The sequence below is a fragment of the Mesoplodon mirus genome (genome assembly GCF_964341445.2).
Source record: "Mesoplodon mirus genome assembly, chromosome: 12".
Lineage (NCBI taxonomy): Eukaryota > Metazoa > Chordata > Mammalia > Artiodactyla > Ziphiidae > Mesoplodon > Mesoplodon mirus.
Genome location: NC_138988.1, coordinates 43,388,564 through 43,529,334, shown reverse-complemented (window position 1 = coordinate 43,529,334; position 140,771 = coordinate 43,388,564). Strand labels below are relative to the sequence as shown.

Genomic DNA, 140,771 nt, shown 5'->3' with positions numbered 1-140,771 from the left:
ATGGACCCTGAGTTCCAGCAGTTGCTGGCTTGTGGCCTCGGGACCTCGGTGGCGAGGACTGGGCTAGTGATGCAGGAGACAGAGCAGGGCCTAGTGGCACTGACCGCCTACTCTCTGCAGCCCCGGCTAACCAGCAGGGCCCCCCAGAGGAGCAGTGTGCAGCTGCTGGCCAGCTGCATAGACAAAGGAGACCTGAGTGGCCTGCACAGTCTGCGGTGGGAGCCACCGGCTGACTCAAGTCCAGTGCCAGCCAGCGAGGGGGCCCAGAGGCTGCCCCTGACTGAGAGCATCATCCATGTTCCCCCACTGGACTCCAGCATGGGGATGAGGCATCTGAGAGGGCCAGGGGCCACCCCTTGCCCCCCACAGGCCATTGGAAAGGCAGTCCCTCTGGCTGGGGAAGAAAAGCAGGAAAGCAGGTGCACTGGGCAGAAAGGGATGGAAGCTTTGGGAAAGTCAGATGGAGCCACGACTATGCCCCTGGGACCCAGGTCCCCAAACCTCCAGGCTGCCATGCAGAGTCTGCGAATGGCAACAGCCGAAGCCCAAAGCCTGCACCAGCAAGTTCTGAGCAAGCACAAGCAGGGCCCCACCCCTGGAACCGCCTCTATGCCCTCCCAGGATAGTCTTCTGCAAGTACCGGCCACAGCCACTGGGACTGCCCAGAGCAACACCAGGCCTCTGGCTGGAGGTGACCCCAGGATCCCAGCAGCCCCCAGAAAGGTCAGTGGGGAACAGAAAGCACTGCCTGGAGGGCTGCCTAGGGGGTGGGTGACTATTCAGGATGGCATTTACACTGCTCACCCCATCAGGACCTTTGACCTACCGGGGGATGTCTGGCCTTCTGAGACAGGAGCCTTGCCAAGGGGCAGGGAGACTGCGCTCCCGTCTCAGGCTCCCAGGCCACTCCTGGAAGGCCCAGGTCAGAGTCTCGGGCCTGGGCAAGAGGAGCCTGGGAGCCACACACAGAAGGCCTGGGGACCTCCAGAGAAGGTGATGGCAGGACTCGGCCCAGGGGTCCTCCAAGCTGCAGAGACCACCCTGAAGGCTGCCCCTTTAGCCCCCCACACTCTGGCCTCTGGGCCTCAGGCTGCAGGTGCCAGCCTGCACTCCCATAATGCCTCTGTTCCGCCTCCTCCTCCTCTCCCAGCTGCTGTGACGGGACCTGACTTCCCAGCCCAAGCCGGCCATGATGAAAATTCCATCCAGCAGGCCTCTGAGCCCACACAGGACCCCCTTCTCCAGCCCCACAGCAGCGCTGCTGGCCAGAGAAGCCCTGGGGATTCACAGACAAAAACCCCGAAACTGGAGCCCACTACGCACCTAAGAAAGAAGCCCCAGCTGCCCCCCAAACCTGCACACCTAAGCCAGATCCCCCCACCTCACTGGCTGCCCAAGCCCTCAGCCCTCTCTCCCAGCTCCTCTAAGGAGGTGGGGCAAGGAAAATATAGACAAGGTGAGACTGGTACAGCTGACCATGACCCTCGGCCAACCAAGGTCCCCACCACTGCAGGCCAGGGCCGAGTATCGCCAGCTGGATGCTCCACTGGACAGAGCCAGCCCAGCCCCCAGCATGACTCCAGCACCGTGGCCCCCAGGCCCACCAGAAGTCAGGCTGTGGGCAGCAACGACCAGAGCCCTGAGCCCCTCAAGCTCTCAGCTCTCAGCAGTGACCCCACCTCACCACAGCAGGGCCCCAGCCCCTCAGGAGAGAAGTGCACTGACGGTTCCCAGCAAGGGGTCCCTGAGAGCTCCAAGATTCTGCAGAGAAGCCAGCAAGAGCTCCAGGGCCTCCTGAGCCAGGTGCAAGCACTGGAGAAGGAGGCCAAAAGCTCTGTGGACGTGCGGGCACTGAGGAGGCTCTTTGAGGCTGTGCCCCAGCTGAGAGGGGCCCCTCCAGCTCCCGCTGTCCCCAACAAGCCCGAGGCCTCAGTGGAGCGGGCCTTTGGGGAGCTGACAAGGGTCAGCACAGAGGTGGCCCGGCTGAAGGAACAGACCCTGGCCAGGCTGCTGGACATCGAGGAGGCCGTGCACAAGGCCCTCAGCTCCATGTCTAGCCTCCAGCCTGGGACTAACACCAGAGGCCATTCCCAGGGACCTCTAAAGGACCACAGTGCACACAAGGTCAGTGTCACAGAGAGCAGTAGAGTCAGGCCCAACTGCCCAGGCCAAAAGGTCAGGAGTCAAACTGCAGTCAAGAGCCAAACGGAGGTTACATGCCACACTGAGGTCCAGGGTCAGGCCAAGGTCAGAAATCACACTGAGGCCAGAAGTCAAGCAGCCCCAACCACCCCTTCTACTCAGAGGCTGGAGACCTTGAGAGAAGAGTCAAGCCTCCCTCGAGTGTTAACTCCCAGCAGAGATTCACCCTCCTCCCCAACCTTTACCTCCATCGAGTCGACCACTAGGAAGCTTCTGGAGGCTCCCAGCCCCAGGTGCAGCCCCGAAGTCTCAGTGAAAAGCACACACCTCCCCCAGGATGTGGGCCAGGCTCAGCCCCACCAGAAAGATGTCTGGGACAAGGCTGGGAAGAAAGAAGCCACCCAGTGCTCCGGACAGCCCCGGCATGCCCCTGCCTCAGCCAGCCCCCCGCTCACCAGGCGGCAGAAAAGTGTTCTGGAGCTGCAGACTGGGCCCGGTGGCTCCCAGCACTATGGAGCCACAAGAACAGTGACCGAGCAATATGAGAGGGTGGACCAGTGCAGGACCTCAGTGCTCACCTCCCCCACCACGGTCACCGCGCCCACAGAGCCGCCCAGGGGCCCAGGCCCCCACCTCGGGCTCCACGCCTCTCCCCTGATGAGGCAGTTCCTGCACAGTCCAGCCGGGCTCAGCACAGGCCTGGCAGAAGCTGGGAAGGTGTGTGTGCCCTGTGGCCACTTGAAGCCAGCTGCCCAGTGAGCCTCTCCGCCTCCCACCACAGCCTACCACCCATCCCCAGGGCCCTGGGACGGAGGTGGGTGCCTACCTCCTGCACAGATGAGGCAAGGACCAAAAAGAAAGGGCATCTTCTGAGACTTGTGGGCAGTTTCCCTTTCGTCAGTTCTTGCAAAAGGGGGGAAAGAAAAGTTGGGAAGAAGCCCCTCTGAGTAGCTCAAGCCCAGGAGCTGGATGGGGGCTCACAGCTGCTCGCAGAGGATGTAATCTGTACAGGCACACACGCTCCTCTCACGGGCCTGGCCCGCGTGCCAACACGAGTGAGTATGCACGCCACTGCCTGAGACAGAACCCCGTGAGTGACCTTCAGCCTTCATTTCTTTTAATACAAGTCAAATGTTCTCAGTCTTCTGCTCTTTAATTCCTGGCGAGGACAGGGCCAGCTGCATTGGTCTCTGTTTCAGACTGACTAGGGCCCCAGAAGGGCCCCTTCATTACCATCTCCCTCATTCAGCGAGTCATCCTGGCAGCACAAAGGTCATACAGAAAAGGTCGGCGATCACCAATGTCCCTAGAAGCCAAAGGTTCTCTCCACCCCCAATGCCCCTGACTCTGTACCCCAAATGGGAAGGATACAGTCTGAATAAACCCAAGTTTTATTCCCCCCTCTCCGTGTCTAACTGTGCATCTGTCCCAGAGTCTGGGTTCTCACTGTAGGGGGAAAACAGCCACACCTCCAGGTGCCCTGTGTTCCTGGCAACAGCAGTGTTGGAAAGCTCTGAAAAGCCACCCCTTCTTCTACCATCTTGTTTGGGAACCAGAAAGGCCTGACCATCCCCCATACTCCTTGCTCCCCATGCCCCAACACATACATACACTGCTGCCCTCTACCTTGGACACCACCCTGGAGTGGAATCTGAACAGAATCTTGCCCCAGAGTGGAAGAATGGCCCAATCAGGCCTGGGAAGGAGGGAGGGCCACAGCCAGGAGAACTCCAGTGGCCAAGACGGCTGGGCCACCTTCCTCCTGGTCAGGCCAGGTGCAATGTGCAGAGCAGAGGTTCCTGGAAAGGGGAAGGCACAGATCCTGGCCTGGAAAGTCAGAATGATCCGGTGAAGGGCCCTTTTCCACACTTTCAAAAAGCACTGAGCACCTGCTGCATGCCAGGCCTGTTCTAGGCAGCTGGGACACAGAGGTGAGGTCTAATGGGGTCATACACTCAGGGAACTGACGTTCTAGAATGAGGAGGCAGAGAGACTATGAATAAACAGGAAAAATCAGTTCAGGAATAAGGGTGATGCGCCTGACTAAGCCATTCTCCCACTCTAGGGTAGGAATCTTAAAACATGATGATGTGACAGTGATAGGTGATTACCTTAGAGAGTGTGGCCAAGGCATACCCCTCCAAGGGGAAAAAACTTTTCAACTGAGATCTGAATAACAAAAAGCCAGTTATGGGGGCTTCCCTGGTAGCGCAGTGGTTGAGAGTCCGCCTGCCGATGCAGGGGACATGGGTTCGTGCCCTGGTCCGGGAAGATCCCACATGCCATGGAGCGGCTAGGCCCGTGAACCATGGCCGCTGAGCCTGTGCTCCGCAACGGGAGAGGCCACAACAGTGAGAGGCCCACGTACCGAAAAAAAAAAAAAAAAAAAAAAGTAAAAAGCCAGTTATGGGACAATCAGGGGGAAGTGCCAGCTAGGCAGGGGGACGAGCACATGCAAAAACCCAGAGGTGGGAGTGAGTGTAGTTCCTGGATTGCCTAAACACCCTTCCGTATAGGTGGACAACTACAATTGTCCACCCCTGCCTCCCCCGACCCCCACACACATCCTGCCCCCGATAAGGTTAGGTGGAAACTTGTCCATACTTTGCTTTTGTTGAACAGGTAGGCTCCCATCATACCACCAGCCCAGGGATCAGCCCTCCACACCCTTCCCAGCCTCATCATTGCCTGCTCCACTGACAGGGGTTCCTCTGGGGCAGCAGAGCTCTGAGCTGGAAGCAGCCTGTTCCCTGGAAGACTGGTGTGTATAAGCAATTAAGATAGCAAATCGGCCTACCTGGGCCGGCTACACATCTCGCTATTACCCCCTCGCCACGGGTCCCCCTCCCCCATCCTCTGTGGGATCTCACTTGATTACAGGGCCCAGCAACTTATGGCATGACTGTTCTCAGTGTTCTCATTTGTAAAGTGGGCACGATTATAAGTGCCTACTATTGTGCAGATTAAGTGAATTAATATATGTAAAGTGCTTGGAACTATGCCCAGCGTCTGGAACTCAAGGCTGTTCACTTCTCCTACTGTAATTATTAGTTTTAATCTATCTCTTGTTCTCACCTCCAGGTGGAGTCCCTGTCTCGTTCATCTCAGTATCCTTACTGCTTATCACAAGTGCCTAGAAGGCACTGCACAAATGTCAAATAAATGAACCCCTGGGTGAATTAAATGATTGAGTAAATTTACTGATTCATCCAACTAACATTTATTGAGCACCTACTTCATGCCAGGTTCCATCCAGGGTGCTGAGAATAGAGATGAACATGGCAGAATTTATCCCTGACCTCATGGAACTTAGAGAGGGAAAACAATATGTTATAAGCAGAGAAGGTAATTTTAGAAGGGAGCGATACTGTGAAGGAAATAAAAACAAGGTCAGCCCACGAGAGGAGAATTGGCAGTTACTTTAGCTTGCGTGGCTGGGGAAGGCATCTCTGAATGACAAGAGGAACCAGTCCTAATAGCTGGAGGTGGCGGCCTAGGGGGAAGAGTGGGGAGAGGTTGGTGGGTGGGTAGTGAGCGCACCGGAGGCAGCACGCGAGAGCAGCGGCCGCTCGGTAAGGGCTCGCTCAGTGCCCTCACAAGCTATCACACCTGCCGTCACACCTGCTGCCGAACCCCAGGCACCACCTCTCCTCCTGCCAGGGGAGTGGGCGGCATTTCCACGCGGGCCGACTGGGGGCGGAGCATGCGGCGCCCAGACCCCGCCCCTAGCCTGGAGGGGGCGTGTTCCCACCCGCCGTCGCCAAGGTGACAATGACATCACCTCGGCCGCTGGGTTCGGAACTTTTCGGGCGGCTGTAGCCGTTGCTGGGAAACACCCGGCAGGCGCGCAGCCAGGGTCAGGCTCCGCACGGCAGACGCCGGACGCCAGTACTCGCCCTGCTCGGAGCCTCCCTCCCGGATTCCAGAAGGATGCCAGTTCCGGTCCTGACCCCTGCCGCGGCCCCATCCAGGACAGTCCTGCCGGCCGGGCGCCTCCTCCCTTCTCATTACTCTGTCACTGCCTGTGTTCCGAGCTTATCCAACAGTCCTCATCTTCACCGCCATCACCCTGTCCCAGGCCACCATCCATCCCCCCTTTCCTGGACCACTGTCATAGCCTCCCAAGTGGTCTTCCCTTTGCCCTGTCTTTACAGTCTGTCATCCACCTGGCACCCAAAGCTCTTATCAAGAGTTTACCAGACCAAGTCACTCCTTTATAATGCCCTCCACAGGCTTTCAGCTCACTCAGCCTGAAATCTAACTCTTCTCAGGGGCCTGTAAGACCAGAATGCCTTGCCTCTCAACCTTCCTCTCCAGCTTCATTGCCCCACTCTCTTCCTCACCCACATCCCCCTAGTTACACTGGCCTTCCTGATCTTCACAGAACACACCAAGCTGATTCCTGCCTCAGGGCCTTTGCACCCGCTGTACCCTATGCTAGGAAGTCTCTTCTGCAAGATCTTTAGTGGCTGGGCTCTTTCTCACTCACATTCCAGTTCAAATGTCTCTCCAGAAAGAACTTTCCTGATCCATACCTCCTCTGCCTCCCCCACCTATCCCGACACCCACCCACTCCCCATCTATAGCGGCCTTCCTCCAAGTTATCATGCTGTGCTATTTTTGTTTGTTTTCCTGAGAACCTATCACAGTAGAAAAGTATCTTGCTCACATATTTGCTTATTGTCAGTGTTCTGGATACTATTCCTGCATGGCAAACCACCCCAAATTTAGTGGTTTAAAAAACCATTTTATGATACTCATGAATTCTGTGGGTCAGGAATTTGGACAGAACACAGTGGGCATGGCTTCCCTCTGTGCCATGATGTGTGAGGTCTCAGCTGGAAAGTCTCAAAGGGTGGGGGTAATATGACAGCTAGAGTCTGCAAACATCTGAAAACTCACTCACTCACTCACTCAAATGTCTGGCAGTCGATGCTGGCTACTGGCTGGGACCTCAGCTGGAATGTCAGCCAGAACACATATGTGTGGCCTCCCCGTGTTGCCTGGGCCTCCTCACATTATGGGAGTCTCAGGGTAGGTGGACTTCCTGCGTTGCATCTCGTTTCCAAAGGCGTGTGTCCCAACTAACAAGGCAGAAGCTGCATTGCCTTTTATGATCTAGTCTCAGAAGTCACACACAATCACTTCTGCTGCATTATGTTGGTTACAAGTAAGTCACAAGTCTGTGTATATTGAATGGAAGGGGTATTAGACACTACCTTTTGATGAGGAAGAGGCAACGTTCTAGAAGAATATGTGGCCAACTTTGGAAAGTGCCATCTCCACAGGCAAATCTCCCTCCACTGGAGTATCATCTCCATGCTAACCACTTCTCATTTGTTTATTGTTGCATCTCCAGTGCCTAGAATGGTACAAAAGCACATAGTAGGTGCTCAATCCATGTTTTAGAGTGAATAAATGAAGGTTTGTCTTTCAAGGAGTCATTTGAGCCCAGTTCTTCTCCCTGTAAGTATAGTTCCTGTCCCAGCCCTTGATTTTGGCCTGGTCTGCTCTGGAGGAAGCCCAGTGTTTGCGTTGGAAGGTGGGAATCACGTATAGTTTTTTGTTTGTTTTTTGTTTTCTGGCAGGGACTGCAGGTTGGGGGAGAAAAGGCAGTTATTGGGGATTGAGCAACATGTAGCCAAATGAGATTCTGGAACAGTGTTCTACTGTAAAGGGTGTTGAAAACCCAGTCTGTTTCTTCTCATTCTGAACTCTGGAAATGCCCAGGTGAGGACTGTGGTTTTGTCTTCTGGGCCATCTGGGCAAGAGGTGGCCCTGAAGCCACCCACACACCTATTAAGGTATGCAAACTCTCCCTGCTATGTGACTGGTGAAGGACCCTCCATTTGATCTTCCCGAAGTCCTGAAGCCGGTACAGTTTCTCCTCTTGTTTTCTCCTGTCCAGAAGGGATGAGCCAGAGAAGTCAACCCAGGCTTCTCCAGGCCCCACCTCCTCACATCAATCTGTGGCTTACCCTTCCCCCTCCCTTCCATCTCCACTGTGGCTCAGGAAGAGTTTGGATGTCATTACAGCAACAGCGATCCCAATGCCCTTCCCACCTCCAGTGCCACCCCCCAAACTGTCAATCCTCCAGTCGAGCCCTGCAATGGCTCCTCACCACCTCCGCCATAAAATCCACACTCCTCACGTCATTCAAGGCCCTTCTTGTTCAGCTGCCGCCTGTGTTTATAGCCTCTCTCACTCCATTCCCCCAAGAGAATCAGACCTTCCAGGTCCTTTAATGTTCTATCCAGGCTTTGTCACACCACCCTGGCTTTGTCCAGGGTCAGCTTACCCACTGGGCACAGCAGGCATGGATGGAGCCTCAGGCCCACAATACTTGATGGGCCCATGAAAATATTCTTCTTTTAAAATCAACAGGAAAAAAAGAACTTTGGGGTAGAAGAAAATGGTTTAGTATATATATAACATTAGTAACCACCACAGTTATTAAATATATTCTTAAATATTTTTTTATGGAGGAAGGAGCCCATGAAAGCCCAAGTGCCTAGCGCTTACGAAAGTCATAATGCAGCCCCCCTCATTTCCCCCTCCGGTTCATTTCTGTAAGCTTGATGTTGAAGACACAGCTCTGAGGCAACCTTTTCAAGGAAGCAGAAGCCATGGAGGGTGTCCTTCTCTGACCTCTCAACTTTATGCAGTTTTGTAGCTTGGAAAACGCCGTTGTAAACTTTCGGTTTTGTACGTGTCCCCCCTCCCCCCCTACTGTTGGTATCTGCGAGTCAGCGACACACACACACTTTTTCTCCCTCATGAAGGTACCCGCTCCCCACCTGTGGCAGAGCTGCCAAGTTAGACGACTATCTAACTTCGGAAGAAAATTCTGGCAGAGTCTCAGCCTGGGGGCCCCCGGCAATTGGCCCCTGGTCCCAAACCTGTAGCGATGGGCGCCGGGACGCTAGTCCCGGGTTGGCGCGCGCACCCGGCCGCGGTGGGTATGGGGGGCGTGGGGGGCGTGCGGGGCGTGGGGGGGCGGGGCCTCGGGTCTAGCGGCCGCACGCCGCTGTCAGCTCCACCCACCCCCGACCGGAAGGAGGAAGCTGCCTCTGAGCGGAGAGCTCCGGCCCCTCCCCTGACGCACACCCTTCCTCCTCCCCTCCCGCCTCCCCCGTTAGTTTTCTTACGAAAAAGTGCTGCTGAGAATTCCCAGAAGGTCCCGGATGTGAAGTCACCGGCGTGAGGTCACCGAGCTTGGTTCCAGGAATCTGAAGCTTGTGGGGGAGGAAGGAAAGCGCCGAAAACAGGGGAGCAGGGGGGAGCAAGTGGAGCCGTGGCTATTGTTGGCGGGGGCCCCTTGGCTCCCCTGAGTCCCACGCTTGTCTCCAGCTGGGTCTTCTGACCCCAAGAGCGGTTCCAAGGAAAAAGATGCTTCACTTTTCCCGTAGTATAGAAATGCCAGTTGAAACCAGTATACTGATCCAAAAGGAGTGTTTATCCACTGCTGGGAGGCGGAGGGGTAGGAGAGAGGTGGAGAACAACCTGGCATTAGGATCAGAATTTTAAATGAACATACCCTTTGACCTAACAGTTGCGTGTACAGTAGCTCTATCACCTACTAACTAACCTTGGAAATCATACAGTATCACTTCTTGCACATTTTCTTCATTATAGGTCACTAAGTCTGGCCCATATTCAAGGGGAGAGGAATTAGATTCCCTCTTTTGATAAGTGAAAGAATTTGCAGCCATGTTTTTAAACCATCACAGCTGTTATTATTGTGGCCCTTAGTATACTCTAGCTTCTAGTAAGTGAATTATCTCACTTCTTACCTATCAGCTCCACGTGGGAGAGCAAGGATTCATTTGATTCGTTAAGATCTCAGCCCCTCATTGCTCCCCAGTGAACCTAGGGCCCTGTTCACTGCAGAGCTCGAAAGATGGTATAGAAATGAATTTCCTCTTGCAGGAGCTGGCCGTGGATATCGTGCTCCACTTCCATTGGATGACATCCCTGTTGGCCCCATAGAAACCATCATCAGCACATGCGAGAATTGTGAGTGTAAGGGGACATGAGTGGGGCATGGCAGGGTCTGCTACAGACAAGCAATTTTGTTCACATACATTTCATAAATGTGAGATCAGTGATCATTTCCACAGAAATCCCATTACCTTTGTAATCATCATCATGGTCTTGTAGGCACACCTGTACCACGAGAAGTGAGTTGGCCAGTTCAGCTCAGTTCATACTAAAGAGAATGCCATGGAGTCTAGTTCAACTTGCTAAGAGATTTTTCACACCATTTACATGTGATTGTTTACATGTGTTATATTTCCATTTTATTGTTACTATTATATGGTAGTATGGCCCCAAATCATAAAGATGGATCAGTAGTTCAAAATAGGTTCATTAAAGCATAAAAATAATATTGAAAATAGCAAAAAAAAATATTGCAATATAAAATATGATCATATATACCAGAGTAAATGAGTGTGTAGAATGAGATAATTTTACACAAGGAGAAAAAGAAGTGTGACTCAGAAAGACAGATATGGGAATGAATATCTGAAGCTGGGATTCTGTTAGCTGGTAATCATTTTCTCTAGCCCTGGAGGCATCATCTCTTCTGAAACTTTGTCAAACAGTGGCAGGAAGCCCACTGAGACTTTTGCATCCTCTTCACATCAGATCCCGTAAGCTAGTTAGAAAACCAATCAACTAAAATAATAATGTCCAGTGTGGTCAAGATACATTTGTCACTAAAGACAGAGAAAAGATCAAAACCAGAGAGGCATCATTAAAGGTGTCCAACTTACAGTGAAAACCTACACACTTCAAACTATGACATGTAAATTGAGTCATAGGCTACTGAGGAAAAGCAGAGCAAGCTCCTGGCAAGATTACTTGATCAAACAACACTCTTTTTTTTTTTAATTAAATGAGTCTTTTAATTTACTTGACTTTTCAATATTTTCATTCTTTTTTTAAAATAGTGATTCCTTTTCTTTTTTATAAATTTATTTATTTATTTTTGGCTGTGTTGGGTCTTCATTGCTGTGCACGGGCTTTCTCTAGTTGTGGCCAGTGGGGGCTACTCTTCTTTGCGGTGCGTGGGCTTCTCATTGTGGTGGCTTCTCTTGTTGCAGAGCACGGGCTATAGGTGTGCGGGCTTCAGTGGTTGTGGCACGTGGGCTCAGTAGTTGTGGCTCGCGGGCTCTAGAGCACAGGCTCAGTAGTTGTGGTACATGGGCTTAGCTGCTCCGCAGCATGTGCGATCTTTCTGGACCAGGGATCGAACCCGTGTCCCCTGCATTGGCAGGCGGATTCTTAACCACTGCACCACAAGGGAAGTCCCCAAACAATACTTTTGGATGTCACATAAAATAAATAGCACATAGTGTGAAAGAGCAATGACTGTCCTAAGTGAGTACTAGCAGACAGTTGGCTTTGTTGTTGAATACAAACCACTTGTGACAAACCTGGTTCATTGTTGATCCAGAAATTTATTCCATCCCTTCTTTCCTGATAAAAGATTCCTGATTTTGATCCATACACCAAGGTCTCCAATCTCAGGCAATTAATTACAAGTGGTCTAAATCAATCATGACAAGCCCATTTCCCACTTTCCCAGTCTCCCTTGCTGCTACATGAGACCCAGTTCTGGCCTATTAAATACGATGAAAAGTCTGCTGAGGGTACTTCTATGAAAATTTTTGGTTTGGTTTTTTTTTTTTTTTTTTTTGTCAGAAAATGGGTATACGTGCTGGTACCCCCCCTTCCCCCTTCTTCCTGACTTAACTATGGTCATGATGCCTGGACCTGGGCAGCCATCTTGCACCTATGAAGCAACCAGCACAAGGTAAAGGCTGAGAGAATTCTAGAGACACCAGCACTGACATTATTGAATGTCAGTGGCTGCCACCTTCCAGCCTTCCCGTTACAGTACAGAAGAAAACTGTAGTGAATTCTCTATTATTGGTAATTGAAAGCATTCCTAATGGGTGTGTACCACTGATGTGTCAGCTTGCCACATATTTTCCAAAAACACAGGAAGGAAATGTACCTGCTGACTTTTTGTTCTATGTATCACTGAATTCCTTTGCAAGATTAGATGAATGAGCTTCTGGCTTCCAGTTGGGTTCAGCCATGGGGAGACCCAGCAGGGACAGGAGAGGGAAGCGAATGAGATCAGGTATTTAGTCCTTTGGTTTCCTGCCTGTGAGTCTCCATGGGTTGGATGTATCCTCCAGTGGGGGGCCACTGGTCCTCCCAAGGTAGCCAGCCCACTCAGTTCTCTCCCTTCTAGTGACCTCTCCCTTCCCCCCACATTTTCCCTTCAGGTCTATTGGTGGTAACAGTTCTGCTGCTGCTCGTCCAGGTTATTGCACCATCCCTTGGGGTGCTCCTATACCTACATGTTTGTAAGTAGTACCATTGTAAATAAGCTTTCCTAAAGTGATCCTGTTTTGAGAGTGCCATTATCTGATGGTACACTGACTGTCAGATTTAAAAGAAAACACACACACACAAACACAACTTGCATCTGAACACCAACCACACACCACTGTATTCACAAAGACCAGCTGTCAGGCAACAATCTGGCTCCTGATCTCGATATGTGTAGAAACAAATAGCAAGAAGAGTCAATGCCCTCTATTCATGCCTCTCCGACTATGCCTTTTCAGAATACTGTGTGGAGAAATGGACAGCAAGTAAAAGACACTGTTGAACAAAGTATGCTGGCTGTTGAGGGAAAGATATTCACATGAGGTTTTGAAATAAGAGATGAGATACAGCATCCCTTTGTGGTACCGATAGCTCTTTGGCACAGGTGGCTCGCTCACTCAAGAAGCATCTCAGTGGCACGTTCATATCTTGGTTACCCTGAACCTTTGGCTTCAGGGCGAGACTATCACTATTTTTCATGTTGAGGATATCAAGAATTTTGTTTTGTTTTTTGGTTTTGTTTGTTTGATTCTGAGGATATCAAGAATTTGAAGACAGAACTGTGGTGCCAAGGCTCAGCCTTTGAGAATATGACTCTTTCCCTACATTTGAAGGTTTTCTTCTCTTGGCAGAGAAATAAATCAATATAAAGGCAACCACTAGAAAAATTAAAAACAGACTATAAAACTTCAAATCATCAGACAAAAATACAAACACATGTGAGCACACACATACATATCAAAGAAAACAAAAAAATATGCATGTAAAACATAGAAAACAGAGGAAGCATTAAAATAGAAAACACAGCAGAAGATAAGATGACAACAGTAAGCATAATACATGTTATATCAAGAAATGTAAATAGAATAAACCCATATTATAACAGAAAAAAAGATTATGAGATCATAAAACAATGTTCTATAGTATGTTGTATAGAAGAGATGCATCTTTACCAGAATCACTCAGAAAAGTTAAAAATAAAATATAAACCAAGGTATACAAGAAAATACTGAGCTGAGGCTGCAATGTTACTATCAGTCAAGGTCAAATTCAATATAAAAATGCTAAATGAGAGAAAAGGAAGTTAAACAGGAAAGACAGCAGTATCCACATTAAGAATCTCGTTTTTTGAAATCTCTAGGCACCAGATAGCATAGCTTCAAAACCAAGAATAAGATATGAGAATTGAGAATAACAGTATACATACAGAAAATACAAATAGAAATTGGATGAGACATGAGTACATTTTAACTGACCTCATCAGCTCATGACCTAGTAAGAAACAAAAGATAAGGAAGAATGTGGGGAATCCAAATAGTAATTAGTAATTAAATATGATAGAACGTGAGGTGCAAAAATCTCAAATAAAATACTAGCAAATATAAATCAACAATACCTTCAAAGAATCATTCATCATATCCAAGTAAGTTCATTCTAGTAATGCAGGTGGTCCAACATTAGGGAATTTGTAATAAAACTGACCATATTAATAGATCAGAGAAGAACTATATAACATCTCAATACATGCCAAAAAGACATTTGAAAAATATCCCACATCAATTCCTGCTTAAAACAAACAAAACCATAACAGAATAGCTAAATTATGCATAGATGATATGACTGAAAAATGCACAACCATTACAGACAATAAGAGAATTCAAAATGATGGCAGTTTAAAAGCTTAATATACAAAACTCAGTAGCCTTCCTCTACATAAAAAAATACAATTTACCAGAAAATATAATAGCAATTGCACTTATAATAGCAATCAAAAAGATAAAATATTCAGAACAATATTTAAAAGACATATAAGGGCCTTTATGAATATTAAAATTATACAGGGAACATTCTATACTGACCTTTTGAATAGAAAGACCCAATATTATAAAAACATCAATGCTCAATTAATGTATCAATTCAATGTGATTCTAACTAAAATACAGGATTTTTAGGTGGGGAGCTTGTCAAAAAATGATATGAAACTCAAATGGGGAATTAAATAAGGGGCCGGGAAAGCCATGAAAAAGAAAAGTAACACGATGGGGCTACACCTATCAGATGATAAAACACATTATGAAATTGTAATTTGTAAAGCAATTTGGTACCCAAAGATGAAATAGACAACCCAGTGGACCAGAGTAGAGAACTAGAAACAGACTCCAGAACACATGAGAATTCAATTTCTGTTTAAGGTGACATTTGAATTAAAAGAAAAAGGTGGTAGGAAAATAACTCATTTGGGGGAAAAAATAAAATGGAAACCCTATACCATACCTTAAGTCAAAATAAATTCCAAATGGATAAAGGATTTATATATTTAAAAATAAGACCGTAAAGGGCTTCCCTGGTGGCGCAGTGGTTGGGAGTCCCCCTGCCAATGCAGAGGACACAGCTTCGAGCCCTGGTCCAGGAAGATCCCACATGCCGCGGAGCAACCAAGCCCATGCACCACAACTACTGAAGCCCGTGGGCCTAGAGCTCGTGCTCCGCAGCAAGAGAAGGCACCGCAATGAGAAGCCTGCTCACTGCAACGAAGAGTAGCCCCTGCTCGCTGAAACTAGAGAAAGCCTGTACGCAGCAACGAAGACCCAACGCATCCAAAAAAAAAAAAAAAAAAAAAGACCATAAAACTTTAGAGAAAAGAATGGGTGAATTTATTTGTAATATTCTGATAGGGAATGCAACACACAAACACCAGGATCCCTAAGGTAAATATTTAAGAAATTTGACTACATAAAAATTTAAAACTTCTGTATGATAGAACATACTATCGACCTGGGTAAAAAGCAAACCAGGATTAAGTGCCACATGTGTGACAGACAGAAGGGCTCATCCCCCTAATCCTCAAAGACCTAAAACAACACAAGTAAAGAGTATAAACCCATGGTTTAGAGGGAAACACAAATGGCTTATAAGAGCCTCAACTTCACTCATAATTAGAGCAATGCAATTAAAACAGTAAGATCTCTTCTTAGTTTCTCCTATCAGATTGGCAGAGATCAATAAGTTTGATAACACTCAGTGCCAGGGAGGGTGTTGGGAAACAGGCGTGTTCAAATACTACTGGTTGAGAGTAAAATTGGTGCAACTCTGGGAAGGGCGATTTGGCAATATCAGTCAAAATCCTTTGACCCAGAACTCAACTGCTCAGATTTTCAATCCACAGATCTACACTAAAAAGTCTTCCAGTTTAGATGAACAAGAATGTTCAGGAAATGTGCTTGAAGACATTCCCCTCTCCTGGGTTTTGCTTTCCACAGCCTTAGCTCAGTGGGTCCCAGTCTTTGATGTGCATCAGAATCAATGGAGGGCTGGTTAGAATGCAGGTTGCTGGGGCCACGTTGCCAGAGTTTCTGATTAGTGGGGAGGACCCAATAATCTTCATTTCTAACAAGTTCTCAGGTGATGTTGACACTGCCGGCCTGGGAGCCACACCTTTCGCCTGTTTGAGGGACTAGGGTACATGGAGGGATGGGGGGTCGGAGAGATGAGTTCCTTTGAGGGAAAGGAGGAAGAGGCAAGGTGGAGAGGAACAGGATGCTCCCCAGGACTGGGCAGAGGAGGAGGTGGTAGGGTGAGGTTATCCCCAGAGGGATGTTTGAGCCTCCTAAGGAGACAGGACTTAGTCCGAATTCCCAGTCTCACTAAAGACTCCTCCCTTCCCTTCCCACAACCAAGGTTGGCTCAGAAACAGCAGAGTCCACCTACTCTCTCTGGATCCATAGGCGTGGATAGGGGCATGCTACCCATGAGCAGAAAACATAGACTGAAGATCAGAGAGCCAGGCCATCTGGGACAGAGAAGGCATCCCCACTCCTCAGACAAACTTTGGAGGCAGCATATGGGAGAGGGTCCCTGCTGACTGAGGTTGAAGTTCTCCTTGGAATTTAGCTGCTTTGATTTGATTTTGAAAAATATTTTTTCAGCCAGGGTGCTGGGAAAACTGGCTATTCGCATGCAAAAGAATGAAGCTGGACTCTGACCTTATACCAAATACAAAAATTAACTCAAAATTGATCAAAGACGTAAATGTAAGAGCTAAAACTATAAAACCCTTAGATGCAAAAACCATGAACCTCCTTGTACCTAAGAATCATGGTGGAATAAAACTCTTACAGTAATTTAGATGGAGAGAAACCTAAACAGCTGAACCTGACCTGTGAGCCCCAGGTACCCCTCACTGGTCAGGAGGTAGACTTACTGGTGGACAGCTGAGAACAACTGCACCCCTTTCACAGTTATGGCACTATGATTGTCATCCCCTCCTCCCCTCCTTTTATCAAGGTTAGACTTACAAACAGTGACGTAAACAAATCTTAAAGAGTAGACCTTGAAAAAAAAAAAAAAAAAAAAAGAGTAGACCTTGAATTTTTACATATGTATATACTTGTCCAAGCATTGTCCAGAATAAGATATAGAGCATCTCCAGTACCCCAGAAGGCTCGTCACCCTTCCTAGTCAATACTCACCAAGGTAATATTATCTGTCACTGTGCTTTAGTTCTGCCTATTTTTAAACTTCATATAAATAAATGGAATCATAGTTATTCCTCTTTCGTGCTTGGTTTCTTTTACTCAACATAATGTTTTAAAGATTCATCCTTGTCATTATATGAGACAATTGTTTGTTCTTTTTCACTGCTGTGTAATATTTCATTGTATGATAAATCGTAGTTGTTTTCAGTCACCTATTGGACATTTGCGTTGTTTCTAGTTTCAGGCTGTTATGAATAAAGCTGCCATAACATTCTTGTAAGTGTCTTTCGTGGACATAAGCACCTTTTTTTCTCTTGGGAAATACAGAGTAGTAGAATTATAAGATCATAGAGTCTGGCCTTAGTAGGTACTGCCGAATTATTTTCCAAACTGTATCAGTTTACCTCCCAACAACAATGTATGATAAATCTGATGAATTCACAATCCTGCCACATTTAGTACTTAAAAAAAAGTCCTTTTAATTTTAGTCTTTCGGATGGAAATGCATCATTAATTTTTAATTTAAAAAATATCTATTTAAAACTAGTAGTAATTTTTTATTTACCTAAAATTGGGTGGTCCATGGATGCTGAATGTTTGAGAAACTTGTGGGACTCTCCAAAGTATTCAAAAATTCCCTGAGGGTGTGTGGGTGTGTTTCTGCCTATGCATGTGCCATAGTCACAGATGGATGCTGCTCCAGACCCACCCTCCTTGCCTTGGAACAGACCCTTCATTTCCCTACCAACAGGAAGAGCTTACTTGTGATCCCAGAGGAAGATGTTTCTCATCACCAGCAACATCTGGGGAACATCTGGTGAGCCCATCCCAGGACAGGGGGATGCTTTTCTAGAGAAAACACATCACTTATTTGATTCTTTTTATTCTCCTATGTTTTCCCTTATTTTCTCTTTCTTTTCCTGCCTCCCAAACCCTGTCAACCATTGGGCTCCCTGCTCTAAGCCCCCACTCCAGCCCTTGCCAACTCCCTGCTCTGGTCTCTGTCCTGTCTGGTTTCCCTCATACACAGCCCAGCAGGACGCAAACTGAGACAACCTGAGAGACCCTCATTAACTAGTGCTCAACACTACCCAGTTCCCTGATCAGCAGGCAGCATCTTCTAGGAACTAGCTCAAGGAATGTTGAAGGTAGTGGAGTTCTCTGGTCTAATGCCCCCATCTTACAAATTGGAAGACTTGAGAGAGAGAGACAGAGACAGACAGACAGACACACACACACACACACACACACACACACACACAGAAAACTAGAACTCCACTGTAGGTCACAGAGACCTCCCTGTCTCCTGAGAACCTACCTAGAGGATTAGAGGCAGGAAGGAGGAGGCAGTGGAAGAAGTGATTCCTTGGGACCAGCAAGGTCTATCACCCAGCAGCCACAGGAGACAGTGCAGCTGAGTATTTGAGGGGGGTGGGAGTGCGTGGGTAGCCACCTGCCTCATAGCCCTAAGGGCTGAGTCACCTCTAGCAAAGGACACAGCTTTGTAGCCTTTCAACTCCCTCCAGAGCTGTCTCAGCCACATCCAGGGCTTCAAGGTACCGGCTGTCTGCTGATGACCCTTCCATCCCCACTTCCAGCCCTGCCCCTCTCCTTGATCCCCAGCTCCCTGTACACATTTACTGCATAGACAATTTATTCAATATGTTCTTAATGAGCACAAGCACGAAGGATAGTCAGACGTGGTCCCTGCCCTCCCAGGGCTCACAGACAACTCACATGGAAATGCACAAGGAAACCATACAACTAAGTGGGTGCAAGGCAGCTGCAGGCTGGGGAGTAGCATCTTTGGAAGTTTAAACCAGGATGAGCAGGACACACCCCAAGAACTGACTGCTGGCAATCAGGGCTGGAGTGCAGTTATCAAGGGTGTGGGGTGGAAATGCAGAGGTAAGGGTGGAAGAAGCTTATGGAGGTACAGAACAGAATACCTCGTGTGTAAATTAAAACTAGGTTGTAGCAATGTTACAAGCACAAAGTGCAAGTAAAAATACGTGCACTCATTAAAGACAAAATGGAGGAGCAGGGAAGTGAGTGGGGCGTGGGAGTTTGAAGAAAGAGGTGAGGTTGCAAAGGTGGGCAAGGACCTGATTATTCTGGCTTTGTAGGCCCCACAGAGTTGAGACTTCATCCTGAGGGCACTGGGAAGTCACTGAAAGGTTGGCTCCAGCTGTCCAGACACCTCCCCGCTGCAGGCCGCCCAGGTACACACATTCAAAGCATCCAGCAAGAACAGGGGCTGTAGCTTCCCCCAACCTGCGTTCCTCCTATGGTTCTTCCTTAGAAAGGTAAAGGGCAGGCAGACCCCTCCTGGTCCCCTCCACATACACACCTGTGGCTAGAGGGGCCCTTATCATCTCTACCCCAGATACCATCCAGGCAGGACAGGTCACCCCCACCCGCCACCTGGAGTGAGGTAGAAGGGAATCCTGAGGGCTGGGCTAGTCACACACAGTTCTTCTAGGACAGTCAGAGAAGAACCCAGAATGCAGCGGGAGCCAGACTGGGAGGGGGGAGGGTCAGGCTCCCACGAAGGCTCCCTGGAGGAGGCAGTGCAAGCTGAGACCTTAAAGGCGGTGGGGTTCTGGTAAGCAGCCAGAGGGCAAGAAGGCGTTCCAGGCGAGAGGAACACCTGCAGGGAAGGTGTGAGGGTAGAAACGCTCAGGGCACGCGTGGTGGGTAGCATCTGACCAGCGCTTGGGAAGAGGGGCGGAGGGTGGGTTCCTGGGCCAGAACTCACTGCCGGGGCATGCACACACTTTCCCCGGCGCAGTAATACTGGGAGAGTTGGCCCCTACCCAGGAAAGGCCTTGGCGGGAGCAGAGCGGGCAGTGGGCCATTTTAAGTGGCCGGGGTTTGGCTGAGAAGAAACCAGCCTTTTTTTTCTTCTTTTTTAAGAGAGGGATCGGGTGGCGGTGGGGATGGGGATAAGCTGGTTATAGGAACCCCTAGCTCAGGGCTTCTGCAGAGTCTCTGGCCCATGGGCAGAGGTGAAGGTCGGGGACCAAGGATGACCTTCTCACCCAACCCCCTATCTCTACTCCCATCCCCCACCCGTTTCATCCCCAGAGTATACTTTCCAGGCGATCTGGCGGTGGGGGGTAGGAAGGGGGCAGAGGAGGGAACGTTTGATGGGATTATAGTAAACTGCCTCGGCTGGGTGGCGGTTAGGGCGTGTAGGAGGCCTGGGCTCTGCCACCGCCGGGTGGCCTGACGGACGCTCCGCGCTGCTCCGGGCCTCAGTGTACCGATCTGTAAACGGGGGCCGCGAGCAGAGGTGGGGATCATCCCGACCTGCTCGGCCTGCCGGGAGTGTCGGAGACTCCCGGAACGCGTGCGGGAGAGGGCCCGGGGGAGGGCGGCGGAGGGGCGCGGGAGAGGCTGGGGGCCGAGAGCGCCCGCGGCGCTGGCGCGGGGTCAGAGTCCACAGGGAGGCCCGGGGCCGCTACGTTGGCTCGGGCCGTGGGGGTGCGGTGCCTCCGGGGCGGGGGGGGCGGTACCACCGGGGCGGGGCTGGGCGGGGCGGCGGGCGGGAGGCCCGGCGTGCGTCAGCGCCGTGAGCCCCGGAGTTTTCCACTGACGAGGAGGGCGGAGCTACGGGCGGGGCCAGGCGCAGCCAGTCTCCCGCCGCCGCCGCCGCTGCCGGACGCTCAAGCGAGGGGCTGCTGGGCCGACGGTTGCCCACCGAGCGAGCGAGCGCGCGAGCGCGGGGTCGCAGCGCAGGGGGCGTTCCCGGCCAGGACGCGGGTCGCGGCGTTGCCCTTGGCGAGCGTCCGGATCGCAGGTCAGCACCGTGGGCTCCGGGCCGGGGGACGGGACCTTGAGGAGGGGGTGTCCCACACGGGACGCGCTGCTTCCCGGACCCTGCCGTTTGCCCCCCGCCACTTTGAGCGAGTGCCGGGGCAGGGACAGCCCGGCCCCGGACGGCGCGCCACGGCCGGAGTCCGGGTCGGGAGACCGGGAGGCGACAGTCTCAGGTTTTCCGCTCCCCTCCCCCGCCCCGCCGCCGGGACCCCAAGAGGTCCCGGCGCCCCGAGCGTGGGGCGGGTGGCTGCCGAGCCGTGGTTGCGCGCTGGCGGCGGGCTGGCGACGGGCGCGCGTCCGCGGGTGAGTTCCCTTTTGACCCAGTTGCCTGAGAACTTTTCAGAAGTTCCTCGCATGGCCGGAGCAGGTGACATTTGTCGCCTTCCTCCTCGGGCTCCCCCCGGGGGCGGGTGCCGGGGCTGCGGCGAGTGCCCGGCGTCAGTCAGGGAGGGAGTGGAGGGGTGAGAGTGGAGTGAGTCTCCGTGAGTCACGGACCCCGGGAGGGAGGGAGGAGGAGGGATTGTGTCGTACGCTCACCTGTTTGTCAGTCACCGTCACACGCAGAGGCCACCGCTGTGAGTCACGGGCGCAGCTATACAGGCCACCCGCGGGCACATGTAGGCTTCTCCCACGCACGGCTCCCTCCCCAGCACGTACTTCCTACAGGTCCTCAGTTTCCCCTCCCCGGGGGCCCTTACACCGGCACGGCACTGTTGAGATGCCCACACTACAGCAGCCGTCACACACTTAGTCACTCCTGCTCCCTGGCACAGTCACACACAGCCCACACTCCTGACACAAGGGGGTCCCTCCCGGGCTCCACTGCCCACTCGACACCTCCACTCAGATGTCTCACAGTCCTCTGGAGCGGAACTCATAGCTTACCCCCAAATCCTCATCATCACTGCCTTCTTTGGTCCCGACCTCCAGAGGTCACCAGGTTCCCTTCCCCTTTCTCCTAAGCCTTTGGCCTGTCATCTCTCACCTAGCTCTGGCAGCTTGGTCCAACCGGTCACACCCCCTTCTGTCCCTTGCTGAGCCATCTTTTTAAAATGCAAATCTGGTATTGTCACTCCCTACTTCAACCCTTCTGTAGCTTCCTGTGCCCTCAGCCTGCCCTGTCAGCCCTGGCTTCCTGGCTCCCTGGCTCCTGAAGCCCCCTCCCAGGCCGCCCCTTCCCCCTCATCTCTCTGCCTCTTCCTCTTCAAGTCCCTCCCGCTTCCTGTGCCCCCCTCTCTCTCTGGAACTTTTCCTACATCCCATCCTTTACTCCAAGAGATCTGTCTTCACCCCCAGCTGTACCCCTCCCACCCTCCATCCCAGCACTCAGCACGGTTTGTAACTCATTATACTCCTCCCCACTAAACTCAAAGCTTCAGGGGGGCAGCACTGGTCTGTGTCTTGCTCCCTGTATGCCCAGGTGTGTGACACAGTGCTTGGCATGTCTTAGGCGCTCCATAAATATTTGTTGAAGGAATGAATGAATGAGAGTGAAGGGGGCCTCGCTTAGGTGGAGGAAGCAGTCTCTGCCAGGTGCAGTTTCCTTTCTGCAGGAGCAATTGCCTCATGTAGCCAGCAAACGTTTGGCACCTCCCCAGTGCCAGGCCCTGGAGGCCAAGGCTGAGGAACTGTCCCCTCCCCCGGAGATCACTTTTGGAGGGATGGGTGGGGGAGGGGTGTGTCAAGGCTTCCTGCCTGCCCTCTCTGGGCTCCCCTGGCTGCCTTTCTAGCCAATCCCCGTGGGGGCCTGAGGTGCTCAGAGGTGCTCTCTCCTTCTGCCAGTAAGTAGTTCCTGAGGATCCGAGGTCGTCTGACCCCAGGTACCTAGGGGGAGCTGGCCTGGCCTGGCCAAGGCCTGGGACTCTGAGGTTAAAGGACATTCTTCAAATTCCTGAAGGAGGGTGGAGGCAGCTGAAGGTGCCCCCTTCCCAATACCAGCTCTCACTGGGGGCCAGGGCATTGGGACTGCTGTGGTCGAAGAGGAGTTGATGTGACTTTTCGGAGGCCTGGGGATTCCTGCCCCCAAACAGCCTTTGTTTGCCTGGTACCCAGGGTGAGGTGGCCTTCCCTCGGCTCACATGGTGTGGCCTGAGTGTGTAGATAGTTGTGGCTAGTAGGGTGGGGAGGCGCCCCTCCTCCTGGGCTGTCAGCTTCTGTGAGTGGTGATGGCAGGGCGGCCTGATTCTCAGGGCCCAGGCAGATCCCGGAAGAAGCCTGGTTCTCTTCGATTCAGGGCCTGTCTCCGGCGCTCCTTGGGGGTGTGGTATTTCTGTCTGAGCAGGCTCCTGGGAATTGCTTTTCCTTCCTCCAGGACCCTCGGAGGGGGCTGTGCTCACCCTGGGAACGGTGCCACGGTCAGGATCTTGATTCCTGGGTAGCTGCTGAGGGCCCCTCCCCCACCCTCTGACTCACTGTCTGACACTTTTCTTGGACTCTTTCACTATCTTTCATTCCTTTTCTGACTTGGCCTCTCCTGTCTCTGGCTGAGTCTTTTTGTCTCATCTGCCTCTGCCTCTCTCAGCCTCTGGATCCCTAGGTCGGGCGGCCGAGCACAAGAGCCAGGGGCTCTTCCTCCTCCCCCAGTGTCAGGGAGGAGATGATTTCCCATTTCCAGGTCTGCAGATTTTGCTGGGTGCTCATCATTAGAACCTGCACCACGGGCTGTAGCTTTCCTGTGTCCCCGTTTCCCTGTCTCCAGCCTTGGAGTTTATAACCCCCTCACCTTAAGCTCCCATTCTGTAGACATCCCTGAGGCAGAGCCAGGGTGTCTGGCTTGAACCTGCTTCCTTAACACTCCTTCTATTTGTTTACTCTTGGGGAACCTCCTGAGATGCCTGTGTTGGCACCTGCCTGCAGCCTGAGCTTCCTTTTCCTGCTCTCAGAGCTACCCCCTTCTGGGTGCTATTCTTGCTCAAACCCTCAGGCACAGGTTGGGGGATGGGCACGTCCTCCCCTCCAACTAACTGTGACAGGAGCAGGAGGAGGGCACACTGACCAGTGGGCCCCCGAGACCTCATGTGCCTAAATCATTTCTCTGTGCATACCTGATCTGCAGCGTCAGCTGCCTACCTCTGATGGTCCTCAGGAGCCTTCTCTGTGCCAGACTCTATTCCAGGCACAGGCACAGTGCCGATCAGGCCGAGAGGCCTTCAGCCTGGCATGAGGGAGATGAGCAGTGAGGCCATTGTAGGAAGGGGCCGTAAGGGTTGTGAAGGGGGAATCCCAAGAGCCCGCGGGAGCCCAGAGAGGCATGTAGTGGGGAGGAGTGAGGGTTTCAGGGAGGCCTTTTTGGAGATGACTTCTAAAGGGGAGTGAGGCTGGGTTCCAGCTTGTGCAAAGGCCAGGAGGTGAGCAGGTCATGGCCATTTGGGCAACTGCAAGTTCAGCTGGAGTATAAAGTGAGGGGGGTGGGGAGAGTCTTGCATGATGAATCTGGAGGGGAGGCAGCAGCCAGGCCTTTCTCAGCCTCTTTTGGAATTGTGGACTTGATCCTAAGTGCTCCCCTTAGGGAATGATTTTCTGCATGGGGGTGATGGTAGATAGACACGCGGTTTAGTAAGATCACTCCAGGGTAAAGAGTGGCTGCGGGCAGAGGGCAAGAACAGAGGCAGGGGACATGGGTAGTAGCAGTGGGACAGAGACATAGGGGTAACAGACTTTCAGAATTGAAGGTGACATACGTAAAATGCACAAAGTATATGAATCTTATGTGTACAGTGAGATGTTTTAGACACTCATGGAACCACCACCCAGATCAACATAGAATATTTCTAGACACCCCTCACCCCCGACCCCCCCGCCCCGGGAAAATTCCCTCATGACTGTCCCCAGTGCATGCCCTTCCCACTTGCTGGATAACCACGATTCTGAATTGTATCATCACTGACTGGGTTTGCCTTTTCTTGAACTTCATTCACATGTAATCTCGTGTCTGGCTTCTGTCACTCAACATGATATCAGTGAGATCCATCTGTATTGTGTGTACCCAGGAGCTCTTTCTTTTTTTCTCAGTGTAGAATGACACATTCACCAAGCATTTACCACTGTTCTAAGAACCTGACATGTAATGATTCACGTAAACTTCCCATCCCTGTGAGGTTGTAAGACAAAGAATTGAAGACACAGAAGTTAAGGAACTTGCCCAGGGTCACCCAGCCAACTGATAGCCAAGCCAGGGTTCGAATGTAAGCAGTCTGGTTCTGGAGCCAAGGTTTTCTTAACACTATGCTGGGTGGCCTCCGTGATACCTATCAAGTCTGTGCCTGGCCTTGTGTGGCTTAAATGAGCTAATGTGTACTTCCAGGACTGGGTGACTGGATGTGGATGGAGGGAGACAGGAAGGAATTGAGGATGACTGCAGGTTTCTGGCTTGAGTAAGTGGGTGGGTGGCAGTGCTGTTACTAAGATAGGGAACACAGGAAGAGGAACAGATGGCATGGGGGGTGGGGAACAGAGACAAGGGGTTCGATTTGGGGCCTGCAGAATTTTGTTTCTAAGGGGTGGCCAGGCAGAGAGACCAAGTGAGCCTTTGGTTCGGGGGAATCTCAGGCTTAGGCGTGTGATTAGGACGGCATTCAGCACCCTGTAGACAGCATCTGGAGTTTGGGAAAGGATGGGGCCTCCCAGCGGGATTGTGGTGGGGACAAGATGCGTGGGTTGTGGTTTGTCCTTGTGTGTTTCTGTGTCTGGGTGCCTCTGTGCTCCGTCTGCTTGTGTGTATGTGTGTGTATGCCTGCCTCTGGGCCATGAGTTCCCGCATCTCCTGTGAGAGCCTTCAGGTCAGCTGAGAGCTGGGTTGTGTTTGTTTGTGGTTTGACCCGGGGGTGGGGGGGTGTGCCAAGCCTGAGAAATTATTTGCTGAGAAGCCCCCGGAAACACCTGTGTATCCTCCTTCCCTGGGCCCGTTGTTGTTGGAGGGTTGGCAAGTCGGGGAGCTTCTCTTGCTGCTCATGTGCCTGTGGGGAGAGGCTGTCCCTGGGATGAATTTCATCTAGCAAGTTGGTTGACGGCATACCGCCTGGGTCTGGGATCCAGAGACTTTGTGGAAGGCTAGGCAAACGGGGATAGGGGTGTTTAGAAAGGACACCTGAGTAGGGGAGATCGCCAGCCTTCTGGTTGGTTTTTCCTGTTCACTCTCATTTCCTGTGATGGCAGTGGGGGAGGGGCTCCCCAGCACTGGGGCCTCTGCATCGTTTCCCCTTCCTCCTGGTGACCTCCTGGGGCCCAGCCCTGAGTGCTCAGGAGGCACAGAGAGACAAGGTAGCTGGCCTCAGCCCTAAGGACCGAGTCATTTGGGGATTCCCAAGCAGTGGAAGGGGTTGTTATTTGCTGCAGCATTTCAGGGAAGGAACCCCAAGTGCCCTCCACTCGGTTGAGGCCAGCCAAGCTGTGGGAATCTCTGGTTGCACTCCTGTGGAGGGCTGCGACCCTTAAAGGGGAGACACAGCGAGCAGTGTATCCTGGGGTGCTCCAAGTCACCCAGCTACGGACGGGAGAGCGTCGTCTTGGCCGGTCAGTTTTACTAGAAGACGGTTTTTTTTTTAAGGGGAGAAAATAATTTCCCTAGGAAGTTATTTCAAACAAACAGGGTTAGATATTGGAGTGGAAGGCAAGATGAAGGTGAATTTTGAAGATCAAACAGGAGATGCTAAAGAGACACAAAGCCCAGGTGGCTCTGGCCCCAGTCAGGCCTGGAGGCCGGGGACTTCTCTTGTGGGCGGGGGTTTCTAAGGGAGAGTCCGAGCAGCTCCATCACAGGAAAGTTGGACGCTGGAAATCGGGGCTGGTGTCAAAGCCACCCTGTTCCCTGAGTCCTGGTCAGCCTGGCCCTGAACGAGGGCCCGTTGCCGGGGTGTGCAGGCGGCGTGTCTGTGGGTGTGCTAGGGGCAGGAGGAGGAGGAGGAAGAGCCACTGTACGAGGGCTGTGCAGGCTGTCGGCGTGCGCCCAGCCTCACACACACAAAGGCACACAGATGCAGCTGTGTGAATCACCCAGCCAGTGAGTCAGCCCCAGGATTCCTGCCGGGGAATGAGCGTGGCCAGGCTGAAGTCTGTCGGTCCATCTGTCGGTCTGGCGTGTGCGTGCGTGTAGGTGGGTTACAGGAGGTAGAGGGGAAGGTGCCCGGTGCTGTCCCAGGAAGGCTTTGGGGCAGAGGTGGCGGGAGTCTGTAAGGGCCAGAATGAGGGTTTGGATCTCAGTGCTCCGTTTGGTGCAAAGAAGCCTACTAGAGACGTGGCCCTGTCACGTAGGGCTCCTCGGGGAGGGCCTGGGCTGCCCACCTGAGGGTAGGTGGGAGAGGTGATGACCAGGGCTGGGTGCCCACCTCCTGCCCTCAGGCCTGCCACCTAGAGCTTTCCCCTTCCTGTTCCAGGCTGTCTGTGCCCAGACCCCAGAGTACCCCTCACCACCATGACTGGGCTGCTGAAGAGGAAGTTTGACCAGCTGGATGAGGACTCCTCCTCACTCTGCTCGTCCTCCTCCTCTTTGTCCTCCTCGGGCCGCCACTCTCCCTCCTGCTCCCCGAGCTCTTCGGCCTCCCCGTCTTGGGACTCGGATGAGGAGGGCCCCTGGGATCAGATGCCCTTGCCTGACCGCGACTTCTGTGGCCCCCGAAGTTTCACCCGTGAGTCCCTTCACCCTGGGAACCCATTACACCCCTCTTTCCTTCCTGAAGATGAAATTGGGGGGCCCTGATGAAGTCGTTCTGGCCTCTGGAGGTCGTGTCCCCATGGCTTTAGCTTCCCTACTTGACTCCCCACCTCATCCACTTCCTGTCCTACAGGGGTCACTTGGGTCCAGAGGCACTTGGGTCCAGCTACATTCACCTTTAACCTTGGGACTCTCCAGCTTAGAAGTCATCATGTTCAGGGCAGGGCTCCTCAGTGGCCCTGGGGCCTTCCCGCCCAGCTCTGTCCCTCAGTTCCTGTTTTGTTTCTCCAGCTGGCTCCCTATCCTCTACCAGCTGAACTGCCCGAGTCCCACACCCCACGCTTCTGTCCTGCGGGGCCTGTCAGGCCGGTCCCTCGCCTAGCAAAACGCTGTTTGGCTTTGCCTGAACGCAGTGAAAAGGTTTTTTCCCAGTTATTTTTTCAAGCTTGTGTAATTCTGATTCCAAACTGACAAAGATGGCCCTAGAGCAGTGTTTCTCAACCTTATTTTTCATTATTGCACCCCAAACCCCAAGGAGCCCGTTGAGACATTTTTCCCCTGATCCTCCCCACCATGATGTCTTAATACCACAGATATGTCTATTTATGTACTATATGCATATCTGTACATTATACATGAGAAAGTATAATTTTTACCAGATAGAATCTAACAGTACATTAACTGACTAAACTACTATGGGTTTACTCTAGAAATACAAGGATGGTTTAATACTATAAAATCTAATCATTTAGTTTACCAAATGACTATGTCAGAGGAGGAAAAATATAAGAGCCGCTATAGATACTGAAAGAATATTTGATAACATGTAATATTCCTTCCAGATAAGACCCTCTGTATGATAAGAATAAGTAAATTCTACCCTAAATGATAAAAAAAATATGTCTTAATCTAAAACCTGGCATTACAATTAATGAGGAAATACTGGAAGCAGTCCCACTTAGGAACAAGATGAGGACACTGTCTGTCACCACTGTTAGTTGACATTGTTCAGGAAGTGCTAGACAATTCAGTTAGCAAAGAGAATGAGAAATATACTGGATTGGGACAGGCAAAATTGCCATGATTTGCAGGTGTTCGACTACATGATAAATTCAAGAATATGTATACAGAAAACCTATTAGAAGGGAATTCCCTCAGGTAGCTGGGTACAAAATTAATATATTAAGTTTAACTATATGGAATTGCTAAGATTTGATTATTTCATGGTAACTTCTTATGGTTCAACCTAATAAAAATCAATAATATACCAGTATATGCCAATACATAGCTTACTAATCAACATACTTAATAACTTATAAAGGGTAGACCTTTCTAAGCTTGTTGCAAAATGCAGAAGCTATAAAGGAAGAGCTCAATATACTTTTGATTACATAAACCTTAGAAATTATTTCGTAAAAGCCCAAAAGCAAAAATAAAGGACTAGCAGAAACTAACACAACATTGTAAAGCAACTATACTCCAATAAAGATGTTTAAAAAAAAAAGGACTAAAATATTTGCACAGATAGGTTAGATGATTAATGTCTAATATTGAATATATATAAAAAGCTCCTACAAATAAATTTTTTAAGAACTATAGAGGGACTTCCCTGGTGGCCCAGTGGTTAAGACTCCGTGCTTCCACTGCAGGGGGCACGGGTTCCATCCCTGGTCAGGAAACTAAAATCCCGCATGCAGCATGGCGCTCACCGCCTCCAGCTACAAAAAAAAACAAAAAAACAAAAAAAAAAACAAAAAAAAAAACAACTATAGAAAACTGTGCAGGGGAGCTGTAAATGGCTACTAAAGATGGGAACGATGTTTAATGCTCTCATTTGGACTGGTAAATAACAATGAGCCAGTGTTGACATAGGGTGATGTTGCATTTTACCAGCTCCAGTGGCCAGGCCGGCTCCTAGGCTCAGATCCATTTTTTTGGGGGGTGGGAGGGGTGTGAGGAGAGAGGGTTCAGCATCACCTCCTGGGGGTTAGGCCCTGCCTCACGGAGAACTAATGCTCGCCCCTCCCCTGCCTGCCTTCCAGCCCTGTCCATCCTGAAGCGGGCCCCCCGGAAGCGCCCAGGCCGGGTAGCCTTCGATGGCATCACTGTCTTCTACTTCCCTCGGTGCCAGGGCTTCACCAGTGTGCCCAGCCGCGGCGGCTGCACCCTGGGTATGGCCTCCCGCCACAGTGCCTACCGCCGCTTCTCCCTGGCCGAGTTTACGCAGGAGCAAGCCCGGGCACGGCAAGAGAAGCTGCGCCTACGCTTGAAGGAGGAGAAGCTGGAGGCGCTGAGATGGAAGGTGGGGAGACCCTCTGCATGGCCCTCGCCCCAGGAGTTGCTCTGAAGTCCTAGCCTTGGGGGGACAGGTGTCAGGGTGGATGCTGATTTGCTTGTTGTGTTTTTGGGAGGCCTGTGGGGCTGTGATTGGCCTGATCAGGGTATGCTGCCAAATTATCTGCAGGCAGAGGGGTATAGAAGGTCTTCTGTTTGCTGCAGGGCTGGGGACGTGGTGCCTGAATATGCCTGACCTCACTGGGGAGGGGGAGTGGATGGGACACCAGAGGTCGGTGTTTCTGTCTGGGGGAGGGGGTTTGTCCACGAACTGGGGAATGACATGAATAGGAAACCTGTTTGCAAATGCCCTGAGGGTGTTTTCTTGGCTGTCCCATTCACTATGGCATCCACAGTGCCCAGCCCAGAGAGAGTAAGCACGTGGCAGGGGGGTATTTATCAAGTGACCGATGCTGCCAGAAACTGCATCCGTGTCTGCCTCTCACGTCCCTCCTCTCTTCTCTGGACACAGCTTTCGGAGGCCGGGGTACCCAAGATGGAGGCTGACCTGCCGCTTACAGTGGACACCATAGATGATGCCTCTGTGGAGGAGGATTTGGCAGTGGCCGTGGCAGGTGGCCAATTGGAGGAAATGACCTTCCTCCAGCCCTACCCAGCCCGGAAGCGGCGGGCTCTGCTGCGGGCCTCTGGCGTGCGGAGGATCGATCGCGAGGAGAAGCGAGAGCTGCAGGCACTGCGCCAGTCCCGGGAGGACTGTGGCTGTCGCTGTGACAGGGTCTGTGATCCTGAGACCTGCAGCTGTAGCCTGGCGGGCATCAAGTGCCAGGTACGGAGCCAGGCGGGGTTGGGAAGGCGAGCCTGAGTCAGGGGCTTCTCCGGGGTCCACCGGATCCTCACCTGCACCTCTGCTTTCTTTGCAGATGGACCACACAGCATTCCCCTGTGGCTGCTGCAGAGAGGGCTGTGAGAACCCTAAGGGCCGTGTGGAATTTAATCAGGCACGAGTTCAGACCCATTTCATCCACACGCTCACCCGCCTGCAGCTGGAGCAGGGGGCCGAGAGCCTTGGGGAGCTGGAGGCCCCGGCCCAGGGTGCCACATTCAGCCCTAGCGAGCAGGTCCTGGCCCCCACGTTCCCGCTGGCCAAGCCCCCCGTGAGCAGCGAGCTGGGAGACAACAGCTGCAGCAGCGACATGACCGATTCGTCCACAGCATCGAGCAGCAGCGAGGCCCCCAGTGGCTCTGCCCACCCGGCCCTGCCCGGCCCCGGCTTCCAGCCTGGAGTGGACGATGACAGCCTGGCTCGGATCCTGAGCTTCAGTGACTCTGACCTGGGTGGAGACGGGGAGGAGGAGGAGGAAGGGGGTGTGGGCAGCCTGGACAACCTCAGCTGCTTCCACCCAGCTGACATCTTTGGTACCGGTGACCCCGCTGGCCTGGCCAGCTGGACCCACAGCTATTCCAGCTCCAGCCTCACGTCAGGCATCCTGGATGAAAACGCCAACCTGGATGCCAGCTGCTTCCTCAATAGTGGCCTTGAAAGCTTGGGGGAAGGCAGCCTCCCCAGCCCCCCGGTGCCAACCATCACGGATGCCGGCCAGAGCAGCTCAGTGGACCTGAGCTTGTCCTCCTGTGACTCCTTCAAGCTGCTCCAGGCCCTGCCAGACTACAGTCTGGGGCCCCACTACACCTCCCAAAAGGTGTCTGATAGCCTGGACAACCTCGAGGCGCCCCACTTCGCCCTGCCTGCCTTTTCTCCCCCTGGGGACGCCAGCACGTGCTTCCTGGAGTCCATCATGGGCTTGTCTGAGCCAGCCGCTGAGGCCCTGGCTCCCTTCATGGACGGCCAGTTGTTTGAGGACACTGCCCCAGCGTCGCTGGTAGAGCCTGTGTCTGTGTGAGGGTTAGGGTGCCTTTTCCCGGCCCCAAGAGCCCTGTTGCTGCTTTGTTGTAATTGGGGGCTCCCTGAGGTCTGTCTGTATGTAACGGTCTCCCATTGGCTGGCTCCCATGTGGGCACTCCTAATTTTCATGCAACACTCTGGATTTATTTATTTATTTTTGTAACCTTCTGTGCTGAAGCGGGACGGGGGGGCACTTCCCCTTTCAGCTGCCTGGTCCCCCATATGCCCACACCCTCTCTTCCACTTCCATGGCCGTGCCAGGAGCAGGAAGAAATGTGGCTCCTCTGGAGCTTCGCAGACTCCTTTTCGGTCTTGTATGATGTTCCTAAGCCCAAAGACAGCCACACAGGGCTGAAATCAGCCACTTCTTAAGGCTTCTTCTGCCACCCTGAGCCCTAGACTCATGGGTGGCTGAATCCTCTGGACTGTGAAGACTATAATTTATTTCCATAATTTATTTGGAGACTAGGTGGCTGGCAGGCTATGCTAGGGTCGGGGTGGGGCACTGACCCCTGCGAATCCCTTTGCCTTTTAGTCCTGCAGCCCTGCCCTCGCCGGGACTTTGGTGTAGACCAGGCATGGGTTTGAGCCCTCCGTCTAATGTGGCAGCTGCCCTGCTGCGGCTGGCTGAGCAAGCCGGGGCTGGCCTGGGACCGCATCTGGGCAGGGGGAGGGGCTGGGCTGACCAACCGTGACCAAAACCCTCTTCTGCCCCACGCAGCCCCCTCTCCTTCCTGTCCTTTTCCCCATCTTCCCCCTCCCCAAAGGCTGCAGCTTTTATTCCAAGCCCGTCAATGTAGGAGGGGGAAGCCAGAGGCCCAGAGAGGGCAAGGGGCTGCCCCAGGGCCTGTAGCACGCCCCTGACCACTCAGGGCTTTCCAGGCACGCACTCCAGCCTGGTCCACCTGCCTGTACCCTAAGGCCAGTTGGCCAGGGGCGAGGGGTGGCTCCTTATGGCTTTCATGCCCTTTGTTTGCAGATGTTGAATTTCACATCATAGTTTCTGTATTGTCCCTGAGTATTAGAGGACTGTAATTTATTCATTTTCTGTGTCTGTGCCAAGAAGCCCAGGCTCTGGGCCTGCCCTCTTGCCTAGGAGGCCTTGCCAGCCTGCGAGCTTGTGGGAACACCTTGTACCTGAACTTACAGGTACCAATAAAGAGGCTCTATTTTTCAGTGTGGTCTGTGTTTGTGGATCTGGGAGCACATTTGTGGGACCAGGAGCACAGGTACACCCTCAGGTGGCAGTGAGGAGGGAGGGGGAGGGGGAGACAGGCCCTGCTGGGCAGTATAGACATTGAGGCTGTGTTCGGGACAGAAGTGGGGGGCACACTGGGCCTCTTTCCATGCCAGCCAGTCAACTCAGAGACAGGAAGCCAGCAAGAAGACGCTGGCTGGGCAGATGGAGCAGTTTTCCCCTTGGATGAAGCCATCTCCATTGGTCACCTGGATGGTGGTGGAGAGCAGCAGGGCAGTCTTCTGGGACAGGGCTGTCTGCGTGGGATGGGTGTGGGCTGGCTTCTTCCCACTCACCCGCACTGAGCTGGGGCCTGGCCTCGAGGGTGAAGCGGGCAGTGGGATATGGCCGGTGCAGGCCTTATGTGGGACTGAGTGGCTGAGGTCCTTGGGGACTTGAGCACCAGAAGCTGCAGAACCTCATCCATCTGCACCAGCCAGACCTGTCTGACCTGTCCCTGGCAGCTTGGGCCAAAGGCCAGAAGAGCAGGCTGCACCCTGCCCCAGGGGGCCCCAGTCTGGGGGCTGAGGAGCAAGGTTGACCTCCCCTCTAGGAATAATAATGATTTATACAAGTGCTAGGAGGGGTCACCAAAAAGACCTGACTTGGGTCTCCCTTTTCTTGCTCTAATTCTCTGCCTGTGCTGGGAACCCCTTATTTCCTCTCTATGGCTTACTGGTTAAGAGCACAGACCCAGAGTCCCAGGGTTCGAATCCCAGCTCTTATACTAACTAGTGAGGTGACTTATGCAAATTACTTCCCCTCTCTGTGCCTGGGTGTCCCCCGTATTGTCCAAATAATAACGCTGCTTACCTCACAAGCTTGCTCAGTTCATACGCACCCAGTGCTCGGAGGAGTGCCTGGAACGTGTAAGCCTCGGGTGCGTGTCTGACTTCCCATTCTGTTTTCATGTGTCTGCTCTATTTCTGTATGTTTTATCCTCTTTTTTTGCCAGTTCTGTCACCCTTTAGGTATCTATCGCTTGCCTCAGGATATGTGTAGACATGGTCACGTGGTCATGTCGTCAGTGGAGTGGCCGTTAGAGAACTCATGGCTTGGAGTCTGGGCTATGGTGGGGCCGCCTGTCCCTGGTACCAGCTTAGGCAGGGACAGCCAGGTCTTAGGCGTCTCAGGTTGGAGTATTCTGGTACATCAAGTTGTCTCGTGTCCCCTCTCACTGATCCCTGGGAGCCCTATTGTAGAGATTGCTCCAGCACGCATGATCCAAAACCTGGGTCTCTCCAAGGGTCCTGAGGCTCTGCTCTGGCCAGCCTAGGGGTCTGGGTGGCAGCCCCCGACAGCTCCAATACTCTGGCTGGAAGCCCCTGCAGGCTGCTATCCCGTGGCCACAGCCCATGGCTGGACTGAGCCTACCCACTCCCCATCTAGGGCCCCAGGGTCACTTGGGTTTTTTTCTCAACATAATCCACCCCAAGAAACTAGGTTGTAAGGCAGATCATAATAAAGGCAGCTGGCTTCCCATAGGAAGGATGGTGGTAACCTGGGGAAAATGTTCCAGAACACTGACTCATACCAAAAGGCCATGCACGAGGTCAGCAGTATGCTATAAAGACAAGGCTCGCAGCCACCAGGGATGACTTAGGCTGTTCTAGAAGGAAGGGACCTTTACCCGTTCACTGTTCCCAAACCTTAGTCACTGGACAACTTCTCTTGAAAACGTTGCCATATCTGCATTCTACTCATACTAAGTATTTTACTTTATATCAATTATATCAATATGCTTAAAAGTTAGAACCATTCTACGTAACAGCACCCGCAAATTCATGAGTTTGTTGTACTAGTTTTTCTATAAGGATGATACTTAAACACATAGTTATTAAACTTTCAAATGTTTGCTGTATATTAGCAGGGATTTGTACCATGATTTGGGAACACAGAGATCTAGTCTAATTTCCTGCCACAGATGGGGACACATACCCAGAGGGGAAGGTCACACAGGAAGATTCTAGGCCTCCTGAGTCCCAGTTCAGAGTTCCTTCCCCTGAGGTCAGACTGGCCCATTACTGCCATCCTGCAAAACAGGAAGAGAGGTATTGGGAGCACACCAAAGGTGACCTCTGTCACCCTCTTGCCAGTTACAATTAACACTATTCATCTACACAGGGACCCCTGCTTTTGTCCCCTGAGGTGTTAAAAGTGTTCCTCGAGGAAGAATTAGTTGGTCACTGTCTTTTACTAAAGATGAAGTAGGAGCTAGTTTTTCTTGGGATCTATTTTCCTGCCAGAGGCAAGAGTAATCAGGGTTTGTCCCAAACTGGTAAGGACCAGCAGACTTGGGCTGCAGACTTGGGGAGGGGGAGGCAGAATGCATGGACAGAGTGGGCCTGTTTGGGCCCCTGCCAGGGAGGACGCAGGGGGCAGCTTGGCAGAGAGGAGCAGTTGCTTCTTTAATCCAGGATTCTGGGGACCAGACAGGAGAAGAGAGGCTTGTACGGGCCAACATAAAAACATTAAAATAGCTGTAGGGTATTTTTTAAACCACCTCTTTGTTCCCCTTTGGCCTCTGAGAGTCTGGGATAAAAGCGGGGCCCATTAGAAGTTGCCCAGTGAGCTCAGTGGAAGCTAAGCTGGTTGATAGCTTTCTTCCCCAGAGCAAAATTGCTTCTTGTACCTTAAAAACATAAAGCTTTGGGACGTCCCTTAGACCAGATTAGGCATGATTCAAATAAACCACACACAATATAGAAATGGGAAGAATATGTCATTTTCTGACTCTCTTCTCCACTGACCCACTTCCCACCCCCTCCATGAAACTTCTGTAGGTTGATAGTTTCCACCCACCCTGGCTCCCACTGACCACAGCTAGGGCCTCAGAGACCCTTGGGCCTTTTCCAAAATTTCTTCTCTGATTCTGGGGTAGTTGGGGTGCTCCTTGAGGACCTGGGACCGAGAGAGAAAGGGTGTGAAGCACCAGGCAGGGCTCCCTGCCACTGCAGCAAACCCCCCACCACTGTCGGGGGCTTACATCGTGGCAGACTTCGATGGCCTCCACGAATCTCTTGTCCTTCAAGTAGTTGAAAGCGAGTTTGAAGCCTATCCAGGGGCAGGGAGAATGCAGACAATTGGTGGCACTCCAACGGCCTGAGAACCCCTCTGGTTCCCAGAACAGCCAGAACATAGGCCTTGTGTTGCGGGGTGAGTTTGTTGGTCCTCCGGCCCAGCACCCATGCGCGCCTGCCTGGCTGCCTTACCGCTGGCAGGGTTGCCATGATGGCTGTACTTCCAGGCCAGCTCATAGTTGGTGGCTGCGTCCTTGTACGACTGTTCTCTCTCCATGATGAAGCCCATGTACTCGTAGGCCTTGCAGCAGGACTGCAGGGAAAGCCGGTCAGAGCCTCTGCGGAGGGGAAGCCACATCCCATCCCGGTTGGGGCAAGGGATGGGCGGTGGGTGCATTCACCCAAACCACTCAGGGACTCCAGCAGCACTGCCCACTTTGGCGAGGGGTGAACTGTGTACCCTCTTCTCAGCTGTGCCCACTCTGACAGGACCCCTTCCTCCGCAGTGCTCCTGCCCTGACCTGCAAACACCCCTCCCGGCCCCACCAAACCCTCCCAGCACGCTGCCCCTCGACCCCATGAACCCTTCCCATCTCTCCTCCCCATTCCACGGTCCCCCCTCCCGGACACCGTGCGCCTCCTCTTGCCTTGCTCCGCATTCCCATCCTGCTCTGTGGTCCGTGGGAACCCTCTTGTCCTGCCTCTTCTCATCTCCCTCCTACCCCCGCATCTCTGCCCCCGAAGCCCATGTGCCCCTCCCCCACAGCCGTGCGCCCCTTGCCTTGTTGTACTGCATGCAGCGCCGCAGCAGCTCCGAGGCCAGGTCGAACTTGCCGCCCTGGCAGTAGATGTCGGCCAGCAGGAGCCAGCTCTTCTCCAGGTCCTCGGCTTCGGCTAGCGTCCATGGGGCCTTGGCCAGACGCTTCAGCTGCGTGCGTGCTTTAGGGACCTGCTTCAGCAGCGCGTAGGCCTGTGCCACGGCCAGCAGGGCGGGAATGCTGTCCTTCTGTGCGGGTGGGAAGCAGGTGTTGCCTCGCCCGGCCCTCGGCCTCCCCCCGCCGCCTGCCCACCCAGTGGGCAGCTGGTGCACCTCGGCCTGGGCCATCTCAATGAAGGTGCCCAGCGCCGCCTCCATGTTAGCCTTCTCCCTGGTGGCCAACAGGCACAGGCTCTGCAGCAGCCGCAGCTGGGTCCAGCCCCAGGCCGAGTGCGGGTAGAACTCCCGCAGCAGCTTCTCAGCAGTGCGCACGCCGTGCTGCTCCAACTTCTTCCTGTCGGTGGAGCCGCGGGCATCGGATGCCAAGCCGGAGGGCAAAGGGCACTGGCCTGCCAGCCTGGCCCTCACCTGGCCTTGACCCAGAGGCCGTGGGCTCTCTCCGCCTTCCCCCAGGTCCCGCCCCTGCCCTCGCCGGCCAGCCGGGCCCTCACTTGCTCTCAGTCACCAGGTTCTCGAAAGCCTCTCCACCCACGATCTCGTTGTCTGGGTTCAGACAGATTTGCACCATGTAGTAGGTGGCGCTCTGGCCCCAAGTGCTGTCCTTGCGTGCTTTGTTTAGGAACTTCAGGGCTTCGTTGGGTTGCCCTATGTGCCTATAGTGGAGGAGAGAAACACCAAGAATCAGACAGGGAAACTGAGGCCCGAGGAGTACAGGGACACAGAGGGGTCACTCTGTGAATCTGCACAATGCAGGGGCAGGATCGCTGGTCTCCCTGCTTCCTGATCTGGAAGCTGAATTTCTGCTTCCCTAGCAAACGCCAGCATGTCCATTAGGGATGGCCTCCTGCACATAACTGCCAACATACCCACCCCAACCCACCAGCAGTAGATGCCTCTGCAGTAGTTGAACCCTGGCTCCAAAGACACCCGGCTGGACACCTTCTTGGCCAATTCAAAGAAGGCAGGGGCGTCCTCAAGTTTGCCACTTCTTCGTAGCAGATCGATTAGTTTGTTCAACACAGGAAAATTGTCTAAAACAAGAGAGCAGAAACCTTCAGGCTGTGATAACCAATAGCTGAATCAGGCAGGGAGAGGCAGAGAGGACCAGGAAACACTACCCGTCTGGGCTGAGCAGGGGCAACCCAGTGGCTCCAGTGTCTCCACTGAGACACAATAAAGTAGGTACTCTTATTGTTCCCATTTACAGATGAGGAGACTGAGACACAAAGAAGTTAAGTAATCTGCCAAAGGTTACAAAGCTGGTAAATAGAAGACCAGGATTCAGACCTAGACAGTCTGGCTCCAGGACCCGAACTCCTAATAGCTGTGATTGCTGGGTGACTCTGCTGTGGGCCTGGCTTGGGCTCCACCCTGAGCCTCGTGTCTGGCCCCTTCCCCAGCAAGAAGCAGTGGTTTTATGTTGCAGTGAGTGGGAATGGAGCTACACGTCAGGGGAGAATTTCTAGCTACCTCTGGGTGGCTCTGACCTCAAAAGGGGACTTATGTTGAGCCCCAGTGTCTATGATTTGGGGATAGACAGGCTGTCTTGGGTCCAGTGCCAAGCACTGCCCTGCCTGAGACCAGGAACTGGGCCCTTGGACTTGGGAAGGGCCAGCACGTTCCACTGGGCCTTTATCAGTTTCCTGCCTCTCTGGGAACAATCAGAGAGGAGGGGGCTTCCTCTGCCCAGTCAGGAAGGAGGGGAGAGGGCCCACCCTTCTGGGGGGAGAGCAGCCCTTGCTTGGTGGGAACCGACACAGGCAGTCTCAGTGGGTAGGCTCGATGCAGGCAGTTACCTGGCGCTTTCTCCAGGACTTGGTGGTAGAGGTTGATGGCAGCTTCGTATTTCTGTTTTCTAAACATCAGGTCAGCCATCATCTGTCAGAAAACACGCGATGCTGGGACAGCAGCTTGCATGGGTATGGCAGGGAGGCTGTCGTGGGAACGGGGTGGGTAAAGAGGGAAAGTAGGAGAGGATTTCCGAGGTAGCCTCTCTGGGCGCTGGGAGAAGCTGCCACAGGAGAAGCCGAGAAGGCGGGGCAGCCTGGGACGGGGAGCGGGGGGGCAAGGATGGAAGTAGGAAGGAAAGGCTGGAGGTAGACATGCGAGGAGCTAGGCCCTCCACCCCCGTCTGAGAACTACCAGCTCCAGGCAGCGAGGTGGAATGGGGGCTCCCCACCTCCGCTGGGGCAGCCCTGAAGGTGGTCTGGGTGACAGGGTGGAGAGGGGCAGGACTGGGGATGGCTCTTCCCACACACTTCCCGAAGCCCCAGGAACCTGTCCCACCCCTGCCTTCAACAGTTGGGTGTGGTTTCCCCTGGAGTGAATCAGCCTCACCACCTCCCCTCATATTGGCCCGGGAGGTCGCTGCTGCCCCCTGCTGCCAGCCCGCCCCTCCCATCCGAAGGGCAGCGGGTCCAGTGCTGAGTCCTGCTGCCCGACAGCCCCTCAGGGCCGGGTCAGCCGGGCACCTGGGGTTACGGGGTTAGGAAGCAGCCCGCATGCGGTCGCAGGGACCCTGGGGAAGGCAGAGAAGAGGGCCCGGAGCCTCTTACCATGGAGGCTGTCTCATGGTTCTTCTCGGTCTGCAGGAGGATGTCACAGTGCTGCTCGCATAAGTCCAGGTGGCCCTGCAGCAGGTAGAGCCGTGCCAGCTCCAGCACCACCTGGACAAGACCAGATACAATAACTAACCAATGCACATCACGGGAAAGCTCAGGGACCGATGCCTTGTTCTCTCACACCCAAGTTCTATCAGCTGTGCCTTCCAAATATGTCTCTGATCCCCTGGGATGGTGTCTCTGGCTTTCCCCTTCTCCCACTCAATACTCTAGTCACACCGTGCCTTTTACTAACTAACCGCTGAGAGTCAGGGCCTGGTTTACTCATACTCATCCTTCAGCTTCAGGTCTGACCTCATCTCCTCTGGGAAGCCCTCTGTGCCCCAGACACTGGGACAGGTACCCCTCTTCTGAGCTCTCGCAGTGTACTGAGCCCCATGCAGGTATCACATGGTATGAGAACTGCATGTGTACTTGTCTGTACTCCATGCCTGAGGGCAGTCTATGGCCAGAGCCCGTGTCTTGCCCCACTGCATCTCCAGGGCCTAGCTCAGTACCTGGCTTGCACATATTGGGAATCTGTTAAATGAGAGCATATTAAATAAATGAATGGGTCTGTCACTAGGCTCTTCATCTACCCTCCGCCTGTGAACTCCAGCCACCATTCCCTATCTGAAGCCACACCTCTCACAAGACTTTAAACCTCCTTGGAAGCTTAGCCTGGGCTTCGTGTCCAAAGAGCCCCCAGCAGCCACACTCTCATTGTCTCTCCATCTGCAAGGGGGACCTGAAAAGGGCAGACTTGCAGCACCTTTCAGCAACACCTTCCCCGCTCCACCCTCCACAAGTGGCTGTCCAAAGCGAGGCTTCCAGGGGACTTCCCTGGTGGTCCAGTGGTTAGGGCTCCGTGCTCCCAAAGCAGGGAGCCCGGGTTCGATCCCTGGTCAGGGAACTAGATCCCGCATGCATGCCACAACTAAGAACCCGCATGTGGCAACTAAGACCTGGTGCAGCCAAATAAAATAAATAAATATTAACAAACAAACAAACAAAAATAACAAAGTGAGGCTTCCAGTCTTGCTCCAAGGGCTGTGGTGGGTGAGGGCCCTGGGGTCAGCTGGAGCAGGCCCCCCTGGCACCAGGGGTCTGTGCCCCTTGCAGGGAGGCACAGAGAAGGAACTGGCCTCCGTCCCTAGTCAGGGAGCTCTGCGAGGCTTCGTGCCCCAAGAGAAGGAAGAGGGTCTCGCTCTTGAGGACCCACCTTATTTCAATCCCCACCTTATTGTCAATGGGTGAGTAGGAGAGGGCATCTTTGTAAGACTGCACTGCCTTGGCATACTCCTTCTCTGCCAGGTAGTACTCCCCAGAGTGGATGCAGATGGAGGCTGCCAGTTGCTTCTGGGAGGGGATCATTTCTGGTTGCTCCAGGGGAACACGCTTCAGGATCCGAGACTGGAGGTCCATGGCCTTGGGAAAGCAGTAAACTCTGCATCAGAAACCCAGAGCCTGATGTGCCAGATCTCAGGCCAATTCACAGCAAGTCCCCAAGCTCTCAACTCAGGGCCAGCTGTCTTAGCAAGGGCATCTCAAGTGCCCTTGAGCAAATCTGGGTCACTCTGGACAGGCAGGGCCACTGGCTGAGTACCCAGGAGGTGAACTGGCACTGCCTCTGGGGCAGGAGCAGAAGCAAAGGCACTCAAACAAAACACTCTATTGTACTTGACTTGTTTACCTGTTTCCATCACACCTTGGTACTCACTGTGTCTAATTTGCTTCAGGTGTCCTACAGGCTAGGACAAGCACACCGTAGGTATTCAACACAGGCTGTGTTTTGATGGGTGCATTTGTTCTGAATACTGCCCTGCTGGGAACTTGAGGCGGCCCCCACAAATGTCCATGACATACAGTGATCAAGTGAGTAACCAGAGAGCATTGAGGCAAGAGGAAATGCCAGGGTTAAGTTTTGGGAAGTGGGCACAGATCAGCCCCGGGTTCCTTAAGGGCCAGACTGAGGAATGGAAATCCAGAGGGAAACAAGGGGATAAGTCACCTCAAGCAGTCCGAGATATTCTACAACCACAGAATACACCCCAGGGGCAAGTGCCAGGCCATACCCTTGGGTAGAAAGTGTGAAGGAGTGGAAAGGATGGCCAGGAGTCTCCCAGCAGGAGACTTTGGGCTGGGACAAGCCAAACCTGGTTCAAATCTCAGCTCTACCACTTACTAGCAGTATGACTTTGGGTACATTTCTTAACCTCTTTGAGCTTTATCTGTTAAATAGGAATGTCACAGTGCTTAGCTCAAAGGGCTACTGTGAGAATTAAATAAGAAAGCAAAAAGCCTAGTACAGAACTCAGCACAGAGCATTCACTGCATGGGAGCCTGCTGGCATTATCTATTATTATCACCACAAGCATCCTTGAGGACAAAGGCACTGTCTTACGCCCTGCATTCTCCAGCCCAGCCCAGGGGGCTTAGAGCACTTCCGTGCACAATCAATAAAAGAGCAAGGCTGGGGGGATAAATGCAAGGTGGAGGTCGGAGGTGTAAACTAGATCCTCTTTTGAGGACCAGGCCTGGAGCCTTCCAGGCCTGCAGTCCTATCCTATCTTCAGCTCCCATCAGGAAATGGCAGATAAAGAGCTTGAGTCTACTTGTCAATTACCTTGTTCAAAGTGTCCATCACATCTTCTTTCTTATGGCTCTTGTAAACCTTTGCCAGCAAAAGCAAGCACTTGACATCATTCATCATGGATGGGATGTCTTTGACTGCAAAATGGAAACTCAAAGTAGCGTTTTCTGGCCCCTGGGAAGCGGGGGCTGGGGGAGGATGGAGGCTGGGTTCAGCGCCCCAACCAGTGCCGGCCCCCTGCCCCATTCTGCAGGAGAAGAGGGTGCGGGCCGAGGGCAGTCTGTCTGCTTGAAGGCTAGGGGAGTGAGGATGCTGACTCACCAAAGTCATGATCCAGTGCCTGCTTCAAAACTTTTTCTGCTTTGTTGAACTTCTTTAACCTCAGGAGCAGTTCAGCCAGATCGCAGCACAGAAAGTCCTGTCCGCTAATCTTCTGGGCGGCCTCATAATAATTAATCGCCTTAGTGCACACAGGAAATATTGGCATCAAGTCTGGTTTTACTCGCGAGCACCTCACACCGTGTGCACACCGCCCCACTCCCCGCTGCAGCCACCGCGCCTGTGTGCCCCTCCAGATCACAGAGGCCTCAGATGCAAAGGCCTCCCTCCTGGCTCAGGGCCTGAGCCTTAGCCTCGGCAGGTGGGGGGTGGGGTGGGGAGTTGCTGAGTCCTCCCCTTGGCACCCTGTTCAACGGGGTCTCCCCTCCCACCCAGCCTCCCACCCATGCACCCTCCTCCATCTTCCCTGCTGGGCCGGCCCTCCCCACCCCTTCCCACCCCAGCCCAGCCTGACCTTGGTATACTGGTGGGTCTTCACGTAAGCTTGCCCAATCCTGCTGATCAGGGATGCGTCGTGTGGGTTCTTTCTGTAGGCCTCGTCGTAGACCTTGAGGGCCTTCTCGGGCTGGTGGGGAAAGGGTCCACAGTCTCTCTCTTCCCTCTCACTGGAGAAGTAAGTTTGTCGGGGGAGCCACTTGGTGAGGTCATGAGACCTTCACTCACCTCCTGAATGTTCATGAAAGCATCACCCAGGAGCAGGCTGGTGTGAGGGCCAGGCAGATGTTCACAGAGCTCCCTGCAAAAGTAACCCAAACCTTAGCTCGGCCCTGTGCATCCTTCCTATTCCTGAATCCATCTCCTCTTCTTTCCCACTCATTCTGGCTGACATTCTTTCATTTACTCATTCATTCATCACTCAGTACTTATTGGCTCAGATGAGGCATGGTGCTAGCTCCCTTAGTTCAGCCTCTCCTCATCTGTCATCTGGACCACAGCCGGCACTTCCACCCACTGCTCTGGCCTCCGCTCCCAAACCCCCAGACCCCTCTTCATGAGGCAGCCTGCTCTTTCTAAACCTCCAGTGTGACCATGTCACCCCACTGCTTATTGGTTTCCCACTGTTCTTGGCATCACCTCCCCTTCCTCCTGAATTGCCTCGATAGAGTTTTGCCTGAGGAAGGGGACCAGGGAGGTGCCCTTGAAGTCCCAATGTCAAATTGTAGAGACAGTAACTTGGGGCTTCCAATCCCTGCTCTCCGTCCTCCTTCACTCACATTGGTACATCTAAGTCACTGAACATTTCCTCAAGGACAGGCAGAGCCAGGGGCCGGGGCAGAACCATGGTTCCCACCAGGACGTGATCCATAACGGGGGGCAAGCAGGGCTCAGGGCAGATTCACCCCTGTATCCTCACAAGTCAGCCGCAAGCTGGTCTGCTGGACCTACCATACTCAAATTCTAACCCATGGGAAATTCCCTACTTTCATCAAACACACTCTGAGGACACATTCTGAAGACCCAGGGTGAAGAAGATGATCTGGAGAAGACACTCCCTGAGATGCCACTGGGGCTGGGGCTGTCAGTGCACTGCCCAGGGCTCACCGGTAGCACCCGATGTAGAGGTGGACGTCCTTGCGGGTCTGCAGGTAGATGCTGGCCATCTTCTCCTTGGCCTCCATGTAGCAGGGCTGCTTGGGCGTGATGTCCCTCAGAATGCTCAGTGCCAGGTCCACGTTCCCCTTGCTCAGGGCCAAATCCACGTTGGCGATGGTGATGCGGATCTCCTCGGGCGTGCCACTGAACTCGTTGATAGTGTCCTGCATGACCTTAGTGGCCTCGTGCTAAGACATGGGAACCCAACAGACCCTCCATTTTCCGTCACCCACCACTCCTGGAAGCCAAGGAGAGGATGGCCCACCTCCACCTCAGAGCAACAGGAAGGAGAGAGAGCCCCTCGGTATCCAGGGCCACTGTTCCTGGAGGGCAGGGCCAGCTGAAGGGCACAAAACCCCTGACTGTAAGAACTTGTTCCCGAGCATCTCAAAGTCTGTTGGTGATTCCTTCCTATGGGAGACCTATGGACGCCTCTCCTTGTACCTTCCTGCTTTCAGTCAAAGATATTTTAACGTTATGGTATTGGGCACATAAAGGTCTATTCGAATTATATCTTCATTGTATAGGTACCCTTGATTATTCCAACAAAGTTACTCTCTTTGCCCATTTTGGTGCTTCCTGCCTTTGCCCAGCCAGACCTTCCAAGGTCCCAGGGCTGCCTCATACAGTTGAGCAGGTTGTACACTGCAAAACTTCAAGGGGATGTAACTGGCACCTACTGGAGCTGTGCATTACCCAACCCGCACAACCACCTGTGGTGGCCCTGGTGGGCCTGTGTGCTCCACCTCCCTGAGATCCTTATAGGGACAGTGATGTAGGCAGGGGACAGATCATGCAGGACTCAGTAGGGTTTGGAGTTTATCTTGAGGGCAATGGGAGCCACTGAAGCCTTTTAGGTAAGGGAGAGGGATGCTCCCAGATGAATAAAGGCTCAAATAAAGCACAAGGAGACATCAGCCAGAATTAAAGAGCCTTGTTCCCAGGCCTACCCTGGACCTCCAGCATGCCCCAGCACCAAGGGGAGAGAGCAGCGCATTTCTTACCAGCTCCCCATTCATCCGGAGAGCATCTGCCAATTCCAGTAAGATGGACACCCGCTCGCTGGGCCGCACAGAGGGCCCATGGAACTTCTTGTTTTCTTCCATCTTCAGAATTGGTAATTTTATGATCGTCCTCAGTGCCTTTATGGCTTCTGGGTAGTCTCCAGACTTGTTGAGGGCCCTGGCCTTGATGAAGTGGTAGAGGGGGTGGTCTCGGACCTAGAGGAGCATAAGCAAAGTGTGGGGCTCCAGCTCCCAGAGGGGAGAAGGCCACAGGAGCCCACTGAGCCTGGTCCTGCCTCTGGGCCAGCAGAAGGGGCTGAGGGATGCAGGCAGCTCCTGAGGCTACTCTTCGGAAACAAGTGGGGGCTGACGCTAGCTGGGCTGTGGGATGCTGAGCAGGTGACAGGGCATAGGGCACCCCCACCTGGAAGTTGTAGCTGACACCCAGCTCCAGGCAGTGGGAGCACATGGCAAAGTTGCCCTGAGCCAGGTAGATCTGAGACATGAGGAGGCAGGTGTCCACGGAGGTGGGGTCCAGCTCCAGGCAACGCTGCAGGGTGCTCTGGGCATTCTCAAATTCTCCTAGAAATAAGAAACAAATCTCTACATCCAGGGCTCCTTGGGACTCTCAGGACCCACTATGTAAAGGCAGAAGGAATTTTACATGTCCTGTTACCCAGAAATACCCAAGTTGGGTATTTTATCCAGTTCTGTTCTGCTTGACTCAGAGGTTTCTTCCTAAAATTAGAACTACGGTTTTCGCCTCGACCCAGACAAAAGCCAGGAAATTCAAACCTTGGTGTGACACCTCCCTTCTCTCTGTACCCTCAGGGAGATGGCTAAGTTACTTCACTGCTCCATCTGGAAGCTCAGGGGAACACTGAAGTCTCGATTCCCACACCTAAGAGCAGAACAAAATCTAATAATAACAGCAACCATAATAGCCACAACTTAAGAAGCACCTGCTCTGCGCCAACATAGGCAGAGCACTTGAGAAAGGCTGGTTTAATGTCTGCCCAGCCCTGCAAGGTTGGTATTATGATGCAGGACTGAAACTTCAGTGATATAGGTCACTCAGCTTGGAAGGGAAAAAGTCAGTATTTAAATCCAGGCCTATCGGCTCCTGGGGCTGAGCTCTGAATGCCTTGGCACATTGGGGCTAAGAGGCCTCCCTGCAGCCAGGCTGGCCATAAGCAGGCGGCAGTGGCAGCCCAGGAATGGGGTACAGTGAGCTGGGGGGAGAGCCCTCCTCCCTCTGCAGCCAGGTCCCTCAACAGCTCCTGCTTGGGGGGCATCACCAGCTGGTAGGGAACACCTGCTTCTGGGTCCCAAACTCCCTGCTCCTTCCCTTGTGCTGCAGAAACGTGAAGATGTCACCATGACAACCTAAGCAGCTGGAGACCTTGCTTTGTCCCTAAGGGTGCTGGCAGCTGCCAGCACCCCTGGGTGTATGTAGGGGTGGGGGCGGTTTCTGCCCTCCCCTTGTACCCAGGAGACCTTCAAGAAGTGGGTAAACCTGGCAGCCGGATGAACACTAGGAGGACCGAGGATGAAGACCGGGGAGCTCTGGACAGAGTGTAACCCACACAATGCAGAGCCAGAGGACACAGGCATGCCACGGCATTCTGGAGCCTTTGGCTGATGGGGGTGAAAGGCTGCAGGGAGCAAGGACTTCGGAGAGGACAACAGACCCCCACGGAGGGTTCTCTCCCTCTTTCCCTCTCCCTCCAGAATCTCGGCCTTGAGATGGGACAGGATGGATGGGGACTGTTCTGGCTGCTGGAGGCTCTGAAAGTCTAATGGTACAGGGTCTCCCCTCCTCACAAGGCCTTCCTGACCACCTTTTAAAAACTGCAACCCTGGCACCCCCACACGCCCTCCCCGGCTTTCATTTTCTCCATTGCACAATCGTGCCCTAACAACAATACTACATTTACTGTCCAGGTCCCCTTACTAGAACACAAACTCCACAGTGGAACTTTTGCCTGTTTTGAGTACTGCTGTCCCCCAGGATCAGAGCAGTACCAGCACGTAATCAAGTTCAGTGACTATTACCTGGCACAGATCAAGTAAGCCAGGGGTCCCCAACCCCTGGCCACGGACGCGGCCTGTTAGGAGCCAGGCCGCACAGCAGGAGGTGAGCGGCGGGCCAGTGAGCAAAGCATCCTCTGCTGCTCCCCATCGCTTGCATTACCGCCTGAACCATCCCCCCCACCCCGCTTCTTCGTGGAAGAAAAACTGTCTTCCACGAAACTGGTCCCTGGTGCCAAAAAGGTTGGGGACCGCTGAAGTAAGCTATCAGCAAAAGGGCGGGTTGGAGAGACCCCTGCTGGTGAGGAGTCAGGAAGGTGTCTGGGGGTTAGAGGCTGGAAAGAGTGGGCCCGCCTCCTGAGGGTATGTGTGTGTGGACTACCCCAGGCAGGGAGCCTGCGGACACTCACCCAGGGGCCCTGCCGGCCATGAGGACCCACAGGCTCACCTGAGAGATACTTGACCTGGGCCATCACATACAGCGGGTCGATCAGGGCTGGTGCTGCCTTGACTACAGGATTCAAGATCACAGAGACTTGCTTAAGAAGTGGAGACACGATCTGGCCTGGCGACCGGGGCTGTAGGAACACGGGGGTCTGGCTGTGCGGTTTGCCCTATTCCAACGGAGACTCCTGGAGTGCTCAGAAAACACTCTCGCAGTGTTTTACTTTTTTCCACATGTATATACCATCCACTCTGTACCACCTAGTGCAAGAGCATCAGCTCCCAAGAATAGGGACTTTCTTTTGTTCACTGTTGCATCCCCCCTACCTAGCACGGCATCTGGCACATGGTAGTGCCTTCAATAAGTATTTGTGGAATGACATTACAAGGCACTGGGGGAATATTAAGGCGTATGAGATATGATCCTTGCCCACAAGGAATCCTGACTGTCTGGGAAAGCCAGACAAACAAGAAAAGACCAACATACTTCTTAGAAGACGTCTGGCAAAAAGGGAGCCCAGTTCTTCTCTAGGATAAATGCAGACACAGGGGCCAGTGCCCTGCTCTTCCAAGTGCGGTACCTGGACCAGCAGCATCGGCATCACCTGGGAGATGCAGGGCTTGGGCCCCACTCCCTGGCTGACTGGTGTGCTGCACGTGCAAGTGTGAAAAGCACTGGGCTCCCCAACCGCCAGAGGCTCAAGCACCCTGGTGACTTGCCAGGTAGGTCCTGCCTCCGTCCAGATCTGTCCTCAGGACCAACCCCGCTCCCACCCCGCCGCCATGAAGATGCACTCTCCTCTAACCTGCTTGGGGCAGAAGACCAAGTACTCCTTGGCGATGCAGACCAGGAAGAGGGGATCAAGCCTTTCAAAGTACTCGGAGCTCAGGGGGAGGGACTGCATGCTGGAGAAGTGCAGCTCAGCCGCTTCCTTCAGCAGTGCTGTGGCCTCCTGCTCTCCCTTGTGCTTCTTGGAAGCCAGGAGGGCTTGGAGGAAAACCAGCACCTGTGGGAGGCAGGCCCAGGTCTTGGAAGCAACACCCTCTGCGCAGAGTTGCCAGAAGCCCGGGCTGTCCTGGGTGCTTTACTGGAAACTGGGGGTGGGAGGAAGGCGGGGCGGGGGGCACGATCCTGGAGCAACCCCAGCACCCAGAGAGCTCTGACCTCGGACTTCCCAAGGGACTGCTGCACCTCCTTCAGGAATTCCAGCTGGTGTTCAGCCTCTTCCAGGTGGCTGTCTAAGATCTGGCACCAGATGACCCCTGGGATGGGGCAAAACTAGGATGAGCAGCCAGCTCTGCAGCAGAGCCAGCAGTCCAGCAGGCCAGAGGCAGGGATGGGAGGGTGGATGGCAGGGGCCCTTTCCGACATCTTCACAAACTTAGAGTGGCACATACTCACGGTAAAGAATTCAAATCATAAGGCAAGGAAAACATCCCTAGCTCATGTTCTGGCTAACTGTGTCTCTCTCTAGAAAGAACCAACACGAACAGTTTGGGGTATACGCCTCCAAACATCTTTTGAAACATTTATATGTTATTAGCGTATACCATGTTTTCCCATCAGTTCATATAAATCTACCCCATTCCCTTTAATCATGACATAATATTCCACTATGGATGTAACCGTTTATTTAACTACTGCCCTACTGAAGGACTCCTCATTTTACATTTAGTTTGTTTTCAGTGTTTAAATATTACAGTGCCATGGTCTACATTTGTGTGTGTTCTAGTTCCTGAAGTAGAGCTGATGGGTCAAAGGGCACGTATATCTAAAACATTGATAGATAAGGCCAACTTGTCCTCCAAGGATATCTGAATTAATATTTCTGCCAAGAATTTGAAAGTGTTCTTTCTTTCCTCACAACCTCACAAACATGCTTTACTCTTTACCAGGTTAAAGAGTGAATAGTAACTCATTTTAATTCACATTTAAAAAAATTTTTTAGGGAGAATGAACATCTTTTTATATATTTAATGGTCTTTTCTACTGTGAATTTCCTCCTGATAGCTTTTGCCTGTTTTTCTTTGGATGGATTTCTCTCTCTATAAATATATATATATATTTTTCTCTTTATTATTTATATTCTCTTTATATATAGACTTTGTTACATTTTCCATTAGTTTGCCTTTTACCTTTTAACTATTTTATTGTGCCTTTTGCCATCCATTAGTTATAAATTTTTACATAGTCAAATTGATCAAATATTTTCCTTTACAGCTTCTGAGTTTGTGGTTAGGCTTAGCATCCCCCAGGAAACCCGAGTCCAATTTAATTTTTATGTTGAAATACCTAACTCATCTGGAATTTATTTTTGAGGACAGTGTGAGATGGGCATTTACCTTTATTTTTTTCATAATGGAGAGTCAAGTGTCCAATCACAAGTTATTGAAACTCTATGGGTTTGAAATGTCATTTATATCATAAGACCTGTTTCTATCCCATTTATCTATTTGTTTATTCCAGTGTTAGCCTCAAACTGACTTAACTGCTTTTTTTAAAAAAAGCATTTAATATTTATTTATTTATTTATCGCTACGTTGGGTCTTCGTTGCTGTGCGTGGGCTTTCTCTAATTGCGGTGAGCAGGGGCTACTCTTTGTTGCAGTGCACGGGCTTCCCATTGTGGTGGCTTCTCTTGTTGTGGAGCACGGGCTCTAGGTGCACAGGCTTCAGTAGTTACAGCATGTGGGCTCAGCAGTTGCGGCACTTGGGCCCTAGAGTGCACAGGTTTCAGTAGTTGTGGTGCGTGGGCTTAGTAGTTATGGCTCGCAGGCTCTAGAGCGCAGGCTCAGTAGTTGTGGCGCTTGGGCTTTGTTGCTCTGTGGCATGAGGGATCTTCCTGGACCAGGGCTCAAACCCGTGTCCCCTGCATTGGCAGGCGGATTCTTAACCACTGCACCACCAAGGAAGTCCAGACCTAACTACTCTTGTTTTGAGACATGTTTTGATATTGGGAGGACAAATCCCTTCTCTTTCTATTCTTCTTTTACAAGATAGTCCTTGGTCATTTTGGTGCAGTTATTTCTGTCTTCCTAATCACCAAATTTGTTTTCAATTATATCCATCCCACTATTTGGCTCATCTATGGAATTTTTTACATTGCAATAATCATATTTTAAATTTTCAGCAACTCTTTTTTGTTCTCTGTATTTTTTCCAAGTAGCATGTTCTTTACTTACTGACATAATACCCTCTAGAGCCAGGCAACATGGGAGGTGTTTGGGGGGGAAAGTCTTTTCTGTATCTGGCCTTAACTTTGCTCCTCAGAGGGGCACTACTTTGCATGTTCCACTTGGTCCCTTTTTCAAACTGCTAGTAGATTTATAAATGGACAAGCGTGATGAGTATTAGCATCTGGGGCAGATTTCCCAAATTGTTAAGGTCACTGATTTTCCCGGACAGGCCAGATAAGATGCTTGAATCCAGGACACACAAGAGTGGGCTCGGCCTGGGCTGGAGTGTGTGGATTTCCCTTTTGGCTGATCGGCTGGGGATCTCCCTTGAATGAGGAAGTGGGGAAGGACTCAGCCTGGTGGAGGAACATTTCAGGGGATTTGCCTATGTGCCAGGCATCCAAGTCTTTTGGTCCTTCATGTCCCTGATGGTGGTGGGACATCATGGGGCGGGGGGCTCTGTTTTGTTCCCTCCTACCCCACCACCTGGTAAGACCCTCCCTGATCCCATTCTCTGGCCCTCAATAACCCTCCTGTTTTCTCAGTGACTACCCTATGGCATGTTTTGCTCCCAGCCTCTGGGGACCCTGAGCTTATGTTTTAAAAATTTTCTTTTTCCTGGAGCCCTTTGGGGAAAGCTGATCTACTCATTTCTTTAGCTGCCCCAACCCATGTTGGCTTATGGGTTTCTAGACCTGCTTGGAGTTTCCATTTGTTGGATGCAATCTGCTTTATATCTTCTAAAAATGAGAAATCCTTCAAAGTTCCTGGTCCACCTAAGGCACCTTTCCCTGTTTCTGGGGCTGCTACAGGGACTCATTATCTTTTTAAAAGGTCGCCCATGACTTTTGTGGGATTTGGGGAGGGAGGAAGAGGCGATGACAGATGAGTCAGCCTGACGTATTGAACCAGAAATCAAGACCAATCACTTGGATTGTTTTTTTGATTGTGCTGCACAGATGAGGAACCTGGAGTGTAGATAGAAGTGACTTGCCCACGACTCCTCAGAGCCAGGGCAAGAAGCCAGCCTGCCTGGAGCACTGGTCATGAGGCTGCCCCCACTAAAATCAAACACTGCTGCTTCAGGATTCACCAGAGACCACAGATTTGAGGGCTTTGTGTAAAAATGAAAATCGGGCTCTGGAAAATTCATTTGACATTTAGATAAAGCGGGAGGGAAGCACTGGGACAGACAGGGAAGTAAAACTCTCAAAACTGCTCACTCTGGTGGCCTTTCAGCTCAGTGGCCTGAAGAGGGAGGGTCTACAGAGGTGAGGCTAGAGGCTTTGGGGAGGGGTGCTCTGGCAGTAGAACCTTCTCCCACACTGGCCTGGTGAGGCCTGAGAGGAGGCAGGGCTGACTGAGCGTAATGGGCTGCGTATGGCTATTGGAGGTCGGCTGTAGATCAGAATGGCTTTGACCACTTTCGAGAATTCCTGTTCCTCTTACATCTATACTTGTAGATTCGTGGACAGGCACCCCATCATACAACACAGCCCCAAACTCACACACACCCTGGGGAGAATGCTTCCCAGCCCACTCTCTTCTGGACCCACAGCGGCCACCCTGCTTGGCTCCCAGCCCCCGCCCTACCACCCCTCGCCCTGCCCCGCCTGCACAGACCAGTCAAGGCAGCCGTGCTGCTCTCGTCCAGTTTCATGGCCTCCGAGTACCACAGAGATGCCTCCTTCACTTGGTCCTGCAGGATGAAGAGGTAGCCCAGCTCTGTGGCCACATGGGCGTAGGAGGATGTGGCCATGAAGGTTCGCTCAAGGAAGCTACACACCAGCTGCAGAATTGCCTGGTGCCTCCCAGACTGCAAGGCACAGACACGGGAATGGGGAAATCAGTCAGGCCAGCCTGTCTGAGCATGGCCGTGTCACTTTGGTGGGACTAGGGGGTGCTCAGGAGAGCCCAAGAGGTACCCTGTGTCCAGGCAGCTGGGTCCGGGTAGCTGTCCACCTCCCAGAGAACCCCCCGCTGGCCACATCTGTGGAACCTGCCTCCAGCCGCAGGCCCTCTGAGGGACCCAGCCCCTGTCTGGCCACAGTCATTGGTCCAACGAGTCACCAGGAGGTTTTTCACAAATTGAAGTTGCATGAGAGAAACTCTTTGTGTCCCACTGATGGAAAGTGGCTCTGAAGGCTGCGAGCAGCCACTTTCCCTGCCACGCATGGAGAATAAGGCAGAGAGAATCAGACATAGATGCGGAGGACAAGAGGGTATCCCAGTGGCATTCGACTCCCCAGAGCTGCCCCTGTTCTTATGGCAATTCCTTCTAGTAAATCTGGCTCTGGGGCTCAAGGGTCTGACAGAGACAGATTATTTGGCAGCCTGGTCTGTTTGCACTTTGCCTGGCGTCAGAGAGGCCTAGGCAGGCCAGCCTCACCAGGTCTCTTCCACAGAAAGAATGTGGGAATCTGGTGCTCCAGCACCCTGAGGCTAGAGCTGGGCGTTGCTCTGCTGTACCACAGCTGTGCCACTGCCCTCTTTCCCCAAACAAGGTGCCTCCCTCTCTGAAAGCACTTCTAGACCTCACCTCCGTGATCTTCATAGCATCTTTGAAGGACATGTAGGTGCAGGCTTCAGAGCCCACAATTCAGTGATTGGCTGGAGGCAGGCAGTGGCCCCGGGGCCTGGGCCACCAGCCTGAGAGGCCAAGTTTAAGCCAGAGGGGGAGGGGCAGGGTCCTCAGGGAGCTTCCAGGGAGCACAGGTCTCCCCCGGGGAACATAACAAGAAGCACACATTCAGAAACCAGGGAGTACCTTCTTACCAGTCTGCCCACCACAAGAATTTTTTTAAGATGGAGGCTTGGATTTTGGGGCTCTCTTGTTTCCAGCGCCTTAATCAGATTTCTAACATGCTCGACAGCCTACAAGAACAAAACACAATATCAAAGGCAGTATATAAAAGGGGAGTGGGGCAGAGGTTCTCAACTGTGGCTGCCCATGAACACCAGCTGGGAGATCTTAAAAACACCCAGGCCCCCAAGCCAGCTCCAGAGATTCAGAGTTAATTGGCCTTGGGCGGGCCCAGGCTTCAGTATTACTTCGGAGCCTTATTGGCAGAGCTTTCAGGAACATTATTCATCCCAGAGCTGGCACTGCCGCTTTGTTCATGAATCTGTGAAGAGCAGCTGCCCTTTGGGACACCCCCAGGCAGGGCCAGGAGCCACCTGTCACGGTGCCCACACCACAGCCCACCAGGCTGGCGGCAAACCACCTGGGCTGGCCCAGGAGCAAATGGTCAGGGCAGGTCCCTGGCCCCAAACCCCTGCTCCATTTTGACGTGAGTCACCACATTGGCGCCTCCCTGTCATTCCAGTGAATGCTCCCAACGACCCTGTAAGTTATTGTAACTATAGATACCCGAATTTTCCAGTCCAGCAGATGAAGGGTCAGAAAGGTTAGGTCATTTGCTCAAGGTTACCCAGCCAACAAGGTGGCTGACTGAGTCCAAAGCCTGTGGTCTTTCCAGTGGACTCTTCTGCCCACTCTCTATGTGGGAGTAGGGAGTTTTTAGTCCCCAGATGCAAAGAAGTGCCAGAAGAGAAGCCCGGGGTAGGGTGGATCTTTTCTGCAAGACAAGAACTGGACAGCCTGAGCTGGGGCGAGGGGCAGATCCCAGAGTTTGAGGTGGGAACGAAGGAGAATTAAATGCTAATTGCCCTTGGGCCTAACCTTCAGGCCAGGCCTTAGGAAGGCCTGCCCAGGGCTCTGGGGTCTCAGGGAGCGGAGGACATGCCTGTTCTCTTATTCTGACCCAGAGACAGTGGTAGAGCCCTTTTCGAGGGTTCCTCCCAAATACGAACGGTGCCCTCCACCACACCTCACCCCACAAAATCCGTAATTTCAGAGCTGGCCAGAAGGAACCAGAAACTTCCTCTTCCCACCATGACCCCTTAGAGCCTCTTGATTTGTCACCCTCCCCACAGAGGCAATGTCTTTATTCAGAAGGCAGGGTTTTAGATGAATACACAGACTCTTTTTGAAAATAAGAAGCTGTCTGGGCATGGAGGTTTTCATTAAGAATTCTAGGTGCTTCTGATTGGATGTGAGGGCTCTTTGGGGTTTCTTTGGAAAACTACAAGGCCTAGGAGCAAGTCTGGGGCCAGGTACTGCCTGGTATTGTCAATACCTGAGCAATTCCAACCATTCCCTAAAAAAAGGCATTTCCTGAAATATGAAACACAACTGTGGGGAATTCCCTGGTGGCTCGGTGGTTAGGACTCAGCACTTTCACTGCCGTGGGCCTGGGTTCAATCCCTGGTCATGGAACTAAGATCCTGCAAGTCGTGTGGTGTGGCAAAAAAACAAATAAGAAAACCCCAAACAAACAAAAAACAAAAAAACCCCCACCACAACCATGACTTCTATCAGGTAACATGGAGCAAATTATTGTAGTACACTGGGCACTGTTCCCAGTTGTCCCATCTGTCATCTTAGTCCTTATAACAAGCTCATGGAGTGGGTGGAATTATCTCCATTTTACAGATGAGCATCCTGGGGCTCATTCAGGTGGAGACACCTGCCCAGGGTTACACAGGGAACATGTGGCAGAACCAGAGTTAGCCTCACTGCTGCCCTTTGGAACTGTGTGGCTCAAAGACCAAACCAGATCAGACTTCCCTGACAGGGAGTATGGAGGAGGGGGCAGGGAGCTGAGACCCAGGGAGCCCCCTCCAATGCCTTGGGGGTGGGAGTGCTGTGAGGGGTCCCTCCTTGGCTGTGCTGGTTTCAAGGCGTAACTTCTGAGTCTTGAAAGAACTTACTGTGGTTATGTTTCCTTTTCTTGCAAGCTCATGCACAGCTAGAATTTGGCAGGCATCAATATTGCTTTCATCTTTTTCTAGGATTCTGAAATAGGAAGAGGAGCCACGTGAATTGAGAGTGTTCAGAGGCAAGGCTAGGAAGGTGTGGTGGCAACTTCTGATTGTCTCCTAACATCCATTCTCCCTTTCTCCTTTTAATAATAGAACCCCCAAACTGTTGGGGCACGGGGCTACCGGAAAAGACTACATTTCCCAGCCCCCCTTTGCAGCTCAGGTGTGACCATGTGATTAAGTTCTGCCCAACAGGATGCAAGCGGAAGTGCCCAGGGTATATCCAGTGGTGCCCCTACAGCATGCCTTCCATTTCTTCTCTTTCCTCCTTCCTGCTGGTTGGAATGTGGATCATGTGAGCAACATCTTAGGAACAGGACAGTAATGAGAGAGAAGGGGCCTGGGACCCTACAGAGTTAAGCTGTCATCCTAGCCCTGGCCCACCACCCAAACTTTTCCCTGAGAAAGGAATAACATCTTATGTTATTTAAGTCACATATTTGGGGGTGTCTTTGTGACAGAAGCCCATTATGTCCCAAATAGCACAGGTATGACCGTGGTACCAAGGTCCGGGGGGCCAGAGAGGTGCTTGGGGGGCAGTCTGCAGCTGTAAGATGGAAAGGAACCTTGGTTTCCATCATATGTCCTTGGGAAGATGCAGCTCCTGATCATATTGTGGACTTTTCTATATTCTGTTTCTTTTCTTTTCTTTTATTTTTTGGCCACACCAAATGGCATGCAGGATCTTAGTTCCCCAGTCAGGGATCGAACCCATGCCCCCTGCACTGGGAGCATGGAGTCTTAAACACTGGACCACCAGGGAAGTCCCAATATTCTATTTCTTTACAGGATATTTCATATTTTTCAGCCTGATCAGGGAATGGCCCTCCTGCTTAATTGATGGTTACTCTAATTGACATATAAAATTCCAACACGATTAGGCACAGTCAACATTCAAAGACTTCTAAGCATTTATGATGATTTTGAAGGCACTGTGAACCTCATAATTTGGAAATTAAAAAAAACTTTTAAAAGACGTATGGACTAAAAAAGAATCAGAATGAATGTTAGAAAATTCTTAGAACCAAAAGATACTGAAGATACTACTGAAGTATCCAAATGTGTAGATACTGTTAAATGGTACCTCTAGGGACATTCATAGACTTAAGTGCTTATCTTCTAAAAGAAGATTGAGAATGGCCAGGCACCCAACTCAAGAGTCAGACAATAACAACAGAGTAATTCCACAGGAGGTAGTTGGCAGAAAATAATAAAGAGCAGAAATTAATAAATTAGGAAACAAAGATAATAGCATCAACGAAACTCAAAGCTGGTTCTTTAAATGAAAGAGACAAATTATTTTAGTATCAGTGGAGAAAAATAAGAGAGAAGGAAAAAAATAAACAATTTTTAGGGCTGAAAAGAGAAACACACCTACAGAGAGCAGAGATTTAAAGAGCAATGGGGGAGGGGCTTCCCTGGCAGTCCAGTGGTTAGGACTCCGCGCTTCCATTGCAGGGGGCATGGTTTTGACCCCTGGTTAGGGAACTAAGATCCTGCAGGCCCCGTGTGGTGTGGCCGGAAAAAAAAAAAAAAATTAAAGAGCAATGGGGGAACTCTATGAGCTGGGAAACCCTCCGTGAGGGAAGGCATCGGGTGTTGGATTCAACCCATTGGCACCAAACACCATCTCCCTGCAGGTGGATGTGGCAGGGCCTGGGCAGGGAGGCCGTACACATTCAAGGTTGAGGCCTTCAGCCAGGTGTTTCCAGGTATCCTGTGGGCCCAAGGCAGAGCCTCCAAAGCAAGCTCTTGACCTAGCTCCTGCCAGGGACCCCGGTCAGGTGTCAACTGTGAGAGAGGGCTGCTGAGGACCTGCCCAGGACTGGCACAGGCTGGAATCACTTTCAGTTTCCTACCAGTGCCTCTTTCTGAGACTCAAATTCCAGCTATCATCAGAGGAGTTATCATCCCTCCACAGGGAAGGAAGAGGTATGTTTGTGTGTGTGGTTTTTTTTTTTTTCCCACACACAATTTAGTAAAAACTTGTAGTGGTGACTCACGGTCACTCAGAAAAAAATATAGTCCACTAACTCTTTTTAGGAAGAAAACTGGTACTGTAGTTTTAGGATTACTGTGATAAAAATAGTTAAAGCTTTAGAGGTTAAAGAGATAAGCTTCAGTTATCTAGAAAATTCCATTCTACAAAACCCTCCATCAAACATCCCTCCCTTGAAGCCATCTTTATCTCTATTCACAGTGAAAGTGCTTCAGGATCACCCTATACTTGACATCTGGCTTCCATAAATCCGCATAACTCCTGAACCCTAGGCTGTCTTCCGGATGCACTCAGCTTGCTACTAAAGTCTTCTCTCAGGCAACAATGACCTTTGTCCCCTGAAGTTTTTATTAACGCATATCACACCCACAGTTTTTAAAAGTAAATAATACAGTAGTCCCTTTCTCCCTTTACTCTCCCCTACCCACCACTCCTCAGAGACAACTGCTGTTTACCCTGTAACTCTTGTTGCTTTGGGTTCCTTTGGTAGTTCCCTCCATCTCTCTCCTAAACACTATGCTTAGACCTCTTGATAGGCCTATTTCTTGATTCTTCCACTGCAGGTCTCCGCTGCTGGCTTCCCGCTATGACAGGTAAGTGTCTAGTTCATGTCCATCCTCCCTCTCCTCCCCCACCCCCAATGTCATAATGTCACTATTCATAGCTCCTGTTGACAATACTGACTTTTATGTCTTACTCCATCAAGTACACAGCATCTCCCATCTCGCCTCCATGTAAGATGGGAACGATTAGCCCCCTTGGCTAGCAAAGGAAGGAAATAGCAGGTTGGCCCCACCCCTCACCTGTGTCCTGTTTCTACCGTCCGCTCCCAGTCCTGTCGAGCCAAGAACAGCCGCATCTTTAGGACCAAGGCCGGCAGGAAACTGCCCCAGGTGACGGTGATCTGGTTCACCACCTCCAGGGCCCCCCAGTAGTTCTGCAGCATCATAAAGTACGTTGCCTGTCGAAAGCCAAAGAAAAGAGCCCCACTGGTGCCCACGAAGGATGGTGTCAGGGTCCCCACTAGGACAGGAGCAGAGCCTGACATGTGGGCAGGAGCCATCACTCAGAGTGACAAATCAGGGTCCACAGCAGTCTTGGGGTCCTTGACAGGCAAGGCAGGGGCTCCAGGAGACAGCTGAGCCCCGAGCAGGCCTGGGACAGAGCAAGGTCATGGGAGGGACCCCCTAGCGGAGAAGCTGGGGTTGCTGGGCACCTTCCAATTCCACATATGGTCCATCATTTCCCATTCACTTTCCTAAAATTCACCACTGAAAACTGCTCACTGGGCCAGTGCAGCAACTAGGAGTCGGTTAGGGTTTGCAGGTAACCCTCCCCTCCCCACGGCAAGCCTGCGGTGCTTTTTCTTTCTCAAGGCACACAGGGCTGGGGTCATGGCCTCTGCAGGCAGCCAGCCACCAGGCTCTCCTGGGTGAGTCATGACACAGATGCCTGAGGGGCAGAGGGCAATGCTCCCAAAAGGCTTGAAATTGGACTCCGAAAGGGCAGCTTCAGTTTACAGTAACCCTCCATTAAGAGACTTATTAAAAACAAGAGGATTATTCTAAATAAAGATACATGCATAAACGTGTTCACTGTAGAACTCTTTGTAAGTGTATAACTAGAAACAATCTCAATATCCAAACAACAGGAGGCGGGGTTGGCAAATTACATTAGGCCCACACACGGGGGCCTGGCTTTATGCAGACATTCAAAATGACACGTGCTTATGATATAACCTTACATGAAGAGAAAGACCAAACGGTAAGATGCCCTATGATTACAACTATATGAACTACCTACACTATCTCCCACCCCATGGTGGGTGCTGTGTGTGACCTCCTTCAGGAAAAGGGGAGTTGGCCGCTGACAGCTCTCGGGGGAGTCTCCCTCCTGGGATCACCCGTGGCTGCAGGGAGCTGCCTGGTACCAGGTCACACACCTTCCCGAGAGGTAGGTCACACACCTCCGCGAGAGACAGGTCACACAGTCAGCATCTTGTCAGTGAGGGAGTCAGTGAAGGGCCATCCCAGCACCATAATTCCAAGCAGAGCTGGCTGAGGCCTTCACTAGAGCTGCCTCACAGCCCAAGTTCTCCCTCCTGCTTCTTTCACTTTCTCCACAAGTGTTGGTCCCAAGGGTACAACCTGCTAAACCTCCTGTGTGATAACCTCATGGCCTCTGCTCCCCAGAAGACCACCGAAGGCACACCCCGAACCAATGCGTAGAAGAAAGACTCAGAGACATGGCCCTAAAATGTTAACATGGGTTGTTCGGGGGTGGTAGGGCTAAGGATGCCATTTTAAATCACCTTTTGACCTTCTTAGACTTCTGGTTTTTTAATGAGTAAGTATTCATTTTATAAGAAAGGATATACAAACAGAAGAGGATAAGAGGATAGTTTTTCCCTCATAGATTGATTCAACGAGGGCCTCATCAGAAAAAGGAAACAATTTAAATTAAGGTCAGAAAATACAAAACACATACCTCCCTTCTCTTATGGCCAACGAAGTGAACTTAACAGGTGAGAAGAGAAAGTGTGAAAGATGCATAGAAAAGGGGCAGTGGGTGAAAACAAAAGGCAAAGAGACAAAGCCTGCCAGAGCCAAGGGAGCCTAGCCCCCAAGAAGACCCCACACAGGCAACGGAAACTCAAGACTGGGCGGGAAGCAGGGAGGAATGGAGCAGGCCTGGGGCTGTTCTGAGTCCCTGATGCTCTCCGGACCTTTGTTCCTCATCCACCAGCTGGGGGGTCTAGAGACTGAGGTCTCTGGGTGGGGACACTCTTGCCCCTCCTACCTTTCCCATCAGCCCCAGAACATCTTTGGTGTCCTGAATGCCATGCTCCAGGTACTTGATGGACTTCTTCACCGTGTGGGGTTTGTCTGAGCTGAGGTCCACCCAGCCTCTGAGCACGTAGCCCTGGCATAAGAGCAAGGGGAAAGATGAAGTGCTTGGTCCTGTATCGCCTCCATCCAGACTGCCTCTCCTGCCCACATCCCGCCCTTTGTCATTCCACTCCCTGAGGCCCTGCCGGGCACCACTGCTCCCAGATCCCAGGCGAGCCCTGCTCTCTCCCTGCAGGCCTTCGTACCTCTTGTTCCTTCGTCTGGAATGCCCTTCCCAGTACGCGCCCCCCAAACCAAGTCCCTTCATCTGATTAACCACCACCAGTCTTTAAAACTCAGCTGAGGAGGCCCCTCCTGTAGGAGGCTTTCCTTGACCTTCCAGGCTGGGTTGGGGCCCTCCCTATGACCCCCATGGTTCTCTTGTCCCTTATGGAGGCACTACCACCTGTCTTGTCATTGTGTGTTTATTTTACACTGGGGTCAGGGCCACTCCAGCTCTCTCCACTTCTTAGACCAGCACAGGGCCCAGCCTGCATGGGAAGCCGGGAATGCCCTCTGAGCGGGCAAGCGGCCATACTGAGCTCATGGGCCTTGGTGGCTCCCCTTCAGCCTTCACCCTGCCTCGCCTGGCAGATGCCACAGGCCAGGCCCAGGAGGCAAGGTTAGAGGGGTGCTTGGAAGACCCTGCCCTGAAGCATCTCTCATGGCCTAGAGCAGGTTTCTCAATTCTTTTCCATTATTGCCCTCCTAAGGAGACTTTTCAGTCATTTCTCCCCTAATCATTCCCTCCCCCTCCAAGAAATTTTAATATCACAGATATACCATTTATGTACTGTGTGTATATCTGTGTTTTATATACAAACAGTGAGGGTTTTTTCACCCCCTCCTCCAAGAACCAATTTTCACCCCCTTGGGGGGCTGGGGGTGATATATGCCCTGCTGAGTTGCATGGCTTAGACTGAGGCTTCTAATTCTACCATGAGTACAATTCTACAGCACATGACATCCACTGCATATGAGATCTTCTGTGTGAGCCACCACAGACACCTAGCAGATCACTGCAAGGAAGGAATACAGGCCCAGTGTAGTCAGCTCATCTAGTTTTTCAAAAGAACCAAGAAATCTGGACTTTTAGGTAAAAATCTTCTGATTTCTAAATGTCAGCAAACTAATTCAAGATTTTAAAAATATATAGTGCAGGCCATAAAACCTATCTGCAATCGGACTCTATGGACAAAGGCCAGTGTGTAGTTGTCTAAACCCTGAGCCAACATGGGTCTTGTTGGTGTCTGGGTGTGGCCCTCCCCCAGCCTCAGGGCCCTCCATGGGAGTAAGGGCCACCCTTTAGGATGTGTTTGGACGCTGCTTTCTTCGGCTGTTGCCCTCACGATGCCCAGGGCTGGTACCTCTCTGGAGCTGCTGGAGACCTTCAATGTGCGGTCAATGTATTCCTTGGCCTTGTCATGGCGACCCATGAGCCAGAGGAAGAGGCCGGCATAGTACAGGGCAGTCCCGCTGGCTGTCTTGCGGATTTCCTTCAGGCTGCTCTCAAGTTCCTGAATCGCTTCTCGGTCTGGGAATCCGAGAGAGAGGAGGAAGGGGACAAGTTAGGATGGGGAGCTCTGTCTGGCCCTGCCTCTCCACGCTCTGGGCCTCCCTCAACACACGGAGCCGACTACACGACAGCCCAGGGCCTGGGAACCAGGAACACTGACCCGTGTGATGCCACAGGAGCTGCCCAGCCCTGGAATTGGGTTTGCTGGCTGAGATTTATCTTTTCTCCTCTGTGCCCAGCAGTTTGCTGGGCAGACAAATCAAACCTGAACCCCCCACCTCAGGCCCACAATCCATTCCGGGTGGCGAAATTGTAGTTTGTACATAGTCTCTTAGAATCTCTTCCTGACTCTAGAGGGGCGGAGATGAGGGGTAGAATCTTTTATTTTGGCTTGATTTTTCTCGACAAGATCTTGGCAAAGGAAAGCAGGGTGTCTCCTCAGCTCTTGGGATGTGGAAGGAGGACCCCTCCCACTGTCATGCTTTCTGCCTGTGGCTCCCACTCAATTGGGCCTGGGCATGGGGTCTTCTTTGAGGTCTCCATGGGGAGGGGAGGGGAACCACTCCTCACAGCATCTGCAGTCTCGGGTGCACACACCTCCTGCAGCCCGAGAGGGGCTATATCTCTGGAGTGGGGCTCTCTTTTCCCCGCTGGGCCAGGCCTGGCTGAGCATGGCTGCACTCACCGATGGTTTCACAGCACTTGTGAGCATAAATGAGAGCCATGACAGAGCACAGGGACACGTCTGGGTGATTCTGGATGCTCTCTAGGCTGCTGATGGCATCCTGGATGCGCTCTGTGAAGAGAGCCCAAGTGGTTATTCTCTGGGGCTCCATGCTCAGAGGGCAGGAAGCTCCATGGCAGACACAGGGCTGACCCAAGGCTTGGTACCACCTGACCCAAGACTTGGACTAACTGGTCCAAAAGGTCACTAGTGGCCCAAGTTCCCTGAAGACTGAAGCTTCCTGAAAGGGCTGCTGGCGCCATGGTCCAGGCTGCCAGGAGATGGAGGACTTGGAGCTGAGAGATGTACCTGTGAGTATTCACAAGGATTCCTGTAGGTCGGTTCTGAAGAAGGACCTCTGTGCATTCCCAGCTAGTTGCTCAGTTATATTTATCCTTCCATGTCCACTGACATTGGCCATGGGCAGCTCAGCTGGCCCCCCACCCAGGACGACCTTCTAAATGTCAGTAAGTCACACCTCCATGGGCCTCACTTCTCTCCCTGCTCCTGTCCCACACCTGCCTGTGGCCACACCTACCACTTCCTCCTTTTTCTGCACTAATGGCTCTCAGTTTCCAAGCCTGGGATTGGTTCAATAATCTTGCAGTCATCTTTCCCCCCACTCATTTTACAGATAGGGAAACTGAGGTGCAGAGCAGGGGTAGTGAGGTCTCTGAGGTCTCAAAAGTCAACTAGATATGGATTACATTCTGTGGATTAACCTGGGAATCTAGCTACTGAGTGTAAGACTTTTTCCATGGGAACATGATTGGGGTAGAAGTAGGCATCCAGGTGGAGCCTGCACCTTAGTGCTTGGCTAGTGCCTGAGGCCAGAAGGCAACACTGACGAGTCCCTACCTTCCCTGAGGACTCCATAGGCTTTAAAGAACTGCAACACTGGGTCATTGCTGAAGTTTTCCAGGCCCACGGCCGCAGCCTGCTGCACATGGCGGAAGTACTTTTCTTGGCTGTAATAAATGATCCCAGCCTGCGAGGAGGAAGACACGGTTGCAATAGTCCCAGCCCCTTTTCTGTCTATTCTGACCTGCTCCCTCCCCTAGTCCCTGCTCCTCTTCCAGTTCTGTAAAGAGAAGAGAAAGAATATTCAGGCCTCATCCCATTCCTCCCCAGCCCCAGGAACAGCTCCATACAGTTTTCTTGGGAAGGAGTTTGGAGATGTTTGTTTTGGAATTAACCACAGATTCTGGTTCAAATGTGCTGGGGAGTTCAACCCAGGTTTTGCCTTAGGAAGCAAATAAGAGGGAAGAAAGTGAACCGATAATAAGAATCATGACGCCAGTACTTAGAGGTACAAGTTATTGTGGGCTAACCACCTGTGGGGAAGTGTACCAAGGGCTTTACGCCCATCATCTATGCATTATCCTCTCCATATCCTTCACAGTTAAGGAAGCCAAAGCCCATGGAGGCTGTGGCTTGACAAAGGTCACGTAGTAAGAGGCGCTGAGATTTCAAAATGAAGTCTCACTTCCCCTAAGGTTTGTGGGTGCCGGGGTTGGGGATAGATGTGGTTGGATTGTGAACAGCCTTGTGGGCCATACGAAAGAGCCCAGACACCATCCTGAGGGTAATAGGAAGCAGCTGGAATGGTTTTAACGTTGGGCATGGTGGGGGGGGGAATGTACTCAGGTGTGTGTTTTTGCAAACACTGGCTTGTGTGTGTGTGTATGTTGGGGTGGTCGTGGATGTTGGTGGCGGTGGTGGTGGTGGTGGTGGCGGTGGTGGCGGCAGTGGAGGCCTGCTGGTGAAGAGAGCCGAAGCAGAGAAACCAGTTGGGAGGGGGACTGTTGCAGGTGCTCAGAGGGGAGATGGTGGTGATCCTAGACTAGGAGATAAAAAGTGGGTGATCTCAGGAGACATTTAGGAGCTGATACTTCCTGCCGATTGACAAGATCTGGAGATGAGTATGGGAAAGAGTAAAGGCTGGGGGATCAAATGGTGGTGCGATCCACTGAGGTGAAGGACCCAGAAGAGGCACAGACAGGGGAAGGGGAGATAATGGCTAGGTGATGGAGCTGTGTTTTTATGCTTTGGTTTGGGGGAGCTCGGGGATAGGACTGGGTGGGGATGATGACTGTGGGCTCAGAGAACACTAGAGAGGATGCGCTTGCCACGGAGAGTGAGGCGAGAAGGGACGAAGACAGCCTGAAGAGGCAGGGGACAGCGAAAGGAGGGTAGCAGAGGCAGCACGAGCGGTCAGAGAGGTAACAGGAGAGCTGCAAGGCGCGAGGGTCACCAGGCCAGGGGCGGAGAGTCCCGGAGGGAGCGGCTGGGCAGTGCCCGGGCCACGCACCATAAGGGAGGAGTCATTGATGCTCATCTCCGGGCACCCGCGGCTCCGAGTCCGGGTCTGCTGGTGCCTCGCGGAGCGGGATTCCCCGAGTCAGGGTCCCGGTCGCGCCTCTCGCGGCCTGCTGTTGGAGGCGCGCGCGTCCTTGGAAACGGAGCAGCCGGCCGCTCTCTAAGGACGTCAGAGTTAAGGGTGGGCGCGGCCAGGCAACCACGTGACAAGGCGCGGGTAGTCGAGCGCCGAGAGGGCGAGTATGCGCTGGAGGCGCCGCGGTCCCGGGCACCGGCGCACGAGCCGACCGTGGCCATGGGCCTGGGCGCCAGCGCCGAGCAGCCCGCGGGAGGCTTCGAGGGCTTCCACCTGCACGGGGTGAGTGGCCCCTGCGGCACCGGTGGCCTGGGCATGGCGTCCGCACCAACGTGCGGGGGACGTCCGATCACCGGCCGGGGGCGGTAGAGGCGGGGTCCCGGCCTTAGTGTGGCCACCCGGGGGAGACTGATGCCCCTTCCCGGTAGGAGCCACCGGCGAGAGATGGCGCCACGGCACTCCTGGGCCACGGCCCGTCTGCGGCCGCGGGTCGGCCCGGCGCCAGCCCCAAGTGCCAGCTCTGCAGGAAGCTGGAGCGTTTCCTGGTCGGGTCGAATGGCACTTCTCCCGGATGAAGAGTGAAAGCACCAGGTCCAGTCGGGACGCATTTGTGCACTTGTGTGATCACATTTATGATCGCTTGTTGTGCACTGCGCTTGTTACTGGGCCAGGGGAGAGAGCCAGCTAAGCCCAGGGCCCGCCCTTGGATCCAGGGGGTCGGGGTAACCGAGTGGACGCCAGCTGCGGGGGAGCCTGCCAGCGGGCATCCTGCCTGTGGTGGGGTCGAAGACCGATGAGAACCAGCCCGGGAAAGTGGGAGCGGGAGAGCCAAGAGAATGCGGCAGAGGGCTCGGGGAGAGAGTTTGCGGGGGATGGGGGGGTGGAGCAGGACTCCCAGGTGGAACATTGCGGAGAAGCGCGGTAAGGCCGCGGCTGAGAATGTGCCTTCGGTGTCGCCACAGAGGTCTGGATGAGCAGTCCCGGGGAAAGTGGAGATGGAGTGGGTTCCTAGAGCCTGAAGGTGAGGAGAGGGGCCCGCAGCAAGATGGAGATTTGGGGTGATTTGTACTGCGGAGAAGCAGGGGCTGTAACAGAGCTGAGAGGGGCAGGAGAGTGTCCGTCCCCAGCGCGCCGCGGGGCAGGACTCCCTTGTCCCTTGTGCACGGTGGATGGCAGCAGAGATGGGGGTAGGCAGACAGGCTTGTCAGTTTGGTGCCTGGCTGTTGAGCGGTCTCTGTATTGTGATGGGAGGCTCTGTTAACAACTATGGGGGAGGGGGGCAGCTAAAGAAGAGGTTTCCTAAAAGGAAAGCCAGGATGGCTTCAGGACCCAGAGGTAATAGAATCTGTGCTTGGTGGTGGGCTTTCCCTAGTGGACGTCATGGTGAGGCACCGGACAGAAAAGGTGGACAGTGAAATGCATGCAGCCAGAAGAGTCTTCCAACAGGTTTGATGGAAGGCAAATTGAGGATATCGACAGTGGGGGGTGGGGTGGTGGTGGTGATGGTGGTGATGGTAGGAGTGAAGATGGGAAAGGCCTGTTGGAGAGGGACAGAATGGAGAGACTGGGGAGTTGGAGGTCTTTATTTACAAAACTTGTTTGTTTGTTTGTTTGTTTGTTTTTGGCGGTACGCGGGCCTCTCACTGATGCGGCCTCTCCCGTTGCGGAGCACAGTCTCTGGACGCGCAGGCTCAGCGGCCATGGCTCACGGGCCCAGCCGCTCCGCGGCACGTGGGATCTTCCCCGACCAGGGCACGAACCGGTGTCCCTCGCATCAGCAGGCGGACTCTCAACCACTGTGCCACCAGTGAAGCCCCAAAACAGTTTTTTCCCCCCCGTTTCATACGTGTAGTTTTATTTAGTTGATGTACAATATTACATATGTGTACAATATAGTGATTCACAATTTTTAAAGGTTATACTCCATTTATAGTTATTATAAAATATTGGCTGTATTCCCTGCATTGTACAGTATATCCTTATAGCCAAAACAGTGATTTTGAGCACATATGCTGTGGCAGGTAGAGTTCCCGGCACTGGAGATAAAGCAGTGAGCAGAAAAGATATTGTCCCTTTTCTCATGGAGTTTACATTTGGATGCCAGCAGAGAGGGAAGGGAGACAGACAGGAAATATATGGTAGTTGGTGATCATTGCTAGCGAGAAAAAAAAAGCAGTGTGAGGGGATCCAGAGTGATGAGTGGGTGCTCTTGTATACAGGGGTCAGGAAAGGCCTCTGATCAAGTCACGTTTGAACAGACACCTTGGAAGGAAGTAAGGGGTGGACAATACAGATATTTGGGGGAAGAGCGTTCTGGGCAGAGGGAGGCCCTGAGGTGGGACTGTGCTTGCTGGGCTTGAGGAGAAGCAAGGAGGTGGGGTTGGTGTGCTTGTGTGGCGTGGCCCATGTGAGGAGTGTGCTAAAGGATGAGGCCAGGTTGCTTGGGGCCTTGCCTTTTGTCCTGAGGATTTAGGATTTTATGCTGAGCTGTGGAGCCATTGGGAGGTTTTAAGTGGTTTTAAGTGGAGGTGTGTGACACTGCCTCCTAAACATTTAAAAAAACCGAAGAGCAAGTGTGCTGCCTTCTCTAAATATTGGCGTTCCCACTGTGTGCTGGGCGTGGTGGAGACGTCACTGTCCTCGGAAGTGGACAGGAGCAGACTCTGGGTCGGATTTCCTGGGGTCAGGCTGTTGCTGAAAAACTGAGTGCTTTTCCTCCCGTCAGTTGGTGTTAGTGAGACGGTTAAATGACAGGGGAAGCAGGTGGTGCAGTCTTCTGGCACCCAGCCAAGCCTCAGAAGGCGTAAACTGCCATCCTTGTTAATCACTCTAGGTGCCCTGATGGGAGATACAGGGGGCGGGGGGAGTGTTATGAAAGCGGCACTCATTGTGGGGCTGCGGGATCTGGGGTGATGGGAACGCCCAAGGGAGAGCCAGACAGAAGGGACGCTTGTTGCGGGGCCGGGGGTGCGGTGGGCAGCACCGCAGGTGATTTCCGCTGTGGAGCCATAGTGGGTGATGACAAGGCCTAGGGCAAGGGGCCTTGAGAAGGCCAGACTGAGGACAAGGCCACAGGAGAGGGGAGGTGGAGGTTCTGGGTGGGCTGGGAGAGGGCCGGGCCTGTGCACTGGGGGCCCGAGCCTCTGAGCCTCATTGATGATGGAGGTTGGCAGACACAGTGTTGAGGAGGGTAGAGGGCAACCGGCCTCTGGAGTGGGGGCCTTACCCGAGGGAGGTGGAGTGGCCCAGAGCAGGGAGGAGCAGCTCCTCGCCAGCTCTCCCTGGCGAACTGTCGTCTGATTCTCAGAAGACCCCTTGTCCCCGCTTCCCCCTGAAGGGACGGAGGGGCAGGCTCCAAGCAGCTGCCCTCTGGGCCAGGCTGCTAGGGCTGGAGTTGGGTTCTGGGCTCATTCTCACTGAAAGCCATGGCAGCTTCTGGAGGTGGCAAGGCGGGGCTCTGTCAGTTCCACTGCCTGGAGGGAGCCCTGATTCCAGGAGCGAACTGGCCTTAATCCGTAGCCTCAGCGGTGAGCTCTCCTTCAGTGTGGGGACTCCAAGACTGGAGGGGCTAGTGGGTGGCAGAAGCCATGGGGGCCTTCCCCTCAAGGAAGCATCCAGAACCTGAGGCCACATGAGCCCTGTGCCCTGTGGGCTGTGGGCCTGGCTGGTGCCTGACCAGCAGGGCATCAAGTGCTCATAGCCAAAGGCCTGAGGGTGTGGGGCCCATCTTTGGTCCAGACCTGGGGATAAAGGCTGCATTGTTTGAGCAAAGCTCTGTGAATGGGGCCTTTGAGATGGATTTCCACCATAGCTGCAAGCCTGGTTGTGGTGTTTTTGGAGACAGCAGGGAGTTCGGGAGTTGAGGGCAGGGCAGGAGCCCCTTGGGCTGGGAATGGCTCCTGGAGGAGCTGTCCTGTGTGGGGAGGTTGGATGGTGAGGGGACTCTGCGCTGCTCACCAGACTCCCTGGCTCAGGCTCATTCCAGACCTTGGGGTCTGCTCTCCTCAGCCATCCCTCCTCAACAGTTCCTATCACCCCACCTGCGGGACTGGGCTTGGATCTGTCACCACAGGGTCAGGGGCTCTCTGGGATCTGGCCACAGGCTGCCTCTGCACTCTTTCTGGGCACAGCACTGGCTCCATCCATCCTGGGGCACTCCCTTCCTGTCCACATCTAAACATTTCTGGTAAACCCTTCTGGCTTTCCAGCAGCCCCAGCCCAGGCTTCTGGGGCAGCCATCTGTGTCACCCTGTCTCCGTGTGGCCTACTGCTCTGGGTTCTCCTATGAGGCATCTCTGGAAGCGCCTGTGGATCATAATCAGGAAAGAGTCGTTTTCCAAAAGAGGAAAACCTGTGCCCAGGAAGGTAGTGAGAGAGGATGGAGTGCACCTTGCCCATGCCCATGCGTGGCCTGCCTGGAACGGTTCATGCGGGTGTCTCTGTCCTCGCCGGGACACGGGGAGTGGTGATGTTTCTAGAATTGACGGCTGGGGGCTTCTGGGAGAGTCCCGAGGTCGGCGCAGTGACCGAGGCCTCTGTGCAGCACAGGTGCAGGAGAACTCCCCCGCCCAGCAGGCAGGCCTGGAGCCCTACTTCGACTTCATCATCACCATCGGGCACTCAAGGCTGGTGAGGCCCCCCTCCTGCCTCTGCTTTGCTTGTGTGTGTCTCCTGCTGTCCCACAGGGGCCCCAGCCCTGCTCCTCCCTCCCTTTTCTGTTGAAGGGAGGCTGAGCCCCATCTCCCCTTCTTCCTGAGCCTGATGGGGGCCCTGCCTGGAGCTCAGCTCCCGGGCTCTCAGGGGTGGACTGGAGCAGGTAGACTCCTGGCACTGGCTGCAAGGTCTACGGGGCCTGCCCAGAGGGGCCTGAGAGGTGTGAGAGCTCTGGAAGGGGCAGCTCAGAGTGGGCAGTGCTGCAATGCTCTGGACCCCGGGGGCTCTTTGCTTCCGTTGTTGTGTTTTCCGGGGGGACTGAAGGAGGAAGGTTTAGCAGGGCTTGGGGGTGCTGGGGGTCACAGTGGCTGCAGGCCCAGCCGAGCCACCAAGGCCCTTGCCCCATCTCAGACCCAGACTTGTCTGGGGGGCCTGGCCGGGTGTGTGTGTGGGGTCTGGGAGTCAGCCCCGCTGCCCCTGCAGAACAAGGAGAATGACACGCTCAAGGCCCTGCTGAAGGCCAACGTGGAGAAGCCGGTGAAGCTGGAGGTGTTCAACATGAAGACCAATAAGGTGCGCGAGGTGGAGGTGGTGCCCAGCAACATGTGGGGCGGCCAGGGCCTGCTGGGTGCCAGCGTGCGCTTCTGCAGCTTCCGAAGGGCCAGCGAGCACGTGTGGCACGTGCTGGTGAGTGGGCGGGGCGTATGGGATGGGTGTGTGGTGGGGTCCTCCCGGGAGAGGCCAGCAGGCAGTGGGTCTATTAGAGGGTCCCAAGGGCAGGGTGTGGTCTCTCCTGTCCAGTGTCCCGGAGAGGGCAACTCCTCTCAGCCCAACAGTGCCCTGTGACTTAGGGCATTTTCTTACCCTCTAGACGTGGCCCTCTTCTTTGGAAAGGTGGGGACGCCATCTGCTGGAAGCTTGGTTGTACTGCCAGAAGGCTGCTGCTGCGGCTGCTTTAGTCTTTATCTAAAAGAGTGTTTTTTTCTGGTGTACTCTAGGGGAGGGGTCTCCAACCCCAGGGCCGCGGACCGGTACCGGTCCCCAGCCTGTTAGGAACCAGGTCGCACAGCAGGAGGTGAGCGGCAGGCGCGCGAGCAAAGCTTCATCTGCCGCTCCCCATCGCTCGCGTTACCGCCTGAACCGTTAACACCCCCGCCGTCCGTGGAAAAATTGTCTTCCACGAAACTGGTCCTTGGTGCCAGAAAGGTCGGGGACCGCTGCTCTAGGATATTATGGTTTTTCTTGGCAGGTCCCCTGAGAGCACCCTTGGGCACTGGGCTGGTGCCTGGGGTCTGAACCTTAATGAATCTCTGTGACTGAGTTGTCACAGATGTTGCTGTTAGTGTTCGTTCACAGACACACATGCACATGTGACATGCACAGTCACTGATGGGGCCCGAGTTCTTGAATGCTCGGTCCTACGGCTTGATGGACAGAGGGTGCCCTGAGCTGGAAATTGGCTGATTTGGTTTCTAGCCCCCTCTATTGCTCACTGACTCTTCGCGGGAGCCTTCTCAACCTTTTCAGCCAGCCTCAGTTTGTTCATAAGTGCAATGGGGGTGGTGATGCAAATCCCTCTATATTTCCCGGGAGGCTGGGGGTTGGGTAGTGGAGCTTTCCAAGGGAGAAGGCAATCCTCGTACCCACTTCTCACCACCCTCTCCTTCCACCTCCCCCCACCCGCCACCCCAGGGGTCTTCAGTTCTGTGCCTGCAGCCGTAACAGCAATGCAGTTGGGCACTTACTGTGGGCCAAGGTGTGGTTTTCATTCTGTGCATATATTATTTTTTTTAATCTTCTCAGCAACTCTTGAGTGAGTACTACATATCCCACTTGTAACTGTGGGGAAACTGTGGCCGAGGGGTTAAGTGTTTGTCCACAGCGCCCCAGCTAGCCGCTGGTGGAGCCGGGAGTTGGACCTAGGTGGTCAGATGCGGGAGCTCCTGCCTGTGGCTCGGTGCTGCCCTCTGCTGGACAGGCTGTGGACCATGGGAAGCAGGGGAACCAGGGGCTGGGCTGGGAGAGTCTGGTCTTGAGGTCCTGGCCTGGGGACAGAGGACAGGTGGAGAGGCAGCTCCTGGAGAGGCAGCTTCCCACCCGCCGCCCCCCAGTAGCAAGGCCGATAGTTGGATGGTTCGGTGATTCTTTCCTCAGGATGTAGAACCCTGTTCCCCTGCCTCTCTCGCTGGCCTGCGCCCCTACACCGACTACGTGGTCGGCTCAGACCAGATCCTCCAGGAGGTAAGGAACCACAGCCTTCCCCCCGGCCCCCTGGATGGGGTGTGGAGAGGTGGGTGCTGTCCATGAGAAGCGTCTTGTCTTGTGAGGCTTCCCATCCCAGGGTGGGAGCAGGGCTCAGGTGCCATGTGTCTGTTGTAGTCCGAGGACTTCTTCTCGCTCATCGAGTCCCATGAGGGGAAGCCCTTGAAGCTGATGGTTTATAACTCCGAGTCCGACTCCTGCCGGGAGGTGACTGTCACTCCCAATGCAGCCTGGGGAGGAGAGGGCAGGTATTTCCTGGGGTTGCAGGGCTGCAGGGTGGGGCCCTGGTGGGGCCGTGGGGGACCCTGGCCATTGGGCATGGACCTGGAGTCCCATGGTGGGGATGGAGGGCTGGGCCCTGGCCCCAGGGGTCCTGAGGCTGACAGTTGGTCCATGAGGCCCCCTCATTGCTGGTGGATGGGGGTGGCAGGGATAGGAAGGGCTATGGGACAAGCCCTGGAGTGAATGTTTCTGGTCTTCGGCAGCCTGGGCTGTGGTATCGGCTACGGGTATCTGCACCGGATCCCAACCCAGCCTCCCAGCCACCACAAGAAGCCATCTGGTGTCCCACCACCTGGTGTCCCGCCGCCTGGTGCCCCACCACCTGGACCCATCCCCCAGGACTCTCCTGCCCCTTCTGGCCTGGAGACAGGCTCCAGGCAGGGTGACTACGTGGAGGTACATGGGGAGCACTTGCCAGCTGTGGAGAGAGGGAGCTTCATGTGGGCAGAAGGGCCTGCAGCTGGGAAGAGGAGACTGGGGACTGTCCTCACTGGGGGCCTGCCTGCAGAGCCCTTGGGAGGCCCATCTGCTTGTGGGACCCAGTGGGAGAAGATGGGCTCATCCTGGGACAGTGGAACCTACTTCGGTTCTCCTGCCACTTGGGTCTGGAGGTGAGGGTAGTGTGAGGCACTGGTTGTCATTTTCATTTCATGACTGGGAAACTGAGGCTCAGAGGTGGGCAGAGCCTTGTTCTGTGCCTCCGTGAGTCTGTGGTAAAGTTAGGCCAGGGGCTGGGTGTCTGTCTGGGTCTGCAGCCAGATCGTGGCTGTTGAGAGGTCCCCCAAGTGCCTCTGGGCATCGGGTTGGTGCCTGGGGTCTGCATGGGGGCCCTTGGGGACTGCTCTCCAGGCATGGACTCTTCCTGTGGGTCATGGATGGGGCTCCGTCAGGTGGGCCCTTGGGGCTGCTCAGCAGAGTGGGAAGGGTGCCCCGAGTCCATGTCCACACTGCACGGGAGGCCAGCCAGGCCCCTCTTGCCTGACTTCACATCTGCTGTAGAGGAAGCGGCAGACGCCCAGGGCTGTTTGCTCCCTCGGGCTGAGTGGAGCTCCCGGTGGGTGTGAGCTGGCGGTTGGGTTGGACTACCCTGTCCAACAGGCCCCTCCTGTTCCTTTTTTCCCCTGGCTCCCTGTAGGCCCTGCTGCAGGCACCTGGCTCCTCCAAGGAGGAACAGCTCCCTGGGCCTGAGAGTCCTGGCCATGGCACTCCGGACCTTGGCGACCTTCCCCGTTCCATGGAGATTCCTCTTCATCCTCCGCCTCCACTGCAGCGAGTCATGGACCCAGGTACCGAGCAGGCTGAGAGGAAGCTGAGGGCCTGCAAGCCCTGTGCCGGAGCGGGTCCCGGGCTCTGGGCTGGACTTCGGCAGACCCACTGAGCCCTCCTATCTGATATCTGCCAAGATAACTGCAGGTGATCCAATCAGTATACGGATGGCAAGACTGCCGTCCAGAGGAGAGAGGGGGCCTGCTCAAGGTCACACAGCACACTGGGCACAGAGCAGGGTCTGGGCCCTCTGCCACTGGGCTATTCCCATGATACCCAACCCCAGGCCCCTCTCTTTCCTCAGAAACCAGCAGTGGGGAACCTCTGGGGTTGGCTGGGGGCATTGCCACAGGCTGAGGAGGTTACAGTCTCTGGCCGGGCCAGATGCCCCAGGAACAGGGCGCCGTGAGCCCAGGGCGCTGGCCTTCCAGCGGTCAGGGTTTTGTTCTGGCAGAGAACTGTGCACCTTCCCCTAGGCTTCCTGGACGTGTCCGGCATCTCCCTCTTGGACAGCAGCAATGCCAGCGCCTGGTCTGGGCTGCCCTCCTCCACAGAGCTGACCTCCACTGCGGTCTCAGCCTCAGGGCCGGAGGACGTCTGCTCCAGCAGGAGTTCTCGTGAGCGTGGCGGTGAGTGGCCGTCCGGCACCTTTAGAGGCCTTCTGGGAAGGACCCTGGGTTGTGGGGAAGGCAGCCCTGAGTCTCTCAGCTGGGTTAGAGGCTGGCCTACAGGTGGAATGCAGCTGCATCACGGCATTTGTATGCTAAAGCGCCCATCCCCCATCAACGCTGGGGGTGGGAGTTGAGGGTCAGCGGGGTTACTGCCCCAGGCCACACTGGCCCTGGTCTGTGGGCCTCCTCAGCTCCACCCCGTGTGTTTCAGGTGAGGCCACCTGGTCTGGGTCAGAGTTTGAGGTCTCCTTCCCAGACAGCCCAGGCACCCAGGCCGACCACCTGCCTCAGCTGACACTTCCCGACAGCCTCACCTCTGCAGCCTCACCAGAAGATGGGCTGTCCGCTGAGCTGCTCGAAGCCCAGGCTGAGGAGGAGCCAGCAAGCACAGAGAGCCCAGATTTCAGGGCAGAGGCTGAGGGGGCAGCCAGCCAGGCACAGCTCTCCACCCCAGAATAACACCCCAGGCTCTAAGAAGGGCCTCTGATGGCATTTCATGAGGCCCAGAAGTGGGAGGCAGCTCAGGCCACACTGCGTGGCCAAACCCCCTGCATTATGCTTCCTAGGCTGCTGCTGACGGGGTGGGGGTGGTGGTGTGGCTTGTGTCCACTCAGACCCTACTGGTCTCCAAGAGGTGACCTCCCAGCATTCATTCTGCCTGATGGTCCTGCCTTTGGGGAATTGGCCACTTGTTTGAGAATCTCAAGTACTTCTGGGGTAGCAGGGGGCTGGGAGTAGCACCCAGGTTAAGTAAGTTTTCCAGGAGCTAGGGTCGGAGAGCAGAGGATTCTTTGCCACTCGGGTAGGGCGTGGAACTTTAGTGGCCGCGGGCCTTGGGGAAGGGCATCTTTTGGCCACGTACCCACTGCTTGCTCCTGCTCTGGTCACTGTGGCTGCACAGAAGGTAGCAGAGTCCAGGCACCATCAGGTGTGAAGATGGGGTGAGGGACGAAGGGGTTGGTGTGGAGTGTTTGCCTAATCGCTCTGTAGGGCTTGCAGTGATTCTTTCCACAGAGCTCAGCCAGCTCTATCTGTAATGGAAGGCACCCCCAAGCCCTGGGGACCCCTGCCGCTCCAATTACTGTCTCACTCTGTGCTACGCTGCACAGTTGGCTCATGCTGACCACATATTCCAGCCATGGTTGGAGGAGAGGCAGTGAACTTGCTCACCTCTTCTGAGGGAGGATGGTTGGAAATTCTAGGCCCTTCAGCACACTCACCTGTGCTTGGACCACGATGCTTCTTCTTCCCCACCGTCTACACCCCACAGACCTAGTGTCCCCAGTTGTGACTCCTGTCAGCTCCCAAACTTTTACAACCATCTCTTCTAAATATACATGTCATCCAGCCAGCCCCAGTGGTGAGTAAAAGTTACAAATTTAATTTCACCATCCTAAGCAGACTCTCAGAGCCAGTCCTCCCGACTGGAGTTCTTTACACACAGCTCCCACTCCAAGGGGAGATGAGGGGCCTGAACAAGATTGGGTAAGGGCCCTTCTGTTCTCTCCTGTAGTACGGGAGAGGGCTGTTCCCCTCACCTCCAGTGCCTTGGGAGGCTAAGACTAGGTTGGGTCTTTTGCTCTGCCTGGTTCCTGCAGGAAGAGGAGGGCTCCATCCAGGGATGGCCCCTCATCACTTGAAGTCCTCTCCTCTTTGGCTAGAGTCCCTCACCTTCCCACAGCCCTCACTGAGTACCATGAAAGCTTCCTCTGGCCTGGCCTTCTAGCCTCGGCCCAGTCGAAAGTCCCACCTTTACCATTTGATTTGGAATGTGTGCACTTACAGGGAATTCAGAGCTCTCTTAGGCTCAAAGGACAAGGACTGTCTGCTCTGGGGGGCACAGACCAAGTATATGGAAGGAGGGCCCCAAACCAGCAAACACTTCGCTTCTAGCACCGTGACTACATTTAAAAAGCAAGTCTTTGTCAAGTCTACCAGAGCAGCTGATAAGCCCACAGAACAGGGAGGCATTGTGTCCAAAGCCAGTGCTGGAGCCTGGTTCCTGGATTGTCTGGGAGCCCAGTGCAGCAATCCAGGAAGTAGAAAAGAATCACCATGGGCCTGTTCTGAGGCCAGCTTCCTTCCCTTCACTGTAGCCTGGCAGTCCGACCCAGAGTCACCCTCACCCAAGGGACCTGGTTCTTCCCTCCCTCACTTTCACACACTTCCCTCCTTAAATTGGGGGATAAAATGGATATCAATGCTAATTATTTCCACGGTAAACACAAAACCAGAAGTTTCTTCTTTTCTCTGTAATCTGCTATGAAGGAAAATGACAAGTGAAAATAAATGGGTACTACACTTTGAAATATTGTAACTAAAGCCTTTATTCCATACAACTGTGAAATACAGATTTTTACCCTTTTGGCATTGCAGACTGTCAAGATTTTCTGGAAACTATTACTGGTTTGACTGGAACAACAAAAAAAACCACAACCATGCTGGGGGGTGAGATCTATGACGGGAAGGGAGCACAGCCGCCCCTCGAGGCTCGGCACACAGGGCAGCATGGCCCAGCGAGGCCCATTCCTTCAGCCCAAGGGCCCCTTGTGCAAACACAACTGAGGGCTGGTAAATGAGTTTTTTTTTTTTTTTTGCCATTAATTCACAACTATTGCTAAAAAATGTGCACCAAAAGCGCACTGTTGTATTCAACAGATAGAAAGGATTTTTAAAAACAGCCGGTTGCTCTCTGCATAAGGGAGACAGGCTCACTGGAGATGTGGCGTGTCTTTGCGCACTTCTTCAAAGTGTGGCGGCAGTGACCAGCCCACTTTCCAAAGGAGGCTGACCAGCAGTGAGGAAACCCTGTCTCTACGGTTGTGCCCGTCGGAGTATCTCAGATAGTGAGGTCTGGACTCAGGCCACCAGCTGCCTCCAGCTGAACCTGTGAAGGCGTAGAAAAGAAAAAACCTTCCCCACCCCCTCCCCAGTCCCTGCTGTTGTGGGGACGGGCCATGCTGGGGAGACAACTGGACTGGAATAAACTGCCCTCTGAAGGCACTTGTGCTTCTGGCTTCATCCAGGAGGCTTGTCTTACGTAGTTTTATGGGGGTGGACCATTGTTCTATTCCAAATACAAATGACCTTGGGGAGAATCTAAAGTATTTTTTTCTGCCAAAAGTTGAAGTATTTATCCCCAATAAGTTATATTCTGTACAAGATCCAAAGGATTCTATGAAAGCTTTAGATTGTTAGAAAGAACAGTGAAAAGAAATCTGGATACAGGTACAACAACAACAAAAACCTGCATATAAAACTGGAAAAAACAAACATGTATACTTCCAGGACGTGAATATCAAATTAACTCACTATGATACCCTTTTACTCTGACACCATAAATATTAGGTAGCATTTAAATGAAGTTAAAATCTCATCACAGTCTTAAGTTTTGATGGTGTCACGCTGCTCACCCAGAGCAAGAACCTGTGGTGTCACCTGGCTTTGCCCATAAATAAAACGACACAGTGGAGGAAGGAGTAAGAGAGCTGCACCTCCCTGTGGCCGCCAAACAGTCCGGGCACCGTGGGGGTATCACCGCTGGGCACAGGCTGGGCGTACTCTAGGCTGGCAGTCCCAGTGCTGTGATCCAGCACCTGGAATTTCAACAGGTCTTCCTACAAGAACACATCTGAGATGCAATATTAAAAACAAGCCCAACAATAATCATTTATTATGAAATGGGCTGGCTCTCGAATTGTGCAGCAGCAAATTCCTATTAAAAGTAACTGTCTTAAATGGTGAAAACAACTTGTTTTTTTTTTAATGACAAACTTGGAAAAAGCCTTCATAGGTACTGCATGAATGGAATGTACTCTTAGCAAAGCTCAAGAGTGTGGGTTTGGAGTTGAAACACAGTGACAGATGTGGCCCTACCGATGTGTTTCTAACAAGTGCTAACAGATCAAGATAGGGTCCTCTGAAACAAAAGGAGGAAGCAAAGTCTGCGCTGGCCTGTCGTTAATTCTCTGTACACCTCGCAAGACACAGTCTGCTCGGGGCTCTTCTGCTCTGGCACTCTGCCTTCCTGGGGACAGCTTAATCTACACATGGAGACTGGTTTCTATATTACATCTCAATTAGTCACTTCAACTGAAAGAGAATCTCAGTCCATACCAAATCGGCCGTTAGAAGTCTTGTTCCCGTTGGGGCTCAGTGGGCTTCCTAGGACTACTCTTAGGGCCATAGAGGAAGGTCAGTAAATGAATACCCAGGAGCATTCGCCCACCCTTCACGTGGACTTCTGACGGTAATGGAGGGTGAGGTCACCACCACTCTTCCATATGAAGTGTTTCACTGTTCGAAGGTCCATATTTGGATCCAAAACCTGAACAGCAAAAAATGAATAATAAAAAAGGTATATCTAAGGCTTTTATCGTTAACTCTGGGACTCTCCTCGCCCATACCTGGTGGCCTGTTCTTGCTGACACAGCTGCCTTGCAAGCAGGCACGGATCTGGGCATGGTAAGATGTGCAGCTTGTGTGGCTAGGCCAGACAGGCCATGTTCAGCCATTCCTCTGAAGAAGTACCTTGAGTGCATCTTCATTTACAACATCACCAATGCTCCACCCACCTCCACTTCAAATCTTAAACTAACGTGGCAGATGCTGCCCTGCAAATAAAGACGAGCATGTATCTTTCTTGTCAGAAAAAAAAAGCCACCAGCACAACCACATTTGTCTGTGTGTGCATTTAAGTCTCTATGTCCCTTTCCTGAAAACTGCCCCAGGGATAAATGGAAGCTTTAAGGTGGGCTATAGAGCCCTTCAGAAGGGGCCTCACAAATAGGTGGGAGAGACCCAGTGCTCCTAAAAGCAAAAGCCCCCCAAAGGCAACAGACTTGGAAACTACAATCCCACCACATGATGAAATTCTGAGCACCAGCACTGGAAAAAATGGGGCTGTGTCCTCAAGTCCACTTACCTGGTCCTGGCACAAAAGTTCAATTTTCTCCTCTGCCAGCACAGCAATATCCTCTTCTTTTTCCTGTTCTCCTGGTTTTTCATTATTAGAAGAGCTAGTGGTTTGAGACTCATTATCCAAGTTGATGATTTTCTCATAGACGTGTTCCATTACTTTCCGGACTTGAAGCATGTCACTAGCAGAGAGCCTATCTCTGTAAAAAGCAAGGGCAGATTGTGACATCAGGAAATCACTGGATATTTCTCTTCCATATTTTTTGGTGTTAACATTTGACAAAGATAAAACATACCACAGAAACATAAACCAATAAATGTTCTTAGTCACTGCCATAATCCATTTTTAGAATCGCCAATAGATTTTCTATAGTGTCCTCCCCTAAGACAGATTATGGGCAAATAAATGAGATGAAATACATATTCTTAAACCTTCTATATACAAAAGGAATAGCCTTCTGGGTTTTATTCCCTTCAAGACTTTCCCAGAGCATGGGCAAACTAAATGCTCCCGGAAGGGAAGGCAGCCCCTCGTGCTTACCAGCCTCCAATAATATATGTGCTCATTTCTCCGAAGGCTTCCTCCTCCTATAGCCAAGCCCTTGAGTTTCAACTGCCTGTCTGATCTCCAGACCTACCAACACAACAGCTGGCTAGGCAGCTCCAGCTGGATGTCCCAAAGGCACCTCAAACTCTACGTGTCCAAAACTAGATTCAGCAATTTCCTTACCCCCAAACCTACTTCTGTATCTCTGACATCAGTTAATAATGGTTAAACCAAGTAACTAAGGCTCATACTCTGAAAGCCATCCTGAACTTCAGTCATTAAACCTAGTTGAAGTGATATCTAGAACTTGCTTTAAAATAATCGTGTGTGTGTGTGTGTCTGTGTGTGTGTGTGTGTAGGCAGGCAGGTGGGTTCAGTGGGAGGGAGGGCAGGTAGAGGTATAGATGAAACAAAATGTTTAGCCATATGTTGAGAATTATTTAAGCTGTGTGATGGGATAATGGGGGTTCATTCTCCTCTTTTTTTGCATATGTTTGGAAATCTCTCTAACAAAAGGTTTTAAAGTCCTGCTGATTCTACTTGCTGGGATACACATCAGTGAAACCCTGAATGTTCTTTCTGACTTCCCTCCTAGCATCTCCTGGCCACCCCTCCATCCTATGCTGCAGCTACATAGGTCCTTGACAATTTCAATATCTTATGCAGGCTCCTACTTCCACATCCCTGATCGAACCATTTTCTGGACCTGGAATATCTCTCTTTTGAAGTTCTATCCATCCTTACATGTCCAGCTCAAATTCCATGTCCTTCAAGAAAGCTTCTGGAAAGCTACAGCCAAAAATTCATTTCTTTCCCCCACACTCATCATTCCCTAAGTATCCATAAAAGCAGTTACTATACACAGATTGTGTCCTAAACTATGAGAGACAAAATCCATGTTTTACTAATTTTGAACATGTGCAGCTGGCCACAGTAGGTACTTGGTATATGGTTAAATTATATAAACTTTCAATATTATGAAATTAGCCTTAGATCTAGTACTTGCCTCCTGTGCTATAAAAGCAATTATAAGGAATTTAAAAAAATCTCTGGCAATAAATTAGATCAAAGTATCACACGACACTCCATTTACTTACTTTTTTAAGGTTTTTGCTCCTGAAGATGCATGAGGTTGGAGGTAGAAAGGAATTTTGTTGAATTTGGGCATATTTTTCTGAAACATGAAAAGTGAAAAAAGGTAAAATAGTTTCTATTAGCTGATAAACTAAAATGATGTCAACAGGAAAACTATCCACAAGTTAACAGTTATTTTACAATTAAAAGTGACCGTCTATGAAATTTATAAGCTATCAAATTATCTACGTCAGCCTTAGTGAAAAGGTATCAGAAAAGTATAATGTTTCATTTTGTAATAAAAGATAAAGACAAATTATATGCAGTGTCAGTGGCAATATGAAATTGCAGCATGGATCTTCTCAATTAACAATTCAAGGAATGAAAAGGAAACACATTTTAATTCTTCAAGCCATACAAACCAAAATCTGAATTCTACATTAAAATGCCCAAACAAAAAATTAAGTGTCTTGAGAGAAACCCACAACATTCATCTTTGAGCAAAACCATACGCTCTACGCTGGTGAGGCCCATTATCCAACTGAAAAGGCCAATCAAAGTCCTCCCACTTTCTTTTCCTCTGACATCAGAGTGAGGTCTGAGGTTTTAAATGAGTGGAAACTTCAGCCAACCACCTAGATGTCCACCATGAGGTAAACCACATACTTAGATGAAGGATAAAATTAATTGGTCATCTTTTCTCTGGGGATTAATCCTCTCCGAGCCTCCATGTCATGTCCTGTCTGGATGTCTCCTCTGAGGAATAAGCCACAGGCCTAAAGTCAGCAATGCATCCAGGTGAGTTTAACACTCAAAGGAAGTTGTGGTTTATGGGGAGCTCGGATTTAGAGAAGACCACAGAATATCTATCAGGTATCAGACTGGTTTTAAGTTCTTGGAGGTATATCTGGGACAGAAAATGAATTTTCTGCAGGTTCTAGAGATTAAATCTCTTTTCATATGTCTTTAGAAATATAGGTCAACAGCACATAAAAGAGTCTAGAAACAGACCCATGTGTGTATAGAAATTTAGTATATGATAAAGATAGCATTTCAAATTAGTAGGAAAAGTTTATTCAATAAATTGTGTTGGCACACTGGCTATCCATTTGGAGAAAGTTAGCATTCTACTTCACACCAAACAGAATAAATTCTAATAGATTGAAGATCTAGACACAAACCATTATCATAAACATACTAGAAGAGAACACAAGAGAACATTTTTGCTACCTTGAAGTGGGAAATACCTAAGCAAGACATGAAACTCAGGGCCAAAAAGGATCAATCTGGTCATATAAAAAAAAACTTTTTGCCTGCCAAAAGACATCATGAACAAAGTAAAATTCAATTGAGAGGCAAGATAACAGTCAAAGGGGTTAATATTGAATATGAACAACTCCTACAAGTCAGTAAGAAAGACAAATAACCCAATAGAAAACTGAGTAAAGAATACAAACAGGCAATTCACAAAATAAGAAATAAAAATGGCCAACGTGAGAAGATGCTTAACCTCACCACAAATTAAAACAAAACAAAAAAACACATTAAAACAATGAGATAATATCTGCCTATAAAAAAAAATCTGCCTATCTTTCAGCAAAGATTATAAGTATCCAGCACTGGTGAGGGTGTGCGGTACTGGGCACTCATACACTGTTGGTAAGAGTGTAAACTGGTACAGCCTTTGTGGAGGGCAATTTGGCAATATCTATCAAAATTTAAAATGTGCATACCCTTTGATCCAGCAATTCCACCTCTAGGAATTTATCCTAAAAAGTACACAAAGATATATGTACGAGGATGTTCACTGAAGTATTGTTTGTAATAGAAAACACTGGGTACAACCTAAATGTCCATTTATAGGGACTGGCTAAATAGATCTTGGTACATTTATACAATGGAATACCTTGCAGTCATTAAAAAGGAATGATCCATATACAGACATGAAAAAATGTCCAGGATGTATTTTTAAGTGAGGAAAAAAAAAAAAGTCAAGTTGCAGAACAGTATATATAGTAGGAGATTTTGTGCAAAATAAAATGATCTATACACACACATATATACACAAATAATATATGCTTGTGTATGCATAGAAAAAACTACTGAAGGCTATGCATTAAACTATTAATATTTACTACCTCTGGGAAGAAGAATAGGGAGTGAATAAAAGAGAAACAGTGATAGGGAAAGGGATGGGAATTTCACCTTATTCATTTATTATTTTCTTTGATAAGCATATATTATTTATATAATTTAAAGACAGAGATATATAAATAATTATTAATACTTCTTCTGAAACTTTGGAAATGCAGGGAAGCAGAAGAGGATTCCACTTGGTAGTCTAGTTTTAATTAAAGATTACACAGTCTAACATAGTTCTTAATTGTCTTCATGATTTGGAAAAAAATAAAAGGACAAAGTGGGAATGGAGGATACTTACATCCACAGTGATGTCAATTACCCATTGTGGCACTGTCTCATTCAGAAGCATGGACTCAGTCTCACCCCCAGAGTCTCGGCAGAGCAGCCTAAACATAATCCATCAGGTAGTAAGTGACAAAACAAGCACAGATCCCAAAATCATTGTCAATAAATGTTAGGGGGAGGGACCGTTATAGAGTTCATTTAGGATAACCCTCACTTGACAGCTGAGGAAATAAAGTGAAGGCAGGCAGAATGACTCACTCTGCTAAGAGGGAGAGCAAGCCCTAAAACTCAGGTCCCCAGATTTTGAGGCCAGACATATACTACAGCTGCCTGATTCCCTGGGTGAGGATAGGAACCTGGGTGTAGGCAAAGCACTTGAGAAAGGTCGTCTGCCAGTGCTATAGAGTGTGGTACTCCACACACAATGGGGGTCAGGTTTATTTTTGGTAACCACACTCTCAGGAAACCATCATATAGGAAGAAAATTCTGCCCTCAAGGGCAAGACAAACATTTTTCTTACTTCCGGCCCTACAGAAGACTCTAGTAGGCTTTCCCCTATGACTCTCCCTGGGCCTTGGCTGGCAACTTGGAGATGAAGCCAGTCTAGCTCTTGCGTGCAGGGCCTCATGAAGGACAGCCTCACGCCTCAGGTCGGGCCACTGTTGGGCACAACAGTTCCCAAGAGCAGCCCAGTCCATCTCCCCTGGCCCAGCCTGAGGGAAGTTATCTACTCTGATGCTGTCCTGTGGGCAGGGACTTCTGGTGATGGTTTCCTGCAGAAACCACTAAGCTGCTGCCTCAAGGCGAGGTATCAACCTCGTTTGAACACTAGAGGCTCAGCTCGCAATTAGAATGGGGTCTAATAGCACCAGACACTTAACTATGTCATGGAGATGAAGAAGCTTCCAAACCCCTGACACCCCTACAAGTTAAAAATAAACATGTGCTTGAATGAATACTTCTTGGCAAACAGGATGCCTTCTTAGCCCTTCTTACCCATACCTGAACAAGGTGCGACCTCCAGCTTCACCAAAGATCACAGGAGTGTGTGGGGGCACCTGGAAATAGCCATTTCCCTTTTGTACTCGGTTCTCCTGCTCCCCATTTACTAGGAAAAGGTACAGATGGTGTCAGGATCCAGAGTTAGTGCTAAAAACACAGACTCTAAACATTTCGTTTCCACAGAGCCCAACCACTGCAAGATTTTTTAAGTCAAAATCCTGTACATCAGTCAGAGACAAAAATAAAGGTAAAAAAACAAAGTTAAATTCTTGAAAATAAGAAATATGGCAACTTGGGATGTACCTCATGAGAAATGACTACATTTTAGAGGATTTTAACAGAAGAGATTAATGTCTGAGATTTGCAACAAAAACATAACCATCTATTTCAGCCACAGGTAAGTTCAGGACAGCCTCTTTATAAATGATGATCTGCTCTTTTTTTGTTGTGGGGATGGGATGGGGCCGGTAAAATGCCGAGCTCAGAAAAATTTCTGTCAGAAAAAAGTTTATGGTTAACGGTAGCCACAACTAATGGCAGAGGTATTAGTGAAAAACAAAACCTCAAAGAGGTCATAATCTCATTTTTACTGCTCTCTGCAGACTTCATTTCACTCTGCTTTCTTTGTAATCTTTTGAACGGAGTGCCGTCGACCCCCACTCAAGTGCCAGCTTGTGCATAAACACTTCCCTGATGAATCTGGAAGCAGTCTTGCCCTCTGCAACCTTACAGCACTCTCAGAACCTCTCTCACAGCACCTACTCTCTGATCTTATAATGCTGATATAAGCGGCCCTTTGCCCAACCAGAATGCCAGTCCCTGAAGGGCAGGGTCCACGCCCATTTATCTTTATTACCCCCACCTGCAACACAATACAGGCCTCAGAATACTCGAGCTGCTCCCCAAGTATAATCTAAGCAGCTCTTGAGTATCCACTGAGCATGGTGCAGGTGTAGCAGATTACCAGACACGTAGAGTGTGCAGTGTCCTGAGCTCTGGCTGGGTCCTGCCCTGCCTTTACTATGCCAGTTTGATTTTAAGGATGATTTGGGGTTTCCTGTGACTTTTTCTTTATTCCCCAACCAAAGCCTGGATCCAAGAGGTGCTGATTGTGCCACTGTTTTGTTTTTGGTTTTTTTTTTTAATTTTGTTTTCTTTTATTTTTATACAGCAGGTTCTTATTAGTCATCTATTTTATACATATTAGCGAATATATGTCAATCCCAATCCCCCAATTCATCACACCACCCCTACTCTGTGCCACTGTTTTTTTGTTTGGTTTTTAAAGATTTTTTTGATTTTTTTAAAGTCTTAATTGAATTTGTTACAATATTGCTTCTGTTTTATGTTTTGGTTTTTTGGCTGCGAGGCATGTGGGATTTTAGGTCCCCGACCAGGGATCAAACCCGCAACTCCTGCATTGGAAGGCAAAGTCTTAACCACTGGACCACCAGGGAAGTCCCTGTACCACTGTTTTTTCATTACTTAATATTTATTATTGCTACTTGGGCCTCTGAGGGCACCCTGTCATGTTACAGATGGAGAAAGACAAGCCAAGAACAGGAAATGACATGCCTATAGCTACATGGCTGATAAATGGCAGAGCCCATACCAGAACCTAGCTTGCTCAACCCTCTGTGAAGAGAAATGTCCACTGAATTTCTCTGGCTCACAGCCCACTGTACAATTCTAAAGGGGAATGAAGTGGGCCAGGTGACAAAAGAAATGACATCATGGGTGGGGTCAGTGCCCTCTCTATGACAGGGACATCAGGAGACTGGCTTTCAGACAGAGAGGCATGTCAGCCTCGCAAAACAGATTTAAACTCCAAAAATCATTCTGGATGAATCAGTCAGCCAGAACAAAGTCTCTAGCAGGAGGTCCTCGTCACTGGTGACCACCGTAAGTGGGCAGTCTTCAGAGAACCTTCAGCAGATAAGTCCTCAGTGGGTGGGACTCAAGGTTACATATGAGTTGTGAAATTTTAAGGTTTTTTTCCCCCTTTCTTTAATGAAATTGAGCCAAATTCTCCTCTGCTTCCCAGAGAAAGTTACTGCCACTGCCTGTGGCACACAAAGCTTTTCAATGCCCTCAATGACATTAATTCTTTACACATACTCATTCACTTACCCTGACACTTCTGAGTTGGGATTTGATTTTCTGAGCCAAGATCAGGTAGATCATCAGACTAGGTAATATCTACATTTCAAGCCAACGTGAAGTTTGACTACACAAGGACAAACCTGGCTTTCTGATGTTAATTAGCGAGCACTGAAGGTAAATCTAGCACGTCTACGGATACCCTAAAAAATATCTTTGGAATAACCCTGCTAAGCTGCCTACGTTTAAGGACAGAGGTCATTTGAATTCACAGGGTTTATTCTGTATATCTTGTGTACAGAATCTCACTGATTAAAAGCTCTCTTGGAATCTCAGTTAAGACTGGATGGATGTTCTCTAGGATGTGGAAGGGAGGGCAGTAAATTGGGCACATCACATATATTTATTATGTCACACTTTAGCAAATGCTTAAAATAATTTTTTAAAGAAAACATTCTCAGGATAACACACAATCTAAGTATCCTTAACTTCTGAGTAAGTTTTAAATCAATTATCCTGATATAAAAACACGAACCATGGTTTACTTCATTTTCTTCTTCATCTATTGGATTCACATGTGTCCTAGGCCAATATTCTAGGAGGGCCTGGAGTAAAAGTCCTCCTAAGTTCACTGCAAAAGAGTTAATATAAAAAAGAAAAGAAATGGAAAAGAGAATCATTAGCTTTAACCTAAAAACAGAGGGAAAGAAGTAAAAATTAAAAGTTTCCACAAACCCTGATGTTACATTCTTAACCCAATGCCAAGGATGTTTAAAAGCGAGATTTAGAGATTTCACGAAGTCTATTAAAATTTTATCTTAGAATGTTTAAAGCTGTGATAATATGGAGCAAACACATATTCTATTTGGTTGTTCAGATACAGCCATTCTTTAAAAATGAACAAACAAAAACAGCAACTGTAGTCTTTAAAGGGCTATTTCCATACAAAGCCAAGTACACTATATTTATATATATCAGGTATTTCTACATGCTGCATTCTTAGGAGAATACTGATCAAAAATATAATCAACAAAATAGATGAGTCTCTTCTCACCATACACGAGAATTAACTCAATATAGATTAAAGACTTCATGTAAGACCTGAAACCATAAAACTCCTAGAAGAAAACACAGGCAGTAAGCTCGCTGACAATGGTCTTGGCAATGTTTTTTTGGATCTTACACCAAAAGCAAGGGCAATGAAGGCAAAAAGAAACAAGTGGGACTACATCAAACTAAAAAGCTTCTGCAGAGCAAAGGAAATCATCAACAAAATGAAAAGGCAACCTAGTGAATGGGAGAAAATATTTGCAAATCATGTATCTGAAAGGGGTTAATATCCAAAATATATAAAAAATTCATACAACTCAACAGCAAAAAAACTGAACAATCTGATTAAAAAATGGGCAGAAGATCTGAATAGACATTTTTCCGAAGAAGACACACAGACGGTCAACAGGTACATGAAAAGATGCTCAACATCATTAATCACCAGGGAAATGCAAATCAAAACCACAATGAGATATCACCTCACACCTGTCAGAATGGCTATTATCAAAAAGACCACAAATAACAAATGTTTGAGAGTATGTGGAGAAATAGGAATCCTTGTGCACTACTGATGGGAATGTAAATTGGTGAAGCCACTGTGGACAACGGTATGGCAGTTCCTCAAAAATAAAACTATCATATCTAGTAATTCCACTTCTGACTATTTATCCAAAGAAAAGGAAACCACTAATTCAAAAAGATATATGCACCCCCATGTTCACTGCAGCACTATTTACAATAGCCAAGATATTAGAAACAACCTCATTGTCCACTGATGGCTGAATGCGTAAAGAAAATGTGATACACACACACACACACACACACACACACACACAGAGAGAGAAATATTATTCAGTCATAAAAAAGAATGAAGTCTTGCCATTTGCGACAACAAGGATGAACCATGAAGGCATTATGGTTAAGTGAAATATGTCAGACACAGAAAGACAAATACCACTTATATGTGGAATCTAAAAACAAAAAAGCCAAAAAACAAAGCTCACAGATACAGAGAACAGATTGGTGGTTGCCAGATGTGGGGAGTAATGGAATGGGCAAAATGGGTGAAGGGGGTCAAAAGGTACAATCTTCCAGTTATAAAATAAATAAGTCATGGGGATGTAATATACAGCATGGCAACTGCAGTTACTAATACTGTATTGCATATTTGAAAGTTGCTAAGAGAGTAGATCTTAAAAATTCTCATTAAGAAAAAAAAATTTTCTGTGTATGGTGATGGATGTTAACTAGACTTATTGTGGTGATTATTTTACAATATATACAAATATTGAATCATTATATTGTACAACTGAAACTAATACATTCTATGTCAATTATACTTCAATAAATTTTTTTTTTTAGTTGGTGGGGAAAAACTGTTTCCTAGATTCACTTTCCTAACCTAACAGACTTCCCGAATGGTTTAAGGGTAGAGAGTGTGCTGCATGTTTAATTGTTAAAGCTAAGCCATAGATTGTGAGAAAAATCAAGATCCCCAAAACACTTAAAATGAATAGTATTTTCCATTTTTATATGAGAGAATACACAGATTTCTTGAAAAATGATTTTAAAAAAACCCAAATATTGTTTAAAAAAAGAAGATGAGCACATAAAAAAATAGCACAGATCCACCTTCTCTTTTGGAAGGAGAAAGGGAAAGAAGGACACTTAAACTCACATTTTGGATCTGACCCGTCAGGGCTGCTAAAGCCAGCATCTTTTGCAGAAACCCAAGCAGCAAAACAGTCACTCTCATCCAAAGTAATTGTCAACATCTGTCAAAAGAAAAAAATTGTTAGTGACATTCCATGTGAATACATTCTCCAAATAAGTCTCTAAACCATTACTTATTTGTACTATTTAACTAAAGTGCTAAGCCACAGATTCAGAACCAAAATGTGTTTCTGCATGATTCAATGCAACTACAATTTAATATACTGGGATATGAAAAGGCATTTAAACTGCATAAAATTTTTTCCTTTCATACATAAAAACACAGGACTCTGTAACTAATAATACTTAATTTTGAGCTATATTAGGAATTTTCAACTATCCCAAATCACACAAATATCAATTGCTAACTTACCCCTGTTTTTAAGTCTACTGAGAACCAATTTGGTACATATACCATCTTAAATCTTTTCTTAATTTCATCTTCAAAATCCACTTTGCCCAGATCTTCAACTTTACATGCCTATACATCAAAAATAAAGTATGATAATTATCAATGTTAAGTGGTCAACTGATTTGATTCTGACTTAGCTACTAAAAATTTTACACATTTGCCTAAATATAATGGAGTCTTAAATACATTCCAAAAAGAACATGGTCAAATATTTTTATCTTAAAGCATTTACCATTAAGTAACTACGTCCTATTAAAATTTTAAATTAAAAAAACCACAAACTGTTCTTTTTTGGGAAACTGTAACCTAAGTTTGCTCATATTGATATAGTATACCACCACACTTATCAGGAAGCAATGTCAAATGAAGCAAAAAAAATCTTCAAGGAACAAGTAACAGTTTCTAAGCACTTTAAGAGAACTGTGAAGCTATCAATACCTTCAGACAACCGCTATAATACAGGCAGCAATTTTAAGTTTCTCTTTCTTGACCATTACAATCTTTCTTATTCATTCCCTAAGTATCTATGCTCCCCAAAAGTATGTCCTGAACTTCCCCTCGTGCCATGGAGCATTTCCAATCACAGTTCATCTCAATCCTGAACAATATCACAGAATGTTCCCTCTACCTATTCTTCCTAACAGCAAACTGGCTCTTTCCTGAGGGTCCCATCTCATCAGCTGTCTTCTCAAAGGGTGACTCTGCATCTCCTACATCCCATAACTCTCTAATGGCATACAGAGACCATCATTCCACCATCACTATGTAAAAACTCCTATTTCTTTGAGCCCGTATCATTTAGCTGCAGTAAACCGTACCCCTTTTCCTCACAGCCATCTAGCAACCTCTGTGCTCACTCTCCCTCATCTCCCTCATTCAGTGGCAACCTGAGCCTGGCTTAATGTCTTAAAACCCATCTTGAGATCTTGCTTGCAGCCTGGACAATATGAACATCCACATGGACAACACACAGGACAAGATGGCCTCTCAAATCCTTGACAGTATTCCCACTATAAATACACAGTCATTAATGCTACCTGGAACTTGTTTCCAAAGTCAGTTCTCCACAACATCTTTGTCAAATCTCTACTCTCCTCATACCCCTGACCTTGCTGCCACCACCTCCTTCACTACCCCCAGAACATGACTCTGACCTCTACTTCTCAAAAACAGAGAAGCCTTGACAGAATCCCCTTAACTTTCTGCTACTGTTCTTCCTTGGTGCAAGGAAAAAGGTGTCCCTCCTTGCTGTGCTCTGGATCCCCTCACCTCTTGCTTCTTGGGGACCTTGTACCATCATTTACCTTCTCATGTCTCTACGGGCTTCTCCCCATGAACAGTGAACCACGATCAAATTTCTCCCACCTTAAAAATGCCTAAACACCAAAACAAAACCTTCCCTTGACCTTCTCATGCCTAAATCTTCTCCAGCTACTGCCTTTCCTGCCCATCTCACCAAAGTCAAATTTCATCTAAGATTGTCTCCCTTCAAATTCTGTTTCTTCACCTCCCAAACACCATTCAACCCACTCTATCTGGCTTTTGCCCTTAGGTCTCCCTAGAAACTGCTCTCCCCAGACACCATCCTCTTTATTGGCTAGATCCATGTGCACGTTCCATTCCACTGTCTCACACAAACTCTCAGCAGGCCAATGCAGCTAACCACAAGCTCCTTTCTGAAACGCTTAATTAGTCCTTGAGCTCTTCGTTTTCTTACCCCTTTTTATTACACACCTTTGTGGCTTCCTCTTTTTCTAAAAATTATTGAAAGGGAGGTGACTTGGTTTCTTCTATTTTCAGTATAGATGTATCCCTTAGAAACTCTGACCTTTCTCATGGCTCCAATTATAATCCACAGCTGAAGACGGCTGAACCAATTTCTCCAGCCCAGTTCTTTCATGTGTGCATTAGGTTGTATAGCTCTCTGCCCAGCAAACACCTCTACCCAGATATCTCACATAAATTCAAATCTGTTGTCTTTCTCAGCATGTCCCTTTCACCCAACAATGCTTTCTCCTCTTATGTTCCCTATATCACTTCCACTCACCAAACTAATCCCGGAACCTAGGACTAATCTCTGCTCCTTCCTTTTCTTCATACTCCCTTTTATTCTAGCATCACTCTTATCTATAGGCCTAAATATTTTTTCCCCTTGTTCCCACCCCACTCCAGAGGAATATCCGATATTTAGCCTGTATTAGTACAACAGCCTCCTAACTATTATGTGTCAGTCACTACAGTAAATACTTCTCAAACACCCCCTTAACATTACCAAGAAATATGGACCGTCCAGATTTTAGGAATAAAGACAAAGGTAAGCATATTCTGGAGATCACTTGGCTAGTAGCTGGCACAGCCAAGGTCAGAATGCAGCTCTAACTCTGAGCCTATGGTCCTAAATACTCCTGACTTCCTTATTTCTGTATAATGCCATGTCTATTTGGCCTGATCACTTGATCTTAAAACCTCAAGGTCTAGTGTCTGGATATGGGAAGCTGCCAGGGACACAAAAATGCCAATGATGGTGCATGCCAGCTGAGCGCCCCATCTAAGTAGAACTACCTCCCATTCAGACAGCAGGACTCTACTCAGACTTCAGCTAATTAGACCAAGAGAGGACATCAGACTCACAGGCAGAAAGTCAAAGGGGAACGGGCTCGATTTGACTTTGTTAGATATTCTGGAGAACATCAGATGCTGCGCAGCATGAGGTAAAGCCTAGCCACAGGGCAGAGCTGGGGCCACATTTGTGGTGAAGCAGCCAAATTCCTACTGATGAGGTCCTTAGGGCTACTCTGGATCCTCTCTGTCTTCACAGAACCCCTCTCTGAAACAAACGTGAGTTTCTGGTCCCCTGACAAGCACATCTCTACTGTAGGAAAAAAACCAATCGGAATTTTTGGAGCCTACTGCAATTAAATTTTCCACTCAACTGAGGTCTCTTGTTCTGAAGCCACGTTCACCAAGCAACTATTCTGTAATGTGATTTCCCACAGAGCTGCACCACAGTGGGGGAATGTGTTAGTCAGGCCAAGGTTTCCATTCAGAGACAGTCCCCTTTTCCGAGAAAGAAATGTGTTTATTCTTTGGATCCAGAAGTTAACTTAAGTGAACCTCTGTTCCTTATAACCAGGAACCTAACCAAAATACCAGATCTTTTCAATTCTTCCTTTAAAATATACCCAACATCTGTCTCTTCTTTTATTTTTGGATCAAACCATCTTATTGAGGGACTCCAGGAGAGGGTGGAAGGCCTGGAGGACAATGAGATCTGATGTCTTTGGCCTGGCCAAGATCTCTCCAAGGCTTCAGAGTGGTCAAAAGTCATCCATCTCTTTCTTTAGATTCCCAAGTCATTATGCTTAAGACAACTGACTTCCTGACTTCCAGCTTCTTTCCCATTATACATACTGCTACTGCTCTGAACATAGAGTTTTCCTGCTCTAAAATCATCTACGATTAAGAATCTTTAGGAAGTACCAAAGAAAGGGCAGGTCTGGAGCGTGAAATTCACGACTTTTTGGTAAATGTGTGAATCTCATCTTTCATCCTTACACACCCCTACTACTCTTATACTTACTCTGGTCTCCAGCTATACAAAACTGTTCACCTGGTCCTGAATAAGTATGTTTTGGTTACCTTCCTCTTCTGTGTCTTTGTCATTCACTCCCTCTTCCTAAAATGCCCTCCCATAATCCACCTGCTGGAATCCTTTAAGGCCCTGTTCAAATGATTTCTCCACTGTGAGGTTCTCCTGATTTCTCCAGTTGTAAGTAATCACCCTTGTCCATAAGCTATCTTGTGCTCTGTTGTCCCTCCTACCAGAAGGGATCATGAAATAAAAATTTTCATCATTTGTGACCCTCAGCACAGTTCTTTGCACACAGTATTCATTCATTCCAGAAATTTTATTTTATTTATTTATTTTTTTGTGGTATGCGGGCCTCTCACTGTTGTGGTCTCTCCCGTTGCGGAGCACAGGCTCCGGACGCGCAGGCTCAGCGGCCTCGGCTCATGGGCCTAGCCGCTCCGTGGCATGTGGGATCTTCCCAGACCGGGGCACGAACCTGTGTCCCCTGCATCGGCAGGCGGACTCTCAACCACTGTGCCACCAGGGAAGCCCCAGAAATATTCTTTGAACAAATATAACAACAACACTAAGAAGGGACATTTGTCAGGATTCTAAAAGCAAACTTTTCAATCTGTCTATAAATTCTTCAGTGCTATTTATAATGTGGTTGAACAGCTTAATACATCTCAATTATCCAAGGAGTCACTGTAACATGACCCAAAGTAGTAACTGCTGCTCACAGTGATGGCTATAAATCCTAAGAAATGGCCAAATTTATCTTGTGTACTCCAGTGGTTCTCAACCCAGGGTGATTTTGCATCCTTCTTCTTCCTTCCTCCCCCTAAACATTTGGCAATATCTAGAGACATTTTTGGTTGTTATAACTGAAGTGGGGGATAGGGATGAAGGTGGTTACTGGCATCTTCTGGGTAGAGGCTAAGGGATGCTCCTAAACATCCTACAATGCACAGGACAGATCCTACCCCGCCCCCTGTCCCCCCCCCAAAAATGTCAACAGTTTCAAGGACGAGGGACTCTGATGTTTTCATTTTAAGGGAAGGCAGCACAACACAGTTTGTAATACACTAAACAGAGAAAACGGTTTCATTCAAATTCTGGGTACTTAAAAAGATAAACTATGGCCTTATCTAATATTCACATAAGAATATATATATATCCACCCCAAAATAAGGCTGCAATTAAATCTTTATTTATATAATAATTATCTTGGTTATTTTATACACACACACATATAACACATATACACACACAGACTATAATAAAAAATAAAGGGATACATAATCCAATAACCTATATTTAATTACAAAAAGATACTTACCTTTAATACATCCCAATATGCCACATTATTATTGGTATCTTTGGTTAATATATGTCTCTTATCATTAAGAATGTGACACTGAATAATACTAGCACCCCCTAAAGGAAAAAAATCCACACAATTAGGAAAACAATCCTACATTTAAATTCACAGTACAGCAATAATGTTAACTGGCATGTATTGTAACAGAATGTAAATCATACTAGCCCCCAGAAAGGAGAAGGTAAATCAGAAGACCATATAGTTATATCTAAGGCAATTTAAGGCTAACCAAAGAAAAACTGTCTGATTTTAATAACAGATTAAAAGACTCTCCATTCACTTCAGGGGTCTACTAGTGGAAAATTATTAAGAGCAAACCCCTTAATATTTTTTTTTACCCACTAGGAAAAGTCCACATGATGACAGGAAATCTCTGAATTAGTCCTATCTCTCATTAACTCTTGTTTCCTATCTTCCTTCTCCAGAAAGGACGTTCTATCCTAAAGGTCACAGCATGGACATCTAACTATAGATAAACACACCATTCAATACTCTAATCCCCTTGAAGTCAGAGCTGTCACTCGCAGTTTTAGCATGCAGAATTCAGGGGCCAGATCTGACCATTCTGGCTTGTGCCAAAAGACAACATTAAATCTTGTATCTTTTACAAAGTGGTTGCTGGCTTTACCAAGTCCATGATTATTCTAATGTTGGGCAAAACGATTAACTCAAGAAAGCTCAATTTTTAAAGTCACTAAAAAGCACTTAAAAAATATTTTTCTTCTATTAAAAACAAACCAATATACTATTAGTCTTTTGTTGACATCAGGATTACATTTAAAGGAAGGTCATCTCCTTTATTTTTGTCAATTTCTTAGTAAGTATAATTAACTTCAGTAAAACAGACAATACTTTCCAATATCCTTACTTACCTTTAATAACCTGGTCGGGTTGTGTACAAAGGGGTGTTATAGGATTTGTACAGTCATTGTCATAATCTCCAGAGGCTCTAAAATTATGAATTCCTTTCAATGTCTAAAGGAACAAAATTCATTATTTAATCATTTTATGCCAATTAGTTTAAAGTGGCAAGAAAAACAAAGAACACAAAAAAACAACAACAAAGAACAAATGAGAAAAACCGACAATAACAACATCAACCAAAAAATACTTAGTCACAAAATACAATTACCTACCATGATTAAAAAAATACAAAACAAAAATTAAGAAGGGAACGTTGTCTTTTTGGAGAGAAGACTAGGCACTCTTCCAGGTAAAGCTATGTTGATCTCAAATTGGCACAATGAAATTTAAACAAGTTATATAACATTTTTTTTACAAGTACAGAGAAAGACCACTTGATCTACATATAAACAGGAATAAATGCAAACACTTTCTCTTTTGTTATCCACAAACAGTCTGGTAAGCAAGAAAACTTAAATCTTCTTTAACTAAGACTTAAGAACTCATAGTACTTTTGTGACTTCTCTCTGCTTACTCTTTATTTCTATACCTGTTCTTCATGCTATAAAGAAAAAGGAAATGAATTTGAAAAAACAACTTTCTGCTTTCTCTTACGTTTAGAAAGATAGAATCCTAGAGTTTCCCTGCTGTGTTGGTACTTGGGCTGCCTCTTTTCAAATACAGCTTCATGAGTTCAGAAGCTGTACTACTTTAAAGCTGTACTTTACTAGTTTTATCAGGGAACAGTGCTTATTCTAAGCACATCAAATGTGTACCTTGGCTCCTGACAAAGAAGTCAGAAGCTGCATTTTGACTATGACCTTAATTTTTGTACAATCCTTAGGATCGCACCTGCATTCATAGGGGCTTTCAGATTTTTGTCACTGTCCAAAAGCATGCTGAGAGTCAGGCTCATACTGAGCATTTGCTACTGGCACCTGGGAGGTCCGTGATAACAAACCACATGTTTATAAACGTTTGCCAGATATACAGTAGCTCACTTACCCATTTGTTTACTGTAGACTTCGTTGTTGCAATCCAGATTGCAGGAGGGGGATCAGCTGACCTGTCAAGCTCCATCTGAAATAAAGCACAAAAATATTGCTTTGTGGAATGTTGACTCTTCTGAACTGCCAGGACCAACTATACACTATTAAATATCAACTCCTTCATTCAACATCTGTGTGCTGATGATACCACAGCGTGTGTTAAAAGCTAGGGATGCACAGAAGAATGAGTCTCTTTGCTAAAGGAATTCGTGGCCCTATAAAAGTGTAATAGGGGTGACTACTTACCAAAAACAGTGGCTTAAAGTTTTAAGTGTGGTTAATTTAAGGGTTCTAGATGGGTACAGTCAAAAGGATGACTTACCATAACTTTCTGGTTTTGTCACTCCTGTGTTTTGTCTTCATGTTCTTAGTAACAAGGAAATACGTTTTTTTCTTGGAAAATGTTTGTAGCAAAAACCAAAACAACCATTCTAACAACACAGCAAAAGGAAAAGTACCCACATAATGTACCCCCCACCACTTGCTTAAGGAGTACAACCGTACTTTGTGAACAGTTTACTGTGTCCTCCTATATTTTTAAAATACCATACATATAAAAATACACATATACCCATGTATACATCATGCAAATGGAATGACTCTGCATTTGCCCACTATTCTTTCTGCACCAGGAAATTGCAGGTTTTTAGACCTGGGGACAGGGCTGAACCACTAGCAAGTAGGAATCCTCTTCAGTTCAAAGTGATGCTCCTTACAACATGGTTATGCCTGTGCTAAACACTTCTAGTCTTTTTCTCCACAGCCAAGAGATCCTGGCAGCTGCGGGACTCGCAGCGCAGTTTCTCCTCCACACGTGACTCTCCCCATCAGTATGCTTCCTGCACACATGCTGTGTCTGTATTTTAGCCTCCACTCTCTTGCTTCTCTAAAGGATTATTGCTTTTGTCCATTAGGCTGTGCCATCTGTTTTAAAGAACTGTAACTGGCCAGTATTATGTGAGCTCTTAGACCATAGGCATCCTCTCAAGTGTCTCATTTGACCTCTATTCCCTTTTTCAGTCCTTCCTCCTATACTGTGGTTTCAGATGTCACTTAGTTTCGAAGATGATGGGTATTTACAATTCTGTTTCCTGCTTTCCTTGTTGTTTTCAGATGATTTCTGAGAAGGGGTGGGGGGGAGTGCTGCCTTTATGCCTCCATTTTAAACCTGGAAATCTCCTCACCGTTGTCTTAATGTGCAATTCTGTGAACATCGGTGAGACTGAACATCTTGTCAATGATGCTGGCCATTTTCTAGACTTCACTTTTAGCAGGTGTCAATATGGATGGCTTCTCAAGTACCCTTTTACCCACCACCCAGGACTATTTTGAGGCAGTGATGGTTTGGAATATGAACCAGCTTCCGCTCTTCTTCAGGAGCACTATTCCACATCCTCCTCTTGAGGCAGTGGACAAATTTCTGCTTTGCTGTCCACTCTCAGATACCTGAACTCCTCATATTCCTCCTCTAAGGACAGGTTAGGAGAGCCAGGGGAGCTCAGGAGCACTTTGGGGCCAGCTCACTAGGATTCGCCAGTGCGAGAGCCATCCATCCCTGATGTATCCATGAAGTCGCCATTTCTTCTATGGGTGACTAACAAGTATCTTTACAACCTCACAGTTGACTTGTGTTTTAATATTGATTTTGCTGTATTTGGCTAGCACATGTAACAATCTTAATCATAAAACTAAAACGTATGACATACCTTGAGAACTGGTGCTTTTTCTTCACAAATTAGCAACCGAATGTCAGGGTTTCTTAGGTCTGTACAATAAATCTTCCTGTCCCTTCCTCCAGAGTACACATGTGTGAAGGTGTCATTGACCTGTAGAGCCCAAACACCTTCATCATGCACTCGGTACGTTGCTATACATCTCTGCTGGCCAAGGGACCAAAGGCGAATTGTCCCATCAGAACTGCCGGAAAGGCACTGAGAACAAAGAAAGCTAAGGTTAGAAACCTGCCAAAAAGTTCCTGCTTTCTTCTGCTTTGCACTTGTCTTCGCTCCTGACCCCACAATGTCAAACACACACCTCTAACAACCTGTATTCCTGACTCTGATAAAGACTTCTGACAAGCATACACCACAGCCTGAAATGACCAAAGGCAACCGTATGGGCTCAAGCAGGGGAACCCTCTGAGCAAAACTTCCTCTGTCCTGTGTACCTGGCCACTTGCTGCATCACCATCCCTTGGGAACATGTTAAAAATGTAAATTCCCCGTTCCCATTCCAGACTTAATGAGGCAGAAACTCTGGTGGGGCTCAGCAATCTGTTTCGACAGGCTCTCCAGGTCATTCTGGTATGCCAAGTTTGACAAGCATTGCACTAGGCAAGGAAGCCTTCTGGAGCCCTGGGTCACACATCTGTTTTGTCCCCCACCTCACAGCTCTGGATTCCTGATGGCCTGCCAGGTCTCCTGGGTTCTACTGACAGGAGCCAAGAGCAAAATCCAGGCTTGCCACTCACTCTGTGAGCTTGGATACTTCCTATATGAGCTTCAAGTTCAACATCCATTAATACAAAATGTAGACCCTCAGCATTCAGAGTTAACATTGGCAATTCTGACAATTTCTAAAGGCTCAGGAGTGTCAACTACATAGAAGTTGCAGGTACACAAATCAGGGCTGAGCACACAGACAGTGTGACAGAAACAGGCAGAATCAGCCACCCGACATTCACATTCAGCATGCCTGGTGTTCTCTACTAGTTACTGTGGTGACCTGAGGAAAGGGATAAAAACTTATTTCTTGGGGAAAAAATCACCCTGAGGGGAAAGGAACTGCTGGTGCTGGTGTACAAAATTAAGCAGGCAAAGAGCTTCAAAGAAGAGAAGATAGTTGTGGGCTTGGAGACCTGGACAGTGTTTGAACAGATGAGGCCTTCTGGAATATTAAGGATTTACTGGCCTGCTCTGACTTGAAGGGGCCTTCAGACATGTTTAATTAAACAAACATCATACTAACAGACTCCCCCATAAGCTGTCAGGAGCATCAGTGCTTTAGTCACCAATTCCAACTAGTTCACAAGAGAACCAAGAGACTAACCAATAAAGAAACTGTCAGGAGTAAGGTGGCAAGCAGACCTTCATCATGTGTGTAGGAGCACTGTGGCAGTCTGATGGGGACAAGGCAGGGAGGAGTTCTCCATTCCAGGAAGAGATGCTACTCTGTGGTGGAAAAGCTGTTAGTAAAGCTTTGATCACTCAGATTCTAGACCATGTATCTGCAGGGAATAAGGTCTGACAACTTTAGGAAAAGGAAGGCAAAGATGATGGGTTGAAAGTCCTCATAGGCTGGGTGACTTATAGCAGTAAAGAGGTAAGTTCCAAACCCAGAATGCACAGGTGAAAGTGGATGAGGAAACAGAGTATATTAGAGTTCTATATCAACCCTGATATAGAATACAAAATAATCTTTGATGGTAGTCAGTATTCTAAGACTGCTAAAAAGCAGGCTCCCAAATAGACAGCAATCACTTTTAAAGTACTACATAGGCAAACATCTTTGCAGCATTTGGTAGTATGGTTGAAGGATGTGCCCATTTTATAGGAATTCTAGTGCTTGATATCCTATAGGAGCTAGAGGAGTCATCAAAACATTTCCCACTGCCTCCACCCTTCCACTGGATAAAAATGAAGACCCCTTCATTATGAGGTGGCCTCTGGGATTAGGACAGAATGCCCCAAATGGTTCTGCTAAGTCAGACTTAGGGGAACAGATTCTATAGCCTGATCAGGTGCTCTGTGCTTCTGCCAATGGACATGAGAGGTACCAGTGTATTGGGGCCAGGCTGCTGTTGACCAACACAAAGTGCTTCTGGGATGGTCGCTTACACACAATTGTAACTGCCAATAGAGAGCAGCCCAGTGAGCAAGTCAGGGGCAAGGAGTGACCTAATGCTCAGAGATAGCCCCGACCCATGAGCTAGGTTCAGCAGGACTTGTATTACCAAGGAAAACCCTGTGAGTGACACACAAGGATGTGACTGACTCAGAGCAAGATGGCAGGTTGTCCCAGATCCTCAAGCAATTGCCTGAGCGAGTACAAGAACTGAAAAGTCAGCTGGCTTGGCCCACGAATGTTGGCACAATCAGAACAACTGCCACGGTGACAGACCTCAGATAGTAAGATTTGCTAAGTATCTTACTATCAATACAACGAAGGAAGTGAGACAATAGGCTGACATCGATGGGATTCTTTGGCCTATTATACATATCTTATCATAAGTCCCTCACTTACAACGTCAGCAGAGACCCTACATTAGAAGCTTGCAGGGCAGCTCTGCAAGATGCAGTATATACTCTGGTCCAGTAACCGATGGTTACTTCTTCCATGTTGCAAGAGTTTGTGAAACAGTATGTAAAGGTTTCTTTTTTCCTCCTCTCTTTTCTCAGTTGAGCAGTTATTACAGATGTTTTCTTGATCAATTCCCTAATGTAAGGATGCCATGTTGTTGGTGGCTAAATCTACATTTAGTCTCTCGTTGCCAATAAGGAAAATGGATGAAGGAGGAACTAGAGAAGGAATGGTATCTGCTTAATTATTTACTCTAAGGCTGACAGGCAGCTTTTAAAGTAGTACTACATCACCTTCTCTGCTTTCAGTAAGTGGAACTGACTACAGGTGAAGTGCATTTGTAAGTAAATGTGCTACCTAAATCTTCTTAAGTAAAAGCACATTCATAATTGTCTATATAGGAAACAAGGCATGGAGTGTAGTAGACAGGAGGAGATTTACAAAAGTAGGCCAGGCCCACAGCCCATTTCTGGAAACCATATTGTTTATAGCCTCTAGTTAAGTGCAGTCCCATGGAGACCATATGATCTAGTTCAATCCTGGACAAAGCTAACAGAACTAGGCATGGACAACCATCTCAAGTGTAGTCTGGCAGCTACTGCAACAGTGAGGAGGAGCTAACGGTACTGGGCTTTTTTTGGCCACGCCTCATGGCTTGTGGGATCTTAGTTCCCCGACCAGGGATTGAATCTGGGCCCTGTCAGTAAAAGCATGGAGCCCTAACCACTGGGATGCCAGAGAATTCCCCTGTACTGGGCTTTTTAGACTCACGTGAAAATGATGCTATGAAGAAACTCAAGAGCTCTAGAAAATGCCATGGCTTACAGACAAGAATATACTTATTATTTCTACTCTTCTCACCAATTACACTAACTAAATATTATGACTCCCACTTTGCAGATAAGCAAACTAGGGACCAGTAGATTTCTCTCCTCAAGGTCACACAATACTTTAATATCAAGATCCTTCCACATCTCCAAAGACCTCCATGGGAATATTCAAGCTTCTCTGCTTGGTTCTGAAAAAATAATTTCTTTCCTTTGGCTAGTTTTTCAAACCTTCCTTTCACCTCTGGAGACAAAGGCTTCTCTAATTCATGTGTGAGGCAACTTCCATGACATAATTTCCACAGGAGTAACAGACCAATGGTGTTTCTCATCTCATCACATTCATACTCTCCTTCTTCTAAACCAGTCACAATCAATTCCAATGACCCCTGCCCTATGCAAAAAATGGCAGCAGGACATGGTAGAGGTATGTCATAACATAAAATGGTGCTCAGTTTTTGTTTTTTATTATCTACACTGGTGAAAGGTCATTTTTCTACTGCTACAGGACAGAACTGTGATATATAATTCACAAATTATGTGGCCAACAGAGTATTAATACATGTTCAAACATTACCAAAATGTTTTTCTTTGAAATGCTGACTCTAAGTACTATGTTAGATAAGTAAATCTATACACTGTATCTACATAGTCAACTGACAAGATTTGCTTGGAAAATAGACCCACTGTGAGGAAATTTTCCATTTACTACACTGCCAGAAAGCATTCAATACCAAAGCTTCCTTCTGCTTTACACAAGGGAACATTTTAAATTATTTCAGCTATACATTATCATAACTGCATATACTCACCTGCATTAAAATTATTCTTAGGAAATCCTTTGTTTGGCCTTTATTTAAAAGTTAGGCAAACAGAAATTTTGAAATGTGGATTACTGTATGTGCAACTGAGTATTTTAAGGATTTAAAAATTAGACCACAGTTTCTAATATGTGTGGCTTTTGGTTCAAACCAACTATGCAACAATATACAAAGTGGGGGAGCTTCTGCTGTATGAAATTTTGACAAGGTCAGTAGGTAAATGTTCATGTGAACTGCATACCTGTGTGCCATCTCTGTTCAACAGCAATGCTTTAACATTATCCGTGTGCCCTTTAAGCTTCATTAGTTTTGCACATGTTCTTGGATCCCATACTCTTAAAACCTGTGAATTTTAACAAAGTATCATACAAATGATCACATTTAAATAACAGATGACTTTTATAAATCAAATGACAACTATTAAATTCTGAGAGGGAAGTACTACTTCTGCCAATAGACAGTGTCCAAAGCTCCCAACTTTTTTAAGTAGGAGGAAGTCTTTTTAACGTCAAAAAAAGCACAGGCTTCCCCCACTCCACCCTCCGCCTCTGTTACCACACACAACAGTAATTATACAGTTATACTCTTACTTGTTCAAATAAAACCTTATTTTAGTATCCACCAGGCAAAACCGCTGTCTATGTATTTTGTAATTACACAGATCAAATTATTTTGGTTTCTTTACTTTCTAGTGTTAAAATATACCCTTTAAGTTTCCCCTTACCTTCTCAGTGGACCCTGATACAATGATTGTTCCCAGTTGATTCATTGCCAGGCTATAAATGGAATCTTTGTTCCCACTTAAAGAAGAAGCTAGTAAGGATAAATGGAGCTATGTTAAAATCATCAGCTGTTTAATAACTAGTTAGCACAAATTGCAAGTTTAATTATTCGATTTAGAAAATCTTATCTTTATGAGTACTCTAAGGAAAAGAAATCCCTATAATGGAAATAATTCTAAATCATAATATTGTTAACAAAATTTACATCTCTTCTGGATTTGAGCATACACAAGTGCTCAATAAGTATTTGCTAAATTGAATTGCACTGCCATTTAAGAAACTATCTGCATAAGTAACGTATTTTCAAAGATGCACATGTGCCAATAAAAATGAAAACTATGGCTAAACTCATTATTTACAAGAAAACACAAATCAAAACAAAAATACAGTTTTCACCTACCAAATAGATAAAAAACAAGGCAATACTTAATTCTCAAAAAATATAGTTAAAATGGCACCCTCATACATTACTTGTGGAATGATAATTTGGTACAACTCTTCTAGAAGGAAATTAGACAATGTGTAGCAAGAATCATATTCATGCCCTTTGATTCAGAACTCAATACCACTGAAGTATGTATATAAAATTGTCTATACAGTATGATTCCAACTGTACAACGAAGAATAAATTTAAACAAACACTGAGATGCTGTGAGCAAAGGAGTAAATACATGTAAAGTATTTAGAAAAGTAACTGCTTGTATTAAATGCTCAATAAATATTAGCTATTATTATTACCTCCATAATTATAAAAAAAGTATTTGATATCCTCTCTAAACAATTCTAAGCAAGACATATATGTTGCAGAATCTATAACCACTAAGCCTTGTCTCTGACCTTGGGACAATCCTGCTTTTTTTGCTTCATTCCTTCTTGTTAGTGTCTCTTTCAGGCAGGCCTTACATCTAGAGAGAGCTAAATGATGTATTATGACAGCCCCCAGTAGGGACCAGCTGCTGAATCCCTGAGATTGTGTACAGGTGAAAAATCACGGAAAACAAGGGAAGAATAGTGTTTAGACCTTCACATATTTCCTGAGAAAAAGGGCAAAATAATATTTAAGAAATTATAAACACCCGTCTCCCAACCTACCCTTCTTGGCACACACTAGATTATATTAGAACTGTTAGTTATATCAACATGAGTATTCCACAGTCATGACAAATTGGACCTGTTATGTAGGAATCTAGATAGTTCAGGCCCATATCCTGAACACAGACCTTCTAGGCCAGGCTTAGCCGTAAATGTGCTCTCAAGAATCCCTACTGACACCTGGCCTAGAGAACTCTTATTGGTTGGGCCAAGTGTGAGCTGAGTTTCAAGTCTAGACCTGTCTGGATCTGACTGGGTAACTGAGATCTCTTAGTTGATGAGGCATACATGCTACTAACCTGCTGTGAATCTCTCTGAATTGCCTCTAGATGCTAGGTTAGCCTTCCTGAACTCTTCTGCTCAGGAAGAGTTGGCTGGATTCTTTAGGGCTGCTCTGAAAGGGTCCCACAATATTGGCACTAAAAACCTTTCTTTCCTTTGAGTATTTTCCAAGTTGGCCATTAACTCAAAGGCTCTTAGTATATAGTAACACCTTTTTTTTTGCGGTACGTGGGCCTCTCACTGTTGTGGCCTCTCCCGTTGCAGAGCACAGGCTCCGCACACGCAGGCTCAGAGGCCATGGCTCACGGGCCCAGCCGCTCCGCGGCATGTGGGATCTTCCCAGACCAGGGCACGGACCCGTGTCCCCTGCATCGGCAGGCGGACTCTCAACCACTGCGCCACCAGGGAAGCCCTATAGTAACACTTTTAAACGTCAAAAACTGCCTACTTTTTGCCAGGTAATCACGACCTCCATCAATAATATCTGCCTAGAGTGTGGCTTTGGGCCAGGCACAGCTGGGATATACAAAGTAATAAGACAGGTACTTCTGCCCTGTGGAAGCTTACACTTCAGCTAGGGAGCTAACACATGCACATGTACAAAAATAACCAGGTTACACCTGGAGAAGTTACCATTTTTAGATTGCAGTGAGAAACTGGTTCCTTGTTTAATCATACTCTTGGGGGCTAGAACGCTGCAGGTAGTACCACTCTCTTGATGCAAACTTATCAAACTTGTTTTATAAACCATTCTTTATGTCAATTTGGATCACTTTCAAAGAAATTTTTTTCAAACACCTTACTTGTGACAGTGTTATTTGAGGCAGTCAATGCTGTTAGAGTATTCACATCCCAAAGGAATATTTGTCGGTCCAACCCAGCCGATGCTACCAGTTCTTTATCCTTGGCATATGCTAAGGCTTTTACATAATCCTGCAACAAAATACACATACTCTGATCTACTCTGTAGATCAATAAGCAAATGAGCCACATGAAGTACTGAGATCTCAGTATTACACTAAAGACATTGAAAATTGTGTTGTTTTACCTTATGTGTCCTTAATGTTGACATGCAAAATCCCTTATGTGCATTCCATACTTTTACTGTTGTATCAGAAGAAGCAGATATTACTAGAAGAGGCAAAGAATTAAACCCCTTAGTAATGTGACTTAACACCATTTTAAAGAATTAACGTAAAACAATGTAACATTGTCTCAAACTTTCACACATACATACAAAATGTTCATACATAAATATTTGAATATTTATGTATACTGAATATTTATAATATTCCGAACATTAATTCAAACATCTTAATATTCATACACACATACACATATACATATATATCTGAAAGTTCTTTCTAGAACCTATTGTATTTTGTCTCAAATATTTTTTTAGATAGGCAAGACAAACTTTTTTAATGTTTCAGTTGAAGGCACAACTAATTTGATTATGAAAAGTTTCTCTAACACAGATTGCAAAACCAAGAAATGGATCTTACCATAATGAAAACAAAAAGAAATATTAATAAGGTTAAAAGAAGAATACATGTTGTATGCGTCTATTTATATACAATGACAATGCAGGCAAACTAATCAATAGTGCTTATAAGACATGAGAGCAGTTACCTTGGGACAAGGGGTAGTGACTGAAAGGGTGGCATAAGGGGGCTTCTGGTAATATGTTTCTTGATATGGATGTTCACCTTGTGAAATTTTAATGAGCTATACTCTCAAGGTGTGTGTGCTTTTCTGTATGTATGTTATACTTCAATAAAAAGGCTTACATAAAAAAAAAGAAAAATATATCAAATTGAATTAAAATCTTCCAGCAGCCCCAAAATTCAAAGAAATACTTACACGTTTTCCCATTACAACAGAGTACAATGTCATTTACCCAATCGGTATGGTGTTCCATAGATGCTATATATGGATCTTGCTGAAATTAAAAGAAAAATCATAAAAATGTCTTTAGTCTATATTAGAGGATAAAATATATCACAAATTATAGATATGTTTATATTCTTCAATTAATGTGACACACTGCTCTAAGGTCTTAAAATTGACAACTGAATTCAGAGTAGAATTTTATCAAACAATTGATGCTTCCATATGACAGGTATAAACAGAAGTTTTGTTTCAGGACAGTTTTATTACTGATGAAAATCTAGGTTTCCAGGAAAAATGCTTAATTTTTATGCCCTGAGTTAGTGAAGGCAACAAGATCTGGGCTAGGCACTGTGGGTGACACGAGTGCAATAGGAAGGGGTTCACTAGAAAGGACAGGACATAAACAAATCTGTAGGCTGGGGGGATCTGACTCAGTAGTGGTGAAGGCTCAAAGCAGACAGCAGGGACAGAAAGAAAGCTGATGAGAGTGGTGAGAAGCGTAGCCAGACTGCAGAGGGGGATGCACGCTTCTGCTCTTAGCTTCCTACTGCTGTTTTTACCTGTGAACTAAACATTTTGTCACAGTATCTACAGTCCTTCAGAGAAGAAATGGAAGCCAAGGGCTAAAGGATCATCATTTCAATTCAGTAACTCAAGATTTTTCTATTCTTCTCACTTGGTTTAATCACCAGAAGAGGCCTTTTAAAGAAGAGTATTTGGTTATATCCTACACCTAAGACAGGCAAGTTCAAGATGATTCATGGGCAAAAAGAATAGCTCTCTACAAGTCTAGTTGAGAAATGATGCTATTCAATCTTGTCATAAAAATGAGGACCAGAAAGAGATGTCTGAGGGCAGGATAGGCAGCTTTCTAATTCTTCCAGGCTAGTTTTTGTGTTTTCCTTAATTTGTTTGAAATACTGTAAATTTCCAGGAAAGTGACATTCCAATTCAAATATAAGTTCCAAAAAGCATTTCAGAGCCATAGTTTTCTTACTTTCCATGTTTTTAACATTGGGCCACCACTGTTTCCACTGGTTAAAGAATTCCACTGGACCATTTAAAGAAACTATCCAGGAACCGTGCAAAGTAGTGGTTCCTTTTCAGATGGAACATCAGACTTGTAGAGCTTGCTAAAAGACACTGACTTTTAAAATGACAAGGTCTAACATCAGGGTTTCAGGGTTAGACTGGGTTCTAACTCTGTCATGAACTAGCTACTTAACCATGGGTTTCTCTGAGTCCGTTTTCCCACCTATGAAAATGGATCTTAATATCTGCCTTGAAGGATTATTAAAACCATATTGGATACGAAAGTGCTAAGTGTCTGGTACATAGCTAGGAGTTCAAGAAATGCTCCTTCTTCTTCCCTGAATCTTCCTTTCTATGTCATTCACAATACAGGCATTCAAACAAAATACAAAAAGAGCTCCTTTCCATTTGACTGGGGATTTATCTTCACATATCATTAAGTCCTGCTCCTGTTTTCATATTTTTACACCAACTTTATACTATATAATAAGGCCCTATGGGTTTAAAAAATTTTTTTTTTATTAGTTTCTGCTTTATAACAAAGTGAATCAGTCATACATATACATCTGTTCCCACCCCCCTTCCCTCATGCATCTCCCTCCCTCCCACCCTCCCCATCCCACCCCTCCAGGCAGTCACAAAGCACCGAGCTGATCTCCCTGTGCTATGCGGCTGCTTCCCACTATCTATCTACCTTACGTTTGGTAGTGTATATATGTCCATGCCTCTCTTTCGCTTTGTCACAGCTTACCCTTCCCCCTCCCCATATCCTCAAGTCCATTCTCAAGTAGGTCTGTGTCTTTATTCCCGTTTTACCCCTAGGTTCTTCATGACATTTTTTTTAAATTCCATATATATGTGTTAGCATACGGTATTTGTCTTTCTCTTTCTGACTTACTTCACTCTGTATGACAGACTCTAGGTCTATCCACCTCATTACAAATAGCTCAGTTTCGTTTCTTTTTATGGCTGAGTAATATTCCACTGTGTATATGTGCCACATCTTCTTTATCCATTCATCCGATGATGGACACTTAGGTTGTTTCCATCTCCGGGCTATTGTGAATAGAGCTGCAATGAACATTTTGGTACATGTCTCTTTTTGAATTATGGTTTTCTCAGAGTATATGCCCAGTAGTGGGATTGCTGGGTCATATGGTAGTTCTATTTTTCGTTTTTTAAGGAACCTCCATACTGTTCTCCATAGTGGCTGTACCAATCCACATTCCCACCAGCAGTGCAAGAGTGTTCCCTTTTCTCCACACCCTCTCCAGCATTTATTGTTTCTAGATTTCTTGATGATGGCCATTCTGACTGGTGTGAGATGATATCTCATTGTAGTTTTGATTTGCATTTCTCTAATGATTAATGATGCTGAGCATTCTTTCATGTGTTTGTTGGCAGTCTGTATATCTTCTTTGGAGAAATGCCTATTTAGGTCTTCTGCCCATTTTTGGATTGGGTTGTTTGTTTTTTTGCTATTGAGCTGCATGAGCTGTTTATAAATTTTGGAGATTAATCCTTTGTCAGTTGCTTCATTTGCAAATATTTTCTCCCATTCCGAGGGTTGTCTTTTGGTCTTCTTTATGGTTTCCTTTGCTGTGCAAAAGCTTTGAAGTTTCATTAGGTCCCATTTGTTTATCTTTGTTTTTATTTCCATTTCTCTAGGAGGTGGGTCCAAAAGGATCTTGCTGTGATTTATGTCATAGAGTGTTCTGCCTATGTTTTCCTCTAAGAGTTTGATAGTTTCTGGCCTTACATTTAGGTCTTTAATCCATTTTGAGCTTATTTTTGTGTATGGTGTTAGGGAATGATCTAATCTCATACTTTTACATGTCCCTGTCCAGTTTTCCCAGCACCACTTATTGAAGAGGCTGTCCTTTCTCCACTGTACATTCCTGCCTCCTTTATCAAAGATAAGTTGACCATATGTGCATGGGTTTATCTCTGGGCTTTCTATCCTGTTCCATTGATCTATCTTTCTGTTTTTGTGCCAGTACCACACTGTCTTGATTACTGTAGCTTTGTAGTATAGTCTGAAGTCAGGGAGCCTGATTCCTCCAGCTCCGTTTTTCGTTTTCAAGATTGCTTTGGCTATTCGGGGTCTTTTGTTTCTCCAAACAAATTTTGAAATTTTTTGTTCTAGTTCTGTGAAAAATGCCAGTGGTAGTTTGATAGGGGTTGCATTGAATCTGTAGATTGCTTTGGGTAGTAGAGTCATTTTCACAATATTGATTCTTCCAATCCAGGAGCATGGTATATCTCTCCATCTATTTGTATCATCTTTAATTTCTTTCATCAGTGTCTTATAATTTTCTGCATACAGGTCTTTTGTCTCCTTAGGTAGGTTTATTCCTAGATATTTTATTCTTTTTGTTGCAATGGTAAATGGGAGTGTTTTCTTGATTTCATTTTCAGATTTTTCATCATTAGTGTACAGGAATGCCAGAGATTTCTGTGCATTAATTTTGTATCCTGCTACTTTACCAAATTCATTGATTAGCTCTAGTAGTTTTCTGGTAGCATCTTTAGGATTTTCTATGTATAGTATCATGTCATCTGCAAACAGTGACAGCTTTACTTCTTCTTTTCCAATTTGGATTCCTTTTATTTCCTTTTCTTCTCTGATTGCTGTGGCTAAAACTTCCAAAACTAGGTTGAATAAGAGTGGTGAGAGTGGGCAGCCTTGTCTTGTTCCTGATCTTAGTGGAAATGGTTTCAGTTTTTCACCATTGAGGACAATGTTGGCTGTGGGTTTGTCATATATGGCCTTTATTATGTTGAGGAAAGTTCCCTCTATGCCTACTTTCTGCAGGGTTTTTATCATAATGGGTGTTGAATTTTGTCGAAAGCTTTCTCTGCATCTACTGAGATGATCATATGGTTTTTCTCCTTCAATTTGTTAATATGGTGTATCACATTGATTGATTTGCGTATATTGAAGAATCCTTGCATTCCTGGAAAAAACCCCACTTGATCATGGTGTATGATCCTTTTAATGTGCTGTTGCATACTAGCAAACAGAATCCAACAGCACATTAAAAGGCCCTATGGGTTTTGTGGGCACCCTAATCACTTTTAAATGAAGAGATCAAATACTTGTTCAAGGTTAATTATAAATGTAAAAGCATATTCAATCTTTTTTTAGTAACACTGAAAAGGGATGCAAGAAAGCTTTTTGGGAACATATTTAAAACAGAAAAGTAAATTGTTGCCAAGAAGCTCCCTACCAGACAAACCTCTGTTCCTTTGCAGCAAAGGGCTCTTATCACAAACCTAGTTTATAGAGTCCCTGCCTTAGCTAAAACACTTCTGAAACTCCTCTGGGGTGTTTTTCTCAGAAGCTTACTGAATTCTGGTTGCAGTGTCTTTATTTATAGAGTGTACCAAATAACTCAGTGCTCAAAGAGATTAAATCTGAAACTGTGAAAGGCACCTTATTAGACAGACCAAAACTTTTTTTTTTTTTAACTGATTTTTTTTTTATTAGTTTCTGCTTTATAACAAAGTGAATCAGTCATACATATACATCTGTTCCCACATCCCTTCCCTCATGCATCTCCCTCCCTCCCACCCTCCCCATGACAGACCAAAACTTACTGAGTATAGATTTAAAGTATAAACTCAATCCCTGACTTACCTTGTGCTGATTGACACTCCATATTCTTATGATGGAGTCTCGACCTGCCGTGAAAAGTCTGTTTAGTGCTGGGTCCAGCTGCAGGGCATTGACCCCATTTCGGTTGTACTTCTCCACTTCATCTCGAATAACATAGGAAACCTGACAAATATGTCAAGATTGGCTGTTTATGAAGTTACAAAACATGTGATAATAAAATGTAGCCTTCTAGTGGCCAATCTGAAATTCAAAATCCCATGTTTTCTAATATAAAACTTATTTCCCAATCCGCTAAAAACTTTATTTTACTCTATAGAGACTGAAGGGCTGAGGAAAGAAGAGTGACATTAATAATAGCCTAGACCAAGATAAGCAAGTTTGAGGCTAAACCACTGCAAATATCTCCTAACTGGACTTTCTCTCCTACCCTTGTTTGTCTTTAATCCATTTCCCACAAAGCAGCTGGATGAATCTTTAAAACATGAATAGAAATATCTTTTAAAAATGTAAATAGGAATATCGCTCCCTGTTCAAAAACCCCTCTGGCTGCTTACTCCACTAGACTCAGGATTGGATCTGGACTCCTCAAGCACCTCTCCTGCCCCTCATCCTTGCTCACTGCTCCCACTCCTTGCACACACTGTGCCTCCAGACGGGCACATGTGCTGGTACCCTCTGTCTAGAAGCTCTTCCTCCCACTCTGTCTGGCTAAGCTCTTCCTCCCACTCTGGCTAATTCCTACTGCAGTCTTTAGATTTCTGTTGAAATGATGCTTCCTCCAAAAGACCTTCTCTGACCTGCTAAGCAAAATGAGGTTTTGCTCTCCAATAACACACTAAACTTTTCTTTCAGAGAACTTTTCCCTACTCTGTTATGGTTGATAACCTCTGTCTGCTCCATGAGAAAACTCAAGAGAATCAACCAAAAGCAATTACAATTAAGAAAACTCAACAAGCTGGCTGGCAGCCAAAAGCAAAACTTTTCTATTCTAATGAAATAACCAGTTAAGATATAACAGGGGGAAGGGGACCCTATTTACAATAGCAACAAAAATAAATACCTAGAAATTCATTTTGCAAAGAAGATACATAATCAACAGGACAAGGTACGTAAAAGAAAACTTGAATAAAGGAGACATACCATATTAGTACAGGAAGTACTACAGGAAGTAGTACAGGAAGGTAGTACAGGAAGATTCAAAATAAACAATTTTTCTTAACTTTGTGATTTTAACCCAACTGTGGTCAGAGTCTCACTGGATTTCTTTCTAGAAGTTGACAAAATATATACCAATAGTACAATGTTTTGAGGGGACTACCCAGTCACTTTTTTAAATGAAAGGATATTCTTTAAAGATCTTAAAAGGTATTATAAAGCTACCAGAATTACAAAGGAGGACCACAATAGGAATATATAAAAGGATCAATGAAATAAAACAAAATTCAGAAACATATTTTCCCATTATACATTTTTTATTTTGATATAAACAGATTTTGAAACAATGAGGGCATGATAAATTATTTAATAAATTATCTAGGAACATCTAGTGATTCTATTGCAAAAAATAATATCCTGTCTCCAAATCTTAAACCAAAATGAATTTTCATATGGACTAAAGATTGAAATTTAATAACCTAATCATGAAAATACTTGCAAGTATTTACATAGTCTCTACATAGAGAAGGCTCTGGTAACATGACAAGAAAGACCACAATCTTTGCAAAAGAAAAGGGCAACGCTGATCTGACCAAACACAAGCCAAAACTTTCTATACATACACAAATGTTCACAGCAGCATTAATCACAATAGCCAAAAAACGGAAACAACTCAAATGTCCATCAACTGAAAAATCCACAGACAGTAGATTAATGGTTTCCAGGGGCTTGGGGAAGAGGAGAATGGGGAATGACTACTATGGTGTACAGGATTTCTTTTTGGGGGTGATGAAGATGTTCTGGAATTAGGTGGTCAAGGTACTTTGCGAATATATTAAGAATCACTGAGTTGTATACTTTAAAAAGGTAAATTTATGTGAATTTTATCTCATTAAAGCTGTTATTTAAAACAAAGCAAACTTCTGAATGTCAAAAAAATAACATGAGCAAGGTTACAAGGCAAACACCTAAATGGGGAAAAAATGAATACAAAAGACAAAAGTTTACTCTTGACAACATACAAAGATTCCTTAGATAACAATAAGAAAAAGTCAACCTCTCCAACAGAAAGAGGAACAGAGATCACGAAGAGGAAATTTTTTTAAAAGAAAAGAAAATGGCCAACAAACACATAAATAATAAAAGATGTGAAAAGGGCCAGGGTTGTATACAAAAGGACAAGGATGTTGTTTTAACCCGGCCTTTCGGTGCAAGTAACTGTAACTGAAATCTACTCAAACAAGCTTAAATTTTTTAAAAAATGAAGAATTTAAGATGAGAATTTAACAAGGATATCTAACAGAGCTCAAGGGCAGGAAATTCAGTCATGACTCAGACATTTAAAAATAAAATCATGGCACTTCTCTACTGAAGCTTTTCACTGCATTTAAAGTCAAGTCCAAATTCCTCACATGCTTTGGTTCTACCCTGCAAACTCACACTCACCTCAAACTAACTTCCCCTATGCTCTTTGACGACAGTCGCACTAAACTCCTTCCTGTTCCTCAAACACATCAAGTTCTTTCCCATCCTAGGGCCTTCAGATTTACTTTTCCCTGTGCCAAGAAGATTCCTCACCTCTCCAATCCCCACAGGAATACTATTCTCCAGCTTTCATTTTGGCTGACTCACCCTCACCCTCACCCTCCAGGTCTTAGCAGAAAAGTAACCTCCTCTAAAAGGCCTTCCCTGATCTCCTTCCCCTAACACCTCCCCTACTCCATTTCTTCTACAGTTCTTACCACGCTGCATATTTATCTTTTTTGCTATATCTTCTCCATTAGAATAAAAGCTGCAAGAGGGCAAGGAACTTGTCTGCCTTGTTCCTCCTACCATAGTATCCTTATTATAGTGTCTGGCATACAAAAGACATCTCATAAATATTTTTTGCATGAATCAGATACTGAAAACCATCAGGAAACAAGCTGGCTTCAATGTTAGTTTCAGTCTCTCTTAATGCCTCTTCCTCTGGGGCTTCAAGGCTCCTTATCAGCTTTTCTCAGTACATTTCCTATTTAACGAAGATGAGGTAGCATATATGAATCTTGATTTTCAAATTTCTGGGAGATGATCTGATTGGCCCAGTGGGAAAGGGTCAGAGAATAACAACATGATTGTCAGTCCTCATTCCAGGTGGCAAGGAATTCTCAGCAAAACAAGTTTGGACCAACCTCTTTAAGGGTATCTATTACAGATGTGAGATTAAAAACAGCAAATAGGGCTTCCCTGGTGGCGCAGTGGTTGAGAGTCCGTCTGCCGATGCAGGGGACACGGGTCCGTGCCCCGGTCCGGGAAGATCCCACATGCCGCGTTGCGGCTGGGCCCATGAGCCATGGCCGATGAGCCTGCGCGTCCGGAGTCTGTGCTCCGCAACGGAAGAGGCCACAACAGTGAGAGGCCCGCGTACCGCAAAAAACAAAACAAAACAAAATAAAAAACAAAAAACCCCAGCAAATAACTACAAGTATCCTACCTAGTTGGGTAAATTTTGGCACACACATCTATAAAAGAGAATACTATTTAATCATTAAAAATGTTGGTGTAACTCTAGACTGATTAATATCGGAAGAAACCCAGGGTATATTTAAGTGAAGTATGCATGGTCTAACACAGTAGTGTATAATAATCATTACTGGAAACATGTTGCATAATATTAAATATAGATATATTTAAAAATAAACACACAAGTTTAGAAGGATATACATGTATAAAACTACCAGTAGTTATTCCTGAGTGATGGAATTATGGTGACTGTCACTCACTCATGCCTTTTTAATACACTATGAATGTTTTATAATAGGCATATATTACTTAGTTTTTTGAATTTATAATTTAATTCTTTTTTTTTTTTTTTTTTTTTGCAGTACGCAGGCCTCTCACTGTTGTGGCCTCTCCTGTTGCGGAGCACAGGCTCCGGACGCACAGGCTCAGCGGCCATGGCTCACAGGCCCAGCCGCTCAGCGGCATGTGGGATCTTCCCGGACAGGGGCGCGAACCCTTGTCCCCTGCATCGGCAGGCGGACTCTCAACCACTGTGCCACCAGGGAAGCCCTATAATTTAATTCTTATCCAACTAATTCTTGCCTGTATTCAGAAAATCAAATAGTACTGAAAGACAATAATGAAAAACCATCTTCCTACTGTCTGGTTAAGACTCCCCATACACAGTCTTAATCTTTAGAGGTAATTAATTTCAACTCTTGGTTGTTTCTATTAGATAGCTACCGCATTTCTCGAAATATTGTGCTTATCCTTATCCATTTTAGACATCGCCTATTTACTCAAGCTATGGTAGGTTAGGATGTAGCTCTGAAACTTCCCTCAGTAATTCTTCCCTCTACTCTTCTGATATCGATAGATCTATCACTGTTTTTGGTTGATTAAATAATCAGTGCTACACTGTTGGACTGTAATTGCTATCTACTGACTAGCCAAGTACTATATTATGAATACATTTCCTTCCTCAGAGAGCTCTTCATTTTCCCTAGAGTTCCTTCTTTCCTTCAATGGGTCCCTCTACTTTAACTTCGATTTTCTTGAATTACTGCGGCATATTAGGTAGTCCAGCAAGAACCCACCTCCAACCCCCACTTTCCCACAAGGCTTCCCCCTCAGAATCTCCCACATTCTCACTCTAATCTGGGCTGGCTGCCCTCTTGGTCTGCTGGCACAGTTGTCACCTTCGGTGCTTCCCTTTACTGCTTTTCTGGGTTAGAGCCATTGTTTCCTGAATTCCAATTTTTCCTTGCTCACTTCCCAGTATGGCAGAAGTACATCCCCAGGACCTTAAGAAACTAACATAGAAGAAGGTACACGGGAGGTGACTTAGCCCTTGCATGTCTGAAAAGGTCATTACCTTTACACTTGATTTGGCAGGATAAAGAAGTCCATGTAGAAAAAAATTCAGCTTTTGAAAGCACTACTCTAACTTCCTCTAGCATCCAGTGCTGCCACTGAATTCAATGCCAATTCTGTTTCACTCAGCTTTAAGGTGATCCCACATTCATTCTCTCCCGCACCACCACCTATACAGCCCAAGATTTTAGGATCTTCTCTTTTTACTTGGTGGGGTATTTTTTGGGGGGGTTCTTTATCATGATAATTTTTGGTCATTTTATCATTGATTTTGCTGTGCCCTTTGAAAGCCCTTGCAATCTAGAAACTTTCAGCTCTGGGAAATCTTACATCAATTCATTAATAACTATCTCTGTTTTCTTTGCTCCTTCTTAAACTCTCATCAGTCAGATGTTGGAATTTTCAAACTGATCCTTCATCTTTTATGCATTCTATACTACCTATCTCTGTCTTTTTGCCTACTTTTGTAAGACTTCCTTTACTATTTCATAACTCTGCTATTAATTTTTTTTGTAAATTTTAGTATGATGGACAAAACAGGAACAATAACTTCAATAAGAAAATGGCTAGGTCAATTATGGTCCATCCATTCTATGTAGTCATTAAAGAATAAATTACATACAATGATATATTCCAAGACATATCACATTAAAAACTTGTTAAAGAAAAAAAAATTGGCTGTAGACAGAAGAAAAATAGGATTCAAGTCTTTCAACAAATACTGATTAAGCATCCACCAGTTGCCAGGCTCTATTCTAAATGCTGAGGATACAGTAGTGAGCTCAGAAGCCCTCCTGGAGCTTTCATTCTAGTGGGGGAAAGACAGTAAGTGAAGTTTTTTTTCTCAAGATATAGGCAAGCTTTGCAGGCAGAAGAGATCGAAGTAAAAGAAAAAGAGGAGTAGAAGGTGCTGGACACAGAAGCAATAAATGAGTGAACAAAGTCCTGGAAAAACTTCATTTAGGCAAAGTCAAGAGTACAGGCAAAGGCAGAGAAGATGAGGACTCATTTCTGCCTTGATTTGTTTAAAAAAAAAAAAAGGGCGGGGGGAAGGAAGAGAAGGTACTATAAGGACTCTGCAAGGGATGGGAAGCCAGAAGCCAGACCTTCAGTAGGAAGTATGCATTTGGAAGAGACAATTAAAGGGACTCTGACAGGGAGAAAAATGACAGAGTATTCCCCCAGCAGCAGTATCCAGTTAGGTTACTCTAGGAAAGACTGCTCCCAAGCTCATTCAGGTTGGTGGCTGAATTCAGCTCCCTGTAGTTGTAGGCCGGAGGGCCCTGTTTCCTTGCCGGCTTTCAGCCAGGGATTCATCCTTGCTCCTGGAGGCTGCCTGCAATCCTCATGCTTTCTATGTGCCTTCTCCTGCAACAGGAGGGCCCCCCGCATGCCTCACATTTTTCTGACTTGGCCCTCCAGCGGAGAAAGGTCTCTGCTTTTTAAGGGCTCACATGATTAGATTGGGCCTACTGGGATAATCCAGGATAATCCTCCTATTTCAAGGTCTGTAACATTAATTACAGCTGCAAAATCCTTTTTATCATGTAACCATAACATATGCATAAATTCCAGGGATTAGGGCATGAACATTTGGCAGTGGTGGGGGGCGGGCATTCCGCCTACCACAGTAACAATTTTTTGTATGAAAACAAATATGGATATATTACAGAATGAGTACAAAATCACAATATTTTTAAGAAAAGAAAGGAGACTTAAAAGCATTTCAGGCTCACAAAGAGGACACTCTGGGCTATTCCCCCAGGCTTCCCCAAGGTGTGCATTAACTCATTTCCACTTGGATGTCTAATAGACATCTGAATCACGGCATGTCCCGAACAGAGCTCCTGACAGTCCTCTCAAAGTGAGCTTTTCCTGTCTTCCTCAGTGATGACGTTAATGGCAACTCCATTCTTCCAGTTGCTCAGGCCCAAAACCTTAGGGCCAGCCTCACTTCAACTTCTCTCATCTCAAATCCTGTCAGCAAGTTTTGTCATCCAGAATTCAACCAATTTTCACCACCTTGGGTGGAGCCACTATCACATAGCACCTGGATTTCTTAAATAGCTACTGGTCTCTCTGCTCTGCCCTTGCTCAGCTGCAGTCAAGTGATCCTGAGAAAACACATTTCTTCTGCACAAAATCCACCAAATGCTTCCCACCTCACTCAGGAGTAAAAGCCAAAGCCCTACTATGGCCTGTAGTGCTCTACATGATTTGGCCTGCAGTTACCTCTCTGATTTCAGCTCCTACTCCCTTCCCCTCACTCACTCCATGGCAACCACAATGGCAACTTTATTATTCCACAAATAGGCCAGGTACATTGCCACCTCAGGACCTTTGCGTTTGGTATTCTCACTGGAATGCTCTTCCCCCAAGTAGCAATCTCATTTCTCTTAGATTCTTACTCAAAAGTCAGCTTCTGAGCAAGGCTTTCTCTGACCACCACAAAAAATTTTCACTTTCCCTCCTCTGCTGCTTATCATTAATCATTTTTTGACATTTAAAGGTTATTTTTCCCCCAACATCGTATTATGAAAAATTTAGAGAACATATAAACGTTGGAAGAATTACACAGCAAACATCCATATATCCATATGGATATATTCTACAATGAACATTTTCTATCCATTTGAACATACCCATCCATTTGATCCATATCATTTTTCAATGGCTTTCAAATTAAGTTGCCCATCATTAATAATATTTCCTCCTAAGTACTTCAGCATGTATATCATTGACCAGAGTTCATTATTCATTTATGGCTCCTTTTTCAAAGGTAAGATTTACATTCAGTGAAATGTACACATCTTAAGCATACATAGATACGTCTGACAAATTAATACACCTGTGTAATACAAAATTCTACCAAGATATATACATCACCACCCTAGAAAGTTCCCTCATCCTCTTCCCAACCTCTACACCCCACCCCCAGAAAATCTAGAACTGACCCTTTTCACCATAGATTACTTTTGCCTGTTCTGTAACACCTTATAAAGGGAACCACACAGCTCTTTTGTGTAAGGCTACTTCTAGCTCTCAGGCTACATCAGGCTAAATTTGGCCAAGAAAAATTGGCCAAATATGAATAATTCTTACATGTGTTTTTCCTGTTCAATCTCGTGGACCATGACTTTCTGCTTGTACCTATGTTTCGAGAGTGCTGATTTTAAAAAGTATTCTAAAAAGCAGTCTTGCAAATAAAAATAGGACACTTTCTAGCCTGACTTCTCTTAGTCAGGGGTTAGTAAAAAACTTCTACAGAGGTTAGTAAAAAGCCACCCAAGGGCCAAATCCAGGCCAAAGTCTGTTTTGTAAACAAAGTTTTAATGGAACACAGCCACACCTATTCATTTGGGTATTGTCCTATTGCTGGTTCCACATTATAATGGCAGAGTTGAGTGGTTACCAAACAGGAGAATGGCCTGCAAAGCCTAAAATATTCACACCTGGCCCTTTAGAGAAAAAGTTTACTGAGCCCTATTCTACTGGATATCATATTGGCACCGAATTTTTTTTTTGCGGTACGCGGGCCTCCCACTGCTGCGCTCCCCCCACCTTGGTACAAGAAACAGACAGCCAAGAGGCAAAATAAATTTCTGTAGCCATATATATTTTTTCCAAAATGGAAAGATTTTTTTTTTAATTTATGAGAGCAAAGAATGTTGTAAAAAGTTAAAAAATATAAAGGTTCATATGTTTTAAAGTAAAAGATATTCTGTTTCCCACCTTACCAATAATCACATAATGTAATACTCCAGAGACAATCACTGTTGATATCCTTCCAGACTTTGAAAATGCCTTATTTCCTTTGTGGAAATGGGACCATGCTATGTTGATTTCCTATTTTGACTTCTGGACACCTTTCCTTTTTAATAATATACATCTAGCTTATCTTTTTTTTTTTTTTTTTTTTTTTTTGCGGTACGCGGGCCTCTCACTGTTGTGGCCTCTCCCGTTGCGGAGCACAGGCTCCGGACGCGCAGGCTCAGCGGCCATGGCTCATAGGCCTAGCCACTCCGTGGCATGGGGGAACTTCTCGGACCGGGGCACGAACCCGTGTCCCCTGCATCGGCAGGCGGACTCTCAACCACTGCGCCACCAGGGAAGCCCTAGTTTATCTTTTAATTGCAAACTAATCTACTATATGAATGTACCTAACTTATCTGCCAATTGACTACTGTTAAACATTTAGATTGTTGTTTTTCACAATGGCAGCATTCCTAAAATAAACACCCTTGCATAACGAGAGAAAGATATATGCATATGTACTTTTGTAAAACAATTTTTTAGACAAGGAATTGCTGGGTCAAAGGAAATGTGTATTTAAAAATCTGACAAACAGGAAGACATGAAACAGTGAATACCATGACTCCACTTAGAGTAAAAAAGTCACCTAAGTCGGGTACACACACACGAAGAAGTATAGAACATTAGTTTTCAACCAGCAACGACTCTGCCCTCCAGGGGACATCTGAAAATGTCTAGAGTCAATTTTCGTTGTCACAACTGGGAAGGTGCCAGTGTCTAGTGGGAAGGCAGGATGATGGAAAACAACAGTCCTCCCCCAATTAAGAATTATCCAGCCCAAGATGTCAATAGGGCTCTCAGTGAAAAACCCTTAGCTAGGATTATATCTCACAGTCTTCAAAGCAGTTTTCTTTAAAGAGTGGAAGACAATTATCATTTACACTTTTTTTGTGGGTTTTTTTTTTTCAATGAACATGCACTAGTTTAAAAAACACTTCCATAAACAAAAGCTCTCCCTTGTGCTGAGATAAAATCAATCTCTGTGGCTTCTTATACTGGTTCTACACCTTAAAGACAAATTCTGAAAGTAGCTAACAAGACTCATTGAATCTTCTCTTCAGTAGACTGATCTTAGATAGTTCTTCTGAATGCTCTTCCTAGGAAATAGCTTCAAGTCACTTCACCAATCTGATTGCTATACCTATTAAGAACAAGGTGCTAAGTGCTGATCCCCAAACTCTAGTTTTGTACTCTGATCAGTGAAGAGTGAAATGATCATCTTCCTTATTCTGCATACAATGATTCATATTCAGCTTATTAAAACATTCAGTTTTTCCACACATGCTGCAGCTAATTTACATTTTCCCCATCCAGTACTTTTATATTGCCTTTTAAGTCTAAATGCAAGAAACTAAGACACTTAATTAACTCTCCTTACTACCCTAAGGAATGTACCTACCACTCTAGAATATAATCAAGTTACAATTTTGAGTTACATTTTAGTCAGGAACAGACATTCTCACCACCTCACTTGGATGCTGGGGTTACTTAAATCCCATCACTGATGCACTTAAAAATCACCAACAAGGTATGCTATTTTAGATTCTTATTAATGTCACTCAATTCAACAAACATCTAAGTGAGTGCCTAGGACACTGTACTGATCAATGAGATCAATAAAACATAGAAGTGAACTGGCCAGAAGACTTTATGGCCTACAGCCATTTCCTCAATGAAGGAACCCCTTGTCCGGACTACCTATTAAACACTCACTGATTTCAACCTGTAGAACTATATATAATGCTGTGTTTTATAAAGAAAGCTTGGGTGTTACTTATTTCTGTACTCTCTCAATTCTTTGCACATTTTGGGGCCTAAACTAAGTACTCAGTAAATGTTTAATAAGTGTACCGTACTGTCACCACTACATACAACATACCTGCAGGTAAACACCTGTAATAGGGCTTTTACTCCTCAGATCGTTGAAAATAATAGATAGCAATAACGCTTAAACGTACCCAAAACAAAACTGGATTCACGAAGGCATAAAGCACACACGGGCGGGTTAGGTAACTCTTTACCCTTGAATAATACATTAGAGAAACAGAAAGAAAGATTCAAGGATGCACTCTGAAGAAGAAATGGTGAAGACGAAATTAAATTCCAAAACAATGAAAATTATAATTCCCCCACTAACATCAGCATACTCCCACGTCATTTCCACCTTGGGGGTGGGGGGAAGCTCCCGCATAAAAGGAGGCAGGGGTCTCCCACATGCAGACCCCTGCTCAAAAACCCTGCAGGGCTCCGCAGCCCAGCCGCAGCCCCGCCACGCCCCCGCACGGGCCCACTCACTCCGCTGCCCGCCCCGCGGAGAAGCTCCCGCAGGCCTCCGCTCCGACGCCGCTGGGCACAGCACTTGGAAGGCAAGGGAACGGAGGCAGATGGGCGGGGAACGAGCCCAGCTCGACCACGCAAGCCCAAGCCTACGAAACAGTGGACGACCGGCAACCCCAACCGCGCGCCCAAGCGTCCCGGGACGGGGCCCCGGCGGGTTCAATCTGCCGCCCCCCCGCCCCTTCCTCAAGCCTTTAGAGCCGCAGCCCCACCCCTAGCCGCCGGCCGCGCCCCGTCCCGCTCGCCCCAAGCCGCTACCCCGGCCGACCACGGCCCGAGGTATCTGCTCGCTGGAGGTGAGCCCGGGGATGCCAGCCACGCCCGGGAGGTCGAGGAGCTGGGGTCCACTACCTGCACTTTCCTCCGCCCTGCCGTGTTCTGCCGGTGATGGGCCGCCATCTTGCATGTTGACACTCCTACGTCATTTCCGGAAGTGGCTTGGACAGGGCGGATGTCCCGCCTCTTCCCCTTTGGCCGAGGCATGGTGGAGCTCACCTCAGGGAATCTTTGTCGCTGTGGCCGGTGACCCTGTGGTGCGGCAGAAGCACTTAAAAACCGTTGCGTGCATATAATGCTGGCGGAGAGAGAGCCACTTTGTGACCCAAGGGAGCAATCTGTATCCAGCTCTGTGTGGGCCTGGACCCTGGCTTGCGCAGTTCTCAGAGGCCCAAGTAGGCATAAGAATAGCGCTGAAAGAATTAATGCTGGAGGTGGGCGCCTTGGACTCCACCTCCACTCCCTCAAACATTCGTGGGCAGCCAAGGGAACCGGCATATTTGCCATGAAGTACGTAAAAAAGGCGGAGGATTATAAACTGGCCTGGAAGGAGGAGAAATAGAAAGGTTTGCAAAGGAGGTGGCCCCATCTTAAGGAGGCGCACAGTGTTCGTTTAAATAAGAGATGGGGAATTCCGTGGTGGTCCTGGTTAGGACTCAGCGGCCAAAAAGAAATTGATGTTATAAGAAGGCAAAAAATACACACTAGTTAAAATTGTTTACAGCCGGACTTACTTGGTGATCCAGTGGTTAAGACTTTGAGCTTCCACTGCAGGGGGCATGGTTTTGATCTCCTGTCGGGGGGAAATAAGATCCCGCATGACCCACGGCAAAAAAAAAAAAAAAAAATGTTGACAGAGACAACTAAATTCCAAATCCTGAAGGAGTTGGGGCTCACTCTAGTATCTGGTTTAAATCATCTCTTATACTGGGACAGGTAGACCTTTCTGGATGAAGGTTTGACCTGAGGAAATTTTCCTGACACTAATTATAAGTATTGATGGTCCAAAGCTAATTATTTGGCCAGTTGGTCAAGGACATGGAAAGAGCACGATTGGAGAACTGGTGACAAGGAAGCCTTGGGAAGGGATATGGTGATGGACTTTGCAGAATGAATCTTAAGAATCATATGTATGAAATGAACAGCTTTGTGGATTAAACCCAGCCTCCTTTTCCAGGCTCAGTGATTGCTCAGTGGACTCATGAATGAAATGCTGATGATAACAAGGTTGGAGCTGTGCGTGGGATCACCAAGGCACTGCTGAGCGTTCAGGTTGCTAGCAGCAGTGAGCAGTCCTGAGTTGGTGATATGCCTCATGCTCCAGGAGGACCAGCCAACCACTTGGAGGCAAGCGGATTCCATTGGCCCTCCCCATCATCTAGGAAGTGGTAGTTATTTGTCCTCTCTGAAATACACTAAGTTTAAATTTGCTTTCCTTGATGGCTGTGCTCTGTCAGCACCACCATCTAGGAACTTCCTGAATGCTTTATGCACTGTCATTGTGTCTGACACCATATTGCTTCTGATCAAGAAATTCACTCTGTAATGAAAGAAGCAATGCAATATGCTGTTGCCCATAGAATTCATTGGTCTAATTGTGTAGTCTATCACCAAGAAGCACCTGGTCTTATTGAAGTCTTAGTTATGGTGCTTTCTGGAAAATAACCCTTTTTGATGCTGTTTTATAGGATGCAGTATATGCTTTGAACTAGTGTCCAATATTTGGCATTCTTTCTTCCTGTTTCTGTTATCTACTGCTGTATAACCACCCCAAAACTTAGTCGTTTAAAGCAACTTCAACATTTACTTTGCCTACAAATCTGTAATTTATGCAGGGCTCAGTGGGGACAGCTTATCTCTGTTCCACTTTCCACTTGATGCCAGTTGGGGCAGCTAAAAAGTTGGCAACTGGAATCATCTAAAGCCCCACTCCTTTACATGTCTGGTGACTGATGCTGCTGCATCTGTGGGCAGAACACCTACTCATGGCCTTTCCACAGTGCTGTTTGGCTCCTCACAACATAGTAGCTGGGTTCCAAGGGCAATCATGCCAGGAGAGAGAAATCCAGGTGGGAACTGTAGTGCCTTTTCTAAACTAACAGTAGAAGTCCTGCAGTGTCACTTCAACCATATTCAGTTCATAGAACTTAGTTACTAAGGCTGCTTATATCTAAGGAGACTCCTTTTTTTAAAATGGGAGAAATGTCAAAGAATTTGTGGATATGTTTTAAAACCACTACATTTCCAAAAGTAAAATTAGTGGATTTAGGAACAAAGGGATATTATACCTAATGTCCCCCAATTACAATTTTTTAAACTGCCATTCTCTGAGATTCTGGACTTTGCTGGTTTAGAGGTTTGTTACCAAAGAAGGGAATTCCTCCAACAAGGCTGAACAATGGTTCTACTGATTTGGAGCTGGGACTGCCACCTCACCATTTTGTATGTCTTGTGTCACTGAATAGGCAAGAGAAGGAGAAGAGCAAGGTTATGGTTTTGGTGGAAGTAATTAACCCTGATCATGAAGCAGAAATAGGTTTGCTGATATAGCTTTAAACATATAGGTCCATCAAACACTCAGATCCCTTAGAAATGAAGGCATTGGTTGAAGGTAAAGGGACAACAGAATAGCTGGTGGAAAAAAGAAGTCATAAAGGGAAGTGAAATTCTCATGATCAGGGGAAGAAATGAGAAGTCATGTTTCCTTTCCTTTCTTGATGTATCATGTATACTTTTAAGTGTTTTAACTTTTATTTTCTTTCTTTACCCTTTACTTCACTATTATATGTGGGGTGTGCTATTGTTGGTAAAGTTCATTATTTAGTAAGTTGCAGAGGAAAAGATAGCAACTAGAGGTTGTAGACTTAGAAATGGATGATGGATGTGGTAATTGATGAAACATTGGGTTGACTCTTTTGGAGGGTGACAGAGTGAGTGCATCTTTGACTGTGTAAAGGATAGTTGCAGTATTTTAAGTGACAACTTTTTTTTGAAGTATAAGCATTGAAAGCAGTGGTTATATTGGTGTTGGGCAGCCAAAGGGATGACTTTACATTTGATATTTTTGGGGCTTTATTTTCTGCTGTCCATCATTTGAGTTCTCTTTCTGTGTTTGGGGAATTCCCCACTATGTGTCTTGGTGGTGGTGAGCACTGCTTACAGAAAGTGAGAAAGACAGTTACTCAGTTTTTCTAGCCTTCTTATAGCAAGAGTGTATGCATGTGACCTCAGCTTAATTAATCAGATGACATCTTGACTGCAACTTGGTGAGAAACTCTGAGGCAGCATTATTCAGCTAAACTGCTCCCAAATTCCTGCCACTGCAGAAACTGTGTGAGATAATAAATGTTTGTTGTTGTGGGATAATTTGTTATGCAGCAATAGATAACTAATGCACCCTCCCTTCTCCATGAGGAGGGGAAATGTCACAGCACTTTCACAGCTTTACAAAGATAGTCTCATCATCAGCTTCTTCAATCTCCATTTAATTCTTTGTCTTTTCTTGTGTAACTGTCAGGAGGCTTATCCTGGCAGAATTCCTTCATCAGTCTCTTAGAATTTCCTCCATAGGCAGATTGGTACCTTTATTCAAAATGTAAGAAGCCTTGACACCTACTATATTTTTCTCAGTTTTTGAGACCTTTGTTTAAAGTCCTAGGCAACATGAAAACTTTAACATCCTGAAAAAAAAATCCACGTACGTATTAAATAAAAATACAATCGATTTAAAAAGTAAATAAGAGTTCTAGAAGGCGTCTACTTCCAAATAAACCAGACTGGTTCTTGTTAAATCTTACTCTGGAAGGACCCTTCCCTCTGTCAGTTACCTGTCAATTAACTTCTTACATCTTCAGTTTTTTTAATCTGTAAAATGGAATCACAACAGTACCTATTTCATATGGTTCTTATGAAATAACCTTACCATAGTACCTGGTAGGTAGGAAATATTCAGTATACTTTAGGTATTATTTTTAAGTATCACCTTGCTCAGGAAACATTGCCAAAATATTATAATAACATTACCAAAATGTTGTAATTTCCCAGGATAGATTTTCTCCTGTTTTATATAATGTAGGCTCTAAAGTTTTCAAACCAGCTTGAAATTTCATCTTTTGTTCCTGCCTGCTTTCTTGTTTTCAACAGCCTGGAAAAAGATTCATGAAATGATAAGGCCTTTTAACGGATTTGTCCACATGTTTAAATACATGTTTTCTGGCTCCGTGACCAATCCATTTACTGAAGGAAGTGAAGATGACCAGGTATGTCTTTGAACCAAACCCCAGACTTACCATCATCGGGGGGAGACATGAATGTTTTCTGTTTTAATTGTTTAAGAGGAATTAATATGTTTTGAAAATTTGTTTAAAAACACACAATCATGCAGCGCCTTGGTTTGCAGCTACTACTGTCTGCTGGTGCTTAATGCATTAATTTGGATATTTTAAAGATGAATTTTAAAAAGAATAAAATTTTAAGCCTCATGCAAGTAATGTGGAAGTGCTAAATAAACTTTGTAAAGCAAGCCTGTCATGATATCAACCAGCTTCATGGAGAAATTGAGAAGCTGCATTATTTCCTTATAATTCTTTAATGATCCTCTAAAACAATGCTTCCTTAAAGAAATAGGGTGTTATGATATATAATAGACTACAAGATCATAATTAAATAAACATGCATAAGTGAAGCAATATTATATAAGTAAACATAGAGACTCAGAATACTTAAGATGTTTATGTCAAAAGTTGTATGCTAGTTTATGTCTTGTCAGCAAATCCTCAGGTTTAAATACAGTCTTAGAAGGCTTTACTGAGTGACTCCTTATTCAACGTTAACTTATTTCTGAACACACTGGGAAAAAAGTATCCTTTAGTTCTTTTTACTTCTTTTTGTCTATATTTTTACACGCCAATATGAGAAAGAGAAACCAGTTTCTTCGGTTCCAAAAATGTTTTGACCTTGTCTAGCTTTCCCACTGGAGGGCAGTAGAGAACCATCCAAGCCATCCCTGATTTTGAACCTCACTGGCTCTAATGTGTGACAAGTCAGACCTTAAAATCCTTGGTACTTATTTCCTACTGATAAAATGTCATAATCAAAGTACGTTTTTAGAAAGCCTATTCACTCCCATAAAAAATCATAATTGATTGTGGGAATAAAAGAAAATAAAGCAAAATGAATGCATTGATAAGTATTTAAGTGGACAAAAAAAATTAAACCTACATCACAAATGTACTTAAAAAAATTTATTTATTTATTTGTTTATTATTTTTGGCTGCGTCTGGTCTTTGTTGCGGCATGCGGGATCTTTTGTTGCGCTGCGGGGGCTCTTCGTTGCAGTCTGCAGGCTTAGTTCCCCTGCGGCATGTGGAATCTTAGTTCTGAGACCAGGGATCGAACCCACGTCCCCTGCATTGGAAGGCATATTCTTTGCCACTGGACCACCAGGGAAGTCCCACATATGTACTTTTTTGTGGTGGAATTTTTGTACAGGAGCTGAACTGCCTGAGGCTTCCTAAAATACTAGTCCAAAAAAGTACAGTGTATGTGAATCTTACTCTAAAACTTTGACATATACGTATATCATATTAGCTTATTGAAATTATTTATAATTCTGAGCTCCCAGGCAGCCAAAATGATGGAAAAGTCAACCTCAGTTATTGTTAAGACTCCCCTGACTACCTTGATCCACCGTTAGGTCACTGACGAATGACCAGGAGTCATACGGGGAGGCACCAACAATCCTCAGGCCACAATGGTTAGGGCTGAGGTGCCCAGTGTCCTTTGAAAGTGGCCAGGCCTCTGTTCTTTTCCTCCACTGGGACTGGGGTTTTTTGTTATAGCTGGAAATCCTAGTGCCTAGGGCCCCACCCTTCTAAGATAATGCAGCCATCATTGACCAGGGTCTGTCACCAACTGGGATGCTTTCAACAGTGGTCACAGGTCTTTACTCTTTGTAGAACCTCTCTTCCTGCTTTCACTGACCTCTCTGCCCTACAAAGAGTATGGATTTTTTCCCCTGCACACCCTTTCCCACCTAGATTTGCAGCTTAAGCTCTTCAGTGAGATTGGGCTTTCATTAAAGGCAAGACAAGAGGTAGTCTTTAAGCTTCGGGACCGCAATTACAAACCACTCCTGAGATCAGCAAGTACTATGGACTGGCAACCATCAGCAGAAGGTGGGGGAAGGAGGGAAAACTGCTGAAAAAACAAAGTACCGTCTAATATCTCAACAAATTATCTTCCACAGAAGCTACAACCCAAGACAATTATTTTCCTGGTAATCTCCCTATAGAAACCACAGGTATTCTTTATGCCTCCAAACACCTTTAAACTGCATTCAAAATTAGGGTTGTGAGTCTGGAAATCTTTCTTTGCTAATTTGTTGTACATGAATGCCTACAGAAGCTTTTGAATGCTAAATGCTGTGGGGGGGTAGTTTCCATGGTAACTCTTCAGTGCACTCTTTTTCTTGCACTTCAATTAGATCTTCATTGCTGAGCGGTTGTGAATGAGAAGGTAACAGCTCAGTCACATCTGGAGAGCTGGAGAGTTGCAGCCTTTCTAGATGCAGCTATATTCTCAGGCCACTGAGTTGCACTACGCTTGTCTTGCCCCATCTCTTCATGGTACCCCAGCACCACAATGGAAAATATATTTGCAACACACATGACAAAGGGCCAATTTCCTTAATATACCAAGAGAGCATACAAGTTAATATGAACAATACCAAAACACAATGGAAAAAAATGAACAAAGGACATAAATAGGCAGCTTACAGAAAAAGAAAATGAATGGCTTACATTGTATGAAAATGTGTTTAATCTCATTCATAATGAAGGAAATACATATTTAAATAAGATTCCATGTTTCACCTACCAGATTGGAAAAGATCTAAAAATTTGACAATATACTGTGTTCAGAGAATGTGGAAAACCCATCATTTTAGAGACTCTTCGTGGGAGGGTAAATTGGTATAATCTCCGTGGAGGGTGATTTAGCAGTTTCTGTTCTAGAAATTCATCCTACAAGTGCAATTACATTTAACTTAAAAATACAGTAAAAGAATATTTATTGATGCATTGTTGAAGCAAATGACTGGGACAGATTAAATGAGTTGATACATCCAGACAGTTATTCACACTGGACAGTGAGAGACAGAAGTAAAGTTGGGTCTTCCTTAAATCCCAGAGTTGTATGTTCAGCCTATTTGTGAAATGCTGTTAAAGGATAATTCTTAAAAAAAAAAAAAGTAAAATCATGACTCTCATGCAGATATAAAATGAACAAGTGTTAAAGATTTCATTTTGCTCACAATGAAGAACTGTTGTCAAACCTAAGTTTGTGTGCCCAATGCACAGTGAGGCCAGACAAACCAAAACGTCGGCTTTTGGAACAGAGAAAGGTTTATTGCAAGGGCCAAGCAAGGAGAATGGGCTGCTTGTGCTCAAAAGACCTGAACTCCCCAATGGCTTTCAGGCAAGGGTTTTAAAAGATATTGTTAGGGAATAGGGTCGTGGGATGCCTGATCAGCTCCTGAACCTTCTGATTGGTTGGTGGTGAGGTAACAGGGTGATGTTTTAGGAATCTCAGCCTTCTGGTTTCCAACCAGTCTGGGGTCTAGTGCTTGTGGTCAGCATGTAGTCACCATCCTTCACCTGGGTGAGGGTCTCAGTTTCTGCAGAACAACTCAAAGATATGGATCAGATTATTATCTATATTCCTTCAGGAGGAGCGAGGAGTCCTGTGACTCTCTTTTCCTAATCATTAACTGCTTGAGCCAGCTTTTTGGAATGTGGGGAAGGCCTGTGAGACTGAAGCCTTTTCCCCACAATCAAGAAACAGGGACATGGAAAGACTTTTATACTGAGGAGGGCTAGGCAGATGTCATAACTGGCTCAAAGGAGAAGTCAAGAAGCACAGATTCGTGTGCAATAAAGGAAGGTTGAAATGGATGTGCAAATGAGGGCCAAACTGGTTTACTACTGGTGGGGGAGGTTGTCCCTGCACCTGACAGAATTGATTTACATGTCTATAGATAGGAGTTATTCTGCCTTGTTATCAGTTATCTATAATTTACAGAGTTGTAAAATAGCTCTCATAGAAACAGAATCAGTAATGCTGCAGGGTTGACCACAGTGTATATTTTTCCATTTTCTGTACAAGATTTAAATGATAAATGCAAGAAGTCTAACAGAATGTAAAATCCTTTGGTCCCAATTGTGTGTATGTGTGTGTGTGTATGACATTCAAGTATATGTACCTGAATATGGCACTGGTGGTATAGTGGTGAGCATAGCTGTCTTCCAAGTATGTGTACATATGTACATATATGTGTTCACATACACATCGACTATTTCTTGATGGAGACAGAGGAAATTTTTTTTTTTTTATAACAAATTTAATCAGTTATACATATACATATGTTTCCATAACCCCTCCCTTTTGCGTCTCCCTCCTACCCTCCCTATCCCACCCCTCCAGGCGGTCACAAAGTACCGAGCTGACCTCCCTGTGCTATGCGGCTGCTTCCCACTAGCTATCTACCTCACGTTTGGTAGTGTATATATGTCCATGCCGCTCTTTCACTTTGTCACAGCTTACCCTTCCCCCTCCCCATATCCTCAAGTCCATTCTCTAGTAGGTCTGTGTCTTTATTCCTGTCTTACCCCTATGTTCTTCATGACATTTTTTTTTTCTTAAATTCCATATATATGTGTTAGCATACAGTATTTGTCTTTCTCTTTCTGACTTACTTCACTCTGTATGACAGACTCTAGGTCTATCCACCTCATTACAAATAGCTCAATTTCATTTCTTTTTATGGCTGAGTAATATTCCATTGTATATATGTGCCACATCTTCTTTATCCATTCATCCGATGATGGACACTTAGGTTGTTTCCATCTCCGGGCTATTGTAAATAGGGCTGCTATGAACATTTTGGTACATGTCTCTTTTTGAACTATGGTTTTCTCAGGGTATATGCCCAGTAGTGGGATTGCTGGGTCATATGGTAGTTCTATTTGTAGTTTTTTAAGGAACCTCCATACCGTTCTCCATAGCGGCTGTACCAATTCACATTCCCACCAGCAGTGCAAGAGTGTTCCCTTTTTTCCACACCCTCTCCAGCATTTATTGTTCCTAGATTTTTTGATGATGGCCATTCTGACTGGTGTGAGATGATATCTCATTGTAGTTTTGATTTGCATTTCTCTAATGAGTAAAGATGTTGAGCATCCTTTCATGTGTTTGTTGGCAGTCTGTATATCTTCTGTGGAGAAATGTCTATTTAGGTCTTCTGCCCATTTTTGGATTGGGTTGTTTGTTTTTTTGTTATTGAGCTGCATGAGCTGCTTATAAATTTTGGAGATTAATCCTTTGTCAGTTGCTTCATTTGCAAATATTTTCTCCCATTCTGAGGGTTGTCTTTTGGTCTTGTTTATGGTTTCCTTTGCTGTGCAAAAGCTTTTAAGTTTCATTAGGTCCCATGTGTTTATTTTTGTCTTTATTTCCATTTCTCTAGGAGGTGGGTCAAAAAGGATCTTGCTGTGATTTATGTCATAGAGTGTTCTGCCTATGTGTTCCTCTAAGAGTTTGATAGTGTCTGGCCTTACATTTAGGTCTTTAATCCATTTTGAGCTTATTTTTGTGTATGGTGTTAGGGAGTGATCTAATCTCATACTTTTACATGTCCCTATCCAGTTTTCCCAGCACCACTTATTGAAGAGACTGTCCTTTCTCCACTGTACATTCCTGCCTCCTTTATCAAAGATAAGGTGACCATATGTCCGTGGGTTTAACTCTGGGCTTTCTATCCTGTTCCATTGATCTATCTTTCTGTTTTTGTGCCAGTACCATACTGTCTTGATTACTGTAGCTTTGTAGTATAGTCTGAAGTCAGGGAGCCTGATTCCTCCAGCTCCATTTTTCGTTCTCAAGATTGCTTTGGCTATTCGGGGTCTTTTGTGTTTCCATACAAATTGTGAAATTTTTTGTTCTAGTTCTGTGAAAAATGCCAGTGGTAGTTTGATAGGGATTGCATTGAACCTGTAGATTGCTTTGGGTAGTAGAGTCATTTTCACAATGTTGATTCTTCCAATCCAAGAACATGGTACATCTCTCCATCTATTTGTATCATCTTTAATTTCTTTCATCAGTGTCTTATAATTTTCTGCATACAGGTCTTTTGTGTCCTTAGGTAGGTTTATTCCTAGATATTTTATTCTTTTTGTTGCAATGGTAAATGGGAGTGTTTCCTTGATTTCACTTTCAGATTTTTCATCATCAGTATATAGGAATGCCAGAGATTTCTGTGCATTAATTTTGTATCCTGCAACTTTACCAAATTCATTGATTAACTCTAGTAGTTTTCTGGTAGCATCTTTAGGATTCTCTATGTATAGTATCATGTCATCTGCAAACAGTGACAGCTTTACTTCTTCTTTTCCAATTTGGATTCCTTTTATTTCCTTTTCTTCTCTGATTGCTGTGGCTAAAACTTCCAAAACTAGGTTGAATAAGAGTGGTGAAAGTGGGCAACCTTGTCTAGTTCCTGATCTTAGTGGAAATGGTTTCAGTTTTTCACCATTGAGGACGATGCTGGCTGTGGGTTTGTCATATATGGCCTTTATTATGTTGAGGAAAGTTCCCTCTATGCCTACTTTCTGCAGGGTTTTTATCATAAATGGGTGTTGAATTTTGTCGAAAGCTTTCTCTGCATCTATTGAGATGATCATATGGTTTTTCTCCTTCAATTTGTTAATTTGGTGTATCACGTTGATTGATTTGCGTATATTGAAGAATCCTTGCATTCCTGGAATAAACCCCACTTGATCATGGTGTATGATCCTTTTAATGTGCTGTTGGATTCTGTTTGCTAGTATTTTGTTGAGGATTTTTGCATCTATGTTCATCAGTGATATTGGCCTGTAGTTTTCTTTCTTTGTGACATCCTTGCCTGGTTTTGGTATCAAGGTGATGGTGGCCTCGTAGAATGAGTTTGGGAGTGTTCCTCCCTCTGCTATATTTTGGAAGAGTTTCAGAAGGATAGGTGTTAGCTCTTCTCTAAATGCTTGATAGAATTCGCCTGTGAAGCCATCTGGTCCTGGGCTTTTGTTTGTTGGAAGATTTTTTATCACAGTTTCAATTTCAGTGCTTGTGATTGGTCTGTTCATATTTTCTATTTCTTCCTGATTCAGTCTTGGCAGGTTGTGCATTTCTAAGAATTTGTCCATTTCCTCCAGGTTGTCCATTTTATTGGCATAGAGTTGCTTATAGTAATCTCTCATGATCTTTTGTATTTCTGTAGTGTCAGTTGTTACTTCTCCTTTTTCATTTCTAATTCTATTGATTTGAGTCTTCTCCCTTTTTTTCTTGATGAGTCTGGCTAATGGTTTATCAATTTTGTTTATCTTCTCAAAGAACCAGCTTTTTTTTTTTTTTTTTTTTTTTTTTTTTTTTTTTTTTCCGTACGCGGGCCTCTCACTGTTGTGGCCTCTCCCGTTGCGGAGCACAGGCTCCGGATGCGCAGGCTCAGCGGTCATGGCTCACGGGCCCAGCCGCTCCGCGGCATATGGGATCCTCCCAGACCGGGGCACGAACCCGTATCCCCTGCATCGGCAGGCGGACTCTCAACCACTGCGCCACCAGGGAGGCCCAAGAACCAGCTTTTAGTTTTATTGATCTTTGCTATCGTTTCCTTCATTTCTTTTTCATTTATTTCTGATCTGATTTTTATGATTTCTTTCCTTCTGCTAACTTTGGGATGTTTTTGTTCTTCTTTCTCTAATTGCTTTAGGTGCAAGGTTAGGTTGTTTATTCGAGATGTTTCCTGTTTCTTAAGGTGGGATTGTATTGCTATAAACTTCCCTCTTAGAACTGCTTTTGCTGCATCCCATAGGTTTTGGGTCGTCGTGTCTCCATTGTCATTTGTTTCTAGGTATTTTTTAATTTCCTCTTTGATTTCTTCAGTGATCACTTCGTTATTAAGTAGTGTATTGTTTAGCCTCCATGTGTTTGTATTTTTTACAGCTCTTTTCCTGTAATTGATATCTAGTCTCATAGCATTGTGGTCGGAAAAGATGCTTGATACAATTTCAATTTTCTTAAATTTACCAAGGCTTGATTTGTGACCCAAGATATGATCTATCCTGGAGAATGTTCCATGAGCACTTGAGAAAAATGTGTATTCTGTTGTTTTTGGATGGAATGTCCTATAAATATCAATTAAGTCCATCTTGTTTAATGTATCATTTAAAGCTTGTGTTTCCTTATTTATTTTCATTTTGGATGATCTGTCCATTGGTGAAAGTGGGGTGTTAAAGTCCCCTACTATGATTGTGTTACTGTCGATTTCTCCTTTTATGGCTGTTAGTATTTGCCTTATGTATTGAGGTGCTCCTATGTTTGGTGCATAAATATTTACAATTGTTATATCTTCTTCTTGGATCGATCCCTTGATCATTATGTAGTGTCCTTCTTTGTCTCTTCTAGTAGTCCTTATTTTAAAGTCTATTTTGTCTGATATGAGAATTGCTACTCCAGCTTTCTTTTGGTTTCCATTTGCATGGAATATCTTTTTCCATCCCCTTACTTTCAGTCTGTATGTGTCTCTAGGTCTGAAGTGGGTCTCTTGTAGACAGCATATAGATGGGTCTTGTTTTTGTATCCATTCAGCCACTCTGTGTCTTTTGGTGGGAGCATTTAGTCCATTTACATTTAAGGTAATTATCGATATGTATGTTCCTATTCCCATTTTCTTAATTGTTTTGGGTTCATTATTGTAGGTATATTCCTTCTGTTGTGTTTCTTGCCTAGAGAAGTTCCTTTAGCATTTGTTGTAAAGCTGGTTTGGTGGTGCTGAACTCTCTCAGCTTTTGCTTGTCTGTAAACGTTTTAATTTCTCCATCAAATCTGAATGAGATCCTTGCTGGGTAGAGTAATCTTGGTTGCAGGTTTTTCTCCTTCATCACTTTAAGTATGTCCTGCCACTCCCTTCTGGCTTGTAGAGTTTCTGCTGAGAGATCAGCTGTTATCCTGATGGGGATTCCCTTGTGTGTTATTTGTTGTTTTTGCCTTGCTGCTTTTAATATGATTTCTTTGTGTTTAATTTTTGACAGTTTGATTAATATGTGTCTTGGCGTATTTCTCCTTGGATTTATTCTGTATGGGACTCTCTGTGCCTCCTGGACTTGATTAACTATTTCCTTTCCCATATTAGGGAAGTTTTCAACTATAATCTCTTCAAATATTTTCTCAGTCCCTTTCTTTTTCTCTTCTTCTTCTGGAACCCCTATAATTCGAATGTTGGTGCGTTTAATGTTGTCCCAGAGGTCTCTGAGACTGTCCTCTGTTCTTTTCATTCTTTTTTCTTTATTTTGCTCTGCAGCAGTTATTTCCACTATTTTATCTTCCACCTCACTTATCCGTTCTTCTGCCTCAGTTATTCTGCTATTGATCCCATCTAGAGTATTTTTTATTTCATGTATTGTGTTTTTAATCGATGCTTGATTCATCTTTAGTTCTTCTAGGTCCTTGTTAACTGTTTCTTGCATTTTGTCTATTCTATTTCCAAGATTTTGGATCTGGGAAATAGAATCTTGGATCATCTTTACCATCATTATTCTGAATTCTTTTTCAGGTAGAGTGCCTATTACCTCTTCATTTGTTAGGTCTGGTGGGTTTTTATCTTGCTCCTTCTCCTGCTGTGTGTTTTTCTGTCTTCTCATTTTGCTTATGTTACTGTGTTTGGGGTCTCCTTTTTGCAGGCTGCAGGTTCGTAGTTCCTGTTGTTTTTGGTGTCTGTCCCCAGTGGCTAAGGTTGGTTTAGTGGGTTGTGTAGGCTTCCTGGTGGAGGGGACTAGTGCCTGTGTTCTGGTGGATGAGGCTGGATCTTGTCTTTCTGGTGGGCAGGTCCACGTCTGGTGGTGTGTTTTGGGGTGTCTGTGGACTTTTTATGATTTTAGGCCACCTCTCTGCTAATGGGTGGCGTTGTGTTCCTGTCTTGCTAGTTGTTTGGCTCAGGGTGTCCAGCACTGTAGCCTGCTGGTCGTTGAGTGAAGCTGGGTGCTGGTGTTGAGATGGAGATCTCTGGAAGATTTTCGCCGTTTGATATTATGTGGAGCTGGGAGGTCTCTTGTGGACCAGTGTCCTGAAGTTGGCTCTCCCACCTCAGAGGCACAGCACTGACTCCGGGCTCCTCAATTTGGGATGATGTGTTGTCTATTCATGTATTCCACAGATGCAGGATACATCAAGTTGATTGTGGAGCTTTAATCCGCTGCTTCTGTGGCTGCTGGGAGAGGTTTCCCTTTCTCTTCTTTGTTCTCACAGCTCCTGGGTCTCAGCTTTGGATTTGGCCCCGCCTCTGCGTGTAGGTAGCCGGAGGGCGTCTGCTCTTCGCTCAGATAGGACAGGGTTAAAGGAGCAGCCTCTTCGGGGACTCTGGCTCACTCAGGCCGGGAGGGAGGGAGGGGCACGGAGTGCGGGGCGAGCCTGCAGCGGCAGAGGTCGGCGTGACGTTGCACCAGCCCGAGGCGCGCCGTGCGTTCTCCCAGGGAAGCCGCCCCTGGATCCCGGGACCCCGGCAGTGGCGGGCTGCACAGGCTCCCGGAAGGGCGGTGTGGGCAGTGACCTGCGCTCGCACACAGGCTTCTTGGCGGCGGCAGCAGCAGCCCCAGCGTCCCACGCCCGTCACTGGGCTCCGCGCTTTCAGTCACGACTCGCGCCCGTCTGTGGAGCCCCTTTAAGCAGCGCTCTTAATCCCCTCTCCTCGCGCACCAGGAAACCAAGAGGGAAGAAAAAGTCTCTTGCCTCTTCGGCAGCTCCAGAGTTTTCACGGACTCCCTCCCGGCTAGCTGTGGCACATTAGCCCCCTTCAGGCTGAGTTCTCGCCGCCAGCCCCAGTCCTCTCCCTGCGCTCTGACCGAAGCCCGAGCCTCAGCTTCCAGCGCTGCGCGCCCCGGCGGGCGAGCAGACAAGCCTCTCGGGCTGGTGAGTGCCGCTCGGCACCGATCCTCTGTGTGCGGATCTCTCCGCTTTGCCCTACCCAGGTATGTGGGGAGTTTCTTGCCTTTTGGGAGGTCTGGGGTCTTCTGCCAGCGTTCAGTAGGTGTTCTGTAGGAGTTGTTCCACGTGTAGCTGTATTTCTGGTGTATCCGTGGGGAGGAAGGTGATCTCCGCGTCTTACTCTTCCGCCATCTTACCCGGAAGTCCAGAGGAAATTGATAATCGTGTCTGACACTTGGCAGAGGGACTGAAAGTTGGGAATCTGAGTTGAAGGGGAAATCTATTTTTCACTGTATACCTTTTTATACTACTTGATTTTTTTTCTTTACTTTTGCCATGAACATTTTTTTCATGGCAGGGAAAAGGAAGTCTTTCATAAACCCTAACGTGACAAACAATAAAGCAATGAATTATAGAAATGAAGCATTGCAGAAAATACAAGGGGAAATGGATAGAAATGCAATAGCCATGGAAAGGGGACCCTTAACAGACCTCTTTCAGGTCTCGGCAATTGAGCAGACTGAAAATAAGTAAGGATATAAAAAGCAGTTTTCAACATAGGCTGCCTAGTAAGAACAATTAGGGAGCTTCCTTAGAAAAGCTTTTTTATTTCAAACATATGCAAGAGTAGATAGACTAATCTAATGAACCCACGTGACTCACACCACCCAACTTTGACAGTTACCAATTCATGGCCAACTTTCCCCACCCACTTTTTCCCCTTCTATATGATACTGAAGCAAATCCCAGAAGTCATATAATTTAACCTACACACATTTCCTCCAATGAGTATCTCTAAAATATAAGGAATCTTTTTAAAAAATATAATGACAATACCATTATCACTTTTTTTTTTTTTTTTTTTTTGGCGGTACGCGGGCCTCTCCCATTGCGGAGCACAGGCTCCAGATGCGCAGGCTCAGCGGCCATGGCTCACGGGCCCAGCCACTCTGTGGCATGTGGGATCTTCCCGGACCGGGGCACGAACCCGTGTCCCCTGCATCGGCAGGCGGACTCTCAACCACTGAGCCACCAGGGAAGCCCCATTATCACTTTTTTAAAAAATTAAAAATTCATAGGTACAATATCATTATCCCACCTAAAAAATAGCAGTAATTCCTTAACTTTATCAAAGATTCAGTATTAAAATCCCCAATTGTTTTATAAAGGTCATTTTTACAAATAGCTTTGTTTGAATTAGGATTTGAATAAGGTCCACACGTTTTGATTAGTTGTTGTGTCTCTCAATTCTTTTATTGTAATCTATACATTACCTGGGGAGCTTCTAGAAAATATTGTAGTCCAGGTTTCATCCTGACAATGTTGAATTTTACCTGAGCCATGTGCTCCTGGAAAACAGGGACAGTTAAAGAAACACACACACACACACACACACACACACGTGCATGCACACACAGAGCCTTTTTTGTGTTCTAGAAAAGACTGCAAAGAACCATCCTCTTCCATATGACTTAGGTAAGACTCACATGTGCCCCCTTGTTTACCTATGACAAGACTAGACACAGACCCTCTAAGTTCCCATTCTTGGCCTCATAAATGATTAACTGAACTGCTTGTCCCCATTGACCAATCAGAACAAAATGCTTGTTAAACTTCGGTTAAGATTCTTTCTTCCAAGGTCCCTAAGCTTTAACCCATGCTCAATCTGAGCCAGCACACAGTCCTCCTTGTGAGCAAAAAAAGAATGAGGAGTGTAACTCACCATCTGATTCTACAAGGGTTAAGTCACAACCCACTGCAGTCACCCACTGACAGTGCACAATGGGCCTTGAGGGGAATTCAGGATGAAAAAACAAAATGAGGTACTCTGTTCTTTGAATCATTGGGCCCCTAGATAGCTAAGATGCATATCTCAGAAAGTATTCCAATGACCCCAGCTTCTTGCATCTTCCCGTACATGGAAAAACATTAAAATCATTAACTTGATTTTGTTTGTGATTAACTTTAATCTTTTTTTTTGGCATTAATCTTTTGCCAAGAGGTATGCTTGAGTTGTGTATATGTCTTAGCCAAAAAATTCATAAGAATACTGGCTCCTCTTCTACCTCTTTGGAGCAGTTTACTCAGAGCTACTGAATGGCTGGCTCCCAGGCTATAGTCCTCAGTAAGACCCTGAAAAAAACTTAAACTCACAACTCTCATGTTGTGCATTTTTGTTTAAGTCAACATCCTTAACAGCCTCTCCTGAGAAAAGGCTGGCGTCAGAGTAAGACATTATCTGATCTACTCCCATCAGGTCACTGTTGGGGCCCAGGGCAGACCACCCCAAAATACACCACAATGGCATATTGATTATTTTTGAATTAAATTTACTTAAGAAATGGCCCATGCAAAAGGGACACTTTGAGCTTTCTCTCTGTCCCCTGAAAACAGGAAATAAATATCCCTATGAAAGTTTCCCCTCTCCATAGAAAGGTAATTCTTATCACCAGAGAGAGGGAATTCAGGACTGAGAAGCCTATATAAGAAAGCTTTGTTACTTCTTTACTAATTTACTACCCAAACCCAAACTATGCTTAAATTCCTTACTCATTAAGCACCCAAAGCCTAAGTTTCTTTGTTCTGTCAATTCCTCACAAATTTATTGTTTCTTTGTTTAAAAAATTTAAAAACTGCCTGCTTTGGCCACTTCTTAGGTCCTATTTCTATGAAACCTTGGTGTGCACAAATTAAAATTGGTTTCTTTTTTTCCTGTTAATCTTTGTGTCAACTTTATTATTAGTCCAGACACAGGAACTCAAGAAGGGTAGAGGGAGAAATTCCCTCTCCCCAACATCACTCTTTTACCCCACTCCTCCACACCTGGTTCTTTCTAGTCTAATTTACTCCTCTGTATAAAAGAAAAACCTTTTGCCTAACCTTTGAGGTCTTACGGTCAAAGCCTCTCCCTATTGCAATAGCTCTACTCCCCTTAGTGCAAAGGTCCCTTCTGCCCCGCTTTGCAATAATCCTTTTGAATAAAATCTCTCCTTACTAAATCTGAATTTGTTTTTTTATTTGACAATCTCCAGAAATATATTTTTCTCCAGTTGATTATAATATGAAATGAGATTTAAGAAGCACTCCTTAGAGGATGTGAACAATTCAATTACTAAGATAATTTAATACATATGTATCTGTGTTAGTGTTCCTCCAAAAGGCAGATTCTGTGCAAGGTCTTGGCGCAGCTGGTTTATTTAGGAGGTCATCTCAGGAAGCACAAGAAAAAGAGCAGGGACGGTGAGACAGAAGGAGGAAAACCCCATCCAGGATTCATAAGAGAGCAGGTTTCCCCATGGGTAACTGAAGCTCAGTTCCTCTGAGGAT

At 47.3% G+C, this 140,771-nt stretch overlaps 5 protein-coding genes across 17 annotated transcripts in view; 3 read left to right on the top strand and 2 right to left on the bottom strand.

The window, feature by feature from the left end:
- XIRP1 (xin actin binding repeat containing 1) overlaps window positions 1-2,901 on the top strand; it is a gene marked incomplete at its 3' end in the record, with an annotated part of 8,494 nt that extends 5,593 nt beyond the window's left edge. Inside the window, exon 2 of the mRNA XM_082638884.1 lies at window positions 1-2,901. This exon is cut by the window's left edge and continues 2,635 nt beyond it. Within this exon, the coding sequence (XP_082495010.1) occupies window positions 1-2,901 (2,901 nt within the window).
- Window positions 2,902-20,680: 17,779 nt separating this feature from the next.
- On the top strand, window positions 20,681-32,870 carry CSRNP1 (cysteine and serine rich nuclear protein 1). Of its 3 annotated transcripts, none has more exons than XM_082639830.1 (5): window positions 20,681-20,827; window positions 27,219-27,470; window positions 29,539-29,798; window positions 30,303-30,617; window positions 30,712-32,870. In XM_082639830.1, exons 2-5 carry the CDS (start codon window positions 27,257-27,259, stop codon window positions 31,690-31,692), a joined length of 1,770 nt encoding a protein of 589 aa, XP_082495956.1. In that variant the 5' UTR covers window positions 20,681-20,827; window positions 27,219-27,256; the 3' UTR covers window positions 31,693-32,870. The 3 variants fall into 3 exon arrangements, with proteins under 3 accessions (XP_082495956.1, XP_082495958.1, XP_082495957.1); XM_082639832.1 differs by lacking the exon at window positions 20,681-20,827 and adding an exon at window positions 20,863-22,667; XM_082639831.1 differs by lacking the exon at window positions 20,681-20,827 and adding an exon at window positions 25,851-26,358.
- Window positions 32,871-34,475: 1,605 nt separating this feature from the next.
- TTC21A (tetratricopeptide repeat domain 21A) lies at window positions 34,476-65,179 on the bottom strand. Of its 4 annotated transcripts, XM_082638988.1 has the most exons (30): window positions 64,991-65,176; window positions 63,538-63,667; window positions 62,641-62,751; window positions 61,807-61,973; window positions 60,351-60,473; window positions 58,355-58,512; window positions 55,442-55,526; window positions 53,444-53,542; window positions 52,292-52,484; window positions 48,658-48,755; window positions 48,299-48,499; window positions 47,497-47,626; window positions 45,442-45,599; window positions 45,018-45,233; window positions 43,963-44,201; window positions 43,084-43,156; window positions 42,875-42,985; window positions 42,403-42,541; window positions 42,115-42,218; window positions 40,728-40,916; window positions 39,444-39,554; window positions 38,685-38,766; window positions 37,769-37,919; window positions 37,380-37,541; window positions 37,042-37,222; window positions 36,733-36,957; window positions 36,144-36,264; window positions 35,918-35,985; window positions 35,734-35,832; window positions 34,476-34,963 (listed from the first exon to the last, which is right to left on the bottom strand). In XM_082638988.1, the coding sequence occupies exons 1-29, from the start codon at window positions 65,015-65,017 to the stop codon at window positions 35,755-35,757; spliced, it is 3,930 nt and encodes a 1,309-aa protein (XP_082495114.1). In that variant the 5' UTR covers window positions 65,018-65,176; the 3' UTR covers window positions 34,476-34,963; window positions 35,734-35,754. The 4 variants fall into 4 exon arrangements, with proteins under 4 accessions (XP_082495114.1, XP_082495112.1, XP_082495115.1 ...); XM_082638987.1 differs by lacking the exons at window positions 34,476-34,963; window positions 35,734-35,832 and having other exon boundaries at window positions 35,926-36,264; window positions 64,991-65,177; XM_082638986.1 differs by lacking the exons at window positions 34,476-34,963; window positions 35,734-35,832 and having other exon boundaries at window positions 35,925-36,264; window positions 36,733-37,222; window positions 64,991-65,178.
- A 21-nt stretch (window positions 65,180-65,200) lies between these two features.
- GORASP1 (golgi reassembly stacking protein 1) lies at window positions 65,201-76,517 on the top strand. 7 transcript variants are annotated; one of them, XM_082638996.1, is made up of 10 exons: window positions 65,201-65,356; window positions 66,037-66,095; window positions 69,618-69,703; window positions 70,139-70,300; window positions 71,882-71,968; window positions 72,107-72,237; window positions 72,475-72,667; window positions 73,407-73,557; window positions 74,014-74,166; window positions 74,420-76,517. In XM_082638996.1, exons 1-10 carry the CDS (start codon window positions 65,241-65,243, stop codon window positions 74,665-74,667), a joined length of 1,386 nt encoding a protein of 461 aa, XP_082495122.1. In that variant the 5' UTR covers window positions 65,201-65,240; the 3' UTR covers window positions 74,668-76,517. The 7 variants fall into 7 exon arrangements, with proteins under 7 accessions (XP_082495122.1, XP_082495120.1, XP_082495118.1 ...); XM_082638994.1 differs by having other exon boundaries at window positions 65,202-65,356; window positions 70,211-70,414; XM_082638992.1 differs by having other exon boundaries at window positions 65,202-65,356; window positions 70,139-70,414.
- A 2-nt stretch (window positions 76,518-76,519) lies between these two features.
- WDR48 (WD repeat domain 48) lies at window positions 76,520-122,577 on the bottom strand. 2 transcript variants are annotated; one of them, XM_082638991.1, is made up of 19 exons: window positions 122,514-122,577; window positions 111,024-111,164; window positions 106,322-106,400; window positions 105,507-105,589; window positions 105,262-105,391; window positions 103,027-103,115; window positions 102,544-102,645; window positions 98,062-98,286; window positions 96,312-96,386; window positions 95,276-95,378; window positions 94,362-94,459; window positions 89,413-89,520; window positions 89,005-89,101; window positions 86,812-86,907; window positions 84,177-84,282; window positions 83,187-83,274; window positions 80,770-80,846; window positions 79,133-79,325; window positions 76,520-78,535 (listed from the first exon to the last, which is right to left on the bottom strand). In XM_082638991.1, exons 1-19 carry the CDS (start codon window positions 122,559-122,561, stop codon window positions 78,440-78,442), a joined length of 2,034 nt encoding a protein of 677 aa, XP_082495117.1. In that variant the 5' UTR covers window positions 122,562-122,577; the 3' UTR covers window positions 76,520-78,439. The 2 variants fall into 2 exon arrangements, with proteins under 2 accessions (XP_082495117.1, XP_082495116.1); XM_082638990.1 differs by lacking the exon at window positions 122,514-122,577 and adding an exon at window positions 121,784-121,884.
- Between the last annotated feature and the right edge of the window lie 18,194 nt (window positions 122,578-140,771).

Excerpts from the sequence above, each read along its gene's own strand:
- CSRNP1 (XM_082639830.1), top strand. The coding sequence starts at position 27,257 with ATGACTGGGCTGCTGAAGAGGAAGTTTGACCAGCTGGATGAGGACTCC. Across the intron at positions 29,799-30,302 it reads TGGAGGCGCTGAGATGGAAG|CTTTCGGAGGCCGGGGTACC; the intron begins GTGGGGAGACCC and ends CTCTGGACACAG. Across the intron at positions 30,618-30,711 it reads TGGCGGGCATCAAGTGCCAG|ATGGACCACACAGCATTCCC; the intron begins GTACGGAGCCAG and ends CTTTCTTTGCAG.
- GORASP1 (XM_082638992.1), top strand. The coding sequence starts at position 65,241 with ATGCGCTGGAGGCGCCGCGGTCCCGGGCACCGGCGCACGAGCCGACCG. Across the intron at positions 72,238-72,474 it reads GCCTGGGGAGGAGAGGGCAG|CCTGGGCTGTGGTATCGGCT; the intron begins GTATTTCCTGGG and ends GGTCTTCGGCAG. Across the intron at positions 72,668-73,406 it reads GGCAGGGTGACTACGTGGAG|GCCCTGCTGCAGGCACCTGG; the intron begins GTACATGGGGAG and ends GGCTCCCTGTAG.
- WDR48 (XM_082638990.1), bottom strand. The coding sequence starts at position 121,861 with ATGTATTATTCAAGGGTAAAGAGTTACCTAACCCGCCCGTGTGTGCTT. Across the intron at positions 94,460-95,275 it reads ACCCGACCAGGTTATTAAAG|GGGGTGCTAGTATTATTCAG; the intron begins GTAAGTAAGGAT and ends TTTTTCCTTTAG. Across the intron at positions 78,536-79,132 it reads AACTTTTGTGCCAGGACCAG|GTTTTGGATCCAAATATGGA; the intron begins GTAAGTGGACTT and ends TTTGCTGTTCAG.
- TTC21A (XM_082638986.1), bottom strand. The coding sequence starts at position 65,017 with ATGAGCATCAATGACTCCTCCCTTATG. Across the intron at positions 42,542-42,874 it reads AGACCCACCAGTATACCAAG|GCGATTAATTATTATGAGGC; the intron begins GTCAGGCTGGGC and ends GTGTGCACTAAG. Across the intron at positions 42,219-42,402 it reads GGCACTGGATCATGACTTTG|TCAAAGACATCCCATCCATG; the intron begins GTGAGTCAGCAT and ends TCCATTTTGCAG.